We start from the raw sequence: 133,554 nt of genomic DNA on the forward strand, positions 1-133,554 counted from the left end.
GGGGGGACCTCTGCTACTACCAGAGGTTGTCTGCACCACACCAGGGCCTGTGCTGCTAGCATAAACCAACTGAGCCTCAACCAGGGCCTGTGCTGTTTTCTGAGGCCATCTCACTGCACCGGGGCCTGTGCTGCCAGCTGGATCCATCGGCACCATCCCAGGACCTGTGCTGCTGGCTGAGGCCATCTGCACCGCACCAGGGCCTAGCTGGACCCATAGGCACCACACCAGGGCCTGTTCTGCTAGCATAAACCAACTGAGCCTCACCAGGGCCTGCACTGCCGGCTGGACCCATAGGCACCACATCAGGGCCTGTGCTGCTAGCATAAACCAACTGAGCCTCACCAGGGCCTGTACTGCCGGCTGGACCCATCTGCACCACCCCAGGGCCTGTGCTGCTGGCTGGGGCCGTCTGCAGCACACCAGGGCCTTTGCTGCCGGCTGAACAAACTGCATCTGTGTTGCTAGTGCAAGACATCAGCACCACACCAAGGCCTGTTCTGCTAGCATAAACCAACTGAGCCTCACCAGGGCCTGCACTGCCGGCTGGACCCATAGGCACCACACCAGGGCCTGTTCTGCTAGCATAAACCAACTGAGCCTCACCAGGGCCTGCACTGCCGGCTGGACCCATAGGCACCACACCAGGGCCTGTTCTGCTAGCATAAACCAACTGAGCCTCACCAGGGCCTGTACTGCTGGCTGGGGCCATCTGCAGCACACCAGGGCCTGTTCTGCCGTCTGGACCCATAGGCAACACCCCAGGGCCTGTGCTGCTGGCTGGGGCCGTCTGCAGCACACCAGGGCCTTTGCTGCCGGCTGAACAAACTGCATCTGTGTTGCTAGTGCAAGACATCAGCACCACACCAAGGCCTGTGCTGCTCGAAAAGCTTATCTGCAATACATCGGGCGCTGTGCTGTTGATTGAAGCCTTCTACACCACATTGGTGAATGTGCTAGCAGAAGCCCTCTGCTAGCAAGCCACCAGGACCCGAACTTTTGGCTGGAGCCTTACTTGCCATCCTAGGTTTGTGCAGCCTATTTAATTCAGCATCAACAATCATTGTGTTTTGGATAATGGCTTTTTTAATAACTTTACTTTGCTTATTGGCCGTGGGGGACTTTTGGACTCTCAATTTTTCTAAGATGAGAACATTTAACAGTGACCCCATTCTGCGAGACATGGTTCCCAGATCTACATGTGTCACTGCTGCTATACATCCTGTACAATTTCCAATGTATTTGGAACAGGACATTAATCATTTTGAACTACAGAAAGATTTACCTCATCTTCAAAACCTTCTTGCTTTGTACAATTACAAAATTAGTTACGAAAAATCCTGCTTTGTGTCAACATTTCACACGTCAAAATCAATAAGTACAAAGCAGAGACTTCTGATCGTCTTACTACTGCTCTTATCTGGTAATGTGCAACCTAACCCAGGCCCTGAGCTGCAATGTAGCCAGACACCATCTGAATTTAAATCCTCACCTGGGGCCCGTTCTTCGTACCTCGCTAAGTAGGTTAGCCGGATTAGATTGTTGACGATTTCGCGTGATCCTGGATCAGTCGGTTCCCCGAAGCTCATCCGGGACTTGCTGTCATAGCAACAGAGCCGTAAGCGTAAACCTGCTCGGGAGCAGGTTTACTTTATGTAAACAGGATTAGATCGCGGCCACGCAGGTATGTCCGCTTCATTTATACGAAAGCAACAGCGATATTTTTCCACTGTTTCACCATAAATAAATATTATCAATGTAACTAAAGATAATGCAGCACTTGATCCTTTTATTAATGTCACACAGATACATACAGGTCATTTCCTAAAAAAGGGAAATGTACTATTAACATTCTATTACATGTATGTGATTATTACAGATGTAATTCATATTTCAGAGTAGCAATTGTAAATTACTTCGTGTAATCAAGATGAGAGACCACGGCTATAAAAGCGAAGGTGGATTTGGGAAGCCTGTTGCAGCCATGTCCTGTCCGTATACGCGACCAACCCATTGCGGAAGGTGCAAGATTGATAAGGAGAGTCCTCAGAATTCAGCGTATATTGCGGGATAGACAGGATCCTTTAGCTCAGCGCGACAGTGTGCTCATAGAGAGATATCGATTTTCCCGTGAGGGTATTATTCACTTAACCAACTTGTTGACGAGGGGGTGCAGGACCACCACCTGTCTTTTTTTTTGCTCTGCCCTTTTCTTGGTTGCTGTTATGAACAAACTAACAGAGTATTACAGGCCAGTATTACCTTGCCAAGAGACGCAAAGCAATCTAAGAGATAAATATTACCATTCTGTAGAATACTCCTGTATTCCACTTTTACTTGTTCCCATGTTCTTGTGGGTCCTGTTGTGGCTCTAATGTGAAAGGGGATATAATATAACATATTATAATATAATATAATGCCATATGATATTGGACAATATAGTGTCATATGATAGATCTACCCTACCGCCTACTGGTGTTGGCCAGAGGGGCCGATGGCGCGATATGGCAGCCTGGCTACAACCGTAGCTGCCTCCACCAGTGTGTGAATGTGGGAGTGAATGAATAGTGGTATCGTAAAGCGCTTTGGGTGCCTTGGAAAGCGCTATATAAACCCAATCCATTATTATTATTATTATTAAATTACCTACGAGTTTGATTTGTCAGCAACTTTCTGCCAGCCCTCTCTCCTTGCTTTTGCAGCCTTTGCAGTGTTCTCTTGCGTTTTAATTAAACTCTGAAACTCCTGTAATCCCTCACTCATGAGTTCTTGCTCTGCTGCCGGAAAATACCGAGCACGCCCCTTCGACATTTTCGCCGACCAATCAGCGGGTTGCCGATCAATGTTTCTACTATCGATGCGTAGCCCCTTTTACGACACCCAGTGATGTCACATTCCTGCGTCCAGCTGTAGTAATCGTCAACAGCAGGTGTGTTCGGGGAACCGGATTAGCGAGCTCACGGTTAGCGCGATGATTTGATCTTGGATGTGTCATTTGATCTTGGATGTAGTAAGCGACGTACGAAGAACGGGCCCCTGGGCTGAAGATAGTTCATCTTAATGTGCGCAGTTTGTTACCCAAGATGGATATGATCAAGATCTGGGTTCAATCAACAGATGCAGATATTGTCCTCATTTCTGAAACTTTGTTGTCTAAATATATATCTGATGAACATGTTAGCATGGCTGGCTACAATATCTATCGCACCGATAGGTTTAAGAAAGGTGGTGGTGTTGCTGCTTATGTTAAGTCAAAATTTGATGCTACAATAGTTCTATCAGAATCAATTTGCAAACAATTGGAATTTTTGGCTCTGAATGTGAATGTTGCAAAGGGTCTTTGCATAACAGTTGCTTGTTGCTATCGACCCCCTTCTGCCTCCACAGAAGCTCTGCGTTCTTTAAACCTTTTGCTGTCCAGACTAAATTATGGGGAGCTTGTTCTAGCTGGTGACTTTAACTGGGATTGGCTCAAAACTGTTTCAGATGATTTTAAATCTTTCTGTGATTCTATCAGTCTTACCCAGCTGGTCAATTTACCCACTCGGCCGAATCTCAAAAGCCCCGAAAAGTCTACCTTGATTGACTTGATCTTGACAAATGTTCCTCATAAATGTAGCGAGCGAAAGCCACCGAGTAACCGCTAAGGGCCTCTATACTACTTGTGCAAACTTTCAGGCCCAAAGCTCTCACAGGAACGAGCCCAGAATAAACAGGACAAGAGGGTCAATATCAGTCAGATATGTTAAAATTTATTATTTTACAAGAACACAAAGGGTTTGCAAAAGGCCTAAAACATCAAAATGGTAAAAGGTCACTAACGACCACAAGAGTGTTATTGGTGCAACCTGCCAGCAATGCAACTATCACCTGAGGGCTTGCTCTCCCTTGGCGGTCCCAGATGCTCGTTGCTTTAAAAGAAACAAATCCACCCCAAATAAATACGAGCCCAACAGAACACTTATCGCATGCACTAAGTGCTAGTTCAGGCAATAATCGGTGGCACTAAAAATCACTCTTAATAAAAACCTATTCACTGCAAATCCACACAGAGCACCTCTAAAGATCCTAATTCCCCTAAGGTAAGAGCCCCACTCAGGGATTGCACAATGCCCGACTAATATTGCACCAGCCCAGTAGAAATAAAAACAAACCCGGCATAAAAAACAGTTTTAAAAGGTGACCCTACCAAAACCAAAAACACAACAACAAGGAGAAGGAGGAAAAAAACAGTGACAAATTCACATGTGCAGCCTGCCCTGCAGGAGGCAATACAATATAAATTAGATTATAGTGCATCAATATACTTTTTTTTTTAATGTCAAATATATTAAGTTAACATACCTCCAGCAGACAACTGTGTTTGCTGCACACCTGGCTTATCTTGGCTTATCTTGTAAAAATCACTACTAAAACATAAAATACAATAAACATCAAATACATTTCAACAAATTTAAAAAAAACACTAAAAGAAAAACAGCCTGTACCTCGAACCTCTGCTGTAGAGGTTTAAAACAACTGTTGGTGTAGCAGACAATTAAAACTTCTCAGGCTCTTCACCTACTCACACAACCATTGTTCACAGCCGCTCGTCAGTGGAAATGAAGAGCACCTGCTGCTACTTCCTCTTTTATACCCTCCATTGGGTCCCCTGGGTCCTAAAGACTTCCCCATTACAATTGCCCCCGTTTTAAAAGGTCACCGTCCCGGTGACCACTTACTGCCAGGGCCTAAATAAATTTTGGGGCAAATCATTATGGACAAGAGAGCTCTGTGAATCGCTAGTGAGAACAGCAGTAGTCTGATTTACTGACCGTGGGAGATTAAAGGGGTTAGAATGCTTTCCTGCTGTACTTCTTTTAGGCCGCCCCTGAACTCTTCCCGAGTCCTGCTCTAAAACATTCTCCCTATTATCAATCCCACTTTCCTCTGGCTGTTCTGGAACTATGGATACAGGGTTCAAGTTGCTCGAGCCTATGCTACTAGTTTCACTAACAAGCTCGGGAACACATACCGAGGGTGGCTGATCTTTGGGTGGGTTTGGAACAAGGGCGAGTACAACTCCACCAGCCTCACTGTCATCATCTGGTGTATCTGATGTTGACTGCCAGGGTGACTCAACTACCAGCCCTGGGTCAGAGAGAGGATATTCGTCTGGAGCAGGTGCTACAATACCTGAAGGTATTACTCTCAACTCGGCCCGATTTAAGTTCTTGTCTGGACCTGAACGATCTCTAGGGCGTATTTTGTAAACCCTGCCTTCTTTGTCCATACTCTGCACAACAACATACACCATAGGATCCCAGGCATCGTGGATCTTATGGCGGCCTAAAGGATGACTTTTCCGATAAACCAGAGTACCTGGGGAGAGAAGGGAAGTAACTGTGGGCTGAAAATGTTTATTTCTCCTCTCTGCAGCTTGTTGGAGTTGTTCTTTCGCATGCACATAAACTGAACTTAGACGTTGTTTATGCTCCTCTACCCACTCCTGCGCAGATCTAGACATTGGTTCCGACTGGGAAGCCCCCAGTAAGAAGTCAACGGGCAACTGGGGCTTCTGACCAAACATAAGCTCATAAGGTGAAAAACCGGTGGACTGATGTTCTGTGGTATTGTAAGCATACAATACCTGTGGCAAGTATTGCGGCCACTTTCTTTTCTTATCAGGAGGGAGCGTACGCAACAGATCATGGAGTGTTCTGTTAAATCTCTCGCATTGTCCATTGCCCTCAGGATGATATGGTGTGGTCCTGCTTTTGTCTATGCCGTACAGGTGACACAGACGTTTCAGCAAGTCTCCCTCAAAGCTCTTTCCCTGATCACTATGGATACGCTTAGGGACCCCATAGATATAAAACCATTTTTCAGTTAATACCCGTGCCACTGTACTTGCCCGTTGATCTACTGTAGGGTATGCTTGAGAGAACTTTGAAAACACGTCAGTGACCACAAGTACATTCTCACGCCCATCACTAGACTTGTCCAAAACACTGAAATCAATGGCAATGACTTCCAGGGGTTTAGAAGCCACCAAACCCCCCCTGAATGTGCGAACTTTTGGTTTTACAGCCTTTGCCAAGACACAACGATCGCACTCCTGACAATATTTCTCAATGTCACGTGCCATAAAGGGCCAAAAACACCTTTCTCTCACCAGGCTGGTAGTGCGTCCAATGCCTTGATGCCCATGATCATCATGTAAACTTCTCAGGACCTCTGTTTGCAAGCACTGGGGTAGCAACAGTTGAAACAAAACTTGGCCATTACCAGGTGTCTGAACTTGACGATACAAGACACCTTCCTTCAACTTGATTCTGGGCCACTGTTGCACCAACTTTTTCACTCCCTTACTTACATTACCCATTTCCTGCTTGGTAGGCAGCCTCCCTCTTTCCCAATACTGTGAAAAAGGGCCAATTACCGGGTCAGCAGCTTGAAGGGATATTAGATCAGCTTTAGGTCGGGATGGAAATGCACCTATGGCTCTACACGTAGCGGCAACAGCATTTCCCAGTTGACCTACATCTGTCTGATCTTGCACTTCCTGTGGAACCTTCAACCCTGGAAGCAGGCCAGATGGACTCTGTGGATGCAGTTGCCGTGACAATGCATCAGCGTTGCGATTGCTGGGACCTGGCCTATATTTAATCTCAAAGTTGAACACAGCTAGTTCTGAGGCCCATCGCTGCTCTACGGCTCCCAATTTAGCAGTTTGCAAATAGCTAAGGGGATTGTTATCTGTGAACACGACAAACTTATTTCCCAACAAATATTCACGGAATTTTTGAGTGACAGCCCATTTTAGTGCCAAGAATTCCAACTTTCTAGAGCTATAATTGGACATATTCCTTTCACTAGGTCGCAGGCCCCGGCTAGCAAAAGCAACTGGCCGCCTCTTTCCTTCTTGCTCCTGAGATAAAACTGCCCCTAACCCTGCCTGACTAGCATCTATCTCAAGGACAAAAGGTTTAGCAAAATCTGCATATGCCAATACTGGGGCACTAACCAGCAGCCTTTTTAGTGTTTGGAATGCATTCTCACATTCCTCACTCCAAAGGTGACACATTGCCCCACTGGCACCACTTCTACGTTTCTTCTTGGTACCTCCCAGCTTGCCCACCAGCCGGTGGAGCGGGGCAGCATACTTGGCAAAACCTTCAACAAAACGCCGATAATATGAGGCAAATCCCAAAAATGACTGTAGCTCTGTACAAGTAGTCGGTCGTGCCCACTCAGCCACTGCACTAATCTTAGAAGGGTCGGTCGCCACCCCAGAAGCCGATATCACATGCCCGAGGTATTGAACCTCTGGCTGGAAAAAGTGACACTTCTCCAGCTTCAACTTTAGATTGTGTTCTTTGAGCCGCGTTAAGACCAAGTCAAGACGCTCCAGATGCTGCTCAAAGGAGGATGAAAACACAACAATATCATCCAGGTACAATAAAAGGGACTGGAAACTTTGATCCCCAAAAATCCGCTCCATTAGCCTCTGAAAGGTGCTAGGGGCATTACAAAGCCCAAATGGCATTCGATTGAATTCGAACAGACCAAAAGGGGTACAGAAAGCAGTCTTGGCTTTGTCCTTCTCGGCCACTGGTACTTGATTATACCCACTTGCAAGGTCCAATGTAGAGAACCACTGTGCTCCCGTCAGGGCATCTAATGACTCCTCAATACGGGGTAATGGATAAGCATCTTTCCGTGTCTTGGCATTAAGCAAACGGTAATCAACACACAGCCTAATCTCTCCATTTTTCTTGAAAACCACCACAATTGGGGAAGAATAAGGGCTACTGCTTAGACGCACTACCCCCCGATCCAACAAATCTTTAATATGGGCTTTCACTTGTTCATACTGAGAGGGTGGGAGCCTGCGATACCGCTGTCGCACTGGGGCATCATCCATTAAAGGGATCTCATGTTCCACCAATGTGGTACATCCTAAATCTCCCTCCCCATAGCTGAAAACTGAACAATACTTCTGCAAAAGTGACACTCCTTGTTGTGACTGTTCATTGGACAAGTTAGGCCATGAGAGCTCGGAAAAATCAAGGTGCGGATGCGCCTGTACAGTCACTTCGTGCATCGTTATCTGCAACGTGGGATCATCAGACTCTGCAGTAATGACAGAGTCCCCAGATGATGGAGGGTCAACCAGATGCAATTCACCTAGTTGTGTACAGGGCGGTAACCAAACATCCTCAATTCCCACATTAACCACCGGAATGTCAACAACACCCTGTTCAACAGAAAGGAGGGCCGGAGAAACCAAGATGCCCCCTGGCAGGGGATTACCTGTCGCTATGGGCTCCAGGAGCACTGATGGAAGGTTAATGTTAGCAGCAGAGGGGCAGCTAGTACGTATCCATTTCAACGAACCAGCAGGGACACAAACAGCTCGACCGTGGACTTTTGCTTTACCTAAATACCCAGATGTATTCAAAGCCTCAATGCGCTGACACTTGTGAAGTGTCTCTCTCCACGTCTTACTGGCATTTTCAAGGGCAGGAGATTCAAACAGACGAGGGCCAAACTGCTCAAAGAGTAGGTGGTAACAACGGCTAATGATATTCATCCCCAAGAGGCCAGGCACACTCTGTGGCTGCTGAACGCCCCCATCTAGAGGGTCCTCCACCACCAACACGCCCATTTTTGTCAGGGTGCCACCAAAAACAGTCACATCAAGCTCCATGTAGCCTATATAGGGGATTTTCAACCCATTAGCTGCCCTGAGGCGTAACCATTGGCATTTCTTTAAGTGCCCCACCCCCTGCGACCTGAAGTGCTTCTCAAAGAAACTCTCTCGAATAGTGGTGACCATGGACCCAGTATCCAAAAGACAGGGAACTATAACACCCCCCATTTCTATTTCCACCACTGGACAATTCCCAATTAGTCGAGAGGGATCTTCCATAACAACTTCAGCTGAGCCTATAAACCCTGTTCCTGATGCCTGGCTCTCTGCACCAGAGGGACCTAGTTTCCCGATGGCTGAGACTCAGGGCCTTGTTCCACAACCTGACTTTGTACATGTGCATCAGCATGAGACCCACCACTATTCTTTATAGCTGGATGTTTTACCCTACAGAACCTGGCAATATGACCAGCCCTACCACACCGATGGCAAATTGGCTTTCCATCTGCCTGGAAACGAAAAGGCCTAGTTGTGGGAGGGGTCAGGGGTAGTTCAGTCTGAGACGGCTGTGAAAATTGGACAGACATTTGCTTCATGAGCGTATCCAATTGAACCTGTTGTTTACGAAGGCACTCTTTTATCTGTAGAATGTCATCATTAGGCCCAAGGGTGACTGCATGCATCTCTGCATTAACTCCCTCTACTACCTGACAGTTCGTATCACAAGAATAGGCTCGGGACCTAGTTTTCCCTCCCTGCCTACCTACATCAGCCCACTTAAGGGCGATACTGCGTAGGGCAAGAAAGGACATGTCTGGTGTTTGAAGGACCCGCTGTTTCAGCTCTCTGCGCAGCATATCATCATGGACATGTTCAGTAAACTGGTCCCTTAGCAATATATCAGAATTTGGAATACCACCTGGTGTCTTACAGATTACAGTGTCCATTAAAAATTTAAGGGCATGAGAGTAATCTCGCAGAGATTCCCCTTCTCGCTGGGTGCGCTGGAAGAACTGTAGCTGGGCAGCTACATATGACTGAGTGCAGCTATAGTGCTCGACCAAAATATCAAAGATCTTGTCAGGAGTGTCTCTGCTGATACTCGAATGAAAACAGACCTCAGATTTAGCACTGCCATCAAGATGGTCCATCACAAACATCACTTGTGCTGCTCTTGACATAGGACGAATCTCCAGGCATCTACGTACTTCTTCAACCCACTGGTCAACAGTTAACAAGTCCACTGACAATTTACCAGTAAACCTTGGGCATTTACGCTCCCGAGGTGCATAAACGTAACACACATTTGTAGCTTCATTTATTGGGTTGATATTTGATGGCACAGTAGATGGACCTGGCACTGGATCTGGCACTGGACCAGTCCCAGGAGAACGTTCCTGTAATTGGTCTCTCAACTGTTCATTTGCTGCTTTTAGCTGTTGCAGCTGCTCCAAGAGGGCCTGTACGTCGTCCATAGGGTCGGCGAAGGAGGTTTATTATCCCCGCAGCAGCCCAAGCGTTGGCTTCCCCTCCGTAGAAGATGTCACTGTTTTTCCTCCTCTCCTCTAACACTCTTACTAAAATAAACAGGGCCACACTAAAATAAAAACCAAACACTGTAACTGATATGACCTGGATCCTGTCGACAACGCCAAATAATGTAGCGAGCGAAAGCCACCGAGTAACCGCTAAGGGCCTCTATACTACTTGTGCAAACTTTCAGGCCCAAAGCTCTCACAGGAACGAGCCCAGAATAAACAGGACAAGAGGGTCAATATCAGTCAGATATGTTAAAATTTATTATTTTACAAGAACACAAAGGGTTTGCAAAAGGCCTAAAACATCAAAATGGTAAAAGGTCACTAACGACCACAAGATAGTGTTATTGGTGCAACCTGCCAGCAATGCAACTATCACCTGAGGGCTTGCTCTCCCTTGGCGGTCCCAGATGCTCGTTGCTTTAAAAGAAACAAATCCACCCCAAATAAATACGAGCCCAACAGAACACTTATCGCATGCACTAAGTGCTAGTTCAGGCAATAATCGGTGGCACTAAAAATCACTCTTAATAAAAACCTATTCACTGCAAATCCACACAGAGCACCTCTAAAGATCCTAATTCCCCTAAGGTAAGAGCCCCACTCAGGGATTGCACAATGCCCGACTAATATTGCACCAGCCCAGTAGAAATAAAAACAAACCCGGCATAAAAAACAGTTTTAAAAGGTGACCCTACCAAAACCAAAAACACAACAACAAGGAGAAGGAGGAAAAAAAACAGTGACAAATTCACATGTGCAGCCTGCCCTGCAGGAGGCAATACAATATAAATTAGATTATAGTGCATCAATATACTTTTTTTTAATGTCAAATATATTAAGTTAACATACCTCCAGCAGACAACTGTGTTTGCTGCACACCTGGCTTATCTTGGCTTATCTTGTAAAAATCACTACTAAAACATAAAATACAATAAACATCAAATACATTTCAACAAATTTAAAAAAACACTAAAAGAAAAACAGCCTGTACCTCGAACCTCTGCTGTAGAGGTTTAAAACAACTGTTGGTGTAGCAGACAATTAAAACTTCTCAGGCTCTTCACCTACTCACACAACCATTGTTCACAGCCGCTCGTCAGTGGAAATGAAGAGCACCTGCTGCTACTTCCTCTTTTATACCCTCCATTGGGTCCCCTGGGTCCTAAAGACTTCCCCATTACATAAATTTTCATCTTTGGGTGTCTTTTGTAACGACTTAAGTGACCACTGTGTTGTTGCTGCTATTAGAAATACTAAAGTGGCCAAGTCACAACATGGTATTATTTTTAAAAGAACTCTTAAACATTTTAATGAGCAAGCATTTTATCATGATTTGTCAAATTATGACTGGAAGAAAATAGGATTGATCCCTGATGTAGAATTAGCGTGGGCATTCTTTAAGGATGGGTTTATGCAAATTGTGAATAAACATGCTCCATTAAGAAGATATAGGATAAAAGGTCGTGAAAACCCCTGGTTCTCCCAAGAGCTGGCAGATATCATTCATGAGCGTAATCTGGCTTGGGCCAAAGCGAGGAAAACAGGCTACCCCAGTGATTGGCTTCTTTTCAGACAACTAAGAAACAGATGTACTTCCTCTATTAAGAAAGCTAAAACAGAATATTATCTGTCTGTCACCACTGAGAACCTAAATAATCCACAGAAGTTCTGGAAAATCATTAAGTCTCTTTCAGTGAGTAAAAGCTCCCACGCTCTACCCACCTATGTTTTTAAGGATTCTGTTCCTGTTTATGATAGGAAGGAGATTATGAATTGTTTTAACAAGCACTTTATATCTTCTGGCTCTTTGTTTGACTCTCTGAACCCAGTCTCTGTAAAATCTGGCACAAACCTTCCGGTGTACACTGGTCAGCCATTTAACTTTGTTCCTTTCTCTGTGCAGGAGGTCTGTAAAGCTCTTAAACTGTTAGATCCTAGAAAATCTCCAGGGCCAGACTTACTAGATCCTTACTTCTTGAAACTGGCAGCTGATTTTGTAGCAGAGCCTCTCACAACACTTTTCAACCTCACACTGGATACGAATAAAATTCCCTCCGTATGGAAATCAGCTTTTGTTGTTCCTCTATTAAAAGGGGGCGACCCAGCAGTGTTAACTAATTACAGACCAATATCTAATCTATCTGTGCTGGCTAAAGTTCTTGAAGCTCTTGTGTGTGAGCAGTTAAAGGAGTTTTTGCACATCAATGCCATTTTATCTGAATATCAATCAGGCTTTAGGAAGAATCACAGTACTATCACAGCTGCAATTAGAGTGGTAAATGATATTACTATTGCACTTGATAAAAAACAACACTGTGCATCCCTTTTTATTGATTTGTCAAAAGCATTTGACACTGTTGATCATTGTATTTTAAAACTTAGACTCTTCCAGTCAGGACTCTCTGAGAGAGCAGTGGCATGGTTCTCAAACTACCTCAGTAACAGGACTCAGTGCATTAAATCTGACGGTCTATGTTCTGACTTTGTTACAGTGCACAACGGAGTGCCACAGGGTTCTGTATTAGGTCCCCTTCTATTTATCATTTACGTAAACAATCTTAGTCTACATGTGCCAGATGCAAACTTGCACTTCTATGCTGATGATACAGTTATTTACAGCTGTGGTTCAACTCTTGTCCAAGCCATCGACTCCTTGCAGAAAGCCTTTTCTGCTGTCCAGCACTCATTACATCAGCTTAAACTTGTTCTCAACGCAGACAAAACAAAGCTCATGTTGTTTTCTAAATCAAGGAGACGAGCCCAAACAATCCCATCAGTAACCACTCTTGAAGGTAATAAAATAGAGTTGGTTCACACCTATAAATATCTGGGAATCTTAATTGATGACTCGCTTACCTTCAAACCACATGTAGAGAATCTTGTGAAAAACCTGAAGTTAAAACTGAGATTTTATTTTCAAAATAAGTTGTGTTTCTCTTTTAATACAAAGAAGCGGCTTGTTGCTGCAACATTCTTGCCTGTGCTGGATTATGGTGATATTCTATATATGAATGCTTCTGCTCAATGTCTTCGAATGGTTGATTCTGTGTATCGTGCTTCTCTGAGGTTCATCACTAACCGTAAATTTCAGACTCACCACTGTGAGTTATACTCTCAGGTAGGATGGCCTGCTTTGGTAAGTCGGAGGAACTCTCATTTATACAGTTTTATATATAAGGCGATACTTGGGTTGCTGCCTTCTTATATATGTTCCCTGCTTGTAATGAAACATGCTGGTCGGTATTCTCTTCGTCCGCATGGTTACTTGTTGCTTTCTGTTCCATTTGCCCGAACTGAACTTGGTAAAAGAGCTTTTGTCCATTTAGCACCCTTGGCCTGGAACAAACTGCAGAAGGAATGGAAAATGACTGAATTCATTTCATTAAGTGATTTTAAATCTAAACTACCAATCCTTGAGGCCAAGTCCATAACATGCAACTGTTTCAATTAGATTGATTGTCATTTTAACTGACTTTTTATTTTATTTGAATTTTATTGAATTTTATTTTTTATTTTATTTGTATTCTTTCACTTATTGTTGCATGTGTGTTGTTGCTGCCTGTGTTTGAGTAATTTCTGTAACTGTGAGACATCTGCTGCTGCCTATCTTGGCCAGGTCTCCCTTGAAAAAGAGGTTTTTAATCTCAATGGGATCTTCCTGGTTAAATAAAGGTTAATAAATAAATAAATAAATAAAAAATGGACACTGTACATGTACTGTACAGCACGGCCCCTCCTGAGAACCCTCAATGTCTACATGCATTTAAAACTGGGTGGTGGGCACTATGGAACGCCAGGACTGCCATAATGAATTAATTAAATACATCATTAAATAATTAATTAAATGTGGCAATAATTAATTAAAATTGGAATTAATTACTTAAATAAATAGTTATGACACATGTAATTAATTAGTTATTGACACATTTAATTAATTATTTATGTATTTCACATTTTAATTAATTATTGACACATTTAATTAATTATTGACACATTTAATTAATTATTTAATGCTATATTTATTTATTTCATTTTGGCAGTCCTGGCGTCTGGCTGTCATCTTGAAATAATTTTATCTGTCAGCCTCACCCATCAAACTCAGGGGGCGGGGTTAACGCTGCCCATGCAGCTTCTCTAACATTTGATTGGTTGCCGTGCAAAGTAAGTCAAAACAGGTCGATCCTAGATAATCGATTGCTTGTGTAGACTTGGGGCAGCCAGGTATCCCAGAATGCATTTCAAATCACAGGCAGCAATGGTGGTGGTGTAGTTTTAAAATATCCCGTTTTTCTGTCACCAACTACACTTTTAACAGTGTTTTAGCTGCGAATGTCGCGCCGTAATCTTCACATGTCTGGTCAGGTTGTCAACATAGAACATGTTTGCAAAAGTGCTCAGATGTTTTCAGAGATTTCACTAGCTCTGCTAACAGTTAGCATGCAGAGTGCACCGAGGGGGTTACGTTAACCGGTTTGTTTACATATTCCACTCTCCGTGTTCCACATGTTGCATTCGCAGATTCTCATTTTCACCGAACGATCGTCTCTTTCCGCCTGGTCTTGTGTCTCTGTGCTTCTGTAACATAAAGAACGAGCTGACATTTTTCTCACGAAACCAGCGATCAGCTCAACAGACCCTCAGTTTACCTGCATGCAGACGGAGGTCAGACAACAATTTTACATGTATGATCTTAAAACAGGACACAGCCACTATACGTGCTGCACAGTAAAAAATGGAGTGTCAATATTTCAGTGTAAACCTATTTTAACCTAGAGAGAGTATATACAACTCTGTGAGGAGTAAACCAGCTCTAACGTCAGAGTTAAAAGTCAGTGTAAAGTTCTGTAGACACGGAGTGAAGACATAACTCCACACAGTGTTGATTAGTACCAGTCCGCAGGCGTGTGCGGTCTGAGAGCTACCACAGTCAGGTAAGTTAAGTTAACATTCCCATACTGGTAACATTGTTTAGTAAGTATTTTTAAACTAAATAGCTCTTTATAGTTACACTGATGTCGAGTTAGCAGCATTTACCCATAGGTTTAATGATATTGTCGAGTAGCTACATGCTAACCATTGCTAAAAGTTCAAATGTTCGTTATATTCTCACTGAGTTAAGATTAACCTAAAACATGTTAACTATGTATTTCTTCTAAGTGCAGCTTAGATAATATTATTGTCACATGTCTAATGGGATAGTTTTAGCAACTAAATTACCGTTTATTAGTAAGCTAATAATCGCTAATTAGCTTCGAAGGAACTATCAGAAAAAGTGGGTAACATTACAATAAAGTTTACTCTACTGATTTATATTCTTTTAAGCAAATGCCAAAGGCTTACACTAATTTAGAATTAATTCAGATTCTTTTATATAAATTAATTGACAGCAATGTTAATGATATGTTAATATACAGTAATTGTTCACAGAAATAAAGCGAATTGCAGTAAGAGCGACCAATACTTGATAAGTAGACTAAAGTTATTAAACAATATTAGATGTTAGTCACACTTGGTCCATTTGCAGTAACACTGGTTGATAAAGGATCTTTATTAGCAGTTAATCTGTTACTTATTTCTTCATGCTGTAGCTGTTAAGTAATATTGACTTTTAACTGCTTCTATTTTGTATAAAAACTAAAGCTCTAAAGTACATCCACAGTTTTAAACTCTTTCCTTTATTATTTTTTTCTCTTTTGTTTTGTGAACAGAATATGTTGCTGCGTGTTTTGTTTGGTGGGGAGCAGAAGTATGTTAGGCTGTCTGACCTGGGCCCTATTTCAGAAAGCCGGTTTAGTGCAAACTCTGAGTAAGTATACCCTGAGTTAACGAAAACTCTGGGTTTTCGGTTTCACAAAGCGAGTTCAGATGAATCCTGAGTGAGTCACTATGACGACACACTCCGTGAAGCTAACCTGCCCCCTAGCAGGTTTACCACAACTAACCCTGACTGTCTCCGCCTCTTTGTCGGAAACCTGACAGTAGGAAGTGTTGGACATGGCGTGCCCCTACCTCGAAGAGCCAGTAGATGTTGAAGCCCAAATTCTCCGCAGAGCTCTCCGCCGGGAGAGAGTGATTAGAGCGCGTTTGGACATTTGATCATTTCCTGATGATTTTCTGTGTGAACGTTACCGTTTTTCAGCACAATCTATAATTCATTTGAATAACATCCTCAGGCCTAATATTGCTCATGTGACACATCGCGGACATCCTCTCAGTTCTGTACATATTATTTGTATTGCACTTCGTTTTTTTGCAAACGGGAGCTTTCTGTATAATATTGGTGACGCTGAGCACGTTTCCAAGGCTACCGTCTGTCGGGCAGTCAGGAATGTTACAGTTGCACTGAAACGTCTCCTGTACACGTTTGTGGTGTTCCCCGGTCACAGACCCACAAGATTCATCAAAGAGGGATTCCACAAAATTGCAGGTATCAGGATGAACAAAACTCAATTCATGATGTGGTGATACTTGAACTACTACTTAAATTTTACATTTATTTTCAGGGTTCCCAGGCGTGATTGGCTGTATAGATGGCACTCACATTCCAATCATTGCTCCTTCAGTAAATGAAGGAGACTATGTGAACAGGAAGTCTTTCCACAGCATTAATGTACAGGTACATAGTTCCCTGTAGCATGTCAAACTAACAAATTATTTCATTATAGTAATGGATGCTAATTTGTGTTCTCTGCACTGTGAAGATCATATGTGATGCTGCCAACATTATGACAAATGTGGAAGCCAAGTGGCCAGGCTCTGTTCATGACTCACGAATTTTTTGTGAATGTACACTGAGCACAAAATTTGGACATGGTGAGTTGAAAATACTTTAAAATATATAAAGACCAATTGCTACAGGGACATTTGAACTGAAGTGTATCCTTCTGTCTTAGGAGAGTTCACTGGCTGCTTGCTTGGTGATAGGGGGTATCCATGTTTACCCTATTTGCTTACCCCTTACCCTGACCCTGAACCGGGCCCACAGCAGCGATATAATCTGGCTCATTGCAGGACAAGAGCCAGAGTTGAAATGACTATCGGAATGCTTAAGGCCCGGTTCCAGTGCCTTCAAAGACTCAGGGTCACCCCAGAAAGGGCATGTGACATTATTGTGGCATGTGTGATTCTTCACAACATTGCCACAATTAGAGGAGAACACTGTCCTTCTGAACCAAACATCAGCAGTGATCCAAACCATGAACATCCTGACCCTCCCACGGACATACAAGATGGAAGAGCAGTCAGAGACACCATATGTCACAATCATTTCCTTTGACCCATCATCTCAACATGTTGAAAGAAGAATAAACAGATTTTTTGTTCAACTGGCTTTATTGGTCGCCTGTATTTCCTGTACACAAAGTATTAATAAGTATATTATTATGTATAAGTATATAACACTGAAATAATTCGTCCATCTCTGACCACTTCACCCACCCTTAACTGATGTTCTAGCAGTAAAATCTCAATCTTGGTCTTTTGGATCTGCTGCTTGAAGTGTTCCATTTCCAAGTCACATTTTTTTATTTTCTTGATCAAATGGGTCTTGTACAGCTGCTTTACAGGGAGCTATTGAAACACAGAAAATAGCATTGACATTCATAGTACATGCCTACTTAGGTTGGTTGTAAATCAGTGCTGAACATCTTACTGAGGAAAGGTTTGTTGGAGACGTGGCTGGACCCTCTTCCTCTTCATTTCCATCATCACTCTGTTAGAGACATAGAAAGTCCATGGTTTTATTATAGTACCACATTTTATTCAATTGTTATATTTTCCATTGTAAGATGTAAACCTCATAAAGTGTCTCTGTTGCTTCCTCCTCTGTAACAGCTGTCAATGTTTCTTCATTATTTTCCTGTAGTAAAGAAATTAACAACATTGCTGTTCTACTGTAAACTCATATAATCTGTGGAGTATTAAGAGTACTCATAACTGCATGTTGGTCTGGCTCAACAGGAGGCTGCACCAGATGCAGTACACCATCACCATCAACTGATAGAATATGAGGTTTATACAGGTCACTTATAACTTACAAGGGACCAAATGGCAATTAACAAACATATACCAATCACCTTACACTTCATTGTCATTATGCTCTCAAAGACAACCAAGACTGAGGGAAGGCAAAATCAGTAGGAAAATAACTTCACTACAAAATAATTCATTATGGTAAAGAGTTTATCAAATGAATGAGTAGCACTGCAAAGGTGACTGTGAAGAAAGGATGTATGCACATCATGTATTATTTTGAATTTACCTCTTATGTAGGCACTTGTGTCTTGCGGGGTTACTGACTCAGAGGATGTCCCCGCAGAGATGCCTTCAGCCACAGGGCGCCCACTGTTTTGGCTGAGGGCCAACTGCTCAGCCTCTGTGAGTGGTGGTGGTGGAGGACCCCCACCTGTTTTTCAGGCCTCTGCTTTTTTTCTGTTGGCTATAACGGGGTCACATTTGAGCATACAGAGTAAGCAAATATGTACTTGTAATGTGCTCAGATAATTTCAATAAGTGCTTACAGAAGGAAAATTAATGTAGCCTCTAACTGCAATTGATTTACATGGGACAAACAGACCAAGCACTATGGCTCATAATACAATTACACCTTACCTGTTTGGACTATATTTTTATATTTCATTTTTACTTGCTGCCAGGAACGTTTGGGGCCTGTTGGGTTGCACCTGCGCTCACATCACGTCACAAAATAAAATGTATAAAATAAAAAATAAAATAACGTGTTAAATGGGTGGAAATCCCTAGATCAATGTTTAAAGTAACACTCACGCATTGACTCTGTCGGCTATGTTTTGCCATGCATGCTCCCTTTGTTTTGCAGCTGAGGCTGTGTTACTTTTTTTCCGCAAAATTTGCATGTTATCGGCATATGCTGCCATCAGAATTTCGGCCTCAAGCGCTGTAAAATACATTGACCGCGCCTTCTTTCCCTCCGTCTCCATGGTGACTCGCTTAATCTGTGCTCCACTAATCAGGGCTTTATGTATCCTCGTGCGCGCGCTTGACTTGGGGTTAAAGCAACTCCGCGTTGATTGAACTACTTGTTATCAGCCTTTCTGAAACCGAATATTCCGAGTTGGACAGTTCGGGGTTACTCAACCCTGAGTATCGTTTTTCACTCTGAGTTTTCTAAACCGGCTTCCTGAAATAGGGCCCTGACATTTGATGCTTTCATGAAAGAAGGTTAGAATATCAGGATAAAACAAGATAACAACGTTTACCTGGTCAATAAACAAGCTTAATTATATTCTAAGTCAACTACCTAAGTTGATAATTGTTTCTACTTCAACAATGAATGAGAATTACCTATATTCTTAAGCTTCATCTCATCAATATTTTGTGAAGACATAGCCTTACTCTACCATTTGATAAGAAAATGCATGGCCTTTTTTTTTTTTTAACAATTTCTGTAACATTTCTTTTCTCTTACCTTACTTCAGTGTGCCTAAAATTTAACATACCAGAAGGCAGACAGCTAGATATGAAGGTGTTTGACCAGTCTGACACAGAAGTAGACGCAGAGGTGTTTGAAGAAATAGTGAAGGGGTCACCTGTAACCTTCCGAGTCATGCTGAGCAATGAAGAACTTGGTAATCACTCACATACGTATATGTTTATATGAAATTTAAAGGTTGAGATTGAAGCATTAACAGTTAAATTTAATGCTTCTGCTTTGGTCATGTTCCTTAATGCACAGGTGTATCTCTGTCATCATCATCTTCTCCATCGGATGATACAATCATTCTAAACTTCACAATGTGTGAACCTCCTGAAGAAGCAGCAACCACTGAAGGAAGACAACCTAAAAGGCCATGCCATATAAACTATGAGGCAAAAGCTGTGGGTAGTGAACATTGTTAGTCTAATTTGCATGTTTGATGTGAAGTGTTTTTATGTAATCGTTTTCCAGTTTTTCTCAAGGTTTAAAAAATTTCTGACTTCATATTTTATGTCTATTTAAGTTGATTGAAAAAATCCTAACAACAAAGCCTGGTGGTGAACACATCATACAAGAGTATGCAAAAACCAAATCTCTGACAGATGCAACTAGAAGACCGATGATAAACATACTTGCTGCTGAGATGACAGAAGCACATGGGTAAGAATCATAAATGTAGTCTATAAAGAAACATTTTTAGTATTGTATTATTTTTAATTGTGATGTTCAATGCCAATTGAGTGACGGTCATCACTGAATTTATACATTAGGACGTCTCCCCCTAAAAGTGTAAGAGTGATGTATGCGCAGGGGATTGTTGCTCTGTTTCCATATCTGGAAGACCCATATTCACAACATGGATATGTAAGTAAAGGGGACTTTGCAACATTAAACACATAGTTGCCCTCAGAAATGTTGATAACATTCTGCTTGTATTTAATTACATAAGAACATTACTATGATCCAGAGAGCGGTTCAGGATACCTTGCGTGGCGGTTGAAGACAATTCAAAGAAAAGCTGCAGAGGAAAGAAGTGTCTCACTTTCCAAATCTCCTAAAAGTAAGTTCACTTGTGATTTAAATGATTCTGATCTAATTTGTAGGCAGGAGTCAATCAAATTGTTTTTTCTTAAGTTGGCGGGCCAGGCCGTGGTCGATCCAGACCACTCACCACTGAGACAGTGTTATCAGATGAGGATGTAAAAGCAGCTATTGCTCTTTTGAGACACTCTGCTGATGAAGACACTATCCGTGAAAAGATGAAAGCTACCTTCATTTATCGGCATTCAATGGTCAGCGATGATAAGAATGCAGCAGATGTCTTCATAGTCTTCCCGCGGTTTCTGGACACACCAGGACTGGTAAGACATCTTCATTTGTTGAATCACTGAAATATTCCATGCAGCTTGCAATTTCACTCATTACACCTCTTATCTTCTATTTTTGCATTATAGATAGAACAAGATTTCAGACTCCTGTTTGATGAGGTCACTGCCAACAAATTCTTGGAGAGGTGGCCCATCGATCTCAAATCAAAGATTGTAAAGGAAAGTCATGGACTTGTACCCACCTCGGAGCTCTTGGAGTTGATGTGCAATGCTGAGTCAGCTACTGAAGTTGAGAATGGTATGACTGACTGTTTTTATTTGCCATTGTTGGTTATATAGGCAATTCTGTCTATCGAATGTATTTTTGGAGTAATTCTTTGTTTATTCGTCTGTAGGCTGGGACAGTGACATGTCTGCTATCTTGCTGCTGCTACATCTGCTACCGCCATCTGCACAAGGGTGAAAGAGACCAGGAAAGATGTCTGCATCTCAAGCTGTCGATAACCTCATCAAATTCCTAAAGGTATGTTATTTAAAATATATATTCCATCACCGCCATTGTAATGTACAGTAAGGTGATCTAATCTAATGGGATAGTCACTAAATACTGCTGTTTAATGTGTTGTTGTAGGCTGGAACCAGTGTACAGCAGCATCTAGACAACATCACCCGAAGCAGTCAGCCCTACCTTCTTGCTCAGGGACCCACAAGAAGCAGCATCCACACCTTCTTCATTGTGATTGACAAGCATGCACTTCCATGTAAAGCGACAGGTTCAGTAGGAGCCCTTGATGAACTCTTTAAGGCCCATTATGTCTTTGATACGTCATACAGTTCATCCCTGACCAACTTTTTCACTTTTCTGCAAACAACCATTTACAACATTGATGTTGGGGAAACAAAGGAAACTCCCAGAGTTGCGAGCAAGAATGGTGCGTTAGTATCCATTGAGATCAAAATAATGAAGTGCTTTCTTTGCAAAAGTGATCATGGTAGACCAAACAGCCTTGTAAAACACCTTAAGGTAATTCATGGTCTCTGTACTGGGAGGACACTATATCTCAAATGTGGCCAAGTGGGATGCTCACGTTCTTTTAGTAGTTTTTCTGGCTTTAGAAAGCACCTGAACAAATGCCACGTAAGCAGTTCATTTGATTCTGCAGAACTAGATTTTTCACCAGTTCAAAGTGTTACGGACACAAGTACTACTGCTAATGTTGATGTGGTGCCTGAACATTTAGAGCATAGGTGTCAAACTCTGGCCCGTGGGCCAGATTTGGCCCGCAGCCTGATTACATTTGGCCCGCGAAGCCATACCAAATTACTATTAGAGCTGGCCTACTGGTATTATACAGTTAATATATATATTGTTTAGTATTAAGCTTTGCTTGTTCCATATTCAGGTTTTCAGCAAAACTTGTTTGAGTCCATAAAAAAAGATTCATTCTTATATCTAGAGGAAGATTTTTTTTTTCAATAAATATTAATGTTAGCCCGCGACTTTGTTCCAGTTTTGAATTTTGGCCCACTGTGTATTTGAGTTTGACACCCCTGATTTAGAGGCTGAGTCGGAATTATCTTCAGCAGACCTTGTAAATAGTTGTGCAGCTGTTATTTCTGATCTAAAGGCAGCAGGTGTAGGCCAAAGTGTAGTGAATTCTGTAGTGAATTCCATGGAAGAGATTGTTCAAGATATCCAACAACATGCTAAAGAAACAGTCATTAAGCATGTATTTAGTAATGAAAGAGAAACAGAAATGTGCAAGAAAGTTGAAGCATGTTTTGATGAGTTAGAGAATCCTTTCTCAGTTCTTAATTCTGAGTACAAGAGGTCAAAATATTTATCAGACAAGTGGGAAACTGTAGAACCAGTTGAATGTGTAATTGGCTCAAGATTTGACACAAGGCGAAATAAAAAGACTGGAACATATGATCAGGCAGTTGTTCAAGATAAATTCATGTATGTTCCAGTTTTATCAACATTGGAATCAATATTTAAGAGTCAGCATGTTGGAGAAATGTTGAAAAAATCAGACACTTGTGATTCAAGACGCAGAGATATTTGTGATGGATCTCTATTGAAGACACGCCCTCTTTTTTTCAACAGAAAAGCACACAGTTCAGATCCAAATGTTCTATGATGACTTTGAGGTTGCAAATCCTCTTGGTTCCAAGCGAGGTATTCACAAGTTGGGTGCAGTATATTTTACCTTAAGAAACTTCTCTCCCAAATGGAATTCTTTTTTGGCCAACATACACCTTTGTGCCTTATTTCATGCACAAGATCTGAAACGTTATGGTTTTAGTGAAATTCTTGTTCCTATTGTTCGAGACATTAAAGTGTTAGAGAGCGATGGTATTGAGATTCCACTATTCGGTGGTTATGTTCGTGGTAGTGTGGTACAGGTCACTGGTGATAATTTAGGCTTACATAGCTTGTTTGGTCTGGTGGAGTCTTTCAGTGCAAGGTACTGTTGCAGGTTTTGTTTAGCTGATAAAGATGACTTTCAAACAGAATTCTCTGAAGATTTCCCCCAAAATAGTGTTGCGCACCAAAGACAACCACACTGCTCACTGTCAGGAAATGTCTAATAATCCATTGCTTCCTTATGTTTTTGGTGTAAAGAGTTCATGCTTATTGAATTCACTGACATATTTTCACACAACTGAGAACTTCTCAGTTGATGTGATGCATGATGTTTTGGAAGGAGTGGCCCAGTACAAACTGAAGTTATTGTTTTTGTATTTAAAAGAACAACATCTTACATTGGGAGAAGTGAATTTGAGAATACAAAGTTTTGATTATGGATTCATGGAGAAAAACAATAGGCCAGTAGCTGTGAATTTAGGTGGAGAGTCTAATGATCTGGGACTGAATGCTATTCAGACATGGTGCTTACTGAGGAATGTTCCCCTCATGTTTGGAGATTTGGTAACCTCTACTGACCAACATCGGGGCCTACTACTTTTATTACTACAGATAGTTAACATTGTATTTTCTCCTATGTTATCTCAAGGTATGTGTGTATATTTAAAACATTTGATTGTGGAACACCACAAACTGTTCAAGATGTTGTATCCCCAGAAAAAACTTTTACCAAAGCACCATTTTCTTATCCATTATCCTCGCTGCATCCAAAAAATAGGGCCTGTACTTCATAGTTGGTGCATGCGCTATGAAGGTAAGCACAATTTTTTCAAGAAACTGCTCAAATCATTCAAAAATATCACCAAAACGCTGGCCAAAAAAACACCAGAATTATATGGCATACATTTGGCAATCTTCAACAACCTTTAGTCGGTTAGACATTGGTCCAGGAAAAATGGTGTCTTTAGATATGGTAAAAGGAGGTTCTGGAATTGCAATAGCAATGCAACTGCCCAATAGAGTTCAAGTTATGAAAGTGAACTGGGCTAAACAGAATGGTATTGTTTACCGCCCGCATTTGGTTATTTGTGGCAAAGTAGTGTCTGAAATGCCTGTGTTTTACCAGATTGAGTCAGTTCTGATAATACATGAGAAACTGGTACTTCTCATTTTGCCATTATGTACAGTAGCCTTTCAAGAACATTTCCATGCTTATGAGTTGACCAGGACAAAGCAAGATTTAGTTGTCTTTCATGTTGACAGCCTGCATTATCCCAGGCCTTTTGACATACAATTGTCGTATGGAGTGAATGACAACTGTCATTACTTACTGTCATTTGTAAGAGTTTGTTATGCTAATAAATGCTGTTACTGTAACCTGTATGTTTGTAGTTATTTTCATAATATAGGATAGATCACAGCCATTTAGAAATATAGCATCATATGATAAATATGAAAAAATAATGAAAATGAAATATTATTACACATTAGAGTGAACTTGGACTAAAAATAACTCTATAAAGTGAAATCATATTACTCTAAACAGTGTGAATAACCCTCAGTGTTAAATATTTTTACACATTTTGTTGTTAATTTTGACACTAAACTGAGTAGAATTAACACTAAAAAGTTAACACTGGCCATAGAGTAAATTTTACCCTAATTTTGAGTGGGACCAAATGTTATCTGAAACAGAGTTAAAATCAACTCTCTAAGTGTAAAATTGACAGTTTTTTACTGTGTGGCCTCATATCAAATGTGAAGGCAGAATGAGTCTACGTTTGACGTTTGTTTATATCTAATCTTCCTTTTCAAACATTTAAACAGCAGCGAGTCTGCAGCTGAGGGAACACAAACTCAAATTGTCGGAACAGGTTTGCTCGTTTCTTGGATTCATTTGGTGATTTATTAAATGTATAACTGTTATTCTAATCTGCTGCTGGGTCTCTTACACTTTTCTTTATGCTGTATATTTTCACGTCTCTGGAATAGTTGGCAGTTAGTCAGCTGGGAAACTCTGCATATCGTGGATATGCTGACCTCGCTCCGTGGTGTACAGGGCCGTTTACCCTCATGATTAATATTCACAATAAAAATATTAGCCGAACATCATGAAGTCTGTATGTGTTTCATAGTGTCGAACAACCTTTGTACAGTTAAAGCCAGCAGTTACTACATGACAGAAACACCAACGTTATCTCTTTTATGCGTTTATACACAGGTCACGCTGATTACTGAACAAAAACCCAAAGATCAGATGTTAAACAGATTTATTTGCTCTCTCTCCTCCTTAAACATGTTTTTAATGTTAGTTATAATTCAGAATTGCCGACTGAAACACGTAGGACACATAAGAACATCAGGAAATAAAACACCGATAAATATAACCTCAGTAAAAGAAGTCAGCGGGGGTTACTACAGCTGTGTACCGGGGCCTGCGCTTTGTCGGTGGGATTGCTTGCGAGGCGAGCGGGTCTATCCCACGCTTTGCCGTGAGACTGGGCAGACGTCTCCGAAATCATCGAAGCACTTTTGCAAAGAGGCTGTATCTTGACAAACCGACCAGACACATGAAGATTAAACCACTACATTCTCGGCTAAAAAAATATTAAAACGGTATTTGGTGACACACAAACAGGGTTTTTCAAAGTTCAGTTCTGTTAGCTTCCACATGCCGGTTGTTGTGTGCTAGAAACAATGGCCACCAGGCCTAAGCAATGGTTTTGACTCGATCAGCGTTAACCCCGCCCCCTGAGTTTGATGGGTGAGGCTGACAGATAAAATTATTTCAAGATGAGAGCCAGGCGCCAGGACTGCCAAAATGAAATAACTAAATATATCATTAAATAATTAATTAAATGTGTCAATAATTAATTAATTAAATGTGTGTTGGCCCTGCGACAGACTGGCGACCTGTCCAGGGTGTACCCCGCCTCTCGCCCTATGACAGCTGGGATAGGCTCCAGCGCCCCCCGCGACCCTGAAAAGGATAAGCGGAAGCGAATGGATGGATGGATGGATGGAATAATTAATTAAAATGTGAAATACATAAATAATTAATTAAACGTGTCAATAATTAATTAATTACATGTGTCATAACTATTTATTTAATTAATTAATTCCAATTTTAATTAATTATTGCCACATTTAATTCATTATTTAATGGTGTATTTAATTAATTCATTATGGCAGTCCTGGCGCTCCATAGGCACCAGCGCCAGAGGTGAGGTTGAATACAAAGACTGTCCTCTGGACACCGTATAACATGCCCGATCCCAAGGCCCTATATGTATGTGTTATGAGAGTGTGAGTAATGTGGATGTCTAGGTTGTGGAATAAAATCAGTCTGCTGATAAAACAGTGAGCACAGTGAGAAGATCTTCACTGAGCTGATCCATCTCATCTCATAAAATTGAGGCACAGGTGACCAGGAGGGGACAGAGGGGGAACGACCTTTTATTGCTTTTTTCTACAACAATTTCTTAGTTCAGCTGCAGTATTTGATATCCTGTAATGACTAAAATGATAATTTAAACTAATTTACATAAAAAGATTGTCTTTTAAATGTTACGTTTATTTAACAACTTTAAAGGCTGAGCAGTGCTATTTTTAAATGAAAAACTCACAGGCTCACATGTTCCAGGATTGAATTAGTGTCTGATAACCCTCCCTCTTCCTGCTCTCTAACTCAGCACCTCCTCTCTGTCCACATGTTCCCTTGTTCCCTCCCCTTCTGATCTGCAGTTTGAAGATGGGTGCAACCAACATGTGGTGACGTATAAGAGCTGACAGATCCCATTCGCTACAGAAACCTATGTTGTTTAGATCAGAGCAGTTTCAGTTCTGAGGAAGTGAAACTCACACAGTCACTGACACTGTTGGGTGAAATGGCGCAGAAAAGTGTTCAGCTGGACCGAGAAACCTTCTCTTGTTCGATCTGTTTGGATCTACTGAAGAATCCGGTGGCTCTTCCCTGTGGACACAGCTACTGCATGAAGTGTATTGAAAGCTTCTGGGATGAAGAGGAAAAGAAGAAAATCTACAGCTGCCCTCAGTGCAGACAGACTTTCACAGCGAGGCCTGTCCTGGTGAAAAACACCATGTTAGCAGTTTTAGTGGAGGAGCTGAAGAAGACTGGACTCCAAGCTGCTCCTGCTGATCACTGCTATGCTGGACCTGAAGATGTGGCCTGTGATGTCTGCACTGGAAGAAAAATCAAAGCAATGAAGTCCTGTTTGATGTGTTTGGTCTCTTACTGTGAGAAACACCTTCAGCCTCATTATGATGTGGCTCCATTAAAGAAACACAAGCTGGTGGAGCCCTCCAAGAAGCTCCAGGAGAACATCTGCTCTCGTCATGATGAGGTGATGAAGATGTTCTGCCGTACTGATCAGCAGAGTATCTGTTATCTCTGCTCTGTGGATGAACATAAAGGCCACGACACAGTCTCAGCTGCAGCAGAAAGGACTGAGAGGCAGAGAGAGCTGGAGGTGAGTCGACAAAACATCCAGCAGAGAATCCAGGACAGAGAGAAAGATGTGAAGCTGCTTCAACAGGAGGTGGAGGCCATCAATCAGTCTGCTGATCAAACAGTGGAGCACAGTGAGAAGATCTTCACTGAGCTGATCCATCTCATCCAGAAAAGAAGCTCTGATGTGAAGCAGCAGATCAGATCCCAGCAGGAAACTGAAGTGAGTCGAGTCAAAGAGCTTCAGGAGAAGCTGGAGCAGGAGATCACTGAGCTGAAGAGGAAAGATGCTGAGCTGAAGCAGCTCTCACACACAGAGGATCACATCCAGTTTCTACACAACTACCCCTCACTGTCAGCACTCAGTGAGTCTACAGACTCATCCAGCATCAATATCCGTCCTCTGAGCTACTTTGAGGATGTGACAGCAGCTGTGTCAGAGGTCAGAGATAAACTACAGGACATTCTGAGAGAGGAACGGACAAACATCTCACTGACAGTCACTGAAGTGGATGTTTTACTGTCAGATCCACAACCAGAGCCAAAGACCAGAGCTGGATTCTTAAAATATTCATGTGAAATCACACTGGACCCAAACACAGCAAACAAACAGCTGTTATTATCAGAGGGGAACAGAAAAGCAACATTAATGAAACAACAACAGTCTTATTCTGATCATCCAGACAGATTTACTGACCTGTGGCAGGTCCTGAGTAGAGAGAGTCTGACTGGACGTTGTTACTGGGAGGTGGAGTGGAGAGGGATAGTTTATGTAGCAGTCGCATACAAGAATATCAGCAGAAAAGGAGGGGGTTATGAATGTGCCTTTGGATGGAATGACAAATCTTGGTCATTAGATTGTTACAACAACAGTTTTACATTTCGGTACAACAACATTGAAACTCCTGTCTCAGGTCCTCGTTCCTCCAGAGTAGGAGTGTACCTGGATCACAGAGCAGGTATTTTGTCCTTCTACAGCGTCTCTGAAACCATGACTCTCCTCCACAGAGTCCAGACCACATTCACTCAGCCGCTCTATGCTGGACTGATGCTTTACTGTTATGGAGACACTGCTGAGTTGATTAAAGTGAAATAGACTGAAGTCTTTCATATTGTTGTAAGTTTAAATCTGTATTTTAGTTCCCTTTTAGTTTCTCTCCATCATTATTGTGGTATTTATGTGCTGCACATAAATCAGATGTCAGTCAAACATTATGGGCAGTACCTCGACATCTTCAACATGTTGTCTTGATGTTTTTACGTTTTATAGGTGGAGCTCTTTCCTGTGTCTGTTCAGCCATGGAGACTATCAATGCTTATGGATATTTTTATTTGAAAAATTTCTCCACATGACAACATAAACTTCTCTATCTTCTAAATGTTTACTGAATATTTTTCTTAGGTATTTGTATGTTGTTGTTTCTCTTCACTGATCTTAACAGAGAAGTCTACAGACCTTCCTTTATCACACAGATTTTATTCTCATTTGTACATTTATAAAGAAAACAATTAATTACAGAGCAATAAGAAATTTTAAGAAAGTGCACTATATCATAATTTATAGTAAAGTGTATTAAAGCATCGTTAGTTAGTCACTTATTTAGTTTGGAGCTGTATCATCTGACACTGTAGAAACATTTCCTCCAGCTTCAGCACAGAATGTTAAAAACAGAACTATTAATGAGAACAAACAGTAGGAACACAGTATCAGCAAACATCATGGCTTAAAATGGAGAGTAAAAATCTAAAAAGAAATAAACAAATTAGTAAAAAGGATTTCCTGTTGACATGTTATTGGTCCTATCTTGTCTGCAGCACCTCCAGGATGCTTCTTATATGTTTCTGGTTATTTTTGCACCAATTTTAGTTTTTGTCAGTAGGAGGTTCAAGTTCAACTCAGTGTGTTTGTTTGTTTTTTTCAAACTGATGCCTGACCTTGAACACCAAACATCTGTCAATAAAGCAATGATATAAAATGCTTATATTAGTACTGAAAAACTGCATATCCACTTTACAAATATAAATAATGATATAAATCCACAGCTGAACTGGAGGAGCAGCTGATCTAGTTCACTCATGTGTTTCTGGACTAAGAGTTGGAGCAAATACCTTATGATTCAGTGATGTTTGTTTTTGTTCAATATTTTGTAGATCCAAGAGTGAGTTTGACTCATGATGATGATGTTCCGAATTAAACAAAGTTGGTCACAAATTCTTCAAAGCTGTTTATTAAGAATATATTCACTTGGACTCATGAGACAGGCTTGTGATCCAAGGGAGCCATCAACTGGACAATTACTGACATGACAACAAAAAAGCTAAGTACAGAGGGGGGAACAGAGGTGAAAATACTTGCTTTAAAGGATTGTAATGTTTCCTTTTAAAATAAGTCTCTAAGGTCAGACAAAGGGACAGAAACTCATAGCTTTCTACCAGCCCAATGACAAAACTATAAGTTGTTTTTTAACATCTACTTTTTCATCTATTTGGCAGTCACAGTGAAAAGTATAAACATTGGCACGCTTTGTCTTGTGATTCTGCTGTTCGTAAAAAATGACCATGCGCAAAGTACCAGACTTTAAGGCTTTGACTTGATGCCAATGGCCTGAGGAGGACAGTATTACCCTTGGACATGTGTAGTCTGCCGTCTACTCAATAGAAGAAGAAGAAGCGCGGAAATGGCACAACTGTCTTCAGTTTCTGGGAGAGTTTAACAATGAGAGACTGATGATGCAGAAGAAATCTCCGTGGTTAAAAACATTAAAAACAGTCGTCCAGGATGATGAGATCCGCCACTGGCTCAGACTGCTGTATATCAGCCGGAGACCCGAGATGAAGTCACGCAGCAGGTATGTAAAACTGTGATGTTCTCAATGAACTAACACAGGAACGATCTGAGCTCAGTCTGTAAGCTAACAGGCTAAAATCAGAGAGCAGCTAATCAAACAAGTGCGTCCGTTTTTTTTAAAGGTCAACTTTTAACAATAGACTTTCATGAGACACATCAAAACCAAACAGGGAGGGAAAGCTTCGGTTTTCTGCACTGTGCCACAGTTCGCTGTCTGCTTCGGTTCACGACGCCTCACTCCGGGGCTACAGACAGTTCTCTGCCGCCTGTGGTGCTCCTCACCTCCGTCTGCACCCACAGACTTCCCGAGGTGGAGGCAGGCCGGCAGGGACTTTGAGAGATGGGCTTTACTTTTAAAAATAGCCCTTAATCAGGGTCTAACTCACTAAAAGATGGCCACATGTCTCTCTCCAACTTAATCTCTTTCTTTTAAGTAATTGTTTTTCATTGAAATGAAATTAATTGTTCAATAAAATGATTACATTTATAATTTAATTAAAGTTAAATGAATCAAGGTGATTTTGACTTTGCTAGTTAACAGGAAGAGAAACAAACTTACACAGGATAAAATGAAATTTGGAGCCAGCAGAAAAAGTCAGATCACAGACAAACAGAAACATTCCTCTTTGGCTAAAATAAAATGCAGATTATTGCTCATCTGCAGTTTTAATCATGGTGAATAATTTATGATTCAGCCAAGTAAGATTCTTCTGTGTGGAGGTTTTTCCCCTGTCAAAAGGCATTGACCATTACCTTCATCTAAACATGGAATTTAAGTCATGTAGTTGCCGTTGTTTGTTTTTAAAGAGGTCATAATATTTTTGTGATGGTAGAAATTTATCTTCAAAGTAATAGTTATAAAGTGAATTAATAAGACTTTCCAACAAAGAGAGGGAGTCACATGGTGCTTCTGAAACATTTGTACAAACCTCTCTCACATATGTGAGCAACATGCTCACAGTGTACAGCCCTGCTGACTGAGGCTGCACCTTTACCTGTCTAATCTTTTTCTTTTTACTTTGTTCCTCAAGTCCCACATCAACATGAAGTGTAAGGAGGAGGAAGATCTGGCTGGCCAGCAGGTCTGGAAGCAGGAGAGGAACTTCAATCTGGACCAGGAGGACACAGATCCCCCACAGATCAAAGAGGAACAGGAGGAACTCTGCATCAGTCAAGAGGGAGAACAGCTTGTAGTGAAACACGAGGATGAAGGCATCGTCGTCTGGAGCGGGGAAGAGCGGCTCAGACAGCTGCATAACATCTGGAAACCTGAGAAAGATTTACAGACCAGCGGTAAAACTGTAATCGCTTTTCTGAAGTGTTAACATTAATATTAAACCTACAGTTTGTATCAGTCAGATCTATTTAAGGGAGATTGGTTATGGCGTCCACCTGAGTGGCAGTGAGACTTCGAGCTCCGACCTCAACGTCCTTTGCCTACGCCCAACAGCGGTTAAAATCCAATCTTTTAGCGGCTGCCTCACCGACTTAAGCTTCTGTTCTGATCTAAACAACCAAGATGCCGACCAAACATAGGTCCAAGCCTAAAACAGCCGGAAAGGATGGATCAGACGATGACCCTAACAACGAACCTGAAACCGAGAAAATGGAAGGCGCTAGTGCTAGTGCTCAACAGACCGAGGCGAGTGTTTTGGCCGCAATTCAGTCGTTGAAAGTACATTTCACTGCTCAACTGCAAGAAGTTAAAATATCAAACCAAGAAATAAAAGAGGCGATTGGAGTGTTTTCGGAGAGGCTCACCTCCGCAGAAACTCGCATCAGTAAAGTTGAAGACGACGTCTCTTCCCTCGTAAGTAAAGAGACTTCCCTTCATAAGAAAATTCAGGAACTACAGTTAAAGGTGGACGACCTCGAAAATAGAAGCCGGAGATCTAATCTGAGACTCGTCGGATTGACTGAGAATACTGAACAAGGAGAAATTACAATATTCTTGCAAACTTTCTTAATTGATGTTTTGGGACGAGACGCGCTCCCATCCCCACCTATCATTGAACGAGCACACAGACTACAAGGGCGAAATACTCCAAATGGCCCACCCCGTGTGATCATCATGTAATTTTTGAATTATCAAGACAAGATGAGGGTGATGAGAGCGGCACGTCTGAAGGGAAAAATAACGCACAACGGACATCACATTATGTTTTTTCCTGATCTGTCAACGGAAGTCCAGAAACAACGGAAACAATACAACCAGGTAAAACAACAACTCCGTGAAATGCATATAAACTTCGGACTGATCTTTCCAGCAAAAATGAGGATTCTCCACCATGACAACAGGCTCCTCTTCCACACACCAGCGGAGGTGGAAGATTTCATGCGAAAAGTCCGGCAACCAAACGAGGGATAAACTTCACGCCCACTCAGAAACGCTACATCAAATATATGCAACTCTGATGAACAACTCCAAACCGGACATATAACGGCTGCTGGTGTACAGGTATGATATAGATGGCCTTAGGTATGCTATGTCTAAATCTTTTCATTCAGTTACATTTGTATGGCCACTTCTTTAGTTAATACGGTCGGACCTAAGTTTGTAACTTCAATCATGAGGACGCTCTATCAGCTCCTTCACACGGATCTGATGCATAACCAATCCGCTATGACTTTGGGGGGGAAGGTTTTGAGATCTACACCGATGGAAGATCTCTGGGTTGTTTTTTTTTTTTTTCTTTTGTTTTCTGGTTTATAAGAGATTGTTTTTAAAGTGCAGTGCTCTTGAAATAACAACTTGTGAGTCTCGACAGGAGAGACGAGATGTAGTCAAACCCAGATTACTAAAGGTACAAACTGTATGAGTAGTTATTCAAATATTGATCTAATTTCCTGGAATGTAAGAGGCCTTAGAAAATATATTAAACTGAAAAGAGTAATGGATAGAATAAAACAATATCACCCAAAGATAGTCTTCATTCAAGAAACACACTTACTCGTGAATGAAACTGACCGGATAAGGAGGAGATGGCCAGGTCAGGTTTTCTTTAGCCACTTCTCAACACATGCTAGAGGAGTGGCAACACTCATTCATAAATCAGTACCCATGTGTATTAAAAAAAAACATATTGGACCCCGCAGGGAGATTCATTATTCTACAATGCTCCGTGCTGAATCAAGATTTAATATTAGTTAATGTATATGGCCCCAATATTGACGACTCCAACTTTTATAATAATCTATTTCTCTCTATTACAGACCTTCACGGTGAGATAATTGTTGGGGGGGACTTTAATTGTACCCTAGAGCCCAGGCTTGATAGATCATCAGGCTTAGACTCTTCCCATCCAAAATCTAGACAAGTCATACAACACTTTATGTTTGAATTGAATCTTAAAGATATATGGAGATTAAAAAATCCAACAGGGAGAGAATATTCTTGCTACTCAGCCAGTCATAATAGCCGCAGTCGCATAGATTATTTTCTTATCTCAAACTTTCTTATCTCCAGAATTAACAGCTGCTCATATAAAAGTGTGCTTATATCTGACCACTCAATAACCACGCTTAACTTCTCAGTCACAGCAGCTTTTAGACGTAACCCTATTTGGCGTTTAAGACCACACTGGCTGCACAATCAAAAATATTTGGAATATGTAGGCAAAAATATTGATGACTATTTCTACTTCAACAAATCCGAAACTACAGCCTCAGTAAGATGGGAAGCTTTTAAGGTCTTTATTCGTGGACAGATGATAGGCTACACCAAAAACAAAGCAAATAAAAACTATACTGAGATGTTGGACCTCGAAGGTCAAATAAAAGAAGTGGAACTTGAGATAAACCTGAATGACTCTAAAGAAAACCAACAAAAACTTTTAAGATTAAGAGCAAAATACGATAAATTAACTACTGAGAAAGCCTCAGCCGGACTATTTAGACTGAGACAGACCTACTATGACCAAGGGGAAAAGGCAGGAAAACTTTTGGCATGGCGTATAAAAACGCTACTGAACGAACAAACAATAAATGAAATTAGAACTGCAGACGAAAATATCACAGATCCTCATAGAATAAGTGAACTCTTTGAACACTACTATTCACAACTATATACTTCAACAGGAGATACGACTCGAGAATCACTAGAATCCTTCTTTGACTCAATAAGTACCCCTTTACTTTCTGAAGAAGCCCGATGCGAATTAGACTCTCAGTTATCGATGAATGAACTCTCCAATGCAATCGATAAATTAAAAATGGGAAAAACTCCCGGCCCAGATGGAATTCCACTAGACCTTTTCAAAATATTTAAAGATAAATTAATATTCCCTCTGTACGACATGCTGGTGGAAAGCTATGATTCAAAAGAGCTTCCCCCCTCCTTGCGAAATGCACTTATAACGGTATTCCCTAAGCCTGGGAAACCGCCTACAAAATGTGAATCTTATAGACCAATTTCACTAATAAACTCTGATGCCAAGATAATAAGCAAAGTACTGGCAAACAGACTTGAACGGTACCTTCATCTTCTTGTTGATAATGACCAAAATGGGTTTGTAAAAGGCCGACAAACGCAGCATGGGATTCGCAGAGTACTGAATGTACTTTACACAAACTCAGAACAACTAGACATGGCTCTGCTTTCCTTAGACGCAGAAAAAGCTTTCGATAGGGTCGAACATAATTATCTCTATAAGGTACTATCTCAATTCGGCTTTGGCAATTACTTCATGACCTGGGTTAAAATATTATATAATAAACCTATAGCCTCAGTTAGAACCAACAATATTATATCTAGACCATTCTATCTAGGTAGAGGTACACGTCAAGGCTGTCCCCTCTCACCTCTTCTTTTCGTCCTAGCAATAGAACCACTGGCTATTGCGATAAGGAACAACCAAAACATCTCTGGCATTAGAACAAATAATATTGAGTCTAAAATTGGATTATTTGCAGATGATATTATTTTAATGCTGTCTAAATTAAAGAGTTCAATTCCTCAGCTACTTAAAACAATTAACTTCTTTGGCAATATCTCCGGTTATAAAATTAATGAATCCAAATCGGCCATCCTCTTTTTTAATCATTCTGAAAGAACTAAACCACCTATTCAAACAACGTTTCAAATTGCCAGAGACAGTCTCACTTATCTAGGTATAAAAATCACTCAAAAAATTAACGCAAATTATTCTCCTACTATCAACTCTGTTGTTGGCTTAATCAATAGATGGTCTATGCTACCAATCTCGATGATTGGACGTGTAAATATTCTCAAAATGAACATCCTTCCAAAATTTCTATATCTCTTCCGAGTCATTCCTCTCAACCCTCCAGATGACTTCTTCACAAAGACAAAAACAATATTCAGTAAATTCATTTGGAATAACAGACGAGCTAGACTGCGTCTTTCGCTACTATATCTTCCGTATGACAGAGGAGGTCTCTGTGTTCCAAACCTCAAATGGTACTACTGGGCTGCCCAACTCTCTGCGGCCTCATGCTGGTTCTCAACAACTACCCTACCCTGGGTAAATTTAGAAAGGTCAAGTACTACCCCCTTACCACTCAGCACTTATCTGTACTCTGCAAAATATAAAGATCTGATGAAAGATACATCAAACCTCTTTGTTAAAAATACTATTCGTGTGCGATTCGAGGCACTCGAGTTTAAAAATGAAATGCCAGCACTATCCCAATTCTCACCTATCTGGGGCAATAAGGCCTTTAAACCCGGTTGGAAAGATTTGGGCTTTAAAATATGGGCCGACAGAGGCCTGTGCAAAGTTGCAGATCTATTTGACAAGGACACCTTAATATGTTTCAATGGCTTGACTCAGAAATTTGACATTCCAACCAAACATTTCTTTAAATTTCTTCAAATCAGAAGCTTCATTTCAAAAACTCAAAAATCTCTAACACCGCCCACCCTAAACTCATTAGAGGATATAGCAATAAACCATCAGCTGAAGAAGGGTTTAATTTCTCGCTTCTACAATAACCTTAGAGACGGCTCTCAAATATCCTCAGAAAAAGAAAGACGCGCATGGTGTCAAGACTTAGAGTGTAGTATAACTACAGAGGAATGGCAAAAAGCTTGCTTGAAAGCTCAAACACAATCTATAAACACTCAATTTAAACTAATCCAGTACAAATGGTTAATGAGAACATATATTACCCCAACATTATTAAATAAATTTGACCCCAAAACTCCGGACATATGTGTTAAATGTGGGGAAAAAGGCACACTGATGCACTGCCTATGGGAATGCTCAGAAATTCAAAAGTTTTGGAAGGAAGTTTTAGAAATAATTGCACATATTACAAGTGTCAAATTGGATCCATGTCCTAAATTATGCATCCTAGGAATTTTCCCCGCTGAAATCCAGCTGAGCAAAGCTAACCAAAAAACCACAACCTTCTGCCTGCTACAGGCGAAATACAGTATAGCCAAATCATGGAGATCCACTAGTAGACCACACGTGAGAATTTGGTTATCGACATTGTCAAAAACCCTTGCTCTGGAGAAACTTACGTCTATGATAAAGGGTAAACATGCTTCCTTCAAAAAAATGTGGGGAAATTTTTTGTTATTTTTGGAAGGTGAGGAAATGATCGATAATGTACAGAAATGATTCTATCTATTTAACCTGTATGGAGAAGTAACGTCACAGCTGCTAAAGAAAACCTGGGGAACCTGCGATTGCTGGTCTGCTAAATAGAAGGACAGGAGAAGGGACGTGAAATTAAATGGATTGGAAACGGAAGAGGACGCAGCTTATCATTGCAACCACTAATCTGGATGCCTCTCTAACTAACATGATATCCTTGGATTAAACTTCAGCCCGAAACCCTGGAATGTTATACTTGCTTGATTTTTTTTCTCTCTGGAGCACTATCTGTAAACCTTTGCTTCAGGGTCTTTTTTTTTCTTTTGTTGTTGGGGGGTTATTTTGGGTTGCATATATTTTTCTGAAATAATATATGAATGATTTTCATGGGAGAGTATATATAATATATCTCTGTGTCCTCCTAACATTAATCATTTACGATGTACATAAATCATTATTATATACTCAGTTTTTTGGTTTTTTTTGGTTGATGGAAAAGTAATAAAGAATAAAATTTTTAAAAAAGTCAGATCTATTTAATGTGTATTCGTGAAAACATGACAGGGAGTTTTAAATGGACTGGTTCTTATATAGCGCTTTTCTACTCAATCTTGAGCACTCAAAGCGCTTTACAAAACTTGTGCATTCACCCACTCACTCCCATTCGCACAAGCACATTTTTCTTAGTGCTTTCTACCAACATTCAGACACACATTCCACAGATCAAAGAGCAACTTGAGGCAACTTGGAGTTAGTATCTTGCCCAAGGATATTTGAAATGCAGACTAGGTGAAGCCGGGAATCGAACCGATCAGTAGATGATCTGCTCTACCGCCTGAGCTACAGCCACCCCCAATAGTGAAGATTATTTTGAAAAATATCAAGATGTAGATCAGTTTCGAGATCAACTCCAAAATAGATCATCAGTCAGTCAGTAATAAGTGAGTTCTTTTTTGTTTGAAAGGTTTTTTTTACTCTTAATGTTGCTGAAAAATGTCAGAACTCAAGTTCTCATTTGCATCAGAGTGCACAAATAACTTCATTTTTACACACTTTTAATTTCACCTGCAAATGTGAGCAACATGCCCTCATTACAGACTTTAACTAAAACTTTATCTTCTCAGAAGTGTTTTTCTATAATTACATTTTTTTTATTGTTCGTTTAGACCTCCACCAGCAAACTGCCTGTAAGGAGGAGGAGTTTGTCGCCAATCAGCAGGAGAGGAACTCAAGTCTGGACCAGGAGGACCCAGATCCTCCACAGATTAAAGAGGAACAGGAGGAACTCTGCACCAGTCAGGAGCTGGAGGAGATTGTACTGAAGCAGGAGATCAATAGTTTTATGGTGACTTCTAGTTTTGAGGAAAGTGACCTCAGTGAATCAGAACCAAACGATGACCAGCTCCTTGCTCTTAACTTTCCTGAACCAGAGCTTGAGGAACAGGAAGAAAACCAGCATGTGGACTCGGGATCAACTAGAAATGCGGAGCTGAAGAAAAGGAGACGTCACAAAAACCGAACAGATAAGTCTCGGAGTGAAACTGATACAAGTAAAAAATCTGTAAGCTGTGACACTTGTGGAAAAACTTTTCAGTGTAAATCCAACCTGACGAGACACATGAGAGTTCACACAAGTGAGAAGCCACATTCTTGTAGCACCTGTGGGAAAAGATTCATTTGGAAATCAGGATTGGAAACTCACGTAAGGATCCACACAGGCGAGAAGCCATATTTTTGCATCACCTGTGGGAAAAGATTTAATAAGAAATCCGGATTTGAAAGTCACGTGAGAATCCACACAGGCGAGAAGCCGTATTTCTGTAGCACATGTGGGAAAAGATTTGGTAAGAAATCAGGACTAGAAACTCATTTGAGAATCCACACCGGTGAGAAAGCGTATTCTTGCAACGTCTGTAGGAAAGAGTTTAGAGACTTGTCGACTATGAAAAGTCACAGAAGGATCCACACAGGTGAGAAACCATATATTTGTAGCTCCTGTGGGGAAAGATTCAGTTGGAAATCAGGACTGAATTTTCATCTAAGGATCCACCTGAGTGACAAACCAAATCACTGCAGCACCCGAGGTAGAAAATGACCTCATGCTCCAAGTCACGGTACATTTCCTGTCCACAGCAGTGAAGGGCACTCTATGTTGTTTGTTCCAGCCCTGACTTTATGTTTCTCTAAGCTTGATATTTTTTTATTGGTCTTTAAAGGTGACACAAATATTTATTGAACATGGATGCTCTTTTAATATTTACCACAGAAACTTGTATTTCTTCTTCAGTATAGAAGAAAACAAACATGAAAATGAGTTTTTCATCACTTGTTCCTTGTAACAACCATGATGTGATTCCTTTTTATCAGCCAATAAATAAGTTTTGATACACAGGACTAAAGATTTTAAAAAAGTTCAAGACAAGTATACAATTTTTATTTAAATATGTTTTCTTTGTGATTTATGTTAATGAAGGTTATACTTCAGTATGGCTTTGACCTGGTTGTCCTGGTTATTCTTAGCAACATGTTGCAAGATTTGATTAAAAATATTTGTGACTTATTTTGTGTATTGTGTAATCCCTGCTAAATAAAAGCAGTTAAATGTGCTATATTGGCTCATGATAAGTGTTTATATCATTTTGCCTAAATGCAAGTAAACTCAATGTTTGCCAACTCTGTGTGTGCAGTTTGCTTCATAAGTACAGTAACAGAACTTGAACTACATGGAGCCTATTTTGATTACATCATTACAGATGTAGATATTATTCATAGTTCATATTTCACAGTGTGCTGCAATCTTCTCCACAGACCTGCATTGCTCTCTGTTCAGACCCGTCATCTTCAAGATGTCCACTAGATGTCGTCAGAGTTCCCCCACTTTCCTCATCTATTGTGTTGCCATTACGTGAGCCTGCTTAAAACCTACAGTCCTTTACATATGGGTTCATTCAGGGTCATGTTTAGTGGGCAGGTTTAGTGCGATGAAGGAAACTCGTTTTCTTTAACTTTACCTCTGAGTAAGTAACTGGAGTAACAGACTCACTGATTCCTCCCCACCTGCTGGACATGAACCAGCTGACTGACACTTGTTTTCATTTTCTCATTCATAAAGTTGCTACCAGTTCAATTCATTTATATTTATATAGTGCCAAAAAAAAACAACAGTTGCCTCAAGGTGCTTTATATTGTAAGGTAAAGAATGTAAAAACCTCCACAATTGAACAAGCTGAAAAGAGCAAATGCTTGGCAGCAGTGGCAGAAACAGGCTGTCTGTCGTAATCACTGTAAAACACTAATCACTGGTCAGTCATTTGTTGTGTTGCAATCGGTTACACTGAGGGAAAAAATTTCACAACTGGATCTCGGAGATAATGTGAATATTTGTGAAAATATGTGAAGATGAGGCTGAAATAACTCTGAGACTCTAAAACATGATGAAATGCTTACATATTGAAATGTGTGTAGTAACATGACCTACAGCTTGTTTAAGAACTCGTGATTTTTTTCCCCTGTTGGCATAAGGTGAAATCCTGCATAAAGGAGGTGACCTTTGCTCCCTGACTCAGACGTGATAAACATGACCCAAATCATTCACGTTGGTGCCAAATAATGTTTTGTTAAAGTTTAACAAGCTTTCCCAGCCTGAAACTGCCAGACAAACAAATCACCTGTTGGAGATGCTGGTTTAGCTCCCTGGGTAAAGTGGGTGACCCAGATGCTAAAGCCCAGCTATGACTCCTGCCTGAGGACTTTTAGTCTTGGTTTGCATCCAACCTTTCTGCCACAATAGTTCAATTTTCTTAATAAAACACCAAATTACAACAAGTTACCTCAAGGCAGTTTATATTGAAGGCACTTTATTCGAAGGTAAAGATCCGACAATAATACAGAGAAACAACAGGTAGAAGCAATGGAAGATTGAAAATAACGGTTGTCATTACTTTTCATTCAGTCATAAGATACAGAAACACCATCTGTTGTGTGTAAAGATGAACAGTAGGGGTAGGGTGATTTTCACCAGATCAAAGCCATGGATTCACAATTATGGTTTGGTGCTGTTGAGTACCTGGATAGAAAATGCACATGTGGAATGGTAGAAAGTGTTCAGCATGCTTTGATGATCTGCTTCAACTATGCTGGGGTGAGCATTACAGACTGCTTCTTAAATTTAATAACCAAATTGCATCAATGGGGAACTATAAATTCTACATTTGGATTTCTGATTATTATTTCTGGCTGATTTTCATTAGATCGACCTGAGTAGGGCAGCGACAGATGTGTGCGGTCCAGAAGTAGAAGAAGAAGAAAGAGGAGAGCAGAAATGATGACATTCTAGGCTCGCTTTTCACCTTTGATGTACTCTTAGCTGGAAGACTTTGGTTTGGTGATGTGTTAGAGATAATTTAGTGGTTGAAGCTATTGTGGACTGACCAGATCTGCCATCAGCTCAGAGTGCTGGATATCACCGCAAACCTGAGACAAAGTCATACAGAACAGGTGTGTAAAACTGTGATGGTCACTGTGATGGGTGCATGCAACCACACAACTGAGACACTTAGTAATATTCATTTGGTCTTTTGTCTTATGTTTACGTTATGCTTTAAAGTTTCTGTGATCATAAGTTAACTAATTTGACGTTTTGAGGTTACCTGTAGTGATGTGACGTTCTGTATCGAGGCTTCGGAGCGTGTGTCGGGTAATTGAGGGGGCGTTTCCGCGATGCGCGTATCGAGGCTTGCTTCATTTATGGGAGGAGCTGAAAATGATGACGTCCGAAGCCTCGCTGCCCGGCTGTACCACGTGACTGGTTCATGAAGTGGTTCGAACTTTGCCGCGAGATATGACAGCGATATAAAGCCCTCAGACTTCATTCAAAATGTAGGTGTTTGATGGAGAGTTGCGGTTAGTGAGAGTTTGGAGACAGTTTGGAGGTTTATGAGAGTGAGGAGAGAAAGTCAGGAGAGAATGGAGCCAGCTAAGAAGAGGAGGATGTCCTCCCCTGTGTGGGAACATTGTGATTTTATTCCTCCCAACAAGGTATGTAAATTTCTACAGAAGATGTATTTTCATAATACTGATGCTGCAATACAATTTATGTTAAGCTGTCTTGACTTTTGTACAAGGTGAAGTGTTTGCTATGTGCCAGGGAGCTGGGATATAACAACAACACCTCATCCATGCTTAGGCACTATAGAGCTTTGCATGAGAATAAGGGGAACACCGATTGTGGAGCAAGACCAGGTGAGCCATCAAATGCAATGATAATATAGCATGCAGTAATGTTACTAAATGATATAACAATATTATACAACTGTAATAAGTTACATGTGTGATATTTATATTTGTGCTTTATCTTTATTGTCTTTCCTCAGGAGAACAATCTCAAATAGATGAAGACCTGGTCAGCATGGTGATTGAGGACTCCCAGCCAGTTAGCATTGTGGAGGACAAAGGATTCAAAAGATTTGTTAAATCATTAAATCCTAGCTATGTTCTCCCCACTAAAAAGGCCATAAAAGCAGTGAAAATTTAGTTTTTACAGAATAAAATGTGAACAGGCAGGACTGTGTAGCTGTCCATACCTCAACGTTACAACCGCACAACCACTGTCCACACCCCAACCACACCTCACCTCACAGTAAATGATCATTTGCATTTTAAGCATTTCCAAATAATCATTTCCCATACTGCCAGTATAAATATACACAGTATACTGCCATCACTACAATATACATGTTTTACACACTCCTTTTGTTGTTGACATTTACAGGCTGTGTGCAAAAGGCCACACTCTTCAAATTCATGCCAGCTATTATTTTTACGTCCAGTAGGTGTCCTGCTAGAGCAAATGAAGCTTCAAGAAGCTTTGCGCTGGGGTGAACCAATTGGATGAAAAGCTTCAGTGCTTCACGAAGCTTCATCTGCCCATCACTAGCATAGACTTTGCTTTGCATTGTTTGTTATTTTATATAGGTATGTTATATTGATTATATTTCTGCTCTTTCTCAGTTACCTGACCTCCGCTCCAGTCCTTCCTGGTTTGGCTGAAAGAGGAGGCTGAGGGTGGAGCTGGTTTAAATGCAGAAGCCAATAAAGTGGACTGGACCATCTATTGTGATCATGCAGGGGGAATGGGGTTCTTCTTGAATGATGGTTATCTGTTATCCCTTTAGTTTTCACCTTTGGTTTATATAATGGTTTATTCATTTGCTATATAACTGGAGCTGTTTCTCATTTGGGCAGGTCAGTTTGAGTTATGTTTTTGTTAAGTGATTTTTGAGTAGCGGTCTGTTAAGGTAACCTCTTTTATGGGCCCACTTGGTTCTTACAAACTTTATTTTTTGTTATTTTGAATTTTTGTAATCATTTTGTCCTTTTTGGGGTATAATAAAACCCATTTTTTTGAAGATTACATTTGTGCCTGTGTGTTCCTGGCGGCTTGGATCATGACAATTGGTGGCAGCAGTGGGATTCAGCCAGTGTAAAAGAAAAAATACACACACAAAAAAGGCACAGGTTTTTTTTGTTTTTTTTTCTCTTTCCCCCCCACTCCTTATCAAACCATGCAGAGGAGCACGGAGTGCGAGAGCAGTCCGAGGAGATGTACCAAGCCAGCAAATGGGCTCAGAAGGACAAGTCGATGGAGAACAGGAGGAGAATGGAACTTCTGGAGGGGTAGACAGCACTGAGGGCCGAGGTAGGGAACCAACGATATCGGATCTGATCTCTCTTCTCCGTTCACATATGGGGCAGCAGGAGGCCAGAGAGGTTAAACAGAAGGAGGAAAGTGCAAAGCAAGAAGAACATTTTAAAGCACTTCAACACCAGTTTCAGTTGTTACAGGTAGAAGTACAAGCCCGCACTTCTCCAGTGCCTGAAGGTCAGGCAGCTGAATCACCTGATCCAGAATCTCTAGATGACGACATTGTTCCTCAAGCTGGTCCTAGTATATCAGCTACTGGTTTATCAGGTCAGTCCCATTTTCTGGAGCCTAAGTTGCAAAAACTTACCAACGAGGATGATATTGAACATTTTTTGATTACCTTCGAACGCATTGCACTGGCCTGTCGGTGGCGGAGACATGATTGGGTTTTTCACCTTGTACCGCTGCTTACGGGCAAAGCAAGAGGTGCATATGTACATATGGATGTTGATGATTCTTTGGATTATGATAAGGTTAAGGCAGCTATTCTTTATAAACATGATATCAATCCTGAGACCTATAGGCAGAGATTTCGATCTCTTGATGTAAACCCTGCAGAAAGCCCTAAAGAGTTGTATGCACGGCTGAAGGAGCTTTATGTAAAATGGGTCCACCCTGAAGATAAAACCGTTCAGGACATTGGGGAAATCATCATTCTTGAGCAATATTTACGAATGCTATCTCCTGAGTTGCAGGTGTGGATAAAAGAGCATAATCCACCCTCTGCTGCAGAGGCTGCAAAGCTGGCTGATGTTTTTGTGGCGGCACGGAAAAAGGGACAGCCTTGGAGCTTTATGACTTGGAAAACGAAGGACAGCCGGAAATCACTCCCGCAGAGACGAGCTGCCAATGTGAGTAGGGCTTCATATAGCCATTCACCCGATGGGTCTTTGAAGTCCCCGGCCAAAACCTTGGTATGCTATCTTTGTGGTATGGAAGGTCATACAAAGCCCATGTGCCCTGAAAACTCAGCTAAATTAACCCAAATGTGCTTTGTGCCCCGAAGCCATGATAACTCTGAGATAAAATTAGACAGAGGGTTAAAGATGACATCAGTTGAGATTAATGGTGATACATTAAAGGCACTAATTGATACAGGTAGTACACAGACTCTTGTACACAGACAGTTTGTCCCCTTAAATAGTATTAATATGACTGAAACGATTCCTGTTTGTTGTGTTCATGGAGATGAAAAGCCTTATCCAACAGCGGATCTATACATCAAGGTGCAAGGACAGGTTTATCTCCTGAATATTGGGGTTGCGGATAATTTGCCATTCCCTGTTATATTAGGCCGAGATCTACCTGTGCTGTTTGACCTTTTGGATTATAGCCACACATGCAATGTTGCAGTAACTAGGGCTCAAGCTAGGAAGCCAGCAGATGCCACTCAGACCCTTAGTGCTCTGCCATTTTATGAGGCAGAATTAGAGACGGCACCCGGGAAATTGCGCAAGTCCCGCAGGGAGAGGAGGCGAGAGAAGTTTCATCATACTATTGTGAAAGCATCTCCCGTCTGTGAACCTGAGATGCCTTTGGACTTTAAAGTCCCAGCTAATATCACTGAGATGCAACACAATGATCCAGTATTAGCACCCTTTTTTCAGAAAGCCAAAAAACAAGGACATGAGATGGAACCAGATATTAACAGCAGTGAGGAATTTTTTCTGAAAGATGGCATTCTTTATCGCCGGCAAAGATCACAGGTACAGCTGATGGTTCCTAGTGGAGTCAGGGAGGTGGTACTGAATTTGGGGCACTCTGTGCCGTGGGCAGGACATTTAGGGAAGCATAAAACCATGGCTCGCATTAGGAAGTATTTCCACTGGCCGGGCCTGCGTGCTGACGTGGCCCAATTTTGTAAAAGCTGCCCTCAGTGCCAAAAGACTTCCATCAAAACCCCCTCCAGGGCTCCACTTCAGCCTTTGCCAGTTATTAGCACCCCATTTGAACGGTTGGGGATGGATGTTGTCGGACCTGTTGAGAAAAGCAGGGCAGGGAACCGTTACATGCTGGTAATAACTGATTATGCCACAAAGTACCCTGAAGTTTTTCCTCTGAAATCTGTAAAGGCCAAGTCTGTGGCTTTTTGTCTGGTGCAATTTTTCTCAAGGGTGGGATTCCCTCGTGAGATCCTGACAGACCGTGGGACTAATTTTATGTCAACTTTATTAAAGCAGGTCCACCAGCTTCTTGGCATCAAAGGGCTAAGGACTACTCCATACCATCCTCAAACGGATGGCCTGACGGAGCGCTTTAACCAGACCCTGAAGCAGATGTTGCGCAAGTTTGTGAATGACACTGGTACTGACTGGGATCAGTGGCTGCCTTATCTGCTCTTTGCGTATAGAGAAGTACCCCAAGCTTCTACTGGCTTCTCACCTTTTGAACTGTTATATGGTCACGAAGTAAGGGGGCCCCTCTCTTTGCTGAAAGAAATGTGGGAGGGTGACCGAAGTGGGGCAGGGGCTACTAATGTCATCTCATATGTTATACAGATGAGGGAGCGACTTGAGAAGATGACTGAGCTAGCCCAAGCTCATATGGGAGCTGCCCAGCAACATCAGAAGGTCTGGTATGATCGGTCAGCTCGGGAGAGGTCATTTGAACCTGGACAAAAGGTACTTGTACTCCTTCCGAGTGATGACCGTAAGCTGTTAGCTAAATGGCAGGGACCTTTTCAGATTCAGCAGAAACCACCTATCGGCTGGCAACTCCGGGTCACTCTCGCTCCAGTAGAGTTTTGCATGTAAATCTCCTGAAGGAGTGGGTGGAGAGGCCAAAGAGAGCAGAAGTTCTTTTGATAAGGGAGATTCATGAGGAGGAAGAGGTAGAGGAGCAGTATCTTCCTTCAGGGGTGCTCCAGCAGGTGGACCTTAATCACCTTTCAGAAGAAAAACAGCTTCAGGTGAAAGAGTTATGCAGCTCTGGGGTGTTTCAGGAGAATCCTGGGGGGACGGATGTTATTGAACATGACATTATATTAAAGGATGGAGCGTCTGTGAGACGTATGAGTTATAGGATTCCAGAGCGGCTGTTAACATCTTTGAGGAAGGAGGTGGATTTAATGTTGTCTCTAGGGATCATTGAACCATCTAAGAGCGAGTGGTGCAACCCAGTGGTTTTGGTCCCAAAGAAGGATAGTAGCCTGCGGTTTTGTATTGATTTCAAGTACTTGAATGCCATCTCAAAGTTCGATTCATACCCTACACCTAGGGTTGATGATCTGATTGAGCGACTTGGGAAAGCCCAGTACCTGACGACTCTAGATCTCTGCAAAGGCTATTGGCAGGTGCCACTTACTCAGCGCTCAAGGGAACTGACTGCCTTCCGGACACCATGGGGGCTATTCCAATTCACAGTCCTGCCTTTTGGTTTGCATGGAGCCCCTGCAACCTTTCAGAGGCTGATGGTTCGGGTACTGTGTGGTTTGTCAGAGTTCGCGGCAGCATATCTGGACGATATTGTGATTTACAGCCAAACCTGGGAGGAGCACCTCAAACATCTAGAAAAGGTACTAGAGCGTCTCAGAGAAGCTGGGCTGACTGCTAATTCGGCAAAATGTGTTTTTGCCAAGGCTGAAACTGAATACCTGGGATTTGTCATAGGTAATGGGGTGATAAAACCACAAGTGAGCAAAATCAGCGCCATTGAATCCTGCAGTTTGCTACAGACAAGGAAACAACTTAGATCATTTCTTGGCATGGCAGGGTTCTACCACAGATTTATCCCTCATTTCTCTGCCAGGGCGTCTCCCCTCACTGATCTAACAGGTTCTAGGTGCCCTAACCAGATTCAGTGGACGGAGGAGGCTGAGGCAGCTTTCCAGGACATCAGGCAATCCCTCAGTAAGACTCCAGTCTTGTATACCCCAGATTTTGAGAAACCTTTTATTCTTCAAACTGATGCTTCTGACAGGGGTCTGGGGGCTGTTCTTCTACAGGGACCACCCAATGAGCGACACCCAGTGGCTTTCATTAGCCGTAAAATGTTCCCAAGAGAGACGAGATACTCGACGGTGGAAAAGGAGGCTTTAGCAATCAAGTGGGCACTTGATTCCCTCAAGTATTACCTCCTAGGCCGGGAATTTACACTGGAAACTGACCACAAGGCGCTCCAGTGGTTGGAGAAAATGAAGGATACGAATGGACGAATTACCAGATGGTACCTTGCGATGCAGCCATTCTGTTTTACCATTCAGCATATCGCAGGCAGGAACAACTGCACAGCGGACTATCTCTCTCGCTGTTCCAGCTCACTGCTGAAGGGGGGGAGTGTGTGATGGGTGCATGCAACCACACAACTGAGACACTTAGGTAATATTCATTTGGTCTTTTGTCTTATGTTTACGTTATGCTTTAAAGTTTCTGTGATCATAAGTTAACTAATTTGATATTTTGAGGTTACCTGTAATGCATGACAGCACTAAACTATAGCCCAAATGGTGGCATAGACTTTGCTTTGCATTGTTTGTTATTTTATATAGGTATGTTATATTGATTATATTTCTGCTCTTTCTGAGTTACCTGACCTCCGCTCCAGTCCTTCCTGGTTTGGCTGAAAGAGGAGGCTGAGGGTGGAGCTGGTTTAAATGCAGAAGCCAATAAAGTGGACTGGACCATCTATTGTGATCATGCAGGGGGAATGGGGTTCTTCTTGAATGATGGTTATCTGTTATCCCTTTAGTTTTCACCTTTGGTTTATATAATGGTTTATTCATTTGCTATATAACTGGAGCTGTTTCTCATTTGGGCAGGTCAGTTTGAGTTATGTTTTTGTTAAGTGATTTTTGAGTAGCGGTCTGTTAAGGTAACCTCTTTTATGGGCCCACTTGGTTCTTACAAACTTTATTTTTTGTTATTTTGAATTTTTGTAATCATTTTGTCCTTTTTGGGGTATAATAAAACCCATTTTTTTTTAAGATTACATTTGTGCCTGTGTGTTCCTGGCGGCTTGGATCATGACAGTCTCAGTGAAATAACACTGACTCATGCAGGACTCTGATAAAAACTCAGCTTGTGGGCTAACAGACTAAAATCAAAGAATGCTTCTCTTTTTCTCTTTTGTTAAAAACTTTGAACATCCAGTGAGACACAGAGTAAAGTGACTTTCCAAGATTGTTTCTTCTTCTACAGATTCAGATAAATGATGTCATTTTGAGCCAGAAAGAACATTTCCATCATAAAGTAGAAGACTTTTATATTCTTTATTTATTTATCTGGTAAAAAGTCTCATTGACTTTAAAATGTCTTTTTCAAAAGAGATCTGGCCAAGACCAGAAGCTCCAGTTTTCTCTGCTTCTGTTTGCAGCAGAGCAAAAAGGACAGAGAGCAAGGGACAAGAGAAGACACGAGACAAAGACATGAACGGGACCAAATACTAACCAAGACAACCTAAACAACAAATACTGAATAAATTCAAGAGCGTAAGCCCTTGAATTCTGATTTAATAAAGTAAATCAGAATACTTTATTAATCCTGAAGGATTAATAAAGTATTCTGATTCTGATAACTAGGAAACATAAGATACACAGAGAACAGAATAATGATTAAACAAGACTCAAAAAACCACAAACACAAAACACTGGGTCAACGGCCCAGGTACCCTAACAGCCGAGGGAAAAGATGACCTCCTATTCACATCAGTATGGTATATTTTACTCCCATATCACTACTCAAAGATCATATTTTATTGTTGTAGGTTGTGGAGGTGACACACACACAAGCTGTAGTTCAACAATGACTTCATTCCTCTATTGACCTATAAAGAGGTCTTGTTACATAAGATTAAAGCTGGAAACTGACACACATAAGCCCAAACACATTGTGTTATTGTGGACGTTGAAGTCACTGCATGTGTTTTTCATGAAGATTAAACTTTCCTGTGCTGTTGGTTCTTTGTTTAATTCTGTTGATTCTTACTTTTTTGTTCCTAAAGTTTAAACTCTTGTTGGATACCAGGTGTTCATTTAATAAAGCTGCAGGTTCAAACTTCTAACTGCATGAAAATGTAATGTGTAATGTCATGTGTTTCTAAGTACCATCATTGATTTTGGTCATCAAATCAGCCATTACTCATTTAATTTGATGTAAATTTCCCCTAATTTGCATATTCAGATTCAGTATTCAGTACCACATGTGAAAGTGACCCAGATCAGATTTGAAAATATTGGATTTGTGCCGTTCACACTGTCATAGCATGATCGGATATAGGGTCGCATAGGGTCAAAAAAATCGGATTTAATGCGCTTTCGCCTGCAGTGTGAATGTAGCCTTAGTTAGTTCTTAGAGTTTGGTTTCTGTGTTCCCCTCTATTTAGTGTCTGTACCGTGTCTCTGTGCATTTCCTGTTTTATTGTGAAGGTCCATGTCTTATGTTAGTGTGTTCTGTTCACATTTCCCCTGTCTCGTGTAGTCAATTAGGATCAGCTGTGTCTTTGCCATTCCATGTCTCCCCCTGTGTGTATTTATACTATGTGTCCTCGTGTGCTCCTCGCCGGTTCATCTGTGTTTTTTCCTGCATCATTCTGTGTCGTCTCCCTGCATCTCCATTTTAGGTTTCAGTTCTGTGTTGTGTTAGTTTTTTCCAGTTTAGGTTTCACCTCCTTCGCCCGTTCCTAGATGCCCCTGGTCTCATATCGCACTGGACTTCATCACTGGTCTCCCACCATCCTCAGGTAACAGTTATTCTGACCATCATCGATCGGTTCTCCAAAGCTGTGCATTTCATTGCTCTGCCTAAGCTCCCATCAGCTCTGAACACCAGCCAGATTCTTACACAGCATGTGTTCACGTTCTGGGTTTGGAGAGAGTTTTGCAAGGAACTAGGGGCTCAAGTCAGCTTACCATCCGCTTTCCATCTCAAACTAATGGGCAAATGGAACAGGCAAGCCACCTTGGCTTTCATACCTTGGCTCAGGCGATTAGAGGATCATCAGGGGGTCCTTTTGTCCCTCTGTGGGGGGATACTCCCACTAGGTTTAAATCTGGGACTCCCCACCATTTGATCTAAGAACTGAAGAAGCTTCTCGGATGAGAGGTGATGAGAGGTGAAAAGTCTTCAAGCAACTTAAACAAGTCCAGACGCTTTTCTTTGCAAGCTGATTTGACTACGATGACCTGGATGACTGAGAACCTTCACAGACATAATAAACACAAAGTTTTGGTTCTATAACATTTTTCTATCATTGCTTTATTATGGATTAGGTGCAAGAGTTGTTAAAATGTATAATTAAATAATAGATGGATTCAATAGCAAACTGTGCCTCGTTCTCAGATGGACAGCAAGTGGAATGTGATAGATGAGATGAGGAGATGGAAGGAAGAAGAGAGGCAAAGAGTGATTCACAGGCAGAGCTTAGTTTATTTCCCACAGTTTTGTTGCCTTATGGTTCCAAGCGCCGTGACCAATCTTTGCATTTTATTATTATCTCATAACACTTGTTTAATCAGCTACCCTCTCTCCTGTGGACTGTTTAATCTCTACAGTCTCAGATCAACACAGCCCTGCCCTCCAGCACTATCAGCAGCAAGAGCAGAAGCAACCCCCCAAACAGCAACATTGTACCCATCAGGTAAAAAATGGGCTACGTTTGCTTTGCATTGTGCCCACCTGATGACAGTGATGTAGTGTGATGTGATTCCATATTAGATTCTTGATGAATGTGGGTTGTTGTTCTTCAGCCTGCTTCTATGTGCCCTTTTTAACTGTGAGCACCCGCCCCTTTAAACATCTCTGCACTGCCCTGACTAAATGTATATATAAACTGTCTCTATGGTTTACAGTCTGAGTCTGACAAGCTGTCAGCTGTTCATTTCTGCTATTTGAATTGTTAAAAGAAACAAACTATTCATTTAGCAGATTAACAAAAAGAATAGAGAGGCATCCAGTTATTGACATTTATATTATTTACTTAAAGGTTTGAACAGAAAAACAATTAAACACAGAGCCTCTTCCTGCTTTCTGGAATGAATCACAGCATGAAAGCCCTTCCTCTTCTTCCTGCTCTCTAGCTCAGCACCTCCTGTCTGTCCATATCGTTCTGTGTTCCCTCCCCTTTAGATCTACATTATGAAGATGGGTGTAACCAACATGTGTTAGAGCTGGCAGGCCCCATTCACAGCAGCAACACTTGTTGTTCAGATCAGGTCAGACCAGTTTCTATATTAAGGAAGTGAAACTTACACAGTCACTGACACTGAGAGGAGAAATGGCGCAGAAAAGTGTTCAGCTAGACCGAGAAACCTTCTCTTGTTCGATCTGTTTGGATCTACTGAAGAATCCGGTGACTCTTCCCTGTGGACACAGCTACTGCATGAAGTGTATTGAAAGCTTCTGGGATGAAGAGGAAAAGAAGAAAATCTACAGCTGCCCTCAGTGCAGACAGACTTTCACAGCGAGGCCTGTCCTGGTGAAAAACACCATGTTAGCAGTTTTAGTGGAGCAGCTGAAGAAGACTGGACTCCAAGCTGCTCCTGCTGATCACTGCTATGCTGGACCTGAAGATGTGGCCTGTGATGTCTGCACTGGAAGAAAAATGAAAGCCTTCAAGTCCTGTTTATTCTGTCTGGCATCTTACTGTGAGAAACACCTTCAGCCTCATTATGATTCACCTACATTCAAGAAACACAAGCTGGTGGAGCCCTCCAAGAAGCTCCAGGAGAACATCTGCTCTCGTCATGATGAGGTGATGAAGATGTTCTGCCGTACTGATCAGCAGAGTATCTGTTATCTCTGCTCTGTGGATGAACATAAAGGCCACGACACAGTCTCAGCTGCAGCAGAAAGGACTGAGAGGCAGAGAGAGCTGGAGGTGAGTCGACAAAACATCCAGCAGAGAATCCAGGACAGAGAGAAAGATGTGAAGCTGCTTCAACAGGAGGTGGAGGCCATCAATCAGTCTGCTGATCAAACAGTGGAGCACAGTGAGAAGATCTTCACTGAGCTGATCCATCTTATCCAGAAAAGAAGCTCTGATGTGAAGCAGCAGATCAGATCCCAGCAGGAAACTGAAGTGAGTCGAGTCAAAGAGCTTCAGGAGAAGCTGGAGCAGGAGATCACTGAGCTGAAGAGGAAAGATGCTGAGCTGAAGCAGCTCTCACACACAGAGGATCACATCCAGTTTCTACACAACTACCCCTCACTGTCAGCACTCAGTGAGTCTACAGACTCATCCAGCATCAATATCCGTCCTCTGAGCTACTTTGAGGATGTGACAGCAGCTGTGTCAGAGGTCAGAGATAAACTACAGGACATTCTGAGAGAGGAACGGACAAACATCTCACTGACAGTCACTGAAGTGGATGCTTTATTGCCTATTCGGGACAGACTCCGTGTGCGTGCATTTCCCCCCCCCCCCCCCCTTGCGTATTGCCTCCCCACACCCCATCATTCGTTCCCCGTGTATCGTTTTCCCGTGAAGAGCGTCAATCAGCTATGTTAGATCGAATTAGAAGGGCACGCCAGAACCGACTGACAATGTTAAAAACAATAGAAAAAAATTCTAATGACATTCAATGAAGTGGATGTTTTACTTACACCATCAGAGCTAAAGAGGCAAGAGAGACGCCTCCTGTGTGGAGCCCTCCCCATTGAGTGTTGTTAGTGTTGCTTCTAGTACACTTCTAGATTTGTCTGTTCATGGGTTGGTATTATTTTTGTTGTAGGTATTTTATATTTCCTTGATTATTTTATTAGTTAATTTTGCTAGTTTTTTGAAGGGAAACTTCCCGTGTCTCTTTAGTCGTGGAGGCTATCACTGCTGATAATAATTTTATGATTTTCATTTTAAACATATATATTTTTCCAAATGTAAATCTTAAATCTAAATGTAAATCAAAAATTTTATTTAACGTGTATATTAATGCTTTTGTATGTTATTGTTTCTCCTTCACTTCATGGGCTTTCCATTATCACAGTTTTTATTTTCTAAATCAAAAAGCAAATGGGGTGTTATCAGAACAAGGTTTCTGTGATCACACTTGATGAGGAGATTAGTCATTATGTTCATTGTTTAATGTGGGAACCAGCTGAAGGGTTTTCTAATAAATAAATTTTTGAACAAAGTCTTTTCCTCAGTCTTCATTCCAGGATCTTGACATCAGACTGGTGTTAGTTTGGATGTGTTTTCCTTTGGAATTTGGGGTTTATTCTTTGGCTTTTACATTATAAAGAAATTTAACTCTGTTATTGGGTCCATACCCAGTGTTATATTGAAATCAATGAAAGTCTCCAAAAAGCCGCAGGAGGTCCTCAAACCTGAACACATCATCGTATAAATGAAATGAGAAATTAATGCGCACACAGACATGTAAGAAAAGGCTTCGGATTTCAGGAATTCTTTTCAAACACTGCATCACAAAGTAAAACGGATTCTGTAAATATTACATAATAACCCATAAACATATGAAGCTTTCTAAATGTTCGCGACAGTTACACCTTTTACAAGACTGAGCAGTAAAAGTAAATTTCTGTTTGCACATAATGATTACAGTATGCACTGTGTTTTCTGAAATCAGCTTTGAATTTAATGTTAATGTATGCAGTGCAAAACAAAACCTTTTATTTTCACATTCTTGCAGAGGTCCGCCTGTGGTCGTAACTAATGATGGAGAGTCAGAGGTGGGAGTGTGTGTGTGTGTGTGTGTGTGTGTGTGTGGGGGGGGGAGGAAGAGAGCGGCTTCTCCCTGTCTTCCTCTTTTACAAAGAAAATGAAGGAGTGGAGGTAGAGGAGGAGAATATGGGGAGACAAAGGATAAAGATTAAGAATAATTAGTCTCTGACTGCTCATCTCACTGTCATAGTTCAGTGTGTTTGGCCCAGAGTCTTAAGATTTTTGGTGGCTCGTGATTTTTTTTTCTTTTGGATTTAAGAGTTCTCTTAAGTCCTTTGAGTATTATAGTGAGTTTTCTTTTCTATGATAATCAGATGATCTTAGTTTCCTTTCATGTCCTGTCTGTCTTATCCCGTCTCTGTTTTTGAAGTCTCCTGTATGAAGTAAGTCCTGTCTCTGTTTGTTTTTCTTTCTGTCCTTGCAGGTCAAGTGCCTGATTGTAGGTAGCTAAAAGCATCTTCAGGTCTGATAGCATAGGGATGTTCAGCTGCTACAGTTTTTGCCTTGCAGTTAGAGGTTTCTTATTCTGAAGGTGGCTCCTTTAACATACTTTAGGGCCCTTTCATAGACGAGTAAAAGTTTATTATAGTAAGATTTAACTATTGAAAGCAAGTGGAATAACTACCAACATCCAGTGTGCCCAAGTGAAGAAAAATAAGTTATGCAGGTCAGTTTGTGTTGCTCAGAAGCAGTTTGCAAAAAGTTGCTTATGTTATTTTTCCCAACTTTCCCCCCCCATGTTCTTTTATGTGACGTTTCAGTGTGTCAGGGTCTTGTCTAAGTGTTAGTTATTGACTTCCCCTTTTATTTGATGGTCATTTGTCTCTTATGCTTTGTATTTAGTTTTACTTCCTGCGTCATTAATTCTGATGAGTCTCACCTGTGTGTTCAGTCGTTCCCTATTCCCCTGATTAGCTCTGTGTATAAATTAGTATGAAAAGCACAACATGTATTAGTATACATAATTTCAGTTATCCTTTGTTCTTTGTGACCTTGTCTGTTTTTCAGTCGGGATTTTGTTTGTTGCTTTTCTTCTGAGTTTTTGTGGTGTTCTTGCTGGACTGTCACGAGTTGCTCTGAGGATCCACACGCAGGACTCCGGGGTTGTGATTTAACAGAGAAAGTTTTATTTACAATTTCTTCACCAAGTGTATTTACAGGCAGTGCGGAAATTGTGCTATTTACAAGACGTGAGGGGCGGGGTTCCAGGGAAAAAGGGAAATCACACACACGTCCACACCGACCTCTCTCCACACTCCACACGGGGACGGGTTAGGGGAAGAGACACAGAAACACACTTTAACGTCTGACATGTCAGCACAGGAAACTTAAGCTAGACTTGTACTAATGAGAGTCTTCACAACAATCCAGCGTCAAACAGCAGACCTTCTCCCTCTTAAATACCCGCTGGTCTGATGAGGCCCAGGTGTTCCCAATCCAGGAAGGCGTGGGCTGAGGGCGTGAACCCACCATGAGTTCCATGAGAGAGAGATACCCATTTGTGTGAATGTGAATGGTTATTTTGGAATCACCAATTAACCTAACCCCACTAATTGTATGTTTTGACTGTGGGAGGAATGCTGGAGTACCCAGAGAGGCTGAACTTCCACCTATAAAATTAAAAGTATTTTCTTTTGACTCACTCGTCTGAGAATCTGCATTTGGCTCCTGCACACACATAACAGTCAGAGCTTCTGGACAAAAATAATTTCACCCGAATCTGTTAAAAATAAAACAAATAAAATTAACCTGAGCAGGTTTAAAATAAAGCAAAGAAAGGAGAATCCCTTTATTAACTAAATACAGTTAGATTTAAATGACTCTGCTTTTATCTACATACCTAACTGTTGTTTCCTAGTGTTAAAATTACTGCACCTGGGTGTTGTCCTCTCTTAATGTAAGGCACGTCACATCTCCTGTAAAAATTAAATAAATGAGATACAATTGACATTTGCACATCTGTCAAGCAATGCTGTAAAAAAGGCTCTCAGCTGCTACTGTCAGGGTTGCTAAGCAACAGGAGCAGCGCGTCGTAGGCTAGACGATCTCAATTAAAGCAGCCTCGGAGAAGGATCCAGCCCCTGAATTGGGACACAGCTTTAGTACTCAAGGGCTCTGATGGATGTTATCTTCAGGTGTGATACATATATGTCTGCAGTTAGCTGGAAGATTTTGGTTTGACAAATATTTCAGTTACTGAAGCAACAATGTCTTCAGTTCAGCATTTGAGAGACTTTATCAGGGAGAGACTAACTGCTACAGCTGAAGACATCTCCTCTGAGGCTGAAAAAACGATGGTCCAGTATGAGGAGGAGATCAGCCGTCAGCGCAGACTGCTGGATATCAGCCGGAAACCCGAGACAAAGTTACACATGACAGGTATGTATAACTGCGATGATCATGTAGGACCCTGATCAGAGCTCAGTTTTAGGCTAATAGAGTTATATATACACACACACACACACACGTAAACTTTTAGCATTAAACACTGAGTAAGGCGCAGAGAAAGTCACTTTTGAGGTTAAAATGTGAGACAAAACTTGTGCCACAGCTGGCTGACAGCTTGATCTCTCTGTCCCTTACCCTGTGTGCCCTGAAGCAGGAGTCATCTGCTCCTCACCACCCATCTTCATCCTTTGAGATGTGTTTAGTGATTAAAATCACCGCCTAATCAGGGCCAAACTCCCTGCAAGACGACCCTGTGTCTCCCATCACTCTCGTCTCTTTTAAACAAACAAATCGATTCGACTTAAATGTAAGTTTTATTTTCAAAATTTACCCTGTTAAATAAGTGAAACTGCAATAGGTTTATGTGACCAAAAATAATCATGATTATGAATTTTGCTGTAAGCTTTTGCAGCAGCTTTAGCTCAGACTAAAATGATTCAGCTGTGTGGAGGAAATCTGGGGGGAAAAGCCCACTTCCAATGTCTTTGAGTCTTTCATTAAAGCTGCAGAAGGACCAGCATGAACAGACACACAAAGCATTTTGTGCAGGCTGGATAACGAAGAACTGCACTCTGAGAGACAGTTATTGAGTGAGCCTGCCTGATAAAGAAAGACCGACCTTGAGACTGAATGAAAAGAGCTACAATGAGCAAACTGGTTCAGACTGGCTGCATACTTACTTCCTGTACACATAAACTGTGGAAAATTACAAAGTAATAAATAATAATAATAAATAATATAAATATAAATAATATTTTGGAAGCTTCTATGGAGATGACCATATATCGCACCTCTTTCCTTAATATTAGTCATTTAGTTTGAGTCATAGTCATAAGTCTCATTACACGACATGACATCACACAGCTCCACACCTCAATCAGATTCATTATATGTTGATAAACCTCTTGAGCTGTAGCATCTCTTTGTTGAAGGGGTCAAAACAAAAATTCATGCACCAAATGATAAGAAAACAATACATACTATGCACAACTAACACAGAACGAATAAGACAAGCAAACAGAAAACAAAAGGTCACAAGACAAATAAATAAAATGATAGCTTTTTACAAAGCAGCGATAAAACAAATAAGAAGTGTGCCTTTTGGCATAGGCACACTTAATGAACACTGATGAACTTAATGAAAATATATGTAGTCTGGTTTGAGAAACAAAACATGTTTGAATAAGTAAAAAGCTAACATGGAGCAGAAATTTGAAATATTCAAAGGTAGTATTTCACACAGAAAGAGCCAAAAAAATAAAATCTTTGATCCAAAGACCAACTTCCTCAGATACAAAATGGACATTAATGATGAAACTATAGAGAGAAATTACACAGTTTGTCCAAACATACACAAAAAGGGCTTGCAAACAAAAAACATTCATTACAACTAAAAATACAACAAATGTAGCTCATTTCCCAACACGGGACCTGCAGGCTTTTAGATAGTACATAGATCAGGTTGGTAGAGATCATTATAACACACTATAAAATAATTTAAAATACCCCAAATGTCAGACTAGTTAGTCAAGTGTGGCTAATGTTATAAGTGCTAACAAGCAAGCCTACTTTTTTCACAGGTCCACACATCTTAATGTGGTTAAACATTACTCCTGTTTAGTTATATGCAGGACTGTACTGGGGCATAAACCCAGGCTATGAGCCTGACATATTTGCTTTTTAGGGCTGTCATTATATCTGATTTTCTTAAGTTTACATGTTACACGGTGTATTTGCTAGTTAAATGCATCACTGCTTTATTTTGCAGGGTGAGAATGTTTATTCAGAGACAGAGAAAGATGTAAGAACAAGACAGGTTGAATTCTGTTTCTGTGAAATGAACACTGACTTTGTGTTATTCAAATGTTTGGTAACTCATCTACAATGTGGGATACAGCAAACAAGCAATTCAATTTATGTTGTTTTCCCATTGCTTGTTATGTTTTCTACATAACAGATGAGTACTATTCTTCCATCCATCCACTTATCCGAAGTTGGGTCAGTAAGCTAAGCACACTTTTCCAGACATTCCTCTCCAACTGAGGGATCCTGTGGAACTGGATCATCTAGCCTGGCATTCCCGGGCTAGATGAGTAATTTTTATGTCTCCAGCAGGTTTCTGGGCATGACCAGAACACCTGCAAAGGGAGGTGCCCACGAGGCATCCTCGAACCATCTGAAATCGCTCCTTTCAACGTGCAGGTTTACACTTTGTATACGAACCCATATATAATATAATTTTAGAAATCACATTGAACGATCCACTAAAAAGTAATAACTGACTAAAGAAAATAACAGAATGCACCTCAGCAGGTCAATGTTATGATGGTGAGTTCATGGATGACATGAAGGCAGCTTCTTTATGGCAGCGGACGAAGACAAAGAAAACAAAAGGGGAACTCAGTCAGCTTTAGTTTTCCAAGTATTCTACTTTATCAACTTGCTGAGCATTTTCTTTTTCAAGTTGTTGAAGCCAGGACTGAAGATCCAGAACATTAAGATCACATGCAGTTGACTTCTAAACTGGAAACAAAAACTGACTTATGCAAACTGGAATTAATAGGATTGACTTTTGAAGCAAACAGGTCAGGTTTAATATTTTGAATGACATACCATGCTGTTTTTAGTGTTTTCCTGTCATAACATTAGGAAGCTTTTTTTCTTGTGTCCTTTTGTTCCTTCAGCAATCCCACAACAACATGAATGTAAGGAAGAGGAGGGTCTCCTCCAGCAGGTCTGCATCCCGGAGAGGAACTCCAGTCTTGATCAGAAAGACCCAGGGCATCCAGAGATTAAAGAGGAACCAGAGGAACTCTACACCAGTCAAGAGGGAGAGCACCTTATACTGAAAGAGGAGACTGATACCTTTATGGTGACTTCTACTTATGAGGAAAGTGAACCAAACAGTGACCAGCTCCTTTCTCACAACTGTCCTGAACCAGAGAGCAGAGACGAGGAAGAAAGCAAGTATGTGGACTCAGGATCGACTAGATGTGCAGATCTGTTGAGACATCAAATAGACAGAAGTCATATTAGCAGAGTAAATGACTCTCAGGCTTTAGACAGCCAGTGTAAAACTGATACAAGTAGAAAGTCTGTAAAATGTGACACTTGTGGAAAAACCTTTCAGTGTAAATCCAACCTGACTAAACATCTGAGAACACACACAGGTGAAAAGCCACATTCATGTAGCATCTGTGGGAAAGGATTTAGTCAGATGGCAAACTTGAAAACACACATGAGAATTCACACGGGCGAGAAGCCACATTCTTGCAACACCTGTGGGAGGAGATTCAGTCACATGATAACTTTGAAAACTCACGTGCAAAATCACACAGGTGACAAGCCGCATTCTTGTAGCACCTGCGGGAAAAGATTCAGTCGTATGATACACTTGAAAACTCACATCAGAATTCATACAGGTGAGAGGCCGCATTCGTGTAGCACCTGTGGTAAAAGATTCAGTCAGAAATCAACACTGGAAACTCATGTAAGAATCCACACGGGTGAGAAGCCACATTCTTGTGCGATCTGTGGGAAAAGATTTAGTCAGATGGCAAACCTGAAACGACACATGGGAATTCATACTAGTTAAAGATTACAAATGAGTGAGAGCTGTCAGACATGGCAGTGTGCCGATGATAGAGCCCACACTGGTGACAAACCAAATCACTGCAACAACTAAGGGAAAATGTGACCTCATATTCAGGTTGAGACGTGCACAGAACTCTCAGAATTGTTTATTTGGCTTATTATTATGACGCATTGGAACCTTTTTTTATTGTACTTTTTAAAAAAAATAAATTGTGACGTGGTGACCAGAGAACAAAACAGTTTTTCCCCTGCATCTTTGGGTTGGCGAACGTTTCCTGGCTGATGTCTGTGCTTACATGCCGAATACTATCCGAGAACTATTCAGCATGTACCTGGGCTACTTAGGGTCCCCAACACTCAACATAAGAAGTGAAGTAAAACCTGCAGGGGTGTGATTGAAGGGAATAGCCTGTCCAGTCTAAATCCAAGCAGTGCTTTGTCGGGCTTCTGTGATAGTCCTACTTTATTCATAATCAACACCATCTTCAAACAAGTGTGTCTATGAGTGTACATCGCACCTGAGCCATAGATTGCTGATCAATTTTGTAATCATATAGTCAGGTCTGCAGCTGTATGTTCTGAACTGTCAGGTTATGAGTTGTCAGTTGATCATTAGCTAGTGGTGAGTTGGAGGAAGTGGTGGGGAAGGATGCCAGAACGACCTTGCATACCCATACTGTAGATGTGCTGAAAGCATCTGGTAGAGGTTCCAGTTCACAAGATCTTCAACTCTGAGAGCTTTAACTGCATTCTGATGAGCTAGGGACATTGACTCTGAATGGACCGTTTCACGTGTTTTTCTGTCTCGGAGTAGAGCTCCTACTCCCCAAATATCAAAAGGAGATGTTTAAGGTGGTTTTTGCATATAACCAGAAAGTGTCCAGTGTGAAGTGTTCTGGGCACTGCAGGATGTGGCCCCAGGAGAAACAATGGAGAGATTATATCTTTCAGCTGGTTTGGGAACTCATTGGTGTCCCTTAGGAAAAACTAGAGGAGGTGGCTGGAAAAATTAAACTCTGGGTGTCTCTGCTTATACCTGCTGCTATACTTGCTGCTGTGACCTAGAAATGGATTACCTGTCCAACTGTCAAAAATTACAACTCTGGCTCCTTGAAAGTAAAATGTAAAGAAAAGAGGGGTGCTCAATACATTTGCACAGTACTGGTAACTGGTTTTGTTTTACCTCTATTTTAATTTTCTACTGTATTTTTTATTTTTTTAATATATAGTTTATCAATTTTGTTGTACAGTACTTTGTGATTACATGTCTGTGAAAAGTGCTATGTAAATAAATTTACTGACTGTGGTTAATCAGCTAAGTTAATGAAGGAATTTTTCTTCCTTTGCTTCATTTTTTAATCTGCTCAATTTCTTTTTATTTGTTTTAGTTTTACAGATTTGGGTGAAATTCGTTTTAGAGTTTTGACATTATATTATTATTAAAATCTGAGAGTGTTTTGACAGAAATACTGATGGAAACTGCAGGAAACATTTCAGCATCATTAAACCAGTATGTCAGCTCTTGGGAGCAAAATTACAACAACAACATAGTAAGAAAAATAAAATGATTTCAATCATTTTTTTCTTTCAACTGCTCCCTTTAGGGGTCGCCAGAGTGACTCATCTTCCAATATATCACACAGTTTCTAGCATCCTCTTTAGTTATGCCAGCCCTCTTCGTCTTTTTCTTCACTACATCCACAATGTATAACATCAGTAGTGTTTGTGGTAATCATTACAACACTTCATCATCTTCCCACAAAATTTGTATTCAGTTGACTTTAGTTTTCAAACGCCACAGACATGAGATGTTGGTTTTCTACGGTCTTAAACTGAGCTATCTTTTAAAATCTGAATTGTACAAAGCTTCTGAATATTTTAGGATTTTGATAAGTATAAGTTACTGAGTTGTATAAAACTGCCCCCACACATCCAGACTCACTAAAACGTTTGGCCTTTGAACAAAAAATCTGTATTTTCTTTTATACTTTTCATCCTTTTTGATTGATTTCACTTTGCTTGTGTTTTACTTTCTATAAATGAAATCTGTCATCATTAGGGATGGGAGTCACAAACTGGTTCCCAACAGTTAAATTCCTTGGATTTGTTAATCTCCTTGCCTGTTGATTCTGCTCATCAGTTCCACTCACACTTGCTACAGTTTAAGATAAGATACCTTTATTAGTCCCACGAGTAGGAAATTTCATGTTAAGGCTGCCGACCTATTGCACGCAATGGCGGCGCCATCTTAACCTCTGACAATACATACATTACACAGAAACATCACATGGGGAAGACAGGTCAGAGAGGTATAACAATGGAAAATGCACCACATGAGGAAAGATAAGGAGAAAAAAATAAGTCTCCCCAGACTGAGCTCCAACAGGGAGATCAGTTTGAGAACAGAAAAAACCCACCTCTGCACAGAGTGTACCAGATTAGGAAAATACGGTGCAGTCTGCAGAGTGGATATGGACATAACCTTTATTTTTATTGCACAAAAGGATGAGATGATACCAGAGGTATAATTCAAATGCTGCAGCACAAAACTCATCCTTAGCTGATGGCAATGGCACCTAGCATTGTCTTCTGCTGCTGCAGGGCATTTCCTTCAAAGAGGAACATGTTATATGTTCAGAGATGCTCTTCTGCTTGCCTTAGTTTGTAACAAGCGGCTACTTGAGTCATTGTTGCCTTCAAAAGTGCTCAAAGTACTCTGGCCATTCTCCTCTGACCTCTGACATCAACAAAAAATGTTCACCCAGAAAACTTCAGCTTGCTAGACTTTTTTTAGACCGTTCTCTGTAGATCTTAGATGTGGTTGTGATAGAAAATCCAATAGATCAGCAAGTGTCTGAAATACTCAGACTGGACCGTCTGACCACAGCACTTTCACAGGCACTTTGTAGGGTGAAACATTTCTATATTGATGGGACTGGACTGCAGCAGGATCATAGAATATTTCAGGAGTATGAAAATGGTGTGAGTCATGCGCTTTGGCCATCAAAGCCAGGCAGTCTCAACCAAGTTGAACATCTTTCATGATTCATGATTTCATCATTATCTTTTGAATGTTGTAAAATAAAGTGATCTTAACAATTTCATCAAAACTCTAAAAAAACCTTTTTTTTCCCCATTTCATTTGTTCTTTAGATTTTAAGAGACTTGCAGAATCAATACCGTGAAAGACTGAAGCTGTTCTGAGGGCACATGGTACACAAAAACCTCATGAAGAAGTTTTTTCCTTTAATTTGTCACCTGTCTGTATCTCACTGCTCCAGTTTTGATATCTTTGTGGATAACGGTGTCTGAGCCTGTTTGGTCAGAAAAGATTGTTCATGACATGATACTAAAATAATTTAATTAACTATGTGTATTTTTAAAAAAAATATTACATTTACGTCCAATAAAGGCATGGGCTCCATATTCTCACATGACACATGGTCTATTTCTGTCAAAAGTTACCTTTTATATAAATGGCACACAGGAATAGACAGAAAAAGCAGCGATGTCTGCACTGGGATGAAGGAAAAGAAGCTAAAATTATTTTAGCAGACTTAAACAAGTTTTGAAAAAAATGTGAAACAAGCTCTGTTATAAGAAGTGTTCAGCAAGTATTTCTCCTCTTCCTGAAATGAATCACACCCTTCATCTTCTTCCTGCTCTCTAACTCAAGACTTCCTTTCTGTCAACATGTTTCCGTGTTCTCCCCTTTCGATCTGCAGTTTGAAGATGAATGTGACAAACATGTGCTGACACTGGTGAATCAGAGCTCAGACTAGTGTCAGTCATACGGAAGTGAAACTCGCAAAGTCGCTGACACTGAGAGGAGAAATGGCGCAGAAAGGAGTTCAGCTGACACAAGAAACTTTCTCTTGTTCGATCTGTTTGGATCTACTGAAGAATCCAGTGACTATTCCCTGTGGACACAGCTACTGCATGAACTGTATTAAAAGCTTCTGGGATGGAGAGGAAAAGAAGAAAATCTACAGCTGCCCTCAGTGCCGGAGGACTTTCACAGCGAGGCCTGTCCTGGTGAAAAACACCATGTTAGCAGTTTTAGTGGAGGAGCTGAAGAAGACTGGACTCCAAGCTGCTCCTGCTGATCACTGCTATGCTGGACCTGAAGATGTGGCCTGTGATGTCTGCACTGGAAGAAAAATGAAAGCCTTCAAGTCCTGTTTAGTCTGTCTGGCATCTTACTGTGAGAAACACCTTCAGCCTCATTATGATGTGGCTCCATTAAAGAAACACAAGCTGGTGGAGCCCTCCAAGAAGCTCCAGGAGAACATCTGCTCTCGTCATGATGAGGTGATGAAGATGTTCTGCCGTACTGATCAGCAGAGTATCTGTTATCTCTGCTCTGTGGATGAACATAAAGGCCATGACACAGTCTCAGCTGCAGCAGAAAGGACTGAGAGGCCGAGAGAGCTGGAGGTGAGTCGACAAAACATCCAGCAGAGAATCCAGGACAGAGAGAAAGATGTGAAGCTGCTTCAACAGGAGGTGGAGGCCATCAATCAGTCTGCTGATCAAACAGTGGAGCACAGTGAGAAGATCTTCACTGAGCTGATCCATCTCATCCAGAAAAGAAGCTCTGATGTGAAGCAGCAGATCAGATCCCAGCAGGAAACTGAAGTGAGTCGAGTCAAAGAGCTTCAGGAGAAGCTGGAGCAGGAGATCACTGAGCTGAAGAGGAAAGATGCTGAGCTGAAGCAGCTCTCACACACAGAGGATCACATCCAGTTTCTACACAACTACCCCTCACTGTCAGCACTCAGTGAGTCTACAGACTCATCCAGCATCAATATCCGTCCTCTGAGCTACTTTGAGGATGTGACAGCAGCTGTGTCAGAGGTCAGAGATAAACTACAGGACATTCTGAGAGAGGAACGGACAAACATCTCACTGACAGTCACTGAAGTGGATGTTTCACTGTCACAACCAGAGCCAAAGACCAGAGCTGGATTCTTAAAATATTCGCGTAACATCACACTGGATCCAAACACAGCAAACACACAGCTGTTATTATCAGAGGGGAACAGAAAAGCAACATTTGTGAAATATCAGCAGTCTTATCCTGATCATCCAAACAGATTCAGATATTGTTATCAAGTCCTGGGTAGAGAACGTCTGACTGGACGTTGTTACTGGGAGGTGGAGAGGAAAGGGCGAGTTTATGTAGCAGTCGCATACAAGAACATTAGCAGAGCAGGGTGTGGAAAAGTGTGTGGATTTGGTCGTAATGACAAATCTTGGGCATTAGATTGTTCCAAAAACAGTTACACATTTTGGCATAACAACATTGAAACTCCAGTTTCAGGTCATGGGTCCTCCAGAGTAGGAGTGTACCTGGATCACAGAGCAGGTATTTTGTCTTTCTATAAAGTCTCTGAAACCATGACTATGCTCCACAGAGTTCAGACCACATTCACTAAGCCGCTTTTTGCTGGACTTTGGTTTTACAATAATTATGGAGATATTGCTGAGTTCATCAAACTGAAATAGACTGAACTCGTTCATATTGTTGTGGGTTTAAATTGGAGTGGATTTTTCACTTGAGCTAGAATTTTTGGGATCGGCCCGAGTTTCGCCTTAATGTGTCATGCATTGTGTAGTATACATGGAGTAACGAGAAGCGAGTAACACCTCACAACCAGTTCCCGATCAGCAATCATATGGTCACAAGAAAGTCAAACCTTTTTGAAATCCTGGTCGCCCCTCGTGAGAGTATCCACTGTTGAAGCAGTGCCACAAGCCAATTTAACGCAACCTCTCACACTGCGCGTGCCCAAACACAGAAGCGAAAAAGTCGGAGCAACATGGCAGTGCAGCGTGTGATCTAGACAAAGGCTATGGACGCCTAACTTGTAGAACTTTGGCAAGTTCATCTGAGGCTTTTCAATGTGTCCTCACAAAACTATCACGACCACAGCAACCGTGAAGAGTTAGATGGACTTTGCTGCTCAGTTATGTTTTCATTAGCAATTTAGAAAAGTTGATGGTGGTGTGTGTGTGCGTGTGTGTGTGTGTGTGCGCGTGTGTGTGCGTGTGCGTGTGCGTGTGTGTGTGTGTGTGTGTGTGTGTGTGTGTGTGTGTGTGTGTGTGTGTGTCAGCGAAGGAGAGCGAGAGACAGATTTTGTGTCATATATTAGCTAAATAATATAACCTTTGGTAACACAAAATGTTACCAAGCTAAAATTTGGACGCACACTGTGAGCACGCAGGTCGCATCGGGGCGTATAATGTGAGAACGATGACCTACGAACTTCTAACCCCTGCGATTCAGTGGTACAGTTTGAGCAGGAGCTGAATACTGCGACTGAAAAAAACACAGTGTATCCCCAGCTTTAGATGTTATAATCCTATACCTTTGATAATTGCAATCAATGATAACTTCATGCATTGTTTTTAATGTTTAGCATGTGAACAAAGTGAAGGCTTTTACTATAAATAACTTTTTGTTCAGTTTTTCTCCCGAAACACCTGAAATACTTTCAATTCAATTTAAATTCAATTCAATTTTATTTATATAGTACCAAATCACAACAAAGGTTGATTCAAGCCACTTAACCTCAAGGACTAACTGTAATATATAAACATAAAAATATAGAGCACACTCTTGTGTTGCAGTTGAAGTTCCTTTGAGAATTTCAGGTCCAAGGTGTTGGTTTTCTTTTTAACAACAGTTTAATGAGTAGCCCATATAAAGTCTTTGTGTATTCGGAGGTATTTAAAGCTGTCCACTGTTTCCACAGTTGAGTTATTCATGAGTACTGGCAGATGAATGCTCCTCCACGTTCATGTAATTCACAATAACCTCCTTTCTTTCTGAGATATTCAGGCATAAATGCTTGTTTTGGCAATAATTTTCCAGGGCTGTCTCATCAGCAAGTGAACTCAATCCTGTAAACCTCTCAGTTGTGTTATTAGCTCTTTTTTACCCCAAGCTGTCATGGGTGTAGAGTGAGTGTAGGAATGGGTTCAGAGCACAGCCCCTTGTCTGTTATTTGTACAGTACTTAGTGATTATATGTCTGTACAAAGCATTTTATAAATAAACATGCTGAGGTTTAATCAGCTGTGTCACCAGATGAATCAATAAAGGGATTGTCTCTTCATTTTTAAATCTGCTCATTTTATTTCTATTTGTTTTAATTTTACAGATATTGGTGAAATTCTGTCTAGATAATTATTTTCTGACATTTTGAGAGTTTTGGACATAAACACTGATGCAGTGTTTAGAGACAAGCAGGAAACCTCAGTCAAAGACTCCTGGTCAGGGTTTCTGACTGCACAACAAAGTATATGCCAATAAAAGACAACTAATGTCAGCTTGACAGTCATACATGTTATAAGAAACAACAAGCTATCACAAACAATAGATTATAGTTTACAACACACAAAGCTCAGCAGCACTAAATTAAAGTTATCAGAGCATATCAGACTGTAAATTCTGCCATCGGAGTATTTAATTGTCTGCCATAGCTGCAGAAGTGTTAAACACACATCTCTTGGCTTCCTGTAATGAGTCACTGCCCCATAAGGCCCCTCCCCCCCGGTCTCTGACTCAGCTCCTCTTGTCTGTCTGCATGTTCACTTGTTCCCTCCCCTTCTTATCTCCACTTGTAGATGGGTGTAAGCAACATGTGGCAATCTGTAAGAGCTCACAGGCCACATTCACAGCAGCAACACATGTTGTTTAGATCAGAGCTCAGACTAGTTTCATTTTTAAGGAAGTGAAACTCACACAGTCGCTGACACTGAGAGGAGAAATGGCGCAGAAAGGAGTTCAGCTGGACCGAGAAACTTTCTCTTGTTCGATCTGTTTGGATCTACTGAAGGATCCGGTGACTATTCCCTGTGGACACAGCTACTGCATGAAGTGTATTAATGGCTTTTGGGATGGAGAGGAAAAGAAGAAAATCTACAGCTGCCCTCAGTGCAGACAGACTTTCACAGCGAGGCCTGTCCTGGTGAAAAACACCATGTTAGCAGTTTTAGTGGAGCAGCTGAAGAAGACTGGACTCCAAGCTGCTCCTGCTGATCACTGCTATGCTGGACCTGAAGATGTGGCCTGTGATTTCTGCACTGGCATGAAGCTAAAAGCTGTGAAATCCTGTCTAGTGTGTTTGGTTTCTTACTGTGAGAAACACCTTCAGCCTCATTATGATGTGGCTCCATTAAAGAAACACAAGCTGGTGGAGCCCTCCAAGAAGCTCCAGGAGAACATCTGCTCTCGTCATGATGAGGTGATGAAGATGTTCTGCCGTACTGATCAGCAGAGTATCTGTTATCTCTGCCCTGTGGATGAACATAAAGGCCACGACACAGTCTCAGCTGCAGCAGAAAGGACTGAGAGGCAGAGAGAGCTGGAGGTGAGTCGACAAAACATCCAGCAGAGAATCCAGGACAGAGAGAAAGATGTGAAGCTGCTTCAACAGGAGGTGGAGGCCATCAATCAGTCTGCTGATCAAACAGTGGAGCACAGTGAGAAGATCTTCACTGAGCTGATCCATCTCATCCAGAAAAGAAGCTCTGATGTGAAGCAGCAGATCAGATCCCAGCAGGAAACTGAAGTGAGTCGAGTCAAAGAGCTTCAGGAGAAGCTGGAGCAGGAGATCACTGAGCTGAAGAGGAAAGATGCTGAGCTGAAGCAGCTCTCACACACAGAGGATCACATCCAGTTTCTACACAACTACCCCTCACTGTCAGCACTCAGTGAGTCTACAGACTCATCCAGCATCAATATCCGTCCTCTGAGCTACTTTGAGGATGTGACAGCAGCTGTGTCAGAGGTCAGAGATAAACTACAGGACATTCTGAGAGAGGAATGGACAAACATCTCACTGACAGTCACTGAAGTGGATGTTTTACTGTCACAACCAGAGCCAAAGACCAGAGCTGGATTCTTAAAATATTCAAAGGAAATCACACTGGATCCAAACACAGCAAACACACAGCTGTTATTATCAGAGGGGAACAGAAAAGTAACATTAATGAAACAACAACAGTCTTATTCTGATCATCCAGACAGATTCACTTCTTATAAACAGGTCGTTAGTAGAGAGAGTCTAACTGAACGTTGTTACTGGGAAGTGTTGAGGAGAGGAAGAGGAGTTATTGTAGCAGTAGCATCTAAAAGTATCAGGACAGCACAGGATGAATGTTGGTTTGGGCACGATGACCAATCCTGGGCATTAGATTGTTGCAACAACAACAGTTATACATTTTGGCACAACAACATCCAAACTGCTGTCTCAGGTCCTCGTTCCTCCAGAGTAGGAGTGTACCTGGATCACAGAGCAGGTATTTTGTCCTTCTACAGCGTCACTAAAACCATGACTCTCCTCCACAGAGTCCAGACCACATTCACTCAGCCGCTCTATGCTGGACTGAGTCTTTACTATAATTATGGAGATATTGCTGAGTTCGTCACACTGAAATAGACTAAAGTCTTTCATATTGTGGGTTTAAATCTGTATTTTAGTTTCATCATTGTTGTGACATTTTGGCTGTGCACAGAGATCAGCTGTAAATCAATCATTACCCCAACATCTTCTAGATGTTGAATGATGTTATTGAGTGTTTTATAACGAGATGTTCCTAAGTCTGTTTAGCCATGGAGGCTATGACTGCTCATGATCATTTTCATCTACAAAAACATTTCACTGCATAAAAAGAGCTGATCTCTAAATGAGTAGTGATCATCACTTTATACACTTGGAAAGAAATGTATAACTGGAAGACTAACTTTTCTGGGGGGGAAGTCATGACAAATGAGGTATTATGAAACTCTAGTTTTAAGGAGTAATCAAGATGAGATTGTCCGTTGTTTTTAAAATTCACTACATGAAGAAATTTAATATTATTATAATTACAAATAAAACGTTGTTGAAAAAAACGTTTTTTTCTGTCTTCATTCCAGGGTCTCAGTCAAGTATGATAGGAAAAATGCTAAAATAATCTTGAGGGAATAACTGAAGAAATCTTCCTCCTAAAACCCCACAAAGTTCATGTTTAGACCAGAGGAAGATTCATCAGTCAATCTCGTACTTGTTGATTTTTAAAGCAATGTTTTTCTTTCAATCAGTATATGGAGAAGTTTTTTAATTTAGGTCATCATGGACAAAGTTATTAAAAATTTTAAAGCACTGAAGTGTTTTATTTCATATTTATAAACTGCAAACTTATCAGTTTTTCCCATGGTCTCTCAGTGCAGCATCAGCATTACTGGTTGTGACTCACAGCCTCTCCGTGCTAGATTTTTCTTCTCTTCAGTCAGATATGGACTGCTCTCTTAGCCTGCCGGTGTGAGATTTGTGAATCTCTGGGAGATGAATGATTTGCCCCCCTTTCATTTAACAAAAACACCTCCTTTGTCTTGAAGACATTTAGGCATAGATGGTTGTTTTGGCACTACTTTTCCAGGGTTGTCCCATCTCCTGTCATAGCTATTGGTGAAAATATACGGACATATGTACAAATGTGGATAAAAACAAATCCAAACAAAGAAACAAACCACAAAAAAACCAACAAACAAAACTCTGATCACTGGTGTAAAACAACAGTTACACAGAAAAAATGATCCAAAGCAGACACCTGGTGGACAACGACAGACATGACAACAAGAAAACATTACAACATAAAGTGCCTTGACGTAACTGTTGTTGTGATTTGGCGCCAAATCTATAAAAATGAATTGAACTATATAAAAGAATCAAGTTCTTGTAGAGAACTGGTTTCAAGTGGGTAAATTTGTGGAATTGATCTCATTTTGTGTGCTGCAGGAGGAAAATAGTGGCACAGTCTACAGCTTGGACATGGACATTACTTTTTTTTTTTAAACAAAAGGATAAGCGTGAGATGGTAAAGTGTAAACTGTGTCCAGGACAGAAACAGCTGCATGATCCTGCTAACACAACTTCGCACAGACAACCTGCACAGATGGCATTTTAACACTAAGCTAGCCAAGAACCAAGAGTGACGTTAAAGCTGAGCAATGCTGACCCCAGCACAGCAGCCAAACTCTGAACTTCAACAGGTAACAAACGTGTAACCAGTCAGGTTGCAGCCTTCGTTTCTATCTGTTCTTGTTTCTAAAGTAGAATTCACAGTGGTTTGATTGCTTTAAAAAATTCTTGCGGTGGTTTTCATCTTTGCATTTTGTTGTTGGCTTTGTGTTTGTGATGGCAAGCCACACATGGTGAGCTCCACACCTCACCACTAGTTTGCTTCACTTTAGTTTACTTTGCAGTCCCTACTTTAAATATATTTTATTTATTGTCTATTATATTGTTTCTTTATTAAATTAGTTTACCTTTTCCATCACACCTTACAATGTTTATATGGAGTGCACCCATATCAACACTGCATGGTCAAATTTATGTTTTATGTTTTATTAATAAGTCTTTCTGTTTGAGATACCTGCAGGTTTGGCTTCTCCTTCCTAGTTGGCAAAAGGCTGGGGGATCGGAAGTACTGCTGACAGCCTCATTGGACTGAACAACATGCTTCATTGCCAGGGGGTGTTTGAGTTTGCTTAATTGTTTTGTGTTAGGTAGGGCAGCTATTTTGCTTCCCCCTCGTGTGTCATAGGGTTTAGCTAAGTCAGTATTTAAGTTCCCTCCTGTTACATTTCAGCTTGTTAGTCTTATGGTTCAAAAATGAATGATGTGAAATACATTTAAGACATGATACTTCATACAGGTCAAATATTTCAAGAATAATGTTTCTCAATGTAAAATTGTAAAGAATCTTTAGATAGGATACAACATTTTGTAAACAGGTACCTCAGAACCTGCTGAGCCGTGCCTCTCTTGTACTGTTACATGGATGTAAGCGCACGTCCTTGTAAAATTTTCCACAGTGCTTCTGCTAAATCAACCAAACAAATACATGTACTCTTGCAAATTATAAACAATCCAATTGTTCCTTTAAAAAGCAGCACAAACAGATAACAACAAAGACTGTCGGATCTTTCCAAAGTTCTCATTCCTGCATTTCAGTGCTTCCTGGAAAGAGTTTTGGAGGAATCTACTCTTTATGCTGACAAAGTAGGTCATAAACCTCCTCAGGCCAATGTTGCTGCCTGTTTCTTTGATTGCTGTTTTTAGATTGATTCCGTTCTGCAGCGCTGCATCTGTGACTGATATCATTCCACCCCTGCGCTCTGCAATATTTGATGCATGTGGAGGATTCTGCTGTTTCTGTTGCCCAGGATGGCTACTTGTTTTACATCTTTTATTTCTGTATTGCTCCCTGTGGAAAACATATCTGGATTTTCTTATTGTCCAGATTATCAATTGTGTCTGTGCACTTAGTCTTACATTTGTCGTTGATGTTAACCAGCTCAAAGTAGCCCAGGTCATTGGTGAAGCGACTATCTGTCCGCCACATATATCCCCTTCTCTCCGTAAACACAGAGGTACTTGAACTGTTTTACGTGGTCAATTTTAAAAACCTTCTTTCTTTTTTGGGCATTTATTCCTCCATTTGCACCAATGTAAAAGACAAAATAGTAATCTCTTGCCTTAACCATCTTCTTATATCTATTGAAAGGCTTTAAGGCCTACAGCACTGTGCAACTGTGCAAGGCCTTTCTGTGTGATTTGCATGTTGTCCTTGTGTTTATCTCTGGGCACTCTGGCTTCCTCACAGTCCAGAGACATGTAGTTAGTGGGGTTAGATTAATTTGTGATTCTAAACTAAACTGTGTGTATTGGATTTCACTCTGAACCCATTAACTGAATCAGAATCAGAATCAATAAAATATTCTGATTCTGATTTAGTTGTTCAAATAGTTTATTCACATAGTAAAGAAGTTGTTACTAGTATAAGGATATATTTTCTCAAATAAAGAGAATTTCATCATCTGCAGTTCATGAAAAAAAGTGTCACATTAACAACAAATCAGTAAATTCACAAATTATGGAAACAGTCTCTTTTCAGCTGTAGATGTACGCTTCACATATAGTTCAAAGACAAGCATGAGGGTGCACACTTGGGCATCTTTTATTTTGCATGGTTATACCATTGTGGATTTTGCTAAATAAATTTGCTCAAGAGTATTTCATATGTTTGACATCCAGCAAAAAACTTGATTTTTACTTTTGCTTTGTTCTTGCTGACTTTTTCACCTTTACTTGAGTAAAGAAGTTGAATCAGTATTTCTACTTTTACTTGAGAATTTCTAACACTAGCATCTGTACAGAGTATCTGCTCAGAATGTCTGCACTTTTGCTGCTTCTCCTGTAGACTTTTGTGCAAATGTAGACTTGGTATGTACATTTCCCCTCTACATAGAGTTTATTCATGACCAGGCGAGGCAGGACCAGGCGACGACAGCGTGGAAGCCGCAGATGGAGAAGCAGGTGGTGGCACTGCAGGCAACGAAGACTGGACGGGCCTCTCGGACCCTCCAGCGGAGGCAGGTTGCTGGACGGGCCTCTCGGACCCTCCAGCAGCAACAGGTGGCTGGACAGAAACTCAGGCCTAAAAAGACAAAGGAAGCAAAACCAGACACATTAACATGAGACACGGACTTTCAAAGTAAAAATGGAAACATAACACAGAGACGCAGACTTGACATGGGGATACAGCAGACAGGGGAGGCAACACAGAACAGAAACCAGCAGGTACAACTCAGACAAAGAAACCAAAAGACTAGAAATGATAAATAAAGGCAAAAATCAAAGTACAATAATAATGAAAACTTAAACCTCTGGGTCAACGACCCAGGCACCCTAACAATTACAATTCAGTGTGTATGACACTGAAGGTGATACTGGTCTCATACTATGTCCTGTGCAGGATCTGTACAAGCCTTTCGATGTGATTTGCATGTTGTCCTTATCTCTGGGCACTCTGGCTTCCTCAGAGTCCAGAGACATGTAGTTAGAGTGTCAGTGGTTATTGAAATGAATAAAATGATTAATTTAGCAGATGTAGAAGATAATTTTTAAAAAGTTTGAATAGTATTTTTAAAATGTGAAAAATGCTCCGTTATAAAAAGTGTTAATGACACACAGTCTGATAAACCTCCCACTTCCTCCCACTCTCTGACTCAGCACCTCCTCTCTGTCCACATGTTTCTGTGTTCCCTCCCCTTCAGATCTAAACTTTGAAGATGGGTGTAACTGTGACACCGGTGCGGAAAGGCTGAGTTTTATCTTTCTCTTATCTTCTTTCCACAGGTGATTTGTGTTTTTTAAAGGAAGGAAACCTTCCTCAAAACGGGCAGAGCAATGGAGCCGCCGAGGGAAAAGCACACGAAACAAAACTGTAGAATTAAAAATATAATTTATTATGTTTAAATAGTTAAAAATATAAAATGAATTAAAACAACCTTGGCCAAGGGAAGACACAATAAAAATCAATAACACACAACATTAAAAGTCCAGTGGAATCCACCACGGCCTAAAAGTCACAGAAAACTAAGAGGTCCAGCGTAGTAGTCAAAGAGGGAAACCCAGCGGAGTCCTCGCCTTCCTCCCCGCATTCCACGTCCTGGTGCACTGAAGAAAGGGAGGGAGCGGCAGTCACTATTCCTTTGGCAGTTTACTTTATAAAAAGGATAAGTCAAAGACTTACCCGGGTGGGCAGAGCTCTCAACTCCGCCCGCCGCTTCCTCAAACTGCAATCGGCACCGCGGTCTCACTGCTTCTGTTCTCCCGCAGTGCACGAGCTGGCTCTTGTCGTTATTGCCACCAGACTGCCGCTACGCGTCCCTAGTCGCTGGTCATCTGCCTTTTTTTCCTCTGATCGTTTCCCCTTTCCAGTCGCTGGTAATCTCTCTTCCCAGTCGCTGGTCGTCTGCTCCATCTGATCATCTCTACTATCTGATCATCTCTACTCTCTGATCGTCTCTCGCTCTCCCCTCTGATCGTCTGTGTCTTTCCTCTGTCTGTCTCGCATTCTCCGTGTTACATTTTCGTTGAACACCGGCTCCAAACCTCTTATGTGTCCTTGAGCACTCTGTAAATTACCTTTTCTTTTCTCTCAGGTGTGTCCAATTAGTAAAAACGGGGGAAAAGGCGGAGTCTCTCCAGGACAATTTGCCGGCAACTAAAACATGCAAACTAAATAAAACACTGCACAAAAATATAACCAATGCATGCAATATAAAAAATAAATATGTACACTTCACATTAAAATACAGCACAGCAAAACAACGTCCGTCCTTCCCTGGATGACATAACCAGCATGTAGTGACGTGGAATAGCTGACAGGCCCCATTTACTGCATTAGTTTCAGTTATAAGGAAGTGAAACTCACACAGTCGCTGACACTGAGAGGAGAAATGGCGCAGAAAGGAGTTCAGCTGGACCAAGAAACTTTCTCTTGTTCGATCTGTTTGGATCTGCTGAAGAATCCGGTGACTATTCCCTGTGGACACAGCTACTGCATGAACTGTATTAATGGCTTTTGGGATGGAGAGGACGAGAAGAAAGTCTACAGCTGCCCTCAGTGCAGACAGACTTTCACACCGAGACCTGTCCTGGTGAAAAACACCATGTTAGCAGTTTTAGTGGAGCAGCTGAAGAAGACTGGACTCCAAGCTGCTCCTGCTGATCACTGCTATGCTGGACCTGAAGATGTGGCCTGTGATTTCTGCATTGAGATGAAGTTAAAAGCTGTGAAATCATGTTTAGTCTGTCTGGCTTCTTACTGTAAGGAACACCTTCAGCCTCATTATGATGTGGCTCCATTAAAGAAACACAAGCTGGTGGAGCCCTCCAAGAAGCTCCAGGAGAACATCTGCTCTCGTCATGATGAGGTGATGAAGATGTTCTGCCGTACTGATCAGCAGAGTATCTGTTATCTCTGCCCTGTGGATGAACATAAAGGCCACGACACAGTCTCAGCTGCAGCAGAAAGGACTGAGAGGCAGAGAGAGCTGGAGGTGAGTCGACAAAACATCCAGCAGAGAATCCAGGACAGAGAGAAAGATGTGAAGCTGCTTCAACAGGAGGTGGAGGCCATCAATCAGTCTGCTGATCAAACAGTGGAGCACAGTGAGAAGATCTTCACTGAGCTGATCCATCTCATCCAGAAAAGAAGCTCTGATGTGAAGCAGCAGATCAGATCCCAGCAGGAAACTGAAGTGAGTCGAGTCAAAGAGCTTCAGGAGAAGCTGGAGCAGGAGATCACTGAGCTGAAGAGGAAAGATGCTGAGCTGAAGCAGCTCTCACACACAGAGGATCACATCCAGTTTCTACACAACTACCCCTCACTGTCAGCACTCAGTGAGTCTACAGACTCATCCAGCATCAATATCCGTCCTCTGAGCTACTTTGAGGATGTGACAGCAGCTGTGTCAGAGGTCAGAGATAAACTACAGGACATTCTGAGAGAGGAACGGACAAACATCTCACTGACAGTCACTGAAGTGGATGTTTTAGTGCCAGATCCACAACCAGAGCCAAAGACCAGAGCTGGATTCTTAAAATATTCATGTGAAATCACACTGGATCCAAACACAGCACACAAACAGCTGTTATTATCAGAGGACAACAGAAAAGCAACATTTATGAAGCATCAACAGTCTTATTTTGATCATCAAGACAAATTCACTGGATGGTTGCAGGTCCTGAGTAAAGAGAGTCTGACTGGACGTTGTTACTGGGAGGTGGAGAGGAAAGGGAGAGTTATTATAGCAGTCGCATACAAGAACATTAGCAGAGCATGGTGGAGGAATGAATGTGCCTTTGGGCGTAATGTCAAGTCTTGGGCATTAGAGTGTTCCAAAAACAGTTCCACATTTTGGCATAACAACATTCAAACTCCTATTTCAAATGTTGGGTCCTCCAGAGTAGGAGTGTACCTGGATCACAGAGCAGGTATTTTGTGCTTCTACAGTGTCACTAAAACCATGACTCTCCTCCACAGAGTCCAGACCACATTCACTCAGCCGCTCTATGCTGGACTCTGGTTTTACCACAATTTTGGAGACACTGCTGGGTTCATTAAACTGAAATAGACTGAAGTCTTTCATATTGTAGGTTGAAATCTGCATTTTAATTTCCATTTTATTTTCTCTGCAGCAATATTGTGGCATTTCTGCGCCTGCACAATGGTCAGCTACCGGTTGGATATTATGGGTGGTACCTGAGCATCTTGTTTGTTTCAGTGGAGCTCTTTCCTGTTACTCTTTAGCCTTGTAGCCTATCACTGCTCGTGATTATTTTCATGTATAAAAATATTTCTCCATATGAAAATGTAAACTTTTTTGTGCTCTCTGTATTTGTATTGATGGATTTGTATGTTGTTTTTTCCTCTTCCACTTAATAAACCTTAACAGAGAAATAGGCTGGGTTTCCTTTATGACAATTGTTTTTTCTCACCAGTTTGTACATTTTTAAACATATCTATGACTACATTTAAAAGTTTTTGTTTAATATCTGAAAAAAAACCTGGTATTTTTTATTAGATACTAAAAACACTAAATATTTATATTTATTTATATAATATATAAAATACTTTGAAAACTTTGTTTCCTTCTTAATATAAATTACATTTATATTTTCCTGTTTGGAAGACCAAAGTTTTCAGGGGGATCTAAAACCTGATTTTGTTCATATGTTTCTTGTCGTGATGAAACATATGAACAAACCGAAGACTATTACTATAAAGAAAACTTTGTTGAACAAACAATTTTTGTCCGTCTTCATTCCAGGATCTCACTCAAATCTAATTGAGAAAATGTCAAACTAATCTGAGAGAATAACTGAAGTAGTTATCATCCTGAAACACCTCAAAGTTCAGAGTTCATGTTTTCACAAAGGAAGATTCCTCAGTCTGTGAACTTTTCTTTTACTTGTTGGCCTTTGAGGTCTCAGGTGCTTTTTAAAGCAGCAGCTGTGTCCATGGTCCGGGTGAGTACAGGTGTTTTGCCTCTGAGCAGATGTCTCCACCTTGGGGCGGAGTCACCACACGCTGACGTGTCTCCTCACGTGCGGGCAATTGTCACAAACAATAAAGCGAAACAGCTTTTAATTTGAAATATGGACTCAGATCATAGTGACATGGTGAGAAACACCCTAAAATTCTCCATCCAATACACATTTTAATTATATATTTACTTTTGGTTTTCCCTGTTGCTGGTTAAAAAGACAGTTACACAACTGTGAAACTGGCAGCAGCTACGTGAATGTTTTCTACTTTTAACTTTTCCAATAAAAGTGTCAGTACTTGAGTCACTCGGACAGTGCTCTTGAAATATTTGTCACATTTGTTCATTTTTAATTTTTCCCATTATCACTTGTGTCTATTTGTTTGTCGAGACTTTTCAAAACAGTGTCATCGTCTGGACCGGGCAGGAGAGGCTCAGAGTGCTGGATACCATCTGAAATGAAGATACACAGAAAAGGTATGTGAAACTTTCATGGTCTTAATAAAATAAATAAACAAATATTACTAATATTACTAAGATTTTAATTAAAGCTTTGAAGTGTATTTTCAGTGGTACAGGAAGAATTTAAGGTCCAAGCGCCACAAATTTAAATGATTAAAACTAAAAGGAACTAGCTGATGTCTGGTCCTCCTAGTGATCCTCTACCTGTGTGAATGGGTGGATGACTGGATATGTAAAGCGCTTTGGGGTCCTTAGGGACTAGTAAAGCGCTATATAAATACAGGCCATTTACCATTTACCATTTTACCTAATCACATGAGCCAAGGGGGTCAAAAGGCTGTGAGTGAATGTGAGTGGGCGTTAAGGCATCTGGGAAAGGATCTCAAAGATATAATCTCTGGATTATAGATGGCAGACAGTTGGTGTCGTAAGCCACCACCTCTGTTCAAAGTGGACATAGATCGCTTCTTTCACTCCTTTTTCAAACCATGTTCACATTTGTTTAACACATTTCGGACAGAGAAGACACATGAACAGCCTTGAGTGCAATGAATGTTAAAATCTGAAAATGAGATCATATTATGATGTTGATTGGCTTCATTTGTTAACGGAAATAAAATGTATGGTACAGCTGTAACATTGTAGAAGAAAATGGGAACTTGTGCCACAAAACAAACAAACATACAAAAACATTTGCTTACTTTGAAATGGAATACAGCAACAGAAAAGTCAGGACAGGGCCATGTTTACCACTTGTAGTGGGGTAGATTTGGTGGAGGTTGGTCCATACATGTGTCAGTGAATGCAGCATGAACATTCACCTCTCCCTTACCTGTTAATCAGAGGTTGTTATAGTGGTGCTTTGGTCCACTTATTCGTGTTCAGGGTGGCAAAGATTACAGGCTGTATTGCAGACCGGATTCATTTCCCCTGGCAATTCCTCACTCTGTATAACTGTTAAAGGGTGGTAAGTAGGATCCTCATGTGTTATCTACTGTTTGGCATATGGATGACCCAGGATGACTGTTTTCCCTTTTTTAGTACAGGCCTACACATTGCTGCTGTCTTGTTGTAGCCTTGTTGTTGGTTTTCAATCATTTATGGACTAAATCCAAACTTGACACCAAGTTTGCAGATGACAAACTTGGTGTCAAGTTTGTCATCTGCTCAAACTAGGAGCTCAGATATGTATTAAGGAGTGAGGAAAATGAATGAAATGATAAGGAAACATACAGAAACTTCAGTTAATGAAGATGACACTAAAATCAATCTAAAGGCTGGAGAACCTGGGGGGCCTTGAGGTGACTGTTGTTGTGATTTGGCACTATGTAAATAAAATGTAATTTAATTTAATAAGCACTTGGTCTTCTGAATATGGATCCATCATCAAAAAAAAACAAAAAAAAAAAAAAACAGCATGTGGCAAAAGCAATAACAGAATGAAAAGAATGGGTGTCATTACTTTACATGTTTAGACAGTCTGTTCCAGTTGTGCTGCAGACTGTTTAAGTCAGGGGTGTCAAACTCAAATACACAGTGGGCCAAAATTCAAAACTGAAACAATGTCGCAGGCTAACGTTAATATTTATTGAAATATATTTATTCCTCCAGATATAAGAATGAATCTTTTCTTATGGACTCAAACACGTTTTGCTGAAAAACTGAATATGGAACAAGCAAAGCTTAATACTAAACAATATATATATTAGCTGTATAATACCAGTAGGCCAGCTCTAATAGTAATTTGGTATGGCTTCGCGGGCCAAATGTAATTAGGCTGCGGGCCAAATTTGGCCCACAGGCCAGAGTTTGACACCTATGGTTTAAGTCAATACTTGGCTTGGATCACTGGGGAACTAAAATTCTTTATTCGGGTTTCTGCAAAGCACTGGACTGTTTGGAAGGACTTTTATTTGGACTACGAATGACCCGAGGAGGGCAGCAGTGCGCCAGTTCTACTCGAAATTCTAATAGAAGAAGTATAGCGGAAATGACGTCACTCAAACTCCACAACAAACAAACAACAGTGGTTTGAGAGTTTTTCAAGGTAGAAATCTGCTCGGAGGTTAAGAAACAATCGACCAGGGTGAGATCAACCATCAGCGCAGACTAAATTCAACCAGCAGCTCATCACATAAGTGCGTCCCTTTGATTTAAACGGTAAGATTTTAGTATTAAACACGCGGACGAAAGAATCTGTGAGAGAAACCTTCAACTCGCACCACGTGGTTGCCGTGCAGATGTTGTAGGTTATTTATTTTAAAACTGTGGAACGCGCGGTACTTGAGCTCTTTCTGGTCGTACGCAGGAAATCTCCTTTTTTTTAAAGATTAAATAACATAGCATTGTGGAGGTATGCAAAGACAGCACCAGGGTTCTCGAGGCTCTTCTGGGAGCCTAAGTATAGAACCGAATAGTGGGATTGTAACGCGCTCTGAGGGTCTCGAAAAGCGCTATATAAATGCATGCCATTATTCCATTATTAAGTCGACCATAAAAACGTCTCCCCGAGCGTGAGTCCTCTATGACGAGCTACCTTTCCTTATCGCCAGTGGGCTCGGCCACTATAAAGGGCTGGCGGGCTCGTTTCCCTGAGCCTTAGGCTGCAATGGCTGATGATCGTGGCGCGATCCCAGCCACCATCGATGAGCCTTTTCTGCGAGTGAAATCCTTCGCGGCCAGTGTTCCGGATTAACTGGCGAACAGATGTGTGGTAGGCTTGCTTTTCAGTAGCCGCTACCGACAAAACAGCAAATAAACACCAAATGTGTCATCCGTGACATTTATAAGGTTACCTCAAACACACTCCCTCAGTCTTGTTGCTCTTTAATAACAAAATGTTTAGAAATGTCGCGAGTTTACCTGGTGATATTCTCGTGCGCGAGGCGATCGCGAAAACGGCAAACAATTAACACCACGCCGATGTTGTTCACAGGACAGCAAGAGTAAACGATCGGGAGAATCTTGTCTTCGTTATTGTTCCCCTCGTACGTGTTATTACTCAGATTTCAGCGTTTTCGCTGCACAACTAAAACGTGCAGTTTACTTTATGTTCACTCAAATTGAGTCAACTAGCGCCACCTGTGGTCAAGTGCCTAAAGCCTACAGTCAGATTAACTTGTGACACACATCTGCACCTCGTTTGAATTTGTTTCATGCACAATACATTTGCCATGTTAATGTATTCTCTACACAGGCAGGCTATGATAACAGGATGTGAAATATTAATGTGTCATATATTTGTTCAAGACGTATTTCTTTGTTATGGGAAAGAAAATTAAAATCATGATAATCAACAGGACTGGTGATTTCAATAACTTTGTGTATATAATTTGGCATTTTCTACTGATGTAGGCCAAAAATAAATGCATAATATAATTATATAATATAAGGTTTATTTGCAAGACACAAAAACAGAAAAAATTGAAAGTTACAAATGTATTGTGCTGCAGATGTCTGTGTCACAAGTTGATCTGGCTGTAGGCTATGGCACCTTGCCACGGGTGGCACTAGTTGACTCAACTCCATTTGACTGTACACAAAGTAAATTGCATGCTTTTGTTGAAAACCGAAAACTACTGCTCTATAAGCTTGTTATTTGCTTTTGAAAATAAAATGTTATGTGCTTTCATCTATAGGGTTAGTTATATAAGTGACTTAGTTTATAAATGTTATTATCTGGCTTTTTCAGTGTTTTATTGTTTCCTGAGTGCATCAGTTTGGCTGAGATTAAAATTACAGTTTTCACACAGCTGAATAAACAGAAAACTGAACAGAAATGTGAGATGATTGAGAATTTACTCCAATGTCCTGTTATATTTGAGGGAGCAAAGAGCAGACTGCTGAATTGATTGTCTCGGTGGTGTTTAATCTGCAAATTTAATTAAAAGTTTAATGAACTATCATCTTGTCTTTATTTTTAGTGAGCACATACGTTAAACACTTTAAGCTGTAAGCTAATGATAGTTATATAAGAGCAGGTGCATACTGGTGCAATAAGCTGTACGTTTTACAACAATGGATGCATGATGTGATTAGTTGACTATCTCAAAAATAATCGTTTGTGGCAGCCCTAGCTGGAGTACCCAGAGAGAACCGACACACTGAGGAGCAGAACATGCAAACTCCTGAGTCGGATTAAGAATCTTCTTGCTGTGAGGCAACAGTGTTAACCACCATCTTAAGTACCGTTTAAATAATTTACATGATATTAATTCATTATTTTTACTGCAATTATTTCGTAGTTTGAAAATAATGAAAAACAAAACAAAATACTGGTAGGTGTTGCAGCTTTAAGCACAAATCAGCAAACAAAGTGAAACAGCCTTTAATTTGAAATTTGGACTCCGATCATAGTCAGGTGGTGAAAAACACTCTAAAATTCTCCATCTAAATAAGCATCCACACTATTGAGTTCCTTCTTGGTGTTTCTGTACACTTTTCGCCGTGGATCTACTTCCACAATTTTCAGCCGATTTTCACCGTTCAAATTTTAAACTATTCTGCTATTTCTGCTAATGACGGCTATGTCTTTTGGTATTTTTCACTATTATACTTTTTAAAATATTAAGCTTTTTTCCTTTAATTTGAAATGAATAGGAAACTTCTGCAATTCTGCTAAAACTTAACTACTTCTTCATATTTTCACGTAGAACAACCATTCAAACTTTAAAATGTTCTCAAATTATTGGGCCATTCAGGTATAAATCAGCTTTTTCAAATCTTTTACTGTTTTACTTTTATGCCTCTTAAAGTTTTGAGTTGCAAAATTGTGATTTTTCACAAAATACATGCGTTGTTATGGTTGCTATGCACTTGGCTTCCAGTGTGCCACTGAAGGTTTCGCAGTCTTCTCTTCATGTCCGAACAACTTCTTGCTACTTGCTCAAATTTCACTCAACTTCCACAAATTATACAACAAAACGTAGGTATTTTTGCTGGCTTTCTGAAAATGTCACTATCATTGTTGTGGAATTTATAGAATTTTTGCAAATCTCCTCAGACCAACACAAAGTCGCAAAACTCTCCATAGAAAGTCAATGGAGAGTTTGTTCAAAATCACCGCTTGATTTCTGTAATGAGAGGCATATTCGAATCGTCATATCTCCTTAACGAAGCAAAGTTAAGACATGAGGCTTGTCCCAGTATATCTTCAGACACTCCTGACACTCACAATTAAAGAATTTCTTTCTCACCTATTACCGTTCTGAAATGAGTTGGACTCGTTTGAGGGTAGGAAATTCGTCCTTCGCTCAGATTTCAAACTCTGGAAATGAACCACTTTTTTCTCTCGTCATAACTTTTTGTTGGATTTCCACAGAGACCTGAAAATTTCCATGACTGTTCACCAAAGCCTGCTGTCTCTTACGGTGAAAGAATGATATCGATACTCCAAATAGATTTAGAGTTACAAAGCGTTTTTTGAAGGCAAGTCAAGGCAGTTTTTGCTTTGCTCTACTCAGTTATGGTGCATTACAAGTCAAATATCTTTAATAATTCATATTTTAATGATAAATTGTCAACACTGGAAGATTCCTCCATCTCTTCTGAACAGAACGATGTAAGAATGACCGTTCTAGCCCCTACGGTTAGGAAATTATGGTCATTTGTTTGAGGGGAGTCGTCACTATGAGAAACAGACTGCAAAAATCCTGTGTCTCTCTGTGCTGCGTGCACCTGTTTTGGCGGGGAAAAGTACACCGCCTCTCTGATTGGTGGATTCAAATTTTGCAGCTCCCAGCCTGCTTGACTGAGCTGGAAACTTACTTCTCTCTCCCTGTGTGTGTGTGTGTGTGTGTGTGTGTGTGTGTGTGTGTGTGTGTGTGTGTGTGTGTGTGTGTGTGTGTGACAGAGAGAGAGAGAAATCCTTTTAATGGGATGATCTCATTGTAAGATTAAAATTCAATATATTTAGACTGGTTTACTGAATTGGATCTTGTGTGTGTCTCTCTCTGTGCATGTGTGTTTCCTTATGTGTACATATTTGTGATTGTGTGGCTGTTATATATTTTTTTGCTGATTTTTTTCATTTAACAAGTATATTTGAGGGACCCTCAGCATGTTCAGCATTTTTTCAGCTGTCCATTTTGCTTTTCCAACTTTTCTGTTTAACTTATTACTATTGTGCTAAATCATACTATTTCTGCTATTTTATAAGATTTGTGCTAAATATAGTGTTTCTGCCAAATATAGTATTTCTGATTAATTATAGTTTTTCTACCAAATCATAGTACAGTATTTCTGCTTTTTATAGGATTTGTGCTTAATATAGTATTTCTACTAAATGTAGTATTTATGCTTAATCATACTATTTCTATATATTTCTGCCAGGCAGCCAATCCTCTGTGAGGACTCAGACATTCAAATGCACATATCAGGGCCTGCACGGCTTCCCAGCCAGCCAATCATATCTGAGGTCTGCCGTTCCTTCTCTCGTCATATCTCAGCGACGGATGTACAGAGAGCAATGAAAATCGCGGTCAAAGTACACCAAAGTCCGCTGATTCACCCAGTACAAGAATTATGCTTCTAGTCCACCTAGTTTTTGAGTTACATGACGTTTTGTAACTCCAGAAAACGGCATTTTTTTGCCTCTCACCGCAATCTAATTCTGACTGCTCATTACCCTGTTTTTCAAGGCACCCGCTCTCTTTCCCAGTGGCGCAGTTGTTAATGACACGGGTCCGCAAACCAAAGGTTGTGGGTTCGATTCCACCTTGGTCAACATGTTTTTTTCCCCTACAAATTAATACACTATCACAGACCAGTAATTCATATTCATCATTTATTACAATTCTGCAAACTTTTATGATTTTACCAGCTTTTCTAATATGGACCTCACATTCTTGTTAACACTCCATGGCACAAATACTCTTCCCTTTAGGCTCTGTGTATGTGTGTGTGTGTATCAATAGTTCTCCCATTTTAAAGTATTACTCCTCCATAATTGTATTTCTGTTAAATCAAGGTTCTTTTATTACATCTTAGTACTTCTGCTCAATCATAGTATTTTGCTAAATCATAGTATTTTTGACAAATCATGATTTTTGTGCCAAATCATAACATTTGTGTTATGTTAAAGTATTACTACTAAGTGGAGGAATTTCTGTCATGTTACAATATATGTCCTGATTACAGTATTTCTGCTAAATCATAGTATTTCTACTATATTATATTTTTCTTTCTAAATATAGCACTTCTGCTATATAATTGTATTTCTGCTATGTTATAATATTTGTGCTAAACCAGAGTATTTGTGCTGAAACATAGTATTTTTTCCAAATTATAGTATTTGTGCTAAAACATACTATTAATTTAAAATTACAATATTCATAGTTCATCACAGTGTCTCTGGTAAAACACAGTATTTCTGCTATGTTGTACTATTTTTCTAAATCATAGTGTTTCAGTAATGTTTAAGTATTTTTGGATAAATATATTCTTTCTGTTATCTTATACTATTTCTCCTAAATTCTTGTATTTTTGAGAAGTTATCATGTTTCTGGTAAGTTACAATATTTCTGCTAAGTTCTGCTATGCTATTGTATTTCTGCCAAGTATTATGTTTCCTCTAAGATATTGCAGTTCTGCTAAGTTATTACATTTTAGCAAAGTTCCTTTACTTCTGCAAAGTTTTTACAATTTCTGCAACTTTTCAGCTTTTTCAGCTAGTTTTTGCATACAGCTTCAGCTTTAAAGCATCCACACTGCATTTTCGCAAGAAATGCAAATTTTTCTAGTGATATAATTACTTTTGCTCTTGAAACATTTGTCACATTTGTTCATTTTTAATTTCTCCCGTCATCACTTGTCTCTTTTCAAGAATTCTCAAAACAGAATGAAGAGTAAGGATGAGGAGGTTCTCGCAGACCAACAGGTCTGTAACCAGGAGAGGAGCTCCAGTCTGAAGCAGGAGGACCCAGAGCCTCCTCAGATTAAGGAGGAACAGGAGGAACTCTGCACCAGTCACGAGTTTGAACACATCATGGTCTGGACCGGGCAGGAGAGGCTCAGACTGCTGGATACCATCTGGAAACCTGAAATACAGATACAAAGCAAAGGTATGTGAAACTATCAGGAAGGCAGGAATGAGTGAAGCATCAGTGATGTCTGCACTGGGAAGAAGGAAAAGGCGCCTTAATATCTGTTATTGTTGCTCAGTTATCTTTTAGGAGCAGTTGACAGTCCCACAAATTGTGGTTTTCTGGAAGCAGAAACGATGTCTCACAATGTCTACAAGGGGTCACTGTAGACCATAGATTTGCTTCATAGCATGTGGCTCGCAAGTTTGCTAATAGTAGGCAGCGTTGGAAAAGTTACTTTTAAAATGTATTACAGAATATATGTATTTTGTAATGTATTCAGAACTCGTTACTCAGTGAGTGTAATGTATTCTGGATACTTTGGATTACTTAATATATTCACATGCTTTTTACAACTACATGAATTGCTGTGTGATTTATTACTACAGGGAGTGCAGAATTATTAGGCAAATGAGTATTTTGTCCACATCATCCTCTTCATGCATGTTGTCTTACTCCAAGCTGTATAGGCTCGAAAGCCTACTACCAATTAAGCATATTAGGTGATGTGCATCTCTGTAATGAGAAGGGGTGTGGTCTAATGACATCAACACACTATATCAGGTGTGCATAATTATTAGGCAACGTCCTTTCCTTTGGCAAAATGGGTCAAAAGAAGGACTTGACAGGCTCAGAAATCAAATCAAATCAAATCACTTTTATTGTCACATCACATGTGCAGGCACACTGGCACAGCACATGCGAGTGAAATTCTTGTGTGCGAGCCCCACAAGCAACAGAGATGTGCAAACACAACAACACAAACGAGCAAAATAAAAGAATGGCCAACCTGAAACTAATAAATATATGTACAATGTATAATAGTGTATGCATTTCTGGATGTGTATACTAAATATTTTCCTACGTGTGTGTGTGTGTGTGTGTGTGTGTGTGTGTGTGTATACACATTTTTACAAATTAAATAGTAAAAATAATAATAATAATAATAATAATAAAATATATAAAATATACAGAGTTGAATATGTGCAAAACAAGTGGCATTTATATACAGTGTGGAGTGCATAATGTTAAAGTTCCAGTAGTGAAGCTGAGGTGTCTATGACGTGTTCAGCAGTCTGATGGCCTGATGGAAAAAGCTGTCTCTCAGTCTGCTGGTACGGGACCGGATGCTGCAGAACCTCCTTCCTGATGGAAGCAGTCTGAACAGTTTATGGCTGGGGTGACTGGAGTCCTTGATGATCCTCCCCGCTTTCCTCAGGCAGCGCTTCCTGTAGATGTCTTGGAGGGAGGGAAGCTCACCTCCAATTATCCGTTCAGAGCACCGCACTACTCGCTGGAGAGCTTTGCAGTTGTAGGCGGTGCTGTTGCCATACCAGGTGGTGATGCATCCAGTGAGGATGCTCTCAATGGCACAGTGATAGAAGGTCCTGAGGATGCGGGGGTTCATGCCGAATCTTTTCAGTCTCCTGAGAAAGAAGAGGCGCTGCTGCGCCTTCTTCACTGTTTTGTTTGTGTGTACTGACCACGTAAGATCCTCAGCCAGATGTACTCCAAGGAACCGGAAGCTGCTCACTCTCTCCACAGCAGCGCCGTTGATGGTGATGGGGGTGTGTACTTCTCTGCACCTCCGGAAGTCCACTATCAACTCCTTTGTCTTTGCGACGTTGAGGGTGAGATGGTTGTGTTGACACCAGTGGGTCAGGGCGCTGACCTCCTCCCTGTAAGCCGTCTCATCACCGTTGGTGATAAGACCCACCACTGTAGTGTCGTCCGCAAACTTCACAATGATGTTGGAGCTGTTAGTGGCTGTGCAGTCGTAGGTGTAGAGTGAGTACAGGAGAGGGCTCAGTACACACCCCTGTGGAGCACCAGTGTTCAGTGTGATGGGGGATGAGGTGATGCTGCCCAGTCTGACCACCTGGCATCTGTCAGACAGGAAGCTAAGGATCCAGCTGCAGAGGGAGCTGCTCAGTCCTAGATCCTGCAGTTTCCTGTCCAGCTTCGAGGGAACGATGGTATTGAATGCTGAGCTGTAATCTACAAACAGCATTCTCACATACAGTGGGGCAAAAAAGTATTTAGTCAGCCACCGATTGTGCAAGTTCCCCCACTTAAAATGATGACAGAGGTCAGTAATTTGCACCAGAGGTACACTTCAACTGTGAGAGACAGAATGTGAAAAAAAAAAATCCATGAATCCACATGGTAGGATTTGTAAAGAATTTATTCGTAAATTAGGGTGGAAAATAAGTATTTGGTCACCTCAAACAAGGAAAATCTCTGGCTCTCACAGACCTGTAACGTCTTCTGTAAGAAGCTTTTCTGTCCCCCACTCGTTACCTGTATGAATGGCACCTGTTTGAACTCATCATCTGTATAAAAGACACCTGTCCACAGCCTCAAACAGTCAGACTCCAAACTCCGCCATGGCCAAGACCAAAGAGCTTTCGAAGGACACCAGGAAAAGTATTGTAGACCTGCACCAGACTGGGAAGAGTGAATCTACAATAGGCAAGCAGCTTGGTGTGAAAAAATCAACTGTGGGAGCAATCATCAGAAAATGGAAGACATACAAGACCACTGATAATCTCCCTCGATCTGGGGCTCCACGCAAGATCTCATCCCGTGGGGTCAAAATGATCATGAGAACGGTGAGCAAAGATCCCAGAACCACACGGGGGGACCTGGTGAATGACCTGCAGAGAGCTGGGACCAAAGTAACAAAGGTCACCATCAGTAACACACTACAACGGCAGGGAATCAAATCCCGCAGTGCCAGACGTGTTCCGCTGCTGAAGCCAGTGCATGTCCAGGCCCGTCTGAAGTTTGCCAGAGAGCACATGGATGATACAGCAGAGGATTGGGAGAATGTCATGTGGTCAGATGAAACCAAAGTAGAACTTTTTGGTATAAACTCAACTCGTCGTGTTTGGAGGAAGAAGAATACTGAGTTGCATCCCAAGAACACCATACCTACTGTGAAGCATGGGGGTGGAAACATCATGCTATGGGGCTGTTTTTCTGCCAAGGGGACAGGACGACTGATCCGTGTTAAGGACAGAATGAATGGGGCCATGTATCGTGAGATTTTGAGCCAAAACCTCCTTCCATCAGTGAGAACTTTGAAGATGAAACGAGGCTGGGTCTTCCAACATGACAATGATCCAAAACACACCGCCCGGGCAACAAAGGAGTGGCTCCGTAAGAAGCATTTGAAAGTCCTGGAGTGGCCTAGCCAGTCTCCAGACCTCAACCCCATAGAATATCTGTGGCGGGAGTTGAAAGTCCGTGTTGCTCGGCGACAGCCCCAAAACATCACTGCTCTCGAGAAGATCTGCATGGAGGAATGGGCCAAAATACCAGCTACTGTGTGTGCAAACCTGGTAAAGACCTATAGTAAACGTTTGACCTCTGTTATTGCCAACAAAGGTTATGTTACAAAGTATTGAGTTGTATTTTTGTTATTGACCAAATACTTATTTTCCACCCTGATTTACGAATAAATTCTTTACAAATCCTACCATGTGGATTCATGGATTTTTTTTTCACATTCTGTCTCTCACAGTTGAAGTGTACCTCTGGTGCAAATTACTGACCTCTGTCATCATTTTAGGTGGGGGAACTTGCACAATCGGTGGCTGACTAAATACTTTTTTGCCCCACTGTACGTGTCTCTCTTCTCCAGGTGTGACAGGGCAGTGTGTAGTGTCAGGGCTATGGCATCATCAGTGGACCTGTTGTGGCGGTATGCAAACTGTAGAGGGTCCAGTGAGTCGGGTAGTGCAGAGCAGATGAAGTCCCTGACCAGCTTCTCGAAGCATTTGCTTACGATGGAGGTCAGGGCTACAGGTCGCCAGTCGTTCAATGAGGAGATGGTGGAGGATTTGGGTACAGGGACGATGGTGGCCATTTTGAAGCAGGCTGGGACTACAGACAGAGAGAGGGAAAGGTTGAAGATGTGTGTGAACACTCCAGCCAGCTGAGCCGCGCATGACTTGAGGACGCGGCCGGGAATCCCGTCCGGACCAGTAGCTTTGCGTGCGTTCACCTTCCTGAAGCACTTCCGCACATCCTCCTCAGACACAGTGTGCGCACTGACGTCATCCGCGGTGCGCACACTGTCCGGTCTCATGGTGTTCGCTGCGTCGAATCTAGCGTAGAATACGTTTAGATCCTCACACAGAGAGGCCGTGGTCTGCGGTGTGCTGGTTTTCCCTCTAAAGTCTGTGATCGTGTTTAGTCCCTGCCACATACTCCGAGGGTTGTCAAACTGTTGCTCCACCCTGTCCCTGTACTCACGTTTGGCTGCTTTGATCGTCTTCCGGAGTTGGTAATGTGCGTGTTTGTAGTCCGATGTGTTCGCGGAGGCAAAGGCGGTGTTCCGTGCCGCCAGTGCCGCGCGAACATCTCTGTTAATCCAGGGTTTTTGATTTGGGGAGGATTTAACTGTTCTGGATGGGACGACATCTTCCACGCATTTCCTGATAAATGCACAGAGTCTGTGTATTCATCAATGTCTCTGGCGGCCACGTGAAACATTACCCAGTCCGCGTGATCAAAACAGTCCCGCAGCGCAGACTCCGATTGGTCCGTCCAACAGTGCACCGCCCTCCGGGTTGGAGCTTCCTGTTTCAGCTTCTGCCTGTAGGCGGGCAGGAGCAGGATGGAGCAGTGATCTGATTGGCCGAATGGGGCGCGGGGGAGGGCTTTGTACGCATCCCGGAAAGAGGTGTAACAGTGGTCGAGTAGCCGGTTTCCACGTGTGTTAAAAAGGATGTGTTGATGGAGTTTTGGTGAGACTTTCTTCAGGTTTCCCTTATTAAAGTCTCCGGCTGTGATAAACGCTGCCTCTGGGTGTGCGGTTTCCTCACTGCTGATCGCGCTGTACAGTTCCCTGAGTGCACGGTCAGTGTCGGCTTGTGGGGGTATGTAAACAGCCGTAATAATCACTGCTGTAAATTCCCTCGGTAGAAAAGTCAAAAATAGTGAGATATCTCGCAGAGGGATGCAGCAGTCTCAAAATTGCAAAGCTTCTGAAGCGTGATCATCGAACAATCAAGCGTTTCATTCAAAATAGTCAACAGGGTCGTAAGAAGCATGTCGAAAAACCAAGGTGCAAAATAACTGCCCATGAACTGAGAAAAGTCAAGCGTGCAGCTGCCAAGATGCCACTTGCCACCAGTTTGGCCATATTTCAGAGCTGCAACATCACTGGAGTGCCCAAAGGCACAAGGTGTGCAATACTCAGAGACATGGCCAAGGTAAGAAAGGCTGAAAGACGACCACCACTGAACAAGACACACAAGCTGAAACGTCAAGACTGGGCCAAGAAATATCTCAAGACTGATTTTTCTAAGGTTTTATGGACTGATGAAATGAGAGTGAGTCTTGATGGGCCAGATGGATGGGCCCGTGGCTGGATTGGTAAAGGGCAGAGAGCTCCAGTCCGACTCAGACGCCAGCAAGGTGGAGGTGGAGTACACAGATATCCCCCTAAAATAGCTAAAACTAAAAACAAACTAAAAACTACTTCCAAAAACATTCAGCTTTGATATTAATGAGTTTTTTGGGTTCATTGAGAACATGGTTGTTGTTCAATAATAAAATTATTCCTCAAAAATACAATTTGCCTAATAATTCTGCACTCCCTGTATTACTGAAGGATACTCCTCATACAGGTACCAACTAGACTTTTAAATCTTAATGTAAAATGAGTATCAGTAGGTTGGACATTAGGTACGGCTACACTTTTTGCTGGGTCTCATATAGAAAACTATTCCGCACGTATATGAAACAGGTCCGTGGCTCCAAACCGTAGTAAAGGGAACCCCGGGGTATTCCGTTACTACCCAACACTGTTGGTAAGGCACAAATATGGCAAAACTAACAACAGTTAAACGAAAAAGCAAAACAGTTCTTTAACCTAATTCCTAATACAGCTGGGTGTAATTGTCACAGGACAGTACAGCCGCTGCTAGGAAATTAGTGCTAAATAATTTTACCAACAAAGTATGAAAAGTTTGGAATACTCTATAGATGAGACAAACAAATATTACTAATGTAGGATTCTAATTAGAACTTAAACTTTATTTTCAGGGGTACAGGAATAATGTAAACTAAAAGGAACAAGCCGAAGTGTGTTGGTTGAGAAAGTAGAAACAATCTTGTGTCTAGTTAATGTTGAAACCTGAAAATGAGTTCATATTATGATGCTGATTGTCTTTATTTGTTAATGGATATAAAATTTCTACAGATACAAACCCAATTAAACCCAATTGGACATTGTAGAAGAAAAACAACAAAACAAACAAATATACAAAACATTTGCTTATTTTGAAATTGAAGATAGCAACAGAAAAGTCAGGACGGAGCCATGTTACCACTGTTTTCTGTCTTCTTTTAACAACAGTTAGTGACCTGAGGAGAGCAGCTGCTGTTTTGAGTTTCTTCCCATTTTTCTCTGATATAAGATTCTAGCTGTTGAACAGTCCTGGGTCTCCATTTTCATATTTTTCACTTTCATGCAAAATATTTTCAGTGGATGAAAGAAACATTTGCCATGTCTGCAGGCAGGCCAGTTCACCACCTGGACTCTACTACTACAAAGCCATGTTGTTGGAATAGATGCAGTATGTGGTTTAATATTGTCTAGCTGATGCAAGGCCTTCCCTGAAAAGCCCGTCGTCTGGATGGGAGCATTGTTGAGTTAGAAACTTGACGCCTAAGCAGCCAGTTTGATAGGAAATTCCATCACAGAAGAAAGTTTTTGACCTGAGCACTAAGAACAAGCAAGTCATCCTCATTAATCCAAAGGATGCCATGTCCATGTTTTCAAAAAAAAAATTCAAATTCTGCTTCAACTGACGACAATTGAGACCAAAAACCTAAAATCCGAGTAGAAAAAAAGTTATATTTTTTACTGTAAAAACCACAAACGTGTTTAAAAAAAATCATTTTCGAAACTTAAAATGCAAATAGAAATTGTACATTTCTAAAAATTATGCGCACGTTTTGCAAATATTATAGTACATGGTACTATGTACCTAAAAATGCACACATAAGACGTAGAACTGACACAAAACAACACAACGACTAAACTACACCCTAACTATACCCTCCAAACATGCTAAATGTCACAAATCTCTCACGCATCAAAACTTGCTCTCTCTCTTTCTTTCGCTCGCTCGCTCGCTATGACTCGCCGGTGTCACTCCTAAAACTTCCACCTTTTCCCAAACAACAAAATGCCACATGTTGCCACATCATTTTCGATTGGTTAACATGGTACATTTTTTCACTAATGGGGAAGGAAAGGGGTGTTTTGTCTTTTTCTCTCACAAGATAAAAAGGAGTGTTTGCTAGCGCTGTCCTTAAAAAAACACTGTTTTTACAGTTTCTTCCCACTGTAAACACTACTATTTTATTCAGAAAAAAACATTGTGTGTATTTTTTATCATACGTCTGTTTTACGTGGCCTGTCAACACAATTTAAAAACTGGTATAAAGTTTGAAGTCCGCACTTTTGACCCAAGTTGAAATGGAGACTCTGGGTCGTTGCATCTTGTTGCTGTGTTGTCCTAAATTGGTGGTTTGATTTTTGGCGCGTCAGCACGTCCGTCGACCCTCAAGCGTTGACCAAGTTAAGCATGCATTTCTATTGTTGAAAGCTAAACTTGAGACAGAAAGGCCTACAAACAAACAAGACCTGAAAGTCACTGCAGTAAAGGCCTGGTAGAGTATTAAAAAGGAGAAAGCAAGCATCTGTATTAGAAATGAACATGATGATTTTTTTTCTCACATTTTTATGCCGTGTTTTCATTCAACCTACTGAATTGAAGCTGAAGGTCTGCACTTAAACTGCATCTGAGGGGTTTTATTTAAAATTCATTGTAGTAATGTACAAAATTAATATGTAAGAAAATGCAGCAAGATCTTTTGATTTGTATGTAGCTCCCCAAACTTCAATTTATTCCGGTGTATCTAAGTGTCAGTATCACTAGCATAACTGTTTGAATTACACTGGCGTACGTGGGCGACATGCTCATAGAGAATTTCTAATAGTTGATGAGATGTTTTGTTTTGTTTTTTTAATGTTCGAGTTTTTGGTTTTTTTCATTTTATGTTTTTGTTTTTGTCTCTTGAGACTTTTCAGATCAAAAGATCTGTAAGGAGGAAGAGGTTCCTGCAGACCAACAGGTCTCTAACCATGAAAGGATCTCCAGTCTGGATCAGGAGGATCGAAAGCCTCCAGAATTTAAAGAGGAGCAGGAGGAACCCTGCACCAGTCAGGAGGGAGAGCGGCTTCTTCTAAAGGAAGAGACTAATAAATGTATGGTGACTTCTACTCATGAGCAACCTGAACCAAGCAGTGACTTTCTTTCTAACAACTGTCCTCAGCCAGAGTGGAGCCAAGGCCAGGAAGAAAGTGAGCATGTGCACTCAGGATCAACTACAAATGCAAACACAAAGAGGAGAAATCAGAGAAAGCAAAGTGGAGTAGAGAGCCAGCTCATGTCATATAGTCAGTGTAAGCCTGACACAAGTAGAAAGTCTGTAAAATGTGAGATTTGTGGAAAAACCTTTCAGTATAAATACAGACTGCTTAACCATCTAAGAGTCCATACAGGTGAGAAACCTTATTCTTGTAGCACCTGTGGGAAACGATTCATTCAGATGAACGGCTTAAAAACTCACATTAGAACCCACACAGGTGAGAAGCCATATTCTTGTAGCGCCTGTGGGAAAAGCTTTAGTGGCGCGTCAGCATTCAGAGTTCACATGAGAATCCACACAGGTGAGAAGCCACACTTGTGTAAAATATGTGGTAAAACATTCAATCAGGGGGCACACTTGAAAAGGCACATGAGAATCCACACAGGTGAGAAGCCACATTCTTGTAACACCTGTGGAAAAAAATTCAGTGATATGGACAGCTTGAAAACTCATATGAGAAACCACACAGGTGAGAAGCCATATTCTTGTAGCAGCTGTGGAAAAAGATTCAGTGACATTGTGTGCTTCAAAACTCACATGAGAATCCACACAGGTGAGAAACCTTATTGCTGTAGCACATGTGGGAAAGGATTCCGTCAGCTGAGCCACTTAAAAACACACATGAGAATCCACAAAGGTGAGAATCCATATTCTTGTAGTCTGTGTGGAAAAAAATTCAGTTGCATTCTGTTCTTCAAAACTCACATGAGAAGTCATACAGGTGAGAAACCTTATCGGTGTAGCACATGTGAGAAAGGATTCCGTCAGCTGATCCACTTAAAAACACACATGAGAATCCACACAGGTGAGAAGCCATATTCTTGTAGCGCCTGTGGGAAAAGCTTTAGTGACGCGTCAGCATTCAGAGTTCACATGAGAATTCACACAGGTGAGAAACCATATTCTTGTAGCGCCTGTGGGAAAAGCTTTAGTGACGCGTCAGCATTCAGAGTTCACATGAGAATTCACACAGGTGAGAAGCCAAACTTGTGTAACATATGTGGTAAAATATTGAGTCAGACAACAAACTTGAAAAAGCACATGAGAATTCACAGTACATGAAAGTGGAGGAAAGAGTTCAAATGGAGCAATGTTCAAAGCGGAGCTTCACTACAATATATGAGGGAAAAGATTACCTCATATTTAGTTCAATTTGGTATTTTATGTCCGTAACAGTAACAACTGTTTGTTACACTAATTGGTTTGTTACTATGATGAATGTTTTTCTGTACAGATAACTGTACAGATAACATGTATATATTAATTGTAGATGTTAATTTTTTTTTTACCTAATCAACTTTGTTATAAAAAACATTTATTATTTTTTTATTGCAAACATTTAATTCATCAGTCATTCTGGTTTTCCTACAAAAGATTTGAAATCATTCAAGTAATACCTAAGACCAAAAATCTGGAGTCATTATGGACTGGAAGTCACTTCATGTTGTGATGTTGATTTAGTTAGTTGTGCTTTTTATTTATGTATATTCATTAGTATTCACTCCACCTCATTTAATTTCTGTATTTAATGTATATAAGTTTAGATTAGTTATTTATAGTTGGTTTACACAGCTTTGTGTATGTATGTGTATGCATATGTAATGTATATATAGACGTGTGTGTGTGCGTGTGTGTGTGTGTGTGTGTAAGAGAGAGATTTACATTGCTGTGCTTGAGAGCCACCATCTACTGGAACCAAATTCCTTTCTGATTTTTATAGTTTAAAAAAAATGTCAAAAATGATTATAACCAGTTCTTTGCAGCAAACAACATAACAATGTTCTCCTTTATTTAGCTTTTTTCCACAATTTGTTTCTTGGTGTCTGACTATGTTTTATATAAATTGAGAAACTATTTATTTAAACTCAGATTTTTACAATGGACTTTTTCACCCAGTGTGCTTGAATTTGGGTCTGTTATACTTAAGCCCAGTACCCTGTTCAAATTCTTGGGCAGTCTACAAAGCATTGTAGTTTCATTTGTATTGTGAGAGATGTTAGATTGGGGGGTATTTTATATTCTCGTTTTCACATATTATAGAAATAGAAATAAAAGTAAATTGAAGAGACTGTTCTCTGATGCAAATGTATGTTGACATATGTGACTTCATCCCTCAACTACTGACGCTCACCATGTTGTGTAATGGATGTGAAAACTTTGCCTGTGTTGTTACCACTGGCAAGATGTGCAAAATAATTCAGCAAATTAAAGCATCAGCTTGTTCCATCACCCAGCTTGTTCAGTGAAGTCCGATGCTAACTGGAAATAGAGATAATTCGCCTTCAAAAGTAAATTTTAAGAATATGGAAACCATATAAAATTGCTCAAATACTGAACACAAATCCTATTTCTGACACACAGTCTATGGGTGTAGCCTCCAGAGTCACACAACGGTTTTGAATGATCCTGTTATTTAAGCAGAAGACTATCCCACTATAAATGCAGGTTTTCTGTCCTACAGAGGCTCTGAAACCATGACTCTCCTCCAGAGTCCAGACCAGATTGACTCAGCTGCTCTTTATTGGAGTCTCTGCTGAGTTCATTAAACTGCGAACGACTGAAGTCTTTAATGGTGTAAGAGGTTTAAATTTTCTTTTAGTTTGTCTTTCCATCATTTTCTTTATGCACTGCACATAGATTAGCTGTCAGTTGAACTTTATGGGCAGAGCGCTACCCTAGTTTTATTTTTGTTTTTTGTCTGCAACTTAATGGAGTTAAACAGAAATTAGCAGAACTTTCTGTTCGTTGATCAGATTGATGTGGGGGTAGGGACAGGCTTAGGGCGTCGGGGGATTCCCCAGGAGCATCTTCCGTGGAGGGCTCAACCCGGGGTTGCGGTCATGGCCTGTTTAGGGCTCTGTTGGCTCTTAGGTGACGGTTTCCTCGTGGATGCGTGCAGTGGGCCTAGGGGAGGGTCTGTGCTGACGGACATGGGTTACTGACCTGGTAGCCTGGCTGCCCCTGGGTGGGTCCGGGACGGGCGTGGGGTTCTGGGGGTGCGCCTTCTTCTTGGCTGGGGCCCTGGCTGGGCCTTGGGGTTTGGGTCCTGGTTGGTGTGTCGCCGGGGTTGTTGGCGAGCGGGTGTATGGGGGCCCAGCCCTGGCGCAGGGTGCCGCCAGAGCCACCTGGGGGACTCTTCAACTGGTGGGGGGGGTGTTACATCTTGCAGGAGGTCTCCTCTCTCCAGGAACTCACTCTGCAGGAGGGGGAGATATAGGAGAGGTGGAGGAACATCTCAGCCTGGGTGTCTATTGTCTTGTGTAGTCTGGAAGCTGAGTGGATGACAGAGTGGGTGCAGTTTTCTCTGTGGTGGGGTCGGGTGGGCTGTCCCGGGCTCTGTGGGGCCGGGCGGCGCTGCTGAACCGGTCCGGATGGGCCTGGGCCCCCTTTCCCTGGTGGGTTGCAGAGTATGGGGGTGCCTACTGGGGTCAGCGGGGGAGCTGGCCCCAGGGAGGGGTCACTTGCCCCTCCCTTCCTTCCCTCCCCATCTCCAGCTGCCTCAGTCTTCCCGCTCCACCACAATCACCCACACATGTAGGTCCTTGGGGTAAAGGTGTGTCACCAGGGTGCAGGTAAGGCATCCCCCCCTCTGTCCCCTTCTGGCTGCCTGTCCCTCAATTTTATCCCACAACTTAGACATTACTCACACTCTCATAACACATACATATAGGATCTTGGGGGTGTGCACACTACACGGCATCCAGAAGACCTTTAGGGTGTACAACCTCACCCCTAGCATTGTTGCCCACCTCTCAATTTTAAATACACATAGACAATGAGGGCTATCAGGAGGGGCTATGCGCTTAACTGCTGCTCTCTGGCAGGTAGCTCCATGCCCTCCTGGGTTTTAAATGCACTTTAGAACACACATGCATCAACACTACATATGAGCGGGCGGAGGGAGGTTTGGAGTCTTTGTATCTGTGGGTGCCTGTTTGTCTGTGTCTATGTCAGGTCGGGTATCAGAGGTCTTGGTCTCTTATGCTGATCCGATACCAATACTTTGTACAAAAACTTATTTTATTTATTGTATCTCAAATTATAGCTTCATAATGATTACAGGACATCAGATTACTTGTTCTTATCACTTAAAAATGCAGAATTCATCATATAGAAATAAAGAAACTGAAGCTGTGCGCTATTTGAACACGTTGCCTGCCTGCAGCACTAAAGGACTCCGTGAGAGACGTCTGTCTCGCCCTAGCAGCATCTGTCCCTGTCCTCTCCTCCTCTTCTCTTCACCTCAACATACGCTCATCATATTCTGTGATATGATTTATTCTGAGGTGTTTGACAAGGTTAGTGATGTTGCCACAACACCTCACTTTCTTGCCACATGTATTGCAAACCATGTCTCAGCTGTTTGTGGAGGTAAAATACGTCCACACATGACTCCATTTATGCTCAGCCATTATTGTGAGTGCACACGCCAAGGGGCTGCGACACATTTATGCAGCCGTATTTCGCACATGACTATGAAAGGTGGAAGAGGAAGTAGTTCCTTCCTATGTAGACAATCCGAATGATATAGTTTCTTTCCACTGTGTTCCTGTTAATGATAAACTACAAACTTACCCTAAATTACTAAAATATCGATATTTTATTATGAGAATCGATTCTAGAACATAAATGACTGGTATCGTACGAATCGATATTTCAGTATCGAGCTGCACATTACTATGCGATACCCTCACGAGCAGTGTTGGTCAAGTTACTTGAAAAAAGTAATCAGTAACTAATTACTGATTACTTCCCCAAAAAGTAATCCCGTTACTTTACTGATTACTTATTTTCGAAAGTAATTAATTACTTAGTTACTTAGTTACTTTTTAAAAACACGATTTACAACCTGAATAGGTAATAAAGCGATAGATCTTTCAGCCCAATTCTACTTTTTCTGCATAATCCATCATACAATAATAATAATAATAATAATAATAATAATAATGGATTGGATTTATATAGCGCTTTTCAAGGCACCCAAAGCGCTTTACAATGCCACTATTCATTCACTCTCACATTCATACACTGGTGGAGGCAAGCTACGGTTGTAGCCACAGCTGCCCTGGGGCAGACTGACAGAAGCGAGGCTGCCATATCGCGCCATCGGCCCCTCTGTAATCAAATGGAAAAGTCTCTTTTTAAAACTTGTTTTATTAGTTTTAATCTTTTAACTTTATGCATCAAGCAAAAATTTAATTATATGCAACATTCTCTGACTTGAATAAATTAGTTTAACATTTAAACCTATTTTCTGCACATTCCAGCACATAAAAGAAAATAGTTTTTGTGTTTACACTCACTCTTTCAAATAGATGCAAGTAAAACACAGCAGAAAATAAATAAAGTCAAAGACTCAGCGGTCCTGTTGCTCTATTTTCACCTGTAAAGCAGGAGTGGGGTAGGCGGAGGTTTACCCTGGTGCAGGTGTGCCGCGGTCAGTTGAAGAATCCATGAGTTTCTCTGTGAGTTTCCCATTACGTCGTTGCGCACTCGGTGCTTGCTTGGAAGTTTAGGGGTTTTTTTCGCTGTAAAAAGAAGTTTTCTTCCCACACACAACGGACACTAATGTTTTTGTCACTTTTTATGGAATCAAACTCAAAGTAAGGTCAGTACTTCCACGCTTTAAACGCTGCACGCTCATACTCTCTCCGCACTCGATATATGATCCATTGTTGATCTGCACACAGCTGTTGTCACTAACGGCGCACTCGCTTACGTCACTGTCGTGAGCCATTCTCGCAAAAAATCACGGTTTTAGTAACGCAGTAACGCAGCGTTCCTACGGGAAAGTAACGGTAATCTAATTACCGTTTTTGCAATAGTAATCCCTTACTTTACTCGTTACTTGAAAAAAGTAATCAGATTACAGTAACGCGTTACTGCCCATCTCTGCTCACGAGGGGCGACCAGGATTTCAAAAAGGTTTGATTTTCTTTCAACCATACGATTGCTGATTGGGAGCTGGTCGTGAGGTGTTAATCACTTCTTGTTACCCCATGTATACTACAAGACACACGATTAAGGCGAAACTCGGGCCGATCCCCAAAACGGTCAACGCACAACTGAAAAATCATCTCAAAATGGGCCGAAAATCACACACTGTATGCCCAGCTTAAGTGAAGAACAGATTAGCTGTATACTGAGGAGGGTCAACCAACATTCTCAGCCCTGCCAGGTTAACCCTTTAACAACTTAGCGTTGTGTGTAGAGATTGAAAATCTCTCCTTTGATTTTTTCCTCGTACTTTGTTTTTTGGTCTTTTCGTCAAATCTGTCTTCGTACGGACCTGCCGAGTTCTTCGTCATTTTGTACATAACTGTTTTTGGGGCAAATAAAATGCAAGTAGGGATTAAAACCTCAGAATTAATGATTACCGGTGCTGGAAATGCTAGTGTTTGATGCAGTGTCTTGATGTTGTTGCCACGGGTACCCACAAAGCAATGCGCGAAAGTCACGTGGTCTGTCAATCTCTGTTGACTAAGAACCAAAAGGCTTAATACTAGTGATGGGATTTTCGGCTCTTTCGGCTCGGCTCACTAAAAAGAGCCGGCTCTGGAAATAAAGACATAAAATCAGGACTGACAGAGATGGGGAAGAAGTCTCATTGTGACAAGTAAAGTTTATCTTGCCTGGCTGGGCAGCTCTCCTGGTGCTCAGCACCCCCAAAGCTCTGATCCTAGAATCGCCCCTGAGTAGTGGAGAAGTCCAGTGATATCTGATCAGGTCATTTCTAGTTGAACATGGCAGTGTGAAGACTGATGTGGCTTCTTCTGAGGCTTATCTTCAACCCAAACAATTGTGTGAAATTTTGCTGCCCAACCTGTGACCCAACAGGATTAGTCAAGCTGTGGAGTGAACTGAAGAACCCGGCACATCATCATCCCAACTCCTGAGTCATAACTTTTGCACCAATATTTGGTCACAATAACCCGATTTACGAACCTACAGCTTTTACACAGAAGTTGATTATGAAAATAACCCAGCATTTTTTAGTGTGTATGAAAAGTTTGGAATAATCTGTAAATGAGACATATAACTTTAACAGTTATAACCAGCATAATCCACTTAACCTGCCAATGAAATAACAGTTACTGACTCATAAACACACGACTCAATCATATGAAACTGCGTGACAGCGGCAATGTTTTGCAATCACCCCTTACAAATATCCACTGTGGGCTAAGGGCATGGTCACTGAAGCAAAGTTCCTTTGAGTGCACTTGATTATTGTCTCTAGACGTCCTGAGAACAAGTCAGAGGATGAAAATTTAAACACCTCCTGCTATGAACAATAAAGGCATGTGCCCTATATTGTCACACATGAGACAAGAGTATAAGAACTAACTGTCAAAAGCAACTTGAAAAACAAACAGGTGACGAAGGAAGAGACGTTATAAATCTCTGTTATTGTTGCTCGGTTTTCTTTTAGGAGCATTTGGAATTTTCTGTTTTGTAACTAAAAATATAAAAAATAAATGGACTACATTTGTTCTCAGCTCAGTTTTGAAAAGTTATTCACTATGTTCTCTCTTTATATGGAGTATTTTAAATACTGAAACAAATAAAAAGATGAATTAATTTCGCAGACTTAGATTATTTTAAAAGACCTTTTAAAACACACTGTTTAAAACTGTTTAAAATGCGAAGCAAGCTCTGTTATAAGAAGTACTAATCACACATCTTTCCTCTTCTTAGAATTAATCATAGCCGGATCACCCTTCCTCCTCTTCCTGCTCTCTGACTCAGCACCTACTGTCTGTCCATATATTTCCTTCTTCCCTCCCCTTCAGGTCTGCACTTTGAACATGGCTGTAATCAATGTGCAGCGACGCAGAAGAGCTAACTCATGTTGTTTAGATAAGAGCTCCGAATGCTTTCAATTATAAGGAAGTGAAACTCACAAAGTCACTGATACTGAGAGGAGAAATGGCGCAGAAAGGAGTTCAGCTGGACCAAGAAACTTTCTCTTGTTCGATCTGTTTGGATCTGCTGAAGGAGCCAGTGACTATTCCCTGTGGACACAACTACTGCATGAACTGTATTAATGGCTTTTGGGATGGAGAGGACGAGAAGAAAATCTACAGCTGCCCTCAGTGCAGACAGACTTTCACAGCGAGGCCTGTCCTGGTGAAAAACACCATGTTAACTATTTTAGTGGAGGAGCTGAAGAAGACTGGACTCCAAGCTGCTCCTGCTGATCACTGCTATGCTGGACCTGAAGATGTGGCCTGTGATTTCTGCACTGGAAGAGAAATGAAAGCTGTGAAATCATGTCTGGTGTGTTTGGTCTCTTACTGTGAGAAACACCTTCAGCCTCATTATGATGTGGCTCCATTAAAGAAACACAAGCTGGTGGAGCCTTCCAAGAAGCTCCAGGAGAAGATCTGCTCTCGTCATGATGAGGTGATGAAGATGTTCTGCCGTACTGATCAGCAGAGTATCTGTTATCTCTGCTCTGTGGATGAACATAAAGGCCACGACACAGTCTCAGCTGCAGCAGAAAGGACTGAGAGGCAGAGAGAGCTGGAGGTGAGTCGACAAAACATCCAGCAGAGAATCCAGGACAGAGAGAAAGATGTGAAGCTGCTTCAACAGGAGGTGGAGGCCATCAATCAGTCTGCTGATCAAACAGTGGAGCACAGTGAGAAGATCTTCACTGAGCTGATCCATCTCATCCAGAAAAGAAGCTCTGATGTGAAGCAGCAGATCAGATCCCAGCAGGAAACTGAAGTGAGTCGAGTCAAAGAGCTTCAGGAGAAGCTGGAGCAGGAGATCACTGAGCTGAAGAGGAAAGATGCTGAGCTGAAGCAGCTATTGAAGCAGCTCTCACACACAGAGGGTCACATCCAGTTTCTACACAACTACCCCTCACTGTCAGCACTCAGTGAGTCTACAGACTCATCCAGCATCAATATCCGTCCTCTGAGCTACTTTGAGGATGTGACAGCAGCTGTGTCAGAGGTCAGAGATAAACTACAGGACATTCTGAGAGAGGAATGGACAAACATCTCACTGACAGTCACTGAAGTGGATGTTTTACTGTCAGATCCACCAGCAGAGCCAAAGACCAGAGCTGGATTCTTAAAATATTCATGTAAAATCTCACTGGATCCAAACACAGCACACAAACAGCTGTTATTATCAGACGAGAACAGAAAAGTAACATTCATGTATCATCAACAATCCTTTTTGGATCATCCAGACAGATTTACTGGATGGTGGCAGGTCCTGAGTAGAGAGAGCCTGACCGGACGTTGTTACTGGGAGGTGGTGAGGAGAGGGGGAGTTTTTGTAGCAGTTGCATATAGGAATATCAGCAAAGCAGGGACTCGAAATGAATGTGGATTTGGTCGTAATGACAAGTCTTGGGCACTAGATTGTTCCAAAAATAGTTACACATTTTGGCATAACAACACTGAAATTCCCATTTCAGGTCCTTGTTCCTCCAGAGTAGGAGTGTACCTGGATCACAGAGCAGGTATTTTGTCCTTCTACAGTGTCTCTGAAACCATGACTCTCCTCCACAGAGTCCAGACCACATTCACTCAGCCGCTCTACGTTGGGCTTAGACTTTACAACAATTATGGAGATATTGCTGAATTCATTAAACTGAAATAGACCGAAGACTTTCATATTGTGGGTTTAAATCTATATTTTAGTTTCCATTTTATTTTCTCTCCATCATTTCTGCACCGAGATCAGCTGTCTGTCAAACATTATGGGTGGTACTTTGACATCTTCATTTTGTTCTCTTGATGTTTTTGAGTTTTTAAAGGGGATCCTTCCTGTGTTTGTTTGTCCATTGAAGGTACCAGTGATCGATATGAATTTTATTTACACAAATATTTCTCCACCTTTTTTTGTCTTCTACTTCATGGGCTTTAACAGAGAAATTAGCAGAACATTCTTTGTCAAGCAGTTTTTTTTGTCTTTACTTTAGAAAGCTGTGTAAACCAACTATAAATAACTAATCTAAACTTATATACATTAAATACAGAAATGAAATGAGGTGGAATGAATACTACAGAATGTACATAAGGTGCAGCTGCAGTTTGGCAGTGGGAGCAGTGTGACATAATATAATCTGAATGCTTCTTTGCTGATTATATTGTTTTATGGATAAGAGAGGCCCAACTCTGAGTACAGTCTGTGCCAAAAGTACTGACAGGAAACTGCATGCTTTTGCAGAGAACATGAGTTGTGGGCAGAAAGTGAAACTAAGTAGGGTGTTTGATCGAAACTTAAAGTGTGTGTGACGTCTAGAGGAAGTATATAAATAACTAGGCTTCCTGTTTGTGCTTCAGACCTGAGCTTGTGTGTTCGTGTGTTCAGGTCTCCCTTCCCGGTAACGTAAAATAAAGATCATTTTTTGAGTTTGACCACTTTGAGCCGTGTCTTTCTTTGCCGTAAGGAATACAAAGAACTGGGATTTAATACAGGTCAACTGTTTAGAAGGGAGATGGCGAGGGGAAAGAAACTGTTCCTGTGTCGGGTGGTCCTGGTCTGCAGGCTTCTGTACCGTCTGCCAGAAGGCAGCAGGTCAAAAAGTCTGTGTCCAGGGTGTGAGGGGTCTGTGATGATTTTCCCTGCCCGTTTCCTGGTTCTTGAGAGGTACAGCTCCTGGATGGGGGGCAGGGGGGCGCCGATGATCCTTTCTGCTGCCTGTACAGTCTGCTGCAGTCTGCTCCTGTCCTGTTTAGTGGCTGCACCATACCAGACTGTGATGGAGGAGCACAGGACAGACTCAATGACTGAAGTGTAGAACTGGATCAGCAGCTCCTGTGGAAGACTGTACTTCCCCAGTTGTCTCAGGAAGTACATCCTCTGCTGGGTCCTTTTGAGGATGGAGTTGATGTTGGTCTCCCACTTCAGGTCCTGGGAGATGGTGGTACCCAGGAACTTCAAGATCTTCACAGTAGACACCGGGCTGTCTGATATGGTAAGGGGGAGCAGAGTTGAGGGATGTCTCCTGAAGTCCAATTGTAGTGGCAATTCCTTTTGTTTGACCAACCAAACATCCCGCAATTAAAAGTCCACAAGCCACTGCTGCACTGCGATAATATTCCGTATGCAGGCAAAAGAAGTCCACTGTCCAAACTTGAAAGTTGCGTTTTTATGGTTTATTCATCCAGTTTGGCAATAACAAGATCCATTTTTAGTTACTTCCTGCTGCTTCTCCTGCTCTGGTAAAAACCCATAGGCTCACCCCAGTGCATGCTGGTCCTATACCAGTCTCTTTATTTATAGAAACAAAATGGCCCTACAGCTTTTACTGACTAATTTAACAAAGTAACATCAAACAAACAAAACATTGAAACAAATATTAACCTACAAATAAACTTGTAAATAAACCCCAAAATATAAGTTAACTAACAACAAACTTTAACTAATTTCAAAAATAATAAAAAATAAAGAACAAATAGCTCCAACACCACTGTCATCTCTACAGTCTTAAGAGTGTTCAGCTCCAGACTGTGCTGACTGCACCAGAGTACCAGCTGCTTAACGTCCTGTCGGTATGTAGATTCATCACCATCTTGAATGAGGCCAATGACGGTGGTGACATCTGCAAACTTTAGGAGTTTAACAGCAGAGTTCTTGGAGGTGCAGTCATTAGTGTAGAAGGAGGACACATCCTTGAGGGGCACCAATACTGAGGGACCGAGTTTCAGAGGTGATCTCCCCCAGCCTCACTTGCTGCTTCCTGTCTGTCAGGCTGGTGATCCACTGACAGGCAGCTGGTGACACACTGAGCTGGGATAGTTTGGAGGAGAGAAGTTCAGGCACGATGGTGTTAAAAGCCAAACTAAAGTCCACAAACAGGACCATGGCATAAGTTCCCGGGCGGTCGAGGTGTTGCAGGATGTAATGCAGCCACATGTGATATGAGACTAACTTCACTGGAGGACTAATTATAATATATAACAATATAAATATAGTATTGACTGTTGTTGTGATTTGGCGCTATATAAATAAAATTAATTAATTTAATTTAATAAGCACTGGGTCTTCTGAATGTGGATCCATCATCAAAAAAACAGCATGTGGAAAAAGCAATAACAGAATGAAAAGAATGGGTGTCATTACTTTACATGTTTAGACAGTCTGTTCCAGTTGTGCTGCAGAATATTACAGACTGTTTAAGTCAATACTTGGCTTGGATCACTGGGGAACTAAAATTCTTTATTCGGGTTTCTGCAAAGCACTGGACTGTTTGGAAGGACTTTTATTTGGACTACGAATGACCCGAGGAGGGCAGCAGTGCGCCAGTTCTACTCGAAATTCTAATAGAAGAAGTATAGCGGAAATGACGTCACTCAAACTCCACAACAAACAAACAACAGTGGTTTGAGAGTTTTTCAAGGTAGAAATCTGCTCTGAGGTTAAGAAACAATCGACCAGGGTGAGATCAACCATCAGCGCAGACTAAATTCAACCAGCAGCTCATCACATAAGTGCGTCCCTTTGATTTAAACGGTAAGATTTTAGTATTAAACACGCGGACGAAATAATCTGTGAGAGAAACCTTCAACTCGCACCACGTGGTTGCCGTGCAGATGTTGTAGGTTATTTATTTTAAAAACTGTGGAACGCGCGGTACTTGAGCTCTTTCTGGTCGTACGCAGGAAATCTCCTTTTTTAAAAGATTAAATAACATAGCATTGTGGAGGTATGCAAAGACAGCACCAGGGTTCTCGAGGCTCTTCTGGGAGCCTAAGTATAGAACCGAATAGTGGGATTGTAACGCGCTCTGAGGGTCTCGAAAAGCGCTATATAAATGCATGCCATTATTCCATTATTAAGTCGACCATAAAAACGTCTCCCCGAGCGTGAGTCCTCTATGACGAGCTACCTTTCCTTATCGCCAGTGGGCTCGGCCACTATAAAGGGATGGCGGGCTCGTTTCCCCAAGCCTTGGGCTGCAATGGCTGATAATCGTGGCGCGATCCCAGCCACCATCGATGAGCCTTTTCTGCGAGTGAAATCCTTCGCGGCCAGTGTTCCGGATTAACTGGCGAACAGATGTGTGGTAGGCTTGCTTTTCAGTAGCCGCTACCGACAAAACAGCAAATAAACACCAAATGTGTCATCCGTGACATTTATAAGGTTACCTCAAACACACTCCCTCAGTCTTGTTGCTCTTTAACAACAAAATGTTTAAAAATGTCGCGAGTTTACCTGGTGATATTCTCGTGCGCGAGGCGATCGCGAAAACGGCAAACAATTGACACCACGCCGATGTTGTTCACAGGACAGCAAGAGTAAACGATCGGGAGAATCTTGTCTTCGTTATTGTTCCCCTTGTACGTGTTATTACTCCGATTTCAGCGTTTTCGCTGCACAACTAAAACGTGCAGTTTACTTTATGTTCACTCAAATTGAGTCAACTAGCGCCACCTGTGGTCAAGTGCCTAAAGCCTACAGTCAGATTAACTTGTGACACACATCTGCACCTCGTTTGAATTTGTTTCATGCACAATACATTTGCCATGTTAATGTATTCTCTACACAGGCAGGCTATGATAACAGGATGTGAAATATTAATGTGTCATATATTTGTTCAAGACGTATTTCTTTGTTATGGGAAAGAAAATTAAAATCATGATAATCAACAGGACTGGTGATTTCAATAACTTTGTGTATATAATTTGTCATTTTCTACTGATGTAGGCCAAAAATAAATGCATAATATAATTATATAAAAAAGGTTTATTCGCAAGACACAAAAACAGAAAAAATTGAAAGTTACAAATGTATTGTGCTGCAGATGTCTGTGTCACAAGTTGATCTGGCTGTAGGCTATGGCACCTTGCCACGGGTGGCACTAGTTGACTCAACTCCATTTGACTGTACACAAAGTAAATTGCATGCTTTTGTTGAAAACCGAAAACTACTGCTCTATAAGCTTGTTATTTGCTTTTGAAAATAAAATGTTATGTGCTTTCATCTATAGGGTTAGTTATATAAGTGACTTAGTTTATAAATGTTATTATCTGGCTTTTTCAGTGTTTTATTGTTTCCTGAGTGCATCAGTTTGGCTGAGATTAAAGTTACAGTTTTCACACAGCTGAATAAACAGAAAACTGAACAGAAATGTGAGATGATTGAGAATTTACTCCAATGTCCTGTTATATTTGAGGGAGCAAAGAGCAGACTGCTGAATTGATTGTCTCGGTGGTGTTTAATCTGCAAATTTAATTAAAAGTTTAATGAACTATCATCTTGTCTTTATTTTTAGTGAGCACATACGTTAAACACTTTAAGCTGTAAGCTAATGATAGTTATGTAAGAGCAGGTGCATACTGGTGCAATAAGCTGTACGTTTTACAACAATGGATGCATGATGTGATTAGTCGACTATCTCAAAAATAATCATTTGTGGCAGCCCTAGCTGGAGTACCCAGAGAGAACCGACACACTGAGGAGCAGAACATGCAAACTCCTGAGTCGAATTAAGAATCTTCTTGCTGTGAGGCAACAGTGTTAACCACCATCCCACCATGGTGATTCTATATTTTTACTTAAGTACAGTTTAAATAATTTACATGATATTAATTTATTATTGTGACTGCAATTATTTCGTAGTTTGAAAATAATGAAAAACAAAACAAAATACTGCAGCTTTAAGCACAAATCAGCAAACAAAGTGAAACAGCTTTTAATTTGAAATTTGGACTCAGATCATAGTCAGGTGGTGAGAAATACTCTAAAATCCTCCATCTAAATATAATTAATGATATAATTACTTTTGGTTGTTACTGTGGCAGGTTAAAATGACAAACAGTTGCGCAACTGTGAAGCTGTGTGTGTGAATGTGTGTGTGAATGTGTGTGTGAATGGGTGAATGACTGAATGTAGTGTGAAGCGCTTTGGGGTCCTATGGACTAGAAAAGCGCTATACAAATGCAGGCCATTTACCAAGCTGGCAGCAGCTACCTGAAAGTTTTTGTATTCTTAATTTTGCTTATAAAAGTATCAGAACTTGAGTCACTCACACGGTGCTCTTGAAACATTTGTCACATTTGTTCATTTTTAATTTCTCCCGTTATCACTTGTCTCTTTTCAAGAATTCTCAAAACAGAATGAAGAGTAAGGATGAGGAGGTTCCCGCAGACCAACAGATCTGTAACCAGGAGAGGAGCTCCAGTCTGAAGCAGGAGGACCCAGAGCCTCCTCAGATTAAGGAGGAACAGGAGGAACTCTGCACCAGTCACGAGGTTGAACACATCATGGTCTGGACCGGGCAGGAGAGGCTCAGACTGCTGGATACCATCTGGAAACCTGAAATACAGATACAAAGCAAAGGTATGTGAAACTATCAGGAAGGCAGGAACGAGTGAAGCATCAGTGATGTCTGCACTGGGAAGAAGGAAAAGTAATATCTGTTATTGTTGCTCAGTTTTCTTTTAGGAGCAGTTGACAGTCCCACAAATTGTGGTTTTCTGGAAGCAGAAACGATGTCTCACAATGTCTACAAGGGGTCACTGTACACCATAGATTTGCTTCATAGCATGTGGCTCGCAAGTTTGCTAATAGTAGGCAGTGTTGGAAAAGTTACTTTTAAAATGTATTATAGAATATATGTATTTTGTAATGTATTCAGAACTCGTTACTCAGTGAGTGTAATGTATTCTGAATAGAGATGGCACGATACCACTTTTTTATGTCCGATACCGATACCGATATCATAAATTTGGATATCTGCCGATACCGATATGAATCCGATATAGTGTTTTTTAATCAACAAAACTGTTTTTTAAATATCTTGCTGCATTTTGTACAAGTTCATACTCAAGTTTAAAACAACAACTACACTAAAGCTATTCTGTTATACCTGTATGCAAAAAAAATATTTCATAGTTCAGCAATACTGATCAATCTAATAAACTTAAACCTACACCATCCTCCCTATTCTGGTATTTTAAAGAGTACTTAGCATAAATATTAAGCAACCTAACTAATAGGGTTCCAACTCCCAGCAACAACAAAAATAAATAAATAAAAAATAGGGAACCACCCCTCACGCGCCACCTCATGATGCTTAATCGACGTAATCAACCTTAATTTGATGCAGTGTGGAAAAAAAATGCACAGAAATCAATTATTTTTCAAGAAATATTAAATAGATTCAACATCTTTCTTCAACAAAATTGCAGACTGCACAGATGGTACCTTCCCAAAGTAAAAAGTACTATAGCTTACTAGGGTATATATATTAGACTTAATAGTCACTATATACAGTAATTGACTTCTATTCATTTTACATCAAATTAAAACTTTGGGTGTCAGATAATTATTTATTAAAAGCTCGACATTTTAAATGAGAATAAGAAAGAAAAGTATGTCTTTGTGCCCCCTTTTCCCTGTTCATGCCCTATCGGCCCCCCTGGCTAAACTTTGCTAGATCCGCCCCTGCACAGTTACCAGCGTCAGCTACGTAGAAAAAGCTCCTGGTGTAGAAAGTAAAATTAAATACATTCTAACAACAGCTTATCAAGCTTAAACGTTCTGCTGTTGTTCGGCCGCTGGTTTCCTCTTTCTGGTGCAAAGTGGGCCAAAAACAAACCAGAGAGACGTACTCCCGACAGAAAAGCCGATCAGCTGATCATTAAATGGTAAATGGCCTGTATTTATATAGCGCTTTACTAGTCCCTAAGGACCCCAAAGCGCTTTACATATCCAGTCATCCACCCATTCACACACACATTCACACACACTGGTGATGGCAAGCTACATTGTAACCACAGCCACCCTGGGGCGCACTGACAGAGGCGAGGCTGCCGGACACTGGCGCCACCGGGCCCTCTGACCACCACCAGTAGGCAACGGGTGAAGTGTCTTGCCCAAGGACACAACGACCGAGACTGTCCAAGCCAGGGCTCGAACTGGCAACCTTCCGATTACAAGGCGAACTCCTAACTCTTGAGCCACGATCGCCCCATTAAGCAAGTAATTAAGTAAGTTTCACGATTGAAGTAGCAGCCGGAGAGCGAGAGGCAGTCGTTTGTTAAGCTTAACGCAGGAATGCTTTACAAACATTCAGAGATGGACTTACACACTTGCTTTACTTCTCTTGGGGATAACTTTGTCGGAGATGAAATGCCAGGTTGCTAGCGAAGCTCCACATGCTATCCAGACCACCGACAGGTCCCGCATGCCACAGCCGCTCTATCACGTGATGCATACTGCTCTGACGTGCTAACGTTCTGAGGTGAGTTACGGCGTGTTGCAAGTTTTGCGAGGTGCTTTCGTGATATTTAATGGATCGGATTACATTTTTTATTTTTCTCCGATATCCGATCCAGTAATTTAGGTCAGTATCGGACCGATACGTAATATCGGATCGGTCCATCTCTAATTCTGAATACTTTGGATTACTTAATATATTAACATGCTTTTTACAACTACATGAATTGCTGTGTGATTTATTACTATTACTGAAGGATACTCCTCATACAGGTACCAACTAGACTTTTAAATCTTAATGTAAAATGAGTATCAGTAGGTTGGACATTAGGTACGGCTACACTTTTTGCTGGGTCTCATATAGAAAACTATTCCGCGCGTATATGAAACAGGTCCGTGGCTCCGAACCGTAGTAAAGGGAACCCCGGGGTATTCCGTTACTACCCAACACTGTTGGTAAGGCACAAATATGGCAAAACTAACAACAGTTAAACTAAAAAGCAAAACAGTTCTTTAACCTAATTCCTAATACAGCTGGGTGTAATTGTCACAGGACAGTACAGCCACTGCTAGGAAATTAGTGCTAAATAATTTTACCAACAAAGTATGAAAAGTTTGGAATACTCTATAGATGAGACAAACAAATATTACTAATGTAGGATTCTAATTAGAACTTAAACTTTATTTTCAGGGGTACAGGAATAATGTAAACTAAAAGGAACAAGCCGAAGTGTGTTGGTTGAGAAAGTAGAAACAATCTTGTGTCTAGTTAATGTTGAAACCTGAAAATGAGTTCATATTATGATGCTGATTGTCTTTATTTGTTAATGGATATAAGATTTCTACAGATACAAACCCAATTAAACCCAATTGGACATTGTAGAAGAAAAACAACAAAACAAACAAATATACAAAACATTTGCTTATTTTGAAATTGAAGATAGCAACAGAAAAGTCAGGACGGAGCCATGTTACCACTGTTTTCTGTCTTCTTTTAACAACAGTTAGTGACCTGAGGAGAGCAGCTGCTGTTTTGAGTTTCTTCCCATTTTTCTCTGATATAAGATTCTAGCTGTTGAACAGTCCTGGGTCTCCATTTTCATATTTTTCACTTTCATGCAAAATATTTTCAGTGGATGAAAGAAACATTTGCCATGTCTGCAGGCAGGCCAGTTCACCACCTGGACTCTACTACTACAAAGCCATGTTGTTGGAATAAATGCAGTATGTGGTTTAATATTGTCTAGCTGATGCAAGGCCTTCACTGAAAAGCCCGTCGTCTGGATGTGAGCATTGTCGAGTTAGAAACTTGACGCCTAAGCAGCCAGTTTGATAGGAAATTCCATCAGAGAAGAAAGTTTTTGACCTGAGCACTAAGAACAAGCAAGTCATCCTCATTAATCCAAAGGATGCCATGTCCATGTTTTCAAAAAAAATTCAAATTCTGATTCGACTGACGACAATTGAGACAAAAAACCTAAAATCCGAGTAGAAAAAAGTTATATTTTTTACTGTAAAAACCACAAACATGTTTAACAAATCATTTTTGAAACTTAAAATGCAAATAGAAATTGTACATTTCTAAAAATTATGCACACATTTTGCAAATATCATCGGTACATGGCACTATGTACCTAAAAATGCACACATAAGACTGAGAAGAACACCACAGGTATAAACCCTGCAGGTAGGGCTGCCACAAACGATTATTTTGATAGTCGACTAGTCACCGATTATTTATGCGATTAGTCGACTAATCAGATCATCATCCACTGGACGTAAAACTACAGCTTATTGCACCAGCATGCAGCTGCTCTTATATAACTATCATTAGCTTACAGCTTTAAGCTTTTAAGGTGCTAACTAAAGATAAAGACAAGATGATAGTTTATTCAATTTTAATGAAATTTGCAGATTGTTTCGGTGAAGTTTAATAAACTCCTTGCTATCTAAAATATAACAGGACACCGGAGTATATTCTCCAGTATCTCACACTTCTGATAATCAGCTGTCTGCTTGACGTTTATTCAGCTGTGTAAAAACTATAACTTTAATCTCAGACAAACCGATTTACTCAGGAACAAATAAAATACAAAAAAAAAAAAAGCCAAACAACAACATTTTTAATTTATCTAAGTGACTCATATATATTTAACCTGAGTAGCGAAAGACGGCGGTGGGTTTGAAAACAATTTGCCGGGAATCCGGTCTTCTCACGGCGCTAGTGACCTAGCCCCCGGCTAGCTATCGAGCTAGCGGGTAACAGACGTCTCCGAAAACGTCGGAGCGCCTTTGAAAATATGTGGTGTCCTGATAAACTGAGCCGATATTTGAGGTTTACACAGCTACATTCTCGCCTGAAAATATGTTAAACGTTTATTTTGTGACCCAGAAAGAATAATAAGAGTAATATTAAAACTAACTAGCTACCGCCATTGTTGGAAACTAAGCTGGGCCGCGCTATGAATTCTGGGACACAGCTGCTTCTTCTTCTTCTTCGGGGTTTAACGGCAGCTGGCATCCTTGTACGTGCAGTGCTGCCATCTTCTGTTTCAGTCCGTTATTACACTCTTAAATCCTGCTATTATTCCTGCGTCTTTTGGGATCTTACAAAGCTTCAAACGACGTGTCGACTATTAAATCAGTCGTCTACGATTTTGATAGTCGACGTAATCGTGACTAGTCGACAAATCGTGGCAGCCCTACCTGCAGGTATGACAAATCTCTCACGCATCAAAACTTGCTCTCTCGCTTTCTTTCGCTCGCTCGCTCTGACTCGCCAGTGTCACTCCTAAAACCTCCACCTCTTCCCAAACAACAAAATGCCACATGTTGCCACATCATTTTCGATTGGTCAACATGGTACATTTTTTCACTAATGGGGAAGGAAAGGGGTGTTTTGTCTTTTTCTCTCACAAGATAAAAAGGAGTGTTTGCTAGCGCTGTCCTTAAAAAAACACTGTTTTTACAGTTTCTTCCCACTGTAAACACTACTATTTTATTCAGAAAAAAACATTGTGTGTATTTTTTATCATACGTCTGTTTTACGTGGCCTGTCAACACAATTTAAAAACTGGTATAAAGTTTGAAGTCCGCACTTTCGACCCAAGTTGAAATGGAGACTCTGGGTCGTTGCATCTTGTTGCTGTGTTGTCCTAAATTGGTGGTCTGATTTTTGGCGCGTCAGCACATCCGTCAACCCTCAAGCGTTAACCAAGTTGAGCATGCATTTCTATTGTTGAAAGCTAAACTTGAGACAGAAAGGCCTACAAACAAACAAGACCTGAAAGTCACTGCAGTAAAGGCCTGGTAGAGTATTAAAAAGGAGAAAGCAAGCATCTGTATTAGAAATGAACATGATGATTTTTTTTCTCACATTTTTATGCCGTGTTTTCATTCAACCTACTGAATTGAAGCTGAAGGTCTGCACTTAAACTGCATCTGAGGGGTTTTATTTAAAATTCATTGTAGTAATGTACAAAATTAATATGTAAGAAAATGCAGCAAGATCTTTTGATTTGTATGTAGCTCCCCAAACTTCAATTTATTCCGGTGTATCTAAGTGTCAGTATCACTAGCATAACTGTTTGAATTACACTGGCGTACGTGGGCGACATGCTCATAGAGAATTTCTAATAGTTGATGAGATGTTTTGTTTTGTTTTTTTAATGTTCGAGTTTTTGGTTTTTTTCATTTTATGTTTTTGTTTTTGTCTCTTGAGACTTTTCAGATCAAAAGATCTGTAAGGAGGAAGAGGTTCCTGCAGACCAACAGGTCTCTAACCATGAAAGGATCTCCAGTCTGGATCAGGAGGATCGAAAGCCTCCAGAATTTAAAGAGGAGCAGGAGGAACCCTGCACCAGTCAGGAGGGAGAGCGGCTTCTTCTAAAGGAAGAGACTAATAAATGTATGGTGACTTCTACTCATGAGGAACCTGAACCAAGCAGTGACTTTCTTTCTAACAACTGTCCTCAGCCAGAGTGGAGCCAAGGCCAGGAAGAAAGTGAGCATGTGCACTCAGGATCAACTACAAATGCAAACACAAAGAGGAGAAATCAGAGAAAGCAAAGTGGAGTAGAGAGCCAGCTCATGTCATATAGTCAGTGTAAGCCTGACACAAGTAGAAAGTCTGTAAAATGTGAGATTTGTGGAAAAACCTTTCAGTATAAATACAGACTGCTTAACCATCTAAGAGTCCATACAGGTGAGAAACCTTATTGCTGTAGCACATGTGGGAAAGGATTCCGTCATCTGATCCACTTAAAATCTCACATGAGAATCCACACAGGTGAGAAGCCATATATTTGTAGCACCTGTGGGAAAGGCTTTCGTCACTCATCATCATCAAGAGTTCACATGAGAATCCACACAGGTGAGAAACCTTATTCTTGTAGCACTTGTGGGAAACGATTCATTCAGATTAACAGCTTAAACACTCACATTAGAACCCACACAGGTGAGAAGCCACATTCTTGTAGCGCCTGTGGGAAAAGCTTTAGTAACGCGTCAGCATTCAGAGTTCACATGAGAATCCACACAGGTGAGAAGCCACACTTGTGTAAAGTATGTGGTAAAACATTCAGTCAGGCGGCACACTTGAAAAAGCACATGAGAATCCACACAGGTGAGAAGCCACATTCTTGTAGCGCCTGTGGGAAAAGCTTTAGTAACGTGTCAGCATTCAGAGTTCACATGAGAATCCACACAGGTGAGAAGCCACACTTGTGTAAAATATGTGGTAAAACATTCAGTCAGGCGCCAAACTTGAAAAAGCACATGAGAATCCACACAGGTGAGAAGCCACATTCTTGTAGCGCCTGTGGGAAAAGCTTTAGTAACGCGTCAGCATTCAGAGTTCACATGAGAATCCACACAGGTGAGAAGCCACACTTGTGTAAAATATGTGGTAAAACATTCAGTCAGGCGGCACACTTGAAAAAGCACATGAGAATTCACAGTACATGAAAGTGTCAAAGGTGGAGCAATGTTCAAAGCGGAGCTTCACTACAATGCATGAGGGAAAAGATTACCTCATATTTAGTTCAATTTGGTATTTTATGTCCGTAACAGTAACAACTGTTTGTTACACTAATTGGTTTGTTACTATGATGAATGTTTTTCTGTACAGATAACTGTACAGATAACATGTATATATTAATTGTAGATGTTAGTTAATATTTTTTTTACCTAAAACTTTGTTATAAAAAACATTTATTATTTTTTTATTGCAAACATTTAATTCATCAATCATTCTGGTTTTCCTACAAAGGATTTGAAATCATTCAAGTAATACCTAAGACCAAAAATCTGGAGTCATTATGGACTGGAAGTCACTTCATGTTGTGATGTTGATTTAGTTAGTTGTGCTTTTTATTTATGTATATTCTGTAGTATTCATTCCACCTCATTTAATTTCTGTATTTAATGTATATAAGTTTAGATTAGTTATTTATAGTTGGTTTACACAGCTTTGTGTATGTATGTGTATGCATGTGTAATGTACATATAGACACGTATGTTTTTGAAGCAGTGCCACAAGCCAATTTAACGCAACCTCTCACACTGCGCGTGCCCAAACACAGAAGGGAAAAAGTCGGAGCAACATGGCAGTGCAGCATGTGATCTGGACACAAGCTACGGACGCCTAACTTGTAGAACTTTGGCAAGTTCATCCGAGGCTTTTCAATGTGTCCTCACAAAATTATCACGACCACAACAACCGTGAAGAGCTAGATGGACTTTGCTGCTCAGTTATGTTTTCATTAGCAATTTAGAAAAGTTGATGGTGGTGTGTGTGTGTGTGTAAGAGAGAGATTTACATTGCTGTGCTTGAGAGCCACCATCTACTGGAACCAAATTCCTTTCTGATTTTTATAGTTTAAAAAAAATGTCAAAAATGATTATAACCAGTTCTTTGCAGCAAACAACATAACAATGTTCTCCTTTATTTAGCTTTTTTCCACAATTTGTTTCTTGGTGTCTGACTATGTTTTATATAAATTGAGAAACTATTTATTTAAACTCAGATTTTTACAATGGACTTTTTCACCCAGTGTGCTTGAATTTGGGTCTGTTATACTTAAGCCCAGTACCCTGTTCAAATTCTTGGGCAGTCTACAAAGCATTGTAGTTTCATTTGTATTGTGAGAGATGTTAGATTGGGGGGTATTTTATATTCTCGTTTTCACATATTATAGAAATAGAAATAAAAGTAAATTGAAGAGACTGTTCTCTGATGCAAATGTATGTTGACATATGTGACTTCATCCCTCAACTACTGACGCTCACCATGTTGTGTAATGGATGTGAAAACTTTGCCTGTGTTGTTACCACTGGCAAGATGTGCAAAATAATTCAGCAAATTAAAGCATCAGCTTGTTCCATCACCCAGCTTGTTCAGTGAAGTCCGATGCTAACTGGAAATAGAGATAATTCGCCTTCAAAAGTAAATTTTAAGAATATGGAAACCATATAAAATTGCTCAAATACTGAACACAAATCATATTTCTGACACACAGTCTATGGGTGTAGCCTCCAGAGTCACACAACGGTTTTGAATGATCCTGTTATTTAAGCAGAAGACTATCCCACTATAAATGCAGGTTTTCTGTCCTATAGAGGCTCTGAAATCATGACTCTCCTCCAGAGTCCAGACCAGATTGACTCAGCTGCTCTTTATTGTAGTGTCTGCTGAGTTCATTAAACTTCTGCAATCTGGTAGAAGGTTCCGCATCTTCCGGGCAAGGACAGAGAGACTCAAGAGGAGCTTCTATCCCCAAGCCATCCGTGCCCTAAACACACACACCCGCCCTCTCACATCATCTATAATTGGCTGAGACAGGACTCTTCCAGACACTAAACCAAGGCACAATGTACATTTCAATTCCTTTAATTTTAAATATGTTTATATTGTCTATCCTGTAAAATAGTCAGATGTCTATTCATATTAATGTACAGAATTCACCTGCTTGCTGCTACTACTGCACATTCACCCAGTGTATATACTATATGTATGTGTGTGTGTGTATGTATGTATATATATATGTATATATATATGTGTGTGTGTGTGTATATGTATATGTATGTATATATATATATATATATATATATATATATATATATATATATATATATATATATATATATATATATATATGTTCTTCCTCTACACCCCCCCCCCCTCGAGGAGCGTGTCAGGCTACATTTCACTGTGTGTTATACTTGTATAACTATGCATGTGACAAATAAAAAACCTTGAACCTTAAACTGCGAACGACTGAAGTCTTTAATGGTGTAAGAGGTTTAAATTTTCTTTTAGTTTGTCTTTCCATCATTTTCTTTATGCACTGCACATAGATTAGCTATCAGTTGAACTTTATGGGCAGAGCGCTACCCTAGTTTTATTTTTGTTTTTTGTCTGCAACTTAATGGAGTTAAACAGAAATTAGCAGAACTTTCTGTTCGTTGATCATATTGATGTGGGGGAAGGGAAAGGCTTAGGGCGTCGGGGGATTCCCCAGGAGCATCTTCCTTGGAGGGCTCAACCCGGGGTTGCGGTCATGGCCTGTTTAGGGGTCTGTTGGCTCTTAGGTGATGTCACCTTTACATCCTCTGTTAATATTTGATCAGTGTTGAATTTTAGCATTGATTTTATATCAGTTATTACCCTCAGTTAATGATGAATCAATGCTGAATTCCGCTGTTGATTTTCCACCACTTTTGTACCCTTGGTTAATATTGAAACAACAATAAAATCATGATTAAAACAGGACTTAATAGGTATTTCCATCAATCCTAGACCACAGAAAGCTACCATCAACACTTAAACCTGTGAAAAAGACAATTGTGTTTGATCTAAAAACAGGATAACCATTATATGTTGAACATTATCCTACAATTTATCATGTTCATAACAATAGCCCTATAATATTAAGCACTGGGCATTATGTAATTAAAAAAATGACAATAGACAAATTTGTATCAATAAAAAAAACTATTTGTTTTATAAAGAAGATTTATTGTTAAATGTATTAGTTACAAGGCAAGGCAAGGCAAATTTATTTGTATAGCACAATTCAACAACAAGGTGATTCAAAGTGCTTTACAGAGACATTAGAAACAAAAACAAATAAAAAGCATGATTTAAAATTGATTAAAACAAGCAAACAAACAAACTAATTAACAAACAAACAAAACAGTATATAAAATCAAAACAGATAAAATCAGAACAGTAGATAAAAATCAGTAGTTAATGTAAGTTTTGAAATTTAAGCTTAAAAGTGTGGCTTTGGTGCTTTATTCAAATGCAGCTGAGAACAGGTGAGTCTTCAACCTGGATTTAAATAAACTGAGTGTTTCAGCTGATCTGAGGCTTTCTGGGAGTTTGTTCCAGATATAAGGAGCATAAAAGCTGAATGCAGCTTCTCCGTGTCTGGTTCTGACTCTGGGAACTGATAAAAGACCTGATCCAGATGACCTGAGGGATCTGGAAGGTTCATACTGGGTCAGGAGGTCACTGATGTATTTTGGTCCTAAACCATTCAGAGCTTTATAGACCAGCATCAGAACTTTAAAGTCTATCCTCTGACGGACAGGCAGCCAGTGTAAAGACCTCAGAGCTGGACTGATGTGGTCCACTTTTTTGGTCTTAGTGAGAATGAGCTGTAGTTGTCTGACTGATTTTTTAGGTAGACCTGTAAAGATGCTGTTACAGTAATCAAGCCTACTAAAGATGAATGCATGGACTAGTTTTTCTAGGTCCTGTTGAGACATCAGATCTTTTATCCTTGAAATATTCTTGAGGTGATAGTAAGCTGACTTTGTTATTGTCTTAATGTGTTTTTCTAAGTTTAGGTCTGCATCCATCACTACACCCAAATTTCTCACCTGGTTTGTGGTTTTTAGATGTATAGATTGAAGTTCTCTGGTGACCTGTAATCGTTTTTCTTTGGCGCCAAAGACTATTACCTCAGTTTTGTTTTTGTTTAGCTGGAGAAAATTGTGGCACAACCAGTCATTAGTTTCCTCAATGCATTTACCAAGAGCCTGTACAGGGCCTCGGTCTCCTGGTGACATTGTGATATATATTTGTGTGTCATCTGCATAGCTATGATAGTTTATTTTGTTGTTCTTTATAATCTGTGCCAATGGGAGCATGTAAATGTTAAACAGAAGGGGTCCCAAGATGGAACCTTGGGGAACTCCACATGTGATACTTGTCTGCTCAGATGTGAAGTTACCTATTGATACAAAGTATTTCCTGTTTTCTAAGTATGTCTTGAACCAGTTTAGTACAGTTCCTGAAAGACCTGCCCAGTTCTCCAGTCGTTTGAGTAATATGTTGTGGTCAACTGTATCAAATGCTGCACTGAGATCCAGTAAAACTAAGACTGACATTTTTCCACTGTCTGTATTCAGACATATGTCATTAAACACTTTGGTCAGAGCGGTTTCAGTGCTGTGGTTCTGTCTAAAACCTGACTGGAAGGCATCGTAGCAATTATTCTGTTTTAAGAAGTAACTGAGCTGTTGAGAAACTGCTTTTTCGATGATCTTACTTAAAAATGGGAGATTTGAGATCGGCCTGTAGTTGTTCATTTGTGTCTTGTCAAGATTGTCCTTTTTCAGTATAGGTTTTATTACAGCAGTTTTTAGTGATTCTGGAAACACACCTGATAATAAAGAAAAGTTGACGATCTGTAACAGGTCTGACTCTAAAGTCTTTGAGACCTTTTTGAAAAAACTTGTTGGCAGGACATCTAAACAGCAGGAGGAGGAGTTCAGTTGACCTAAGATGTCCTCCAGGTCTTTGCTGTTAATCGGGTGAAACTGTTTCATGGTGTTTAAACAGTTTTTTGGTGGACACAGTACATATCCTGGATCTGCTGTTGATGTACCAATTGCTTGTCTAATTTTTTGGATTTTTTCTGTGAAGAATTTGGCAAAGTCATTGCAGGCCATGGTCGAATGAAGTTCAGCTGCCACTGACACAGGAGGGTTTGTTAGCCTGTCAACTGTAGAAACTAAGACCCGAGCATTATGGCTGTTTTTAGTGATGATGTCAGAGAAGTAGGACCTTCTTGCACTCCTCAGTTGTAAATTATAATTGTGAAGTTTCTCTTTATAGATGTCATAATGAACCTGGAGGTTTGTTTTTCTCCATCTGCGCTCAGCTTTCCTACACTCTCTTTTTTCATTTTTCACCAGTGTGGAGTTTCTCCATGGAGACTTTTTCCTTCCAGAGATAACCTTCACCTTAATGGGAGCAATAGTGTCCATTACATTTAACATGTTAGCATTGAAGCTATTGACGAGCTCATTGACTGACCCTCTGGACAGGTCAGGTGTTAATGGGAAGACCTGGTTAAAATTGCACTACTGTGTTCAGTTATACACCGTTTTGTGATCACTGTTGTTGATATATTTATGTGGGCTGAGATTTTACTTTCAAAGAAAACACAGTAATGATCAGACAGGCCCACATCAGACACAGTAACCTTTGAAATGCTCAGGCCTTTGGAGATCAGTAGGTCAAGAGTGTGTCCTCTATTATGTGTGGCCTCTGTTACATGCTGAGTCAGCCCAAAGTTGCCCAGAGTGTTACTCAGGTCTTTAGTCCCTTTGTCCTGAGGGTTGTCCACATGGATGTTAGAATCCCCAACAATAATTACACAGTCAAAATCAACACAGATCACAGACAGCAGTTCACTGAGGTCATTAAAAAAGTCTGTGCAGTATTTGGGAGGCCTGTAAACATTAAGAAACACAACTTTGGATGGGGCCTTCAGCTGTAAAGCCACATATTCAAAAGACTGAAAACTTCCAGGAGATAGCTGCTTACATTGAAATGATTCATTAAATAAGACAGCGACCCCTCCTCCTCTCCTGCTCACCCTGGCCTCACTGATAAAACTGTAGTTAGGAGGGGTCGTCTCGATGAGAACAGCTCCACTGTTACTTTGGTCCAACCAAGTTTCAGTTAAAAACATAAAATCAAGGCTGTGCTCAGTGATTAAATCATTAATTAAAAATGTTTTCCCAGCTAGAGATCTAATGTTTAATAAAGCCAACTTAAGTGTTTTAGAGGCATTACTTGTCCCCTCGTGTTTGGGAGCAGTCTGTGGCACACAAGGTATGTTTACTATGTTTAAAGATCTTTTAGAGTGCAGCTCTCTGTGTTTTGACCAGGCCACATGTCTCCTTCTGTCACCTAAAAGTACAGAGATTTTAAAACCTTCTAGTAAACAGGGTTCCAGCTTCTCCTGGGAAAAGTCACCACTGCCATAATCCTCACAGCCCGGACCCTTCACACATCACACATCAGACTGCGGAGACAGAGCATGAAGGTGGTAAGAAGGAACTAAGGGGGGCGAGGCTGGGCAATGTGACTTCGATTGCTCTGTTGAGGGTGGGGCTTGATGGCGAACAGTGATTTACAAGTCACTGTTTTTAGTTTACTCCGGGATGGGGCTGGATATCGGGCGTCCTGCACCACCCATCCGATCGGGAGCATAGCGGAGCCATTTCTGCACTGCTTGGGCGAAGGCAAACTCAGAAACTGCATTTACCCCCACCTGCTGAGTCAGGCCATCTAGGGCAAAAACAAATAAGCAAAAAAATAAAGAGAAAAAAAAGAGAGGCCCAATTAGAGCTTAAATATGAACAACCTCTTGTAAAAAAAACAGGGAGAATACTTTGGGATATATTATACATTTGTTTATATTTTTTTTTTTCTCTTTCTTTCCCTTTTTCCTTTTTTTTTTCTTTCTTTTATTTCACAGCCAAAGATACATTTTTGGACTCATTTCACAGCTTAAATGTACTACTTAACCTCAATGTACAGATCATCTGTAATCCTTCTCTTTTCTTTCTGTCTATATGTATAATATATATGTTGATGTTTATGTGTACAAAAGGAAACCTCTTAATAAAAAAGACATTGTTTAAAAAAACAGGGAGAAAGCCTATAAACCCGCGTTCCCCAACCCCCGGGCCACGGACCGGTAACAGAGGCCCGGGTGTGAAATTTATGAATAGGGTTTAGGGTTAGTTTTTTTTTTTTAATCGTTAACTCTGTTACCCTGGGTCTTTTCCCGTGTTATAGTTGTGTCTCTTATTTTGAAAGAAATATTTACAGGTTACCATAGTGACCAGAGAGCATTAAGGGGCGGAGAGGATGATGTTACTCTCAATGTTGTTGGCGCATTTCAGGAGGACGCTGCTAATAAAGTTGCGCAATTTTACTGTGAATTTGCTGAATTTTATTATTATATTTACAAAATACCACAGTTTTTGTCTTGGTCATATCATTTTAATTTGTTGTATTTATCCACGACAACATGAAGGCCGGTCTGTGAAAATATTGTCTGACATTAAACCAGTACGTGGCACAAAAAAGGTTGGGGACCGCTGCTATAAACTAGTAGGCTGATTAACATGAAAGTCACAAGGCTGAAATCAGCAAGCTACTGCCTCACTTTGTTCACCGGTGTGCTATATTTCATGATCTGCTTGGCTGCAGGACTAAACATGGGGCCTGAAATTACACACATTGTCCTAAGCATTTTCCTGTATCCCTCAACGAGGACTGGGCTAAGGTAGAAATAAGTCTGCCAAATTTATTTATTTTTTGCTTCCAAGGTGCCACACTACTTTGTTTTGTTCGCAGTCATAGTTTCCGGTCTTTCAATATTCTTTGGAGAGTCCCAAGTACTAAAACCCTGGTGATAGCAGTCCTTTAAGAGGGTCAAGAACCCACTAATGATCATGTATCTCATCACATGAAAGGTGACTTTATCAAGGTGTGAAAAAGGGTGTGTCATTATCAGCAGAGGTTTCAGGTGAAACCATTGTGAGACCTTGCCTCACCCTATTATGTTACCTATTGAGATCAGCTAACGTGAGATGTTGGTGGGCTTTAAGGTGCCTGTGAAGAGACTTCAAGAAACTCTGAGTGTTATTAGCTGAAAGCTCAGCATTTGCGGCTTGGCTTGTCCAAAGAAATTTTTGGTTGTCACTCCAATTCAGCGGTCCCAAATACATAATTAAACTGTCAAGCTAAATCATGAAAAATGCCAGTGTGATGGACATAACTAGAATTTTTTTTACCAACAAGGTGATTCCCACAGAGCTATTAGCTGCAAATTTGGCACGTCTTAGCATTGTGTGCCAGGTATCCTTAAAAAAAAGGGAAGAAACTGAACAAATGGAGGACAAAAGAAGTGGAAGACCTAAAACACTATCTCCAGGTTAACAGGACATAAAAGTCATGTTCTCAAGAAAGAGGCAAAAAATCTAGCAAAGACCTGACACAGGAAATGACAGATGCATGTAGCACTTCAATTGATCCACTCTATTGGTTCACTGAAGGCTCATAAAACTACAATAAACAATAAAACTTACCAAAGATGCACTTGCAGAGCACTGTCTCTTTAAATGCCCTTTTTTGCTTGGTCTGGTCCTTATTTTTTCTCCCAGTCCAGTTAAGTCCAGAGGCCAGCTCATTTGTAATGGCATAGGCTAGTATACGACGGACTCGCACCTCCAGTGTGGTCCCTCCAATCAAAGAAAAGCGTCTCACCTATCAAAATATTTTCAAAAATTGAATTATTGTGACTTATGTTTTAAATGTGTATGAATATGCTTGTGAGTTGATATGAAATAATTGAAAGAGACAATGTTTTTTTTTCCCAATGCTTAATTTTCCAGAGATAATAGGAAATATTTTGGTTAATTCCTATTTGTTGGATCTTCCGATGATAGCATGTTGATGTATATTCAAGCAGGACATACAGCAGCAGGCAATTTTAAGAAGTTGAACCAAATTGGACAATTTATAAAGTTCTGAGTTACAAAAGTTACATAAGCTTTAAGTACCTACCATTGTTTTATTTGCTTCCGGTAACTGCAGAGTTGCCTCTGCATTGTTCAGCTCATCCATATTATGTAAAGGCAAATCCAGAGGCAAAACGCCAGCATCAACAGGTTCATTGCTGCAGGATTGACGGAAGGCTCTGAACTCCTCACGGAGGTCCCTGACTTCTCTGGTCAGCTCTGTCACCATAGTTAGCAGTTTTTGGAAGGCTGCATCTGTTAAGAAGAACAATAAAACTGGCTTGTGATAAACCAGATCAGCATTGTGATGAGAAAAAAAACAACTATATCCATAAGTTATGGTTTCACATTTTGATTTCAAGTTTAAGTAGTTCAATCAGGTCAAACTGTTTACAAGTTTATCCCTTTCGCCTGTAGATGAAATCCTATGTAAAATTTCAAAGTACCACATTTTAGAATTTGCCTTTTAAAAGTTGACTCACAGAGTCTCTGGAATCTAAAAAATCAAAATAAGATGATATTTAATAACATAAATTACTGTTTCGATGGTAAAATTACAATGAAATTGTGATGAAACTAATTTAATCATACTTTCATTATTCAACGCAGACTCTATTTGCTGGGGAGGTTGTATAGTTGTGTAGGTTGGTGTGTTGGGCTGGAGCGGTGAAAGGAGCCGGTAGCTGGCCAGGGCATCGTGATGGTTGCTAGTAGTGGGTTGGGAGGCAGACTGCAAAGTGGTGGAGGCTGTTCAGAAAAATGTTTAAAAAATAAAAGCTTACATAAAATTTATCTACAAAGGTTCATTTCCTCACACACACTAAACATTACAATATACTATACCTGGGGGATTCGGTCATCTACAGAGGAATTTCCTATTTGAAGACTTTTTGTCAGGTTTCAGAGCCCATCACAGTACAGAGATGGCTTTAGTGAAGGTCTCAAATGATCTTCTTTCGTCCCTGACAGTGGACTCATGTCCTGCTACACCTCAGTGCAGCATTCAATACTATTGGCCATAGTATTTTATTACAGTGATTAGAACATGCTGTAGTTATTTAACTTACTTAAACAGCTACAGCGCTTCAGTGTTTTGAATTCTATCTCTCTAATAGACTCCAATTTGTTCGTGTAAATGGAGAGTTCCACAGGGTTCTGTGCTAGGGCCAATTCTGTTTACATGCTTCCTATAGGCAATATCATTAGAAGGCAAAGATGGCATAACGCACACCAATTTGTTAAACTGCAGGAATGTGTTAAAGACATGAAGACCTAGATGGCCTTGCATTTTCTGCTGCTCAGTTCATATAAAACTGAGGTTATTGTACTTGCCCCTTAAAAATCTTAGGAATATGGTACCAAACCAGATTATTACTGTGGATGGTATTACCTTGCCCTCTAGTTGCACTGAGGAATCTTGAAGGTATTTTCAAAGAGTATATGTCCTTCAATGTGCATATTAATCAAATATTAGGGCTGGATTGCGTGACCCTTCATACTGCCTTAAGATATTCTGCAATATGCAGTTAGGCTACCGGGGGTTTCCATGATGCACGTTCTTTTTCACTCACTGTATTGTTGTGGAGTCTTTATCTTACAATATATACCACCTTGAGGCAACAGTTACTATGATTTGGCGCTAAATAAATAAAACTGAATTCATTTGTTTTTTCTTGGTCGTTGTATGTATGCCATAGGGCCTCTATTGTCTTAATTAAATTACATAGTATCAATTAAATATATCTTTAGACATTATTTATTAGTTTAATGATTTGAATTTGTTACAAAGTTTAATTTTCAGCTAACTCCAAGTCTGCCAGAGTTTTTTTTTAAGGGTAAAGAAAGTTATCATAGCAACTATCAACTAAAACACAGAAGCTGCAGATACTGTGATCACAAGTTTGTACTTTGAAGCTAAATTTGAGGCTGATCGAGTTAACTTCAAGTTCAAACCTGGGTTTTCAGTATTATGAAGGTCATTCACATACGCTGGTATGGTAACTTGTGGAACTAATCCAGGCCTACAGACCAATCCCTTCTTTGGTCTACAGATGGTAAGAGGGTTCCAAGTTGTGATCTCCCATAAAGTCTGCTACAGCTTATCCTTGTATTTTTACATGCTGTGTGAAATGTGCCATTTCAGCTGGCTACATAATTATAACCTTCATTTCCCAAATTCAATATGTAATAAGTTCTTAGTAACTAATAAATGGGTAAAGTACAATAAGCCCAAAAAACAGATTTTTATGAAGATGCAATTTTCTACATACAATTTTTTTATAGCTGTGTGCCTCAAAATTATAAATGGAAAAAGAAAATTGTCACAGAATCCTTTTGAAGCTCTCGAAATTTATTGCTAGTATGTTTATAGCTTCATTTTTGAGATGCAATCATTTTAAATGCATTAACAGCATTAAAAACTAAAACAAAATGTACATGTGAAACATTTGCAAAGTTACAATATATCAAAATAAACAATTTTCAACAGTAATCAAAGTTTTAAGTGTCAGGGAAACTTGTATACAGAGAAGCATGAAGTCAAATTTTAATTTTCAGTACCCTTTAAGGAGTTGTGATACAGCTTGTGACAGTTCCTGTCAACGATAACACACAGAGCCACTCTACATGCCTCACACATGAACGGAGTGCACTTCCGACACAGTTTGCACTTCCTTCGCCCCTTTGAGGCTTTATTATGGCCAGATGCCCCTTCAACAATGGCAACAGGGATGTGCTGATACCTCTCTGGGACCAATTGTAGGGGAACCTCACAGAGCTCAGTTATCAGCTGTTCCAGGAAGGCCTGGTGCTTCACAGGCTGCTCCTCCAGTCTGCCACACAGCTCCTTGCTGATTAAGTAGCTGTTTGTTACAGCAATGTCAATGAAATGATATAGCACCCTCACATACCACGCCCTGCTCTTTCTCCATGAGGAATAGTAGCCAATCAGCTGGTCTGACAGGTCAGCTCCCACCATAAAGCTGTTGTAGTCTTTCACAGCCGATGGCACCGGCACCTCGACTACTCTGCGTTTTCCACCAACCTTACACATCCTTTTCAGAGTGTCCCCTGAGAAGGCAGTGTGCATGGTGGAGCACACACTCACCTCCCTTGTGTCCATCCACTTGATGAAAATGAGGGCTCCCTCTCTGATCCACCTGACTGTCCCTCTTGGAGATTCTTTGGTCAAGGAATTATCTTTGGTTTTTGGGGTGCCGATTCTCGTGTCCCGAAATGTGCCGCATGCTCCGAACCCCAGGTCGTGAAGGTGGCGGAACAGTGCTGGGCTGGTATAAAACTTATCACAGTAAATGTGATATCCAGATCCCAGGCAGTTTTTGTTGACGAGAGACACCACTGCATCAAATGACAGGCCCCTCCCGGTTGCCAGAGTGGACTTCCTTGTATAAACCTTGAAGTCAAAAATGTACCCCGTGTTGTCAGACAACACAAAAAATTTTATCCACCTCTTTTTTTGCTTTATGTTTTTCTTTAGGGCAGTTTTGGCTTTGGTCGGTACCATGCGCTCATCCACAGAGAGGTTTTTCTGGGGATGGTACACCGCTTTGCAAGCTAACCGCAAACTGTCATACAGGGGGCGTATTCTGTGCAGGCAGTCATAATCATCGGTGCCTTTTTTGCGGTCGTTGAGTTCATCTTCAGCAGGGTCACTCATATGAATGTTCCAGGTGATGAGGAGGAACCGGGTTCTCGACATTACCTTGCTAGGATACGGCGCATAAAAGATGGAACTGACACGCCAAAAATTCCTGATATTTGGCAGCTTCAGAATCCACATGTACAGTGTCAGGCCAATGTAGCGATAGAGTTCAGCCTCTGTGAGCTCAGCCCATTTGAACTTTTTACCTGCAGCAATATTTTTTGCTGCATTTTTGTTTGTGTTTGCACACAGTGTTTTGACAGCGGCCCAGTTAAAATACATCTTGAAGAGCTTAGATGGAGATGGATTGGTCAGATACTCTGAAAGAGGTAGTTGGATACCTGGCGTTCTCGTGGGCAGGAAATGTGGCAGGGGGTGTGGCAAGTTGTCGGGGTCCTTTTCACTTTTCCAGGCAGCTGCATCACCAGAGAGTGGCTCTGACCTAGAGCGCTTGGCTTTGTTTGCTGAAGGCCAACTCCTCTGACTCCTTAATCTTCTTCTGCCTCCATCCAGAGTAGTGGCGGCTTCGGTTTCTTCTTCTTCTTCTTCCTCCTCCTCCTCCTCATAATCATCATCACTTCACACAAAGAAGTTGCACAATGTTAGAAGAATTCACCATGAGAATAATATAATGATGTATATTTAATGCTGCATAGTTATTTTCTCTAACTCAGAAACAAACAATATTTCATAAATGTATACGTACGTGTCATAGTACGGATACATTTCTTCACTCAAGTCAGTTTCATCATCACTATCAGCAGAGTCCAGCCCAGAGGAGTGGACAGAAAACCCATCTTCGTCCGGCACTGTTACAGAGTCAGAATCTTCGTGTTTGAGGGGTCCATTTTCTTCTAGTTTGATAATATCGTGTGTGTCCGGACCTGTGGGAGAGTGCAAAAAGTCTGTGGTGAGTGTGGGCTGTATATTTCTAATGCTTTCTAAGGTCTGCTTGGGTCCCGATTAGGGCTGGGCCATATTATACCGTTCACGGTAATACCGGTATAATGTTAGACAATGATAGGAAAATGAAATATCGCGATAGAATATAAGTAAAACGCGCATGCGCAGTGCCTTTGTTTTCATACGCACATGGCCGATTGTTGAGTGAAACAGATGAACCAGAATTGGTTTGTAAAAATGGTACAACTTCAGTGATGTGGAACTGGTTTGGTGTTTGTCCGTCAGATACACGACAAAGCACTTTTTTTTTGCAGAACATGCAAGCGGCCGTCGTTATTGTCGTATTTGTCGGACTAAGATGCTCTTAAATCTGGGAGTAATCTGGGTCCTAAACCCCCCTCTTCAGGTCAAACGAACGCTGCACTGAGAGTTAAAAACTGTCTAAATTCTTTCATCTTTAATAAAACGATCAGCATTGCTGCTTTACCAGGTGTAACTATGAAGTTTAACTTCCAGGCATCCATGAAAACAAAATGTATTACATTTAACGGAGTTAGAAGTTAGCAGCAATCTAGCGGAAGTTAGCTCGCTAGTTTCGCTAGTTACCTAAGCATGATATAGCATGTTCTGACTGAGAGATTTCTGAAAAAAAATCAAACGTACAGCTCTGCTATCACTTCCAACATAAATGAAGACAGGAAACTAAACAGCAGTGACGTTTGTAGGGTTACTGAAGTTGGGCTAGCTGGTATATAAGGATGTGCTACGTGATCGCTAGCGACACAGCTATGTTAGCATAACATAAACAGTGAAGCTGGAGGACGAACACTAACACTTTTCCACTTATAAAAGTTAACGTGAAGGTTCCTCATGGTTAGAGACAAATGCAATCGCATGGCAGGATGCTGTAAACGGACCAAACTTCAGTCAGGAGAACAACTGAGATAATCCATCCACAATACGAGGTTAGTCATTAATATACTGCAACAACATGGGAACAGAGCAGCTGCCAGAGAATTCAACATTAATGAATCAATGGTACAGAAGTGGAGGAAGCAAGAAGAATGAGTTTAATAAAGTTTGATTTATCTGACTGCTTTGTTTCGCTTAATGTGCCTTATAATCAATCCCATGCACCTTATGGTCCGAAAAATGCGTACTGCACACTGCAGTTTAATGTTGCAAAGCACCTCTTTTTAACTTCAGTGGATATTATACATGGTTATGCTCAGGATATGTCAGCCCATTTCTACTGGAAATGCCTTTTGGTTAAACTTTCAGCAAGGAATTTGCATTTGCACTGTTAAATTTTTATAAAGCTTTAATGTACATAAAAACCAGCTTCTTGTTTAAGTGAAAATAAATGGAAGGTTGTCTTTTTGCGCTAGTAATGTTGTGGAGTTGTATTTTGTCTCGCATCAATTATATCGTCGGTTATATCGTTATTGCAAATTTTCAAATATATATCGTGATAAATATTTTTGGCCATATCGCCCTGCTCTAGTCCCGATGATGTAAATTTTTGTCATAACACAATAAGCAGAAGGGGCCGTGCCTGCTGGCTCATTATTTTGTTAAAACCGTATAAGTGTAGTCAGTATATTTCACACACTGTTGTAAACAGTGAAAAAGCGTTCTCGGGTTAAGGTGAGCCTGACTATGAGCCTGGGCTCAACCAAGAGGTAAATGCACTATATATCCACTACATGATCCTACATCAATCATATTTTCCCTATTAAGACTGTTTTAAGTTTTATATACCTGTGCAGTGCAAGTCTTCCTCACGTTTCCAAATGTTATCCAGGACTCTGAACCGCTCTTTCCCGGTCCAGACGAAGATTTCTTCAGACTCCTGCTTCACTATAACCTTCGCTATTTCCTGACCGGTGCAGACTTCCTCCTGTTCCTCTTTAATCTGTGGTTCTGGACCATCCTCGCTCAGACCAAAGTTCCTCTCCTGGTTATGGACCTGCGGGTCATTCAGACTCTCCTCTTCCTCACACTTCATATTGCTGTAGGGGATCTTAAATGATAAGGGGACATAACAAGAAGGTTACTAATATGATGACAGATGTGAAGGCACATCTGAGCAAATATATTCTAGCAAGTCTGTACACTGTGAGCATGTTGCTCACAACTTTATTAGTGCAAAAAAAAAAAAAAAAACCATCAATGTATTTTCACTTAAACAAGCAGCTGTTTTTATGTGCGTTAAAGTTATATAAAAATTTAACAGTGCAAATGCAAATTCCTTGCTGACAGTTTCACCAAAAGGCCTTTCCAGTGGAAATTAGCCGACATATCCTCAGCATAACCATGTATAATATCCACAAAACGCAAAAAGAGGTTATACAGACACAATACGGTAATATTATGTTCAAGTAAGACTGGGTGATATGACCCAAAATTCATATCTCGATATTCTTTAGCTGGATGGCGATATACGATATATATATCTCGATATTTTTTAAAGCCATAAAGTAAGAACAAAAAGAGAGTTCTTAGTCAAAACTGCGT

General features: G+C 40.8%; 11 protein-coding genes and 1 long non-coding RNA gene across 15 annotated transcripts; all 12 read left to right on the forward strand.

The window, feature by feature from the left end:
- The first annotated feature begins 19,561 nt into the window (after window positions 1-19,561).
- Window positions 19,562-20,240, forward strand: LOC146687031 (uncharacterized). The gene is made up of 3 exons (XR_014916270.1): window positions 19,562-19,781; window positions 19,889-20,031; window positions 20,154-20,240. It is a non-coding gene; the product is annotated as an uncharacterized LOC146687031 (long non-coding RNA).
- A 6,299-nt stretch (window positions 20,241-26,539) lies between these two features.
- Window positions 26,540-29,774, forward strand: LOC146687032 (tripartite motif-containing protein 16-like). Its single transcript, XM_085437950.1, has one exon. The coding sequence runs from the start codon at window positions 27,214-27,216 to the stop codon at window positions 28,888-28,890; it is 1,677 nt and encodes a 558-aa protein (XP_085294076.1). The 5' UTR covers window positions 26,540-27,213; the 3' UTR covers window positions 28,891-29,774.
- Window positions 29,775-29,843: 69 nt separating this feature from the next.
- LOC146687033 (uncharacterized) lies at window positions 29,844-39,878 on the forward strand. Its single transcript, XM_085438013.1, has 3 exons — window positions 29,844-30,643; window positions 31,674-31,935; window positions 38,372-39,878. The coding sequence occupies exons 2-3, from the start codon at window positions 31,686-31,688 to the stop codon at window positions 39,298-39,300; spliced, it is 1,179 nt and encodes a 392-aa protein (XP_085294139.1). The 5' UTR covers window positions 29,844-30,643; window positions 31,674-31,685; the 3' UTR covers window positions 39,301-39,878.
- A 1,788-nt stretch (window positions 39,879-41,666) lies between these two features.
- On the forward strand, window positions 41,667-46,663 carry LOC146687034 (uncharacterized). Of its 3 annotated transcripts, none has more exons than XM_085437930.1 (4): window positions 41,667-42,242; window positions 42,329-42,446; window positions 42,578-42,615; window positions 43,215-43,617. In XM_085437930.1, the coding sequence occupies exons 1-4, from the start codon at window positions 42,141-42,143 to the stop codon at window positions 43,251-43,253; spliced, it is 297 nt and encodes a 98-aa protein (XP_085294056.1). In that variant the 5' UTR covers window positions 41,667-42,140; the 3' UTR covers window positions 43,254-43,617. The 3 variants fall into 3 exon arrangements, with proteins under 3 accessions (XP_085294056.1, XP_085294055.1, XP_085294054.1); XM_085437928.1 differs by having other exon boundaries at window positions 42,179-42,242; window positions 43,215-46,663; XM_085437929.1 differs by having other exon boundaries at window positions 42,578-43,617.
- A 3,850-nt stretch (window positions 46,664-50,513) lies between these two features.
- On the forward strand, window positions 50,514-53,349 carry LOC146687035 (tripartite motif-containing protein 29-like). Its single transcript, XM_085439480.1, has 3 exons — window positions 50,514-50,583; window positions 51,395-51,480; window positions 51,969-53,349. Exon 3 carries the CDS (start codon window positions 52,117-52,119, stop codon window positions 53,347-53,349), a length of 1,233 nt encoding a protein of 410 aa, XP_085295606.1. The 5' UTR covers window positions 50,514-50,583; window positions 51,395-51,480; window positions 51,969-52,116.
- A 3,222-nt stretch (window positions 53,350-56,571) lies between these two features.
- Window positions 56,572-61,734, forward strand: LOC146687036 (uncharacterized). Its single transcript, XM_085437990.1, has 2 exons — window positions 56,572-56,898; window positions 59,652-61,734. Exons 1-2 carry the CDS (start codon window positions 56,727-56,729, stop codon window positions 60,560-60,562), a joined length of 1,083 nt encoding a protein of 360 aa, XP_085294116.1. The 5' UTR covers window positions 56,572-56,726; the 3' UTR covers window positions 60,563-61,734.
- A 2,646-nt stretch (window positions 61,735-64,380) lies between these two features.
- LOC146687037 (tripartite motif-containing protein 16-like) lies at window positions 64,381-67,689 on the forward strand. The gene has a single exon (XM_085437989.1). It carries the CDS (start codon window positions 64,396-64,398, stop codon window positions 66,067-66,069), a length of 1,674 nt encoding a protein of 557 aa, XP_085294115.1. The 5' UTR covers window positions 64,381-64,395; the 3' UTR covers window positions 66,070-67,689.
- A 534-nt stretch (window positions 67,690-68,223) lies between these two features.
- LOC146687038 (tripartite motif-containing protein 16-like) lies at window positions 68,224-70,709 on the forward strand. Its single transcript, XM_085437952.1, has one exon. The coding sequence runs from the start codon at window positions 68,336-68,338 to the stop codon at window positions 70,007-70,009; it is 1,674 nt and encodes a 557-aa protein (XP_085294078.1). The 5' UTR covers window positions 68,224-68,335; the 3' UTR covers window positions 70,010-70,709.
- Window positions 70,710-75,812: 5,103 nt separating this feature from the next.
- On the forward strand, window positions 75,813-77,894 carry LOC146687039 (tripartite motif-containing protein 16-like). Its single transcript, XM_085437949.1, has one exon. It carries the CDS (start codon window positions 75,862-75,864, stop codon window positions 77,539-77,541), a length of 1,680 nt encoding a protein of 559 aa, XP_085294075.1. The 5' UTR covers window positions 75,813-75,861; the 3' UTR covers window positions 77,542-77,894.
- Window positions 77,895-80,915: 3,021 nt separating this feature from the next.
- On the forward strand, window positions 80,916-97,679 carry LOC146687040 (uncharacterized). Its single transcript, XM_085437969.1, has 3 exons — window positions 80,916-81,075; window positions 86,738-86,975; window positions 95,101-97,679. Exons 2-3 carry the CDS (start codon window positions 86,753-86,755, stop codon window positions 96,510-96,512), a joined length of 1,635 nt encoding a protein of 544 aa, XP_085294095.1. The 5' UTR covers window positions 80,916-81,075; window positions 86,738-86,752; the 3' UTR covers window positions 96,513-97,679.
- Window positions 97,680-103,205: 5,526 nt separating this feature from the next.
- On the forward strand, window positions 103,206-105,832 carry LOC146687041 (E3 ubiquitin/ISG15 ligase TRIM25-like). Of its 2 annotated transcripts, XM_085437945.1 has the most exons (2): window positions 103,212-104,183; window positions 104,903-105,018. In XM_085437945.1, the coding sequence occupies exons 1-2, from the start codon at window positions 103,380-103,382 to the stop codon at window positions 104,957-104,959; spliced, it is 861 nt and encodes a 286-aa protein (XP_085294071.1). In that variant the 5' UTR covers window positions 103,212-103,379; the 3' UTR covers window positions 104,960-105,018. The 2 variants fall into 2 exon arrangements, with proteins under 2 accessions (XP_085294070.1, XP_085294071.1); XM_085437944.1 differs by having other exon boundaries at window positions 103,206-105,832.
- A 1,920-nt stretch (window positions 105,833-107,752) lies between these two features.
- LOC146687042 (uncharacterized) lies at window positions 107,753-119,436 on the forward strand. The gene is made up of 3 exons (XM_085437972.1): window positions 107,753-107,930; window positions 110,522-110,759; window positions 116,362-119,436. The coding sequence occupies exons 2-3, from the start codon at window positions 110,537-110,539 to the stop codon at window positions 117,603-117,605; spliced, it is 1,467 nt and encodes a 488-aa protein (XP_085294098.1). The 5' UTR covers window positions 107,753-107,930; window positions 110,522-110,536; the 3' UTR covers window positions 117,606-119,436.
- Window positions 119,437-133,554: the final 14,118 nt, after the last annotated feature.

The sequence above is a fragment of the Copadichromis virginalis genome, linkage group LG18 (genome assembly GCF_057382275.1).
Source record: "Copadichromis virginalis isolate Kocher_CV1m ecotype Utaka linkage group LG18, C_Virginalis_male_GT1.1, whole genome shotgun sequence".
Classification (NCBI taxonomy): Eukaryota; Metazoa; Chordata; class Actinopteri; order Cichliformes; family Cichlidae; genus Copadichromis; species Copadichromis virginalis.

Coding starts and splice junctions, on each gene's coding strand:
- LOC146687035 (XM_085439480.1), top strand. CDS start 52,117: ATGGCGCAGAAAAGTGTTCAGCTAGACCGAGAAACCTTCTCTTGTTCG.
- LOC146687037 (XM_085437989.1), top strand. CDS start 64,396: ATGGCGCAGAAAGGAGTTCAGCTGACACAAGAAACTTTCTCTTGTTCG.
- LOC146687039 (XM_085437949.1), top strand. CDS start 75,862: ATGGCGCAGAAAGGAGTTCAGCTGGACCAAGAAACTTTCTCTTGTTCG.
- LOC146687036 (XM_085437990.1), top strand. CDS start 56,727: ATGTCTTCAGTTCAGCATTTGAGAGACTTTATCAGGGAGAGACTAACT. Junction 56,899..59,651: donor GACAAAGTTACACATGACAG/GTATGTATAACT, acceptor TTGTTCCTTCAG/CAATCCCACAACAACATGAA.
- LOC146687034 (XM_085437928.1), top strand. CDS start 43,824: ATGGGCTCAGAAGGACAAGTCGATGGAGAACAGGAGGAGAATGGAACT.
- LOC146687041 (XM_085437944.1), top strand. CDS start 103,380: ATGGCGCAGAAAGGAGTTCAGCTGGACCAAGAAACTTTCTCTTGTTCG.
- LOC146687042 (XM_085437972.1), top strand. CDS start 110,537: ATGAAGAGTAAGGATGAGGAGGTTCCCGCAGACCAACAGATCTGTAAC. Junction 110,760..116,361: donor AATACAGATACAAAGCAAAG/GTATGTGAAACT, acceptor TTGTCTCTTGAG/ACTTTTCAGATCAAAAGATC.
- LOC146687040 (XM_085437969.1), top strand. CDS start 86,753: ATGAAGAGTAAGGATGAGGAGGTTCTCGCAGACCAACAGGTCTGTAAC. Junction 86,976..95,100: donor AATACAGATACAAAGCAAAG/GTATGTGAAACT, acceptor TTGTCTCTTGAG/ACTTTTCAGATCAAAAGATC.
- LOC146687033 (XM_085438013.1), top strand. CDS start 31,686: ATGAAGTGTAAGGAGGAGGAAGATCTGGCTGGCCAGCAGGTCTGGAAG. Junction 31,936..38,371: donor GAAAGATTTACAGACCAGCG/GTAAAACTGTAA, acceptor TTGTTCGTTTAG/ACCTCCACCAGCAAACTGCC.
- LOC146687038 (XM_085437952.1), top strand. CDS start 68,336: ATGGCGCAGAAAGGAGTTCAGCTGGACCGAGAAACTTTCTCTTGTTCG.
- LOC146687032 (XM_085437950.1), top strand. CDS start 27,214: ATGGCGCAGAAAAGTGTTCAGCTGGACCGAGAAACCTTCTCTTGTTCG.